General features: G+C 41.9%; 4 protein-coding genes across 7 annotated transcripts; 2 read left to right on the top strand and 2 right to left on the bottom strand.

The window, feature by feature from the left end:
- Positions 1 to 36,118: 36,118 nt before the first annotated feature.
- UTP15 (UTP15 small subunit processome component) lies at positions 36,119 to 46,625 on the bottom strand. Of its 2 annotated transcripts, XM_071425179.1 has the most exons (12): positions 46,397 to 46,624; positions 45,975 to 46,067; positions 45,706 to 45,890; positions 44,368 to 44,546; positions 43,488 to 43,613; positions 42,709 to 42,844; positions 41,568 to 41,652; positions 39,453 to 39,602; positions 39,075 to 39,176; positions 38,751 to 38,884; positions 38,197 to 38,255; positions 36,119 to 37,695 (listed from the first exon to the last, which is right to left on the bottom strand). In XM_071425179.1, exons 1-12 carry the CDS (start codon positions 46,484 to 46,486, stop codon positions 37,472 to 37,474), a joined length of 1,563 nt encoding a protein of 520 aa, XP_071281280.1. In that variant the 5' UTR covers positions 46,487 to 46,624; the 3' UTR covers positions 36,119 to 37,471. The 2 variants fall into 2 exon arrangements, with proteins under 2 accessions (XP_071281280.1, XP_071281279.1); XM_071425178.1 differs by having other exon boundaries at positions 45,706 to 46,067; positions 46,397 to 46,625.
- Positions 46,626 to 46,658: 33 nt separating this feature from the next.
- Positions 46,659 to 54,884, top strand: ANKRA2 (ankyrin repeat family A member 2). The gene is made up of 9 exons (XM_071425180.1): positions 46,659 to 46,859; positions 47,317 to 47,704; positions 48,720 to 48,878; positions 50,143 to 50,208; positions 51,525 to 51,622; positions 51,783 to 51,908; positions 52,303 to 52,369; positions 52,456 to 52,536; positions 54,093 to 54,884. Exons 2-9 carry the CDS (start codon positions 47,416 to 47,418, stop codon positions 54,146 to 54,148), a joined length of 942 nt encoding a protein of 313 aa, XP_071281281.1. The 5' UTR covers positions 46,659 to 46,859; positions 47,317 to 47,415; the 3' UTR covers positions 54,149 to 54,884.
- A 15,755-nt stretch (positions 54,885 to 70,639) lies between these two features.
- BTF3 (basic transcription factor 3) lies at positions 70,640 to 78,097 on the bottom strand. The gene is made up of 6 exons (XM_071425181.1): positions 77,946 to 78,097; positions 77,591 to 77,659; positions 74,280 to 74,393; positions 73,841 to 74,042; positions 71,475 to 71,531; positions 70,640 to 70,993 (listed from the first exon to the last, which is right to left on the bottom strand). Exons 2-6 carry the CDS (start codon positions 77,657 to 77,659, stop codon positions 70,947 to 70,949), a joined length of 489 nt encoding a protein of 162 aa, XP_071281282.1. The 5' UTR covers positions 77,946 to 78,097; the 3' UTR covers positions 70,640 to 70,946.
- A 9,556-nt stretch (positions 78,098 to 87,653) lies between these two features.
- FOXD1 (forkhead box D1) lies at positions 87,654 to 94,640 on the top strand. Of its 3 annotated transcripts, none has more exons than XM_071425176.1 (2): positions 87,654 to 91,975; positions 92,184 to 94,640. In XM_071425176.1, the coding sequence occupies exon 1, from the start codon at positions 88,115 to 88,117 to the stop codon at positions 89,378 to 89,380; it is 1,266 nt and encodes a 421-aa protein (XP_071281277.1). In that variant the 5' UTR covers positions 87,654 to 88,114; the 3' UTR covers positions 89,381 to 91,975; positions 92,184 to 94,640. The 3 variants fall into 3 exon arrangements, with proteins under 3 accessions (XP_071281277.1, XP_071281278.1, XP_071281276.1); XM_071425177.1 differs by having other exon boundaries at positions 87,654 to 93,835; positions 93,989 to 94,640; XM_071425175.1 differs by having other exon boundaries at positions 87,654 to 93,835; positions 93,985 to 94,640.
- The last annotated feature ends 49,539 nt before the right edge of the window (positions 94,641 to 144,179 follow it).

The raw sequence follows: 144,179 nt of genomic DNA, 5'->3' as shown, positions 1-144,179 counted from the left end.
TTACAGACTATCTGTCCTTGGAGGTGTTTAAAACCTGATCCTTAGCAACCTGATACAACTCCAAAGCTAGCCCTGCTCCAAGTGGAGGGTAGGACCAGATCACCTCCAGGGACACTGGACTTGGTCATCTCCAGGGACACTTACATCCAAAATCTGCTGTTGTCCTATTCCAGAATCAGCAATACCAAAACAAAAGAAAAAAACACACACAAAAAAATTTTGAAAGACATAATAACTGATAATAAGCTTTTTAAACAGACCTGCCTATAAAAAAAAAGATTTTCATTAAAAAATGGCAAAGTTCTGAAACAACAGGAGGTTAGCAATTCTTTCCCTTAAGAACAATTTCTAGTTTCAGTTCCCTACTTTTACCACCTTCTCTTATACTCCCTCACTGTGGCAGAACAAATGGCATTTTCCTACACTTCTCACTTTATTTTCCCATAACCTTGGGGAAGAATTCAAGTGTGGCATAAAGGCAGGGAGGGGGGAACCACAAAGAAAACACAACAGAAAGAAAATTATCCAGAAATAAACCTACACACAGACCAATATTGTGGGAAAAAAAAAAAAACAACATAATTCAACTAGATTCTGTGGCAAGCTAGAAGAAAATAAGGAAAAGAAGGAAAGCACAAGACTTCTTCAACATATTCATATTTAAATGGTACAAAATACTATTTAATTTCAATGGTATAAAACGCCATTTTCCATCAATGTACAAACAAAACCACTTCTATGATTTGAAGGACATGCTGCTGGCTGATTCAGACAGGGTCAGCTACTGCAAGGTAGGCGGGGCTGTAAATGACAGGCACTACCAAGACTGTTTTGCATTGCATCCATCCCTTTTTTCCAGCCAAAACATTCTGTTTGGGTTACACAGAGCTGAGCCAAACAGTCTGTTTTCAACATTAGAAAAAATCCTTTTGTTCTTCCTTGCACCTGAATCCCTTCCTATGTCAAAAGAAACTAACTAAAACCAAGTATTTCTCTCTGACAGAAATGACTAAGCCCCTTCTGGGCTCTGAATCTCATTCATTTCCTGGAAGGAGACTAAAAACTCTGAGACTGAAAAGCAGGGGGTGACATCAAAACTGGCTAACAAATTGAATTTTTTTCCTGGCTTCATACTTTTATACATTACTACTATTTTTTAATTTCTCCATTAGGAATGAGATTATTTATAAAGTTGTCTCCAGTGCACCCCACTTCTGCAAAACCCACACAAGTGGTTTTGTTGAGGGACATCAGGCTACAATGCTTGAAGTCAGGTATGTGACAGACCATCTGAGAGCATACCCACATGAACCAACTCCCAGAGACTGGCACCAATCCTACAGAAGAAAAGGAGAGAAGATAAAGGTCCATTGCAAAGGAAGTCTTGCCCCAGCAGTTTTAGCAGCAGGGGGGCTAGAAAAGGCTTCCATCCACCAGCCCCATGCATCATGGAGTCACATCTACACCTCAGATGGAGTTCCACCTGACTCTACTGATTGGGTGACCCCAGCTAGGATGCAAAACACTACAGGAGATGGGTGTCTGTTGCTGGGAGGGATAGTCCTTGTCCTTTAGTACTGCAGCCAAACGCTCCCCCGAGGTGTCTGGTGTAAGATACTTGTAATTTGGACACCACCCAAGTGCAGAATACCAGCTGGGACCCCTTTCAGCCAGGAGAAGAGCAGGGCTCTCCAGCCCAGTGCCAATTGAAGGCTGAGGTCTGGGTCAGCACAGCTTTGTATCTTCAGCAGCAGAGTGGCTCCAGAGCCCCACTTCTCTATACTGCCTTCAATAGGAAATTTTATCTTGTGTATCTAATCTTAGAGTACTCACTCTCCTGTCACTCTGTGTATCTCCAAGTGCTCAGTGCTTTTCCCAGAAAAGCCTCCTCATGGTCAAAGGGATCCCAAATGCCTCCCTCTGCCATTATTTCCACTGATCAGAAGATGAGAATCGTACACTTGCTGGAAACCCCTAGCTTGAAGCATGCTTGACAATATCTTGCCCCATGCAGGTTTCTGGGTCAGCAGCAGGCTCTAGAAGACACACATCTGCTTCAAAACACACAGGCTAGCATCCTCCTCCCTCTGCCAGGTACAGTTTCCAAAAGAAAAAACTCCTACTGGGACAAAGATTTATCTGTTTCTCTAACTTCCTGAATTTTATGACCAAAATACAATTACCTCTCCTCACAAATCTCACCAGACCTAGACACACTTATCCGCTGTTCCCAGTGTTTTTCTAACTCTGTGAAGGAGAACAGGCACTTTGCACTCCTCTCCATTTCCTTCAATGGGAAAAAAAAGTAATCTAAAATTCCAGCTGAAGAGGAGACACAGAGAGAATTTCTTTAATTTACATCAAAACCCTGACATGCACCAGTCAGGTTTGAGCTTGTGCACTTTAGAAGGAATACCAAGTAAAAAGAGTAGCATTAATTACAAAAAAAAGGGGAGGGAAAGAGCCATAAAAGAAAAAGTGCCAGAGAAAATGGGAAAGTGTCCCCCAAAGGCAGATTTTAAAGCAACACATAAAGCAACATGGTATCTCAGTTCATTCCACAAGACCTATCCCTAGAAAACAATTACAGTGCATTTAAGAAAAAAAAAATGGAAAATCTCCTTGTTCACAGAAGGGAACTAAACATTGTTTCCTTCTCTTCGATCCACAATTAGTTTTCTTAATTCAGGCTGTAACATTATTGCTTCCATTAACAGACAAAAACCTAAAAGAGCAGTCTTCCTCTTGAAAATAACTGTAAATGGTGGCAAAGCTGGCAGCAAGTGTTCTCTGTTTACCAGCACAGTTAAGTAACCCAGACAACATGAACTCACTCTCTTGACAGCACCTCCAAAACAACCAGAAACTAAGATGCCCTCAGTTTCTTGTCCATAAAGAGCACTGCTTGCAAAGTGCCCTCCTGTGCTCCCCTTTGCCTCTGACAGCTGAGAAATGTAAACCTGTGTTTGTCAAGGATAAAAAAGCCATAGGGAAGATGCTGAACCTATGTCTGATGGTTCTTGGGACTGCTAGTACTGGAAGGCTGCCATAACCTGATGATGCTAAGGAAAAAAAAGAGTTACTTGGAAGCATTTTTCTCATTCAGATTTATTTCTTCCTTCTCTCGCTTTCTCTTTTTTAGTGTTTCTTTCCTCCCTTCCCTCTTTGCATCTTTCCCCCTTTTTTTTAATTTTTTTTTGTAAACAAAAATACTGTGGGAAAATTCTCTTCTTTTTTTCTGGCAGCACTAGCAATTTCTTTAGGTTATCATTTAATACTGATTGTCTCCATAAATTCAATAATCTGGTTCAGAAGGAAAATATCCTTTATCAAGGTGCAATAAACAAAATTGGCTTCTCCCTCTCCCTCCTCCCTACCCCTCTTTCTCCTTTCCTGAAACCCACCAACAAATAAATGTCTAAGCATAGCACCTTTGCTGAGTCCCAGTTTTCTCTAGCACCAAGATGTTGATCTCAGCATCTGACCACTGTGTGGGAGTGAGCAGCTCTTGTCACAGCTGTCACACAGACATCTATTACAAGTCAGGATTACAAAGAGGGTCGTGCTTTCTTGTTTCTTTTGTCCAGCTTCCTATAATGTGGCAAATAACTCCTGACGTGTGCAACTACACTAAGTTCCTGAATTACCTGCAATGCTCTCTAGACAATCTCTTGGCTCTTTTATCCAATCCTTCTTATACCTTATAAAAGGAATTCAAACATTTTTCCTGAATACCAAAACTCCTATGACCAAAGAGTTCCTCTATCTTTCCATCAACCCTTACATTTCTAAATCCTCATAAAAATCAATGAAGTCAAAAAACAGCAGATAGTGCAATAGTTTTCTCCAGCAACATGTCACTCAAAAGTATTTTTTCCAACAAAAATAGCCCTACAGCTCTGAAAACTGACTGAATCACAAAAGTGTTATGCCCTAAGTAATGCTGGATGATAGCACCCATATATTTTATAACATTCATATTAAAAAGAACATCCTGATAATGTCAAGTGTCAAGATACCTCCAATCTTTGGTACAAGGAGTCATAGGGACAGCAAGCAGGGAAAGTTCTCATTCTACTTCTAAATACTCATAAATTTCTAGATCCTATTTCTCACCCATTTTGAACTTTCAGAGCATGTAGAAAAGTAGAGGGATAATCTTTGATTACCTCACTGTTGAAAATGAAGGACTTCTTCTCATGTGCTGAGCATGAAGCTCTCCATACTCAGTCCATCCCCTTCTCCCTCCCTGTCCTTCCCTTCTGTGCACAGGCCCCCCTCAGCCACAGACAGCCCTCAGCTTTGCTTGGCTTTCTTGGCTTTGCTTGGCTTTCTTGGCTTTGGGGACAAAAAAACAAGGATGGGGACAGCACAAGGAAGCAACTCCAGTCGGTGCTTCTCAGAATCAGGAGAGAGGATCAAAAGGATACAGAAGTTAAAGAAAAATTATACAAACTGCCTAGAGGAGAGCAAAATAGATATGAGGCCCAGCCCAAGCCTGGACCTCAGAGAGAAGGAAGGAGTAGCCTCCATTGGGTTGAAGGAAAAACTGTCCAGAAAGCTTTCAGGAGTCCCCCTGAAAGGGGGTGGGCCCAAACACTGCCCAGGCAAGAGTCACTGAGAGATCCCACTATAAATGAGCATTGCTACCAGGTCCCAGGAATTTGTTTTGTTTATTCAGAAACCAGGCAAAAGACCCTGGCTTCATTTAAGTGCAGCATCTGTTGTACAAAAAGAGATGTCACTTCTTCAAGTGCAACTGTGCCCACGAGGTAACCCCACCACAGTATGCTGAAGACGTGCTTGTCTAACACTTCAAATGTTCACAAAGACTCCGTATGGCAATAGGGGCACATATCCCAACTCTTTTGGCTGCAATGAAATTTCATTTATGTATAGCATTTTAATCTGAAAAGTGAACAAAGTATGAAAAATACATAGAAACAAAAAATACAAGATCTATAAAAGCCTTGCAAGGGCAACATATTCTTTTTCCATATAAACACTGCAGTACACCTGAAAGTTAACAATTAGCACAACTGAAAATTAAAGAATTTTGCTATGTGGATAGCAGTTGCCCTGGCAGAGCTTACTCTGAGATACCGGCTGAGATGATCTCTGACTCTCTGGGCCTACAACACAACCAGGATAACCTTTCCCCATGTTTCAAGCAAGCAGGTACCCAGCTGGCTATGCCCAAGCATCTCTAAGTAGCCCTGGCATCCTGCTGATGCTTCTGGGTTGGGTTTCAGCTGATTAAATGCTTAGATAAGCCTGTGAACAAAACCACAGCTGATTTCTTCATGTTTTGATACAAAGTCCTCACTGCTAAAGTACAAGTTTTTCCAGAAGCTGAGCAAATATTTACTCCACATAAAATGAAACAACTAACAGCCTTTTTTTTCCTCTCCTGTCTAGCCAATATTTGAACGAGACTTGGTATTTGGTTTTACAACTGTTTGCAACAGACAGACAAAAAACATTTTTCAGATTTTAAGTTATCTGTCATTACGAATTAGAAAGATTTAAAATGTGAAAAAGCCCTTACCCAAAGAAATGAGCTTAATTGACATGTTTTTATTTCCCAAAAGCTTGCATGCATCTCTTTCAGTTTGGCTGACATGGAAACTGCCTGTCTTCTAATTTTCAGCAATTTAAAGTACTAAAAGGAAAACAGCCAAAACTACCAAATTTTCAGTGAAAAACATGTGAAGCTATCAAGTATAACACAGTTTCCATCCTCAGCTATAAATCAGCTGACTCTGCAAAAGAAAAATATACTCTTCAGCAAACCCTATCTACAGTTCTTTGTTTGCAATGAAACCTGAAACTAGGAAAATCCCACCTGATTTTGTTATGAAGTTTTTCAGTAGCATAGCCTAACATAATGTTTCACAGGTATTTTCATTCCACTTCCTCTACAACTAAAAAAAAACCACTTAGAAACTTGTTTAATGATATTTTCCCCAAAGAATGACCACAGTCATAAATGAAGGATAAACATTGACAGAACAATGGCAAAAAATATGTTCATTCTGCACACTGGAATGCCTACAGTAACATACTCTCCCCTCTGACTATTACCTTTTTCTCCCAAGACAAAATAAAAAATGAGATATTCTGCTCTGAACTGTGCACCAAACCGCTGATAAAAGGTTTCTAACTTCAAATAAAACTCTACCACCTTCTGGGCAGCTTCCAAGGATGTTCCAGGTTGAAGGCAACTTTTCATAAGCAACAGCCATCATCAAGTCATTATCCAGTGATTGCAGATCTTTCATCCTTAGCCCAAACTTGTCCAGCACCATCTTGTGACTACTGGCAGTGACAGGTTCTGCGTGATCAACCAGAAAGCGAGACAACTTGCACATGACAGATTCTCTCTGTAAGTGATGGGACAGCTGCTGAGGACCACAGGTGAGAAACCCACTGTGTACTTTAACAGAGACACAGAAACTGCTTCTTGGTATCCATGGCCTGTAATTATAATGTAAATTAATCACTAACATCATCTGTGCTCAGAAAATACATCAGTTATTTTTCATTCTCATCTGCATCCAAGAGCTGTGGCTGCTCATTCAGAATTATTTTATTCTTCCCTTTCATTACATTGATTTGTCTTAGACATCCACCAAGCATTTATACTGATGAACTTGGATTCAACTAGACTTGAACTGATAGTCCTCCCAATTATACCAACTTGATTAATTCTAGAATCAGTCTTTTTAGGTGAGGGTTCTTCAACCACAGTAGAAAGAATTAAAGATTCTTGGATAAGCATTAAGAAAAATTAGATGCTCTTGAAAAGAGTGGGGTTGTGGCCTGCAAAATTAATTCTGAGTAATACATCTATTTATTAAAACTGATTTTGCATTTACCCAGGCCAGAACCCAAAAGCTTTTAACTAATGCACTCTTCAGGGTCTTGGCAAACTTGATTAAATGCTGTATCAATTTTATTACTTATAGCTGGGACCCTCCCAGTCCAAGGGAGTTTTTCCCTTTAACCTCATCAGCATTTTGTCTTTCTCTCCTACTCCTTTGACATCTAAGGCAGGGTGGATGCCTAAAAGAGGATATCTAAATGAGGTGCAAGCTGTACCTCTCACTGGAGAGTTAAACACGATGTACTAAGGGCCCAAGTTTAAATTTTCCATTGTGTTCTGAAAAACTATGAGTACATGTGCAATGTAGTAACTGCAGAAGGATGCATGTACTTGCCACAACTAGCTGTTTTTAAAGCATTCTGTGCTCCCTTATGTGCAATTTGGCTACCATAAAATAACACTAATATCGGCAAGGATATAGTTTAATCTCACATTTTATTGTAATCTGTTCATCTGCTTTTGTCATGATTAAGGGCTGCCTGTAGCCATTGGATTTTGCTCCTCCCCCAGAAGCAACCATTTAACACAATACGCTGAGATCTTAAAAACAAAATTAAAACCCACTTGGAACAAGCCTAGCATTCTGTTTGTCCCAGTTGTAAACCATGACAATTATTTAGCATTTACAGGTTCAGAGGAGTCACTATGTAACAGCAATGAACTTCCCTTTTTTATACTCTGCACTTATTTTCAGACTCTAAATCCCCTTTAGAACACAAGAGAAAACAAGAAGATCCAATTGCACAGGTACATCACACCTTATTGCCTCCTACTCACACAAATGAAAAGGTCACAAAGCACACAATAAAGGTGACAAGCAGGGTATATGTTACATCCATGAGGGAGACAAGCCCAAGGCAGAGAGCCAGCTGGGAGGCAACACAGATGTCCCTTGTTTCAGCGAGGCATCCTGGAACAGTTTCCCAGACAATTCTGTACCATGTGCAGCTCCATTAGAGCTCTGAGCATCACAACCAGGAGGGTCTTGCAAGCCAGGCTGACAGCTGCACCAACAGAGGGCTCAGAAATAACAGGACTTTTGCAGGTGTTAGGATTACCAGAGGCAAATGGCTGTGGCACAGAAACAAGTCACATTAAAAATTTCACCATCCCTGAAGACTGCATTTTAATGCACACCCCATGGTGCAAGTCCAGTAAAACTTAATCTGATACTGCGTTTGCATGGATTGCTACAAAAGGCAGGATCACCTATGGAGAGTCAAACTCAACCTGGATCCTAAAGCCCGTCATTCAAATCCCTGCATTTTCTCCATTACAGAGACATAAAACAGTTTTATCAAACTGTCCAGTCATGCTGAGCTTTGAAATGGGGTTGGGGTAGAGCAAAGAGTGGAAAAATATAAACATGAACTAAGGCTCACCTGGAGCTATGGACTGAAGAGTGTTGTCACTAACTCGCTCAGCAAACATTATGTGTCTCTTCAGGGATCCATCATAAAAAAAGTAAAACTCAGCATCCACTGGGAGGTAAATGTCTTTGTCAAATTTTGCATGTATAGTCACTTGTCCCTGAAATTGAAAGTGCATTCTGAAACATCCAGTAAATTTCTCATCTTCAACAGACCCACTGATGTATAATTCAGGTCTAAGTTTATTGTAATCTTCATAACTCTGCTATACACAGGCCCTGATACAGTGACAAATCTTCCATTTCCTACTTCCACTTAGAAAACAACGCTGGTTTTATGCCAGCAACAGCAAAGCTAATTTTTAAAAATGCTTTTTAAATAATGTCTTTAAAGAAATTTATTTCATCTTACCCCACACAAATACAATTGACTTTTTTATTCAAAATGCATCAGAATAACTGGACCCAAATATTTAGTTATTTACAAAAGCAAGTTTTGTTTAAAAAAATTTTAAAAATCAGAAGTCATTTAAATTACCTTAGACTTCAGTTTTCAAAAAGAAGCACCAATGCAATTCTACAAATGGTTTCAAAGAACACTAGTTCCCAGATATTTGTCTGTGGGTTTCTTTATAGTAAATAGAAAGCAACCGGCCAAGAAAAACCTGTCATACAATAGCTTCAAAAAAGAACAGGAAAAGGATCTAAGAAGTGGCAAACAATAACAAATGCCTGACAAGTCTGTGGGAGGAAATTTAGATCAAGCTGCATTTCCTTGAGGAGGAGGACAGTGTGCTACACCACAGTTCCTGACTGCCACAGTTGTTCTAAATAAGGCAGAATTGCCCCAACATCTGGCAGAAAGCATGCTACAGAAGAATATCTGAGCCATATTTTCAAAGATGCCTGCCCTGTTCTATTCAAACAGTTACCACAGGACTGATTCCACCAGCTCAATAGATGAGTCTTGTAAAAAACAAAGCACAACACAGTAACACAGAAAATTCTGTGGCTGAAAGCCACACTTACACCTCTGACTGTCCTTACCCTGCTCATCATAAGCCAAACACTTCACTGCGGTGTGACTCTTGCCACCCTCAACAACTTCAAACCTCAGCCTGCCTTCCCCAAGGACATTTTCTTGTCACTCAAAACAACACAGATTCTGCATGTGTTTTCCTCTTCAATGTAGACAAATCTAATGAACTGGGGTGAAGAGGCAAAGGCTGGTTTCAAGCACAAAATCTTCCTCAGATAGGACTCTTCCCATAAGGACAAATGTAAACATTATGAGTTCAGTATCAAGAGCAAACATGCCTGTCATCCCCAAACACTGATAACACCCCTTTTTTAAGTGGCCTGAAGTGTTATTATAGCTGCAAAGTGTTTCTCCTATTTGTCTTTGGGTTTTGCACTACTATAACCAGAATGTGTTATTATTATTGCAGTTGCTGCTTTTACTGTTGTTATTAAAACAGTCTTTTTTTTTTAAAGAAATTATTGTATTTGTGAATAACCATTTTGGTCTGTTGAGTAATAATGTGGGGAGACAGGAATAGAGTAAGTCTCTGAAGATCCTCCACAGTCTGCTCCAGTGAGTTCAGCTGCCTAGTAAACAGGAGCACAGCAGAATTTCTTCCACATGGGTGCTTGAGGCCACAACTCCCAAACCGTCTCTATGCCCTCTGGACCCCTGAGTCAGAGAAAGTACACAGCCACACATTTTTCATGTTTTCTTTGCCCTAACTATGCAAAACAAGGGAGATATTCTGTGGAAACTTTTCTCACTTAATCAGCCACTGTTGGCGGGGACAAAAATTCAAGCCAAATTTTAGCCACACTGCTCCTTTTTAAAAAATGCTAACGCAGGTTCACAAAGGACAGAGAAATATCTTAAACTAATTACATTACATAATGTATAAGCATGAGAGAGAATTTCACAAATCCTTGTCTAGAGGAAAAAAGACAGTGGAAAGCTCATGCGTACATAATAAAAAACAAGTTCTATAGAGCTCACTCCTTGCAACACTAAAGAAAATTCAAGTCATGGTCATTTAAGCAAAGATTTTACAAAAAGAAGGAAATTGGCAGCTAGCTTGTATCTGGCCAAACAATTAAGTGATTCAACTGGAAAGTCCCAAATTATCCAAAAAGAGGTTAAACCCTATATTACAGTATAAGATTCAGAGACAACACAGAAAGTAATAGTGGAATATTATTTTTGATGCTGTATAGTTATCACACCTGACATCAGAAACAGTTATTTCATACAAGTTCCTATCATCATCTCCAGCACTTTCTATCCTGCCTTCAGATATTCCTGTTTCACGTTGCTCCGTTCCAAACTATTTCTTCTTTCTGCCGCTGCTGCAACTAAAACATGTATCAGTTTACTTTCAAATTGTCTCTGTGTGAAGCCAAATATATTACAGGATCTATTTAATCACTTTTCTTCCAAAAAAGATCACTTGCAGTCCATTCTTGAAAACTCCTATGTAGAAAAATACTTTGAGAAAGTAATTAAAGTTTTATACCCAATCCCTGCAGAAGTATTTATATCCCGAGTCCCTTATGCAAGGTCAGTCCAGCCCCAGGAGCAGGCTGCAGCAGGAACTACCTGAACAGATCTTTTCACCACAGACAAATTAACTCAGAGTCACAGGAGTGGGAGCAATTCCAGCTCCCTTCTTCCTCCTCCTTTCCTAACAAGGCACACAATCAAGAGGGGAGCAGGCTAGATCTTGCAGTGAGATGCAGTAATTTAGTCCTCCACCAAAGAAATGTCTGTCTGCTTCACAAGGCTTTCATGGAGGTTTTGGGAGATGACACCTTTTTTGTAAAAGCACTGCTTCCCGGCAGAGCCAGAGTGCTCAATTCAGGTTTTCTATCAAAGCATATTCACTTAACTGTTACAGCGATTAAATGGTCTACATAAACAACAATGAAACACTTTTCCAGGTGTTCCATGAGAAATTTACACTTACGAAACTCATTTGCCCAGCATCACTGTCACCACAAGTGAGAGAAAGCCTTCTCCACTGCTTCACAACCTGTTCTTTAAGGGATGACCAATGCACCATCTCAAGTCTGAAAAAAACCCCTAGCACTGACTTACTACTAAAGCACAAAGAAACTAAAACTACAGTAATTTGCATTGAAAAGTAAGTAATTAAGCCCTGATTCACATATCAGTACAAAAGAGCAAAATCAACAGAAATAGATTACAGTATACACACCACCTGAAATGAGAACACTGGCTTTCTACAAAATGATGTTTGGTCTGAGTTTGTTCCAGACACTGAAACTGGAAACACATCTCAACCATTTCTTCTACATTTCTAAACATAAAATTTAAGCTTATCCTCCAGATACCAAAACCCAAATGAGATAAGTCACACTGGCACCTTATCTTTGGAAAAGTAGCCAAGTACACTGAATACAAAGCAGCTGTGAGAGCATGGATCCAGAAGAGCCATATTCTTGACAATCCTGTGCTAGATGTCTTTGACACCATTTTCACAGGTTCATTCTTTTAACAACAGCCTAACATCTCTCCCAACTCTTTCCTCGCCATAATAAGGTTACCTGTATCCTCATAGACTTGGGAAAATGTAACAGAAAGACCTTGACATCTACGTGTAGGTATGCTTAAGCATGCTTTCAGGGTCCCTCTGAACCTCAGATAGTTCATAGTCCCCACTTAATCAAAGCAAGAGGAAGGATGTGCCACTTCACCATCTCAGCAAATAACCACAGCCCCTGGCCACAGCCCATTTCTCAGGTAGGTGCAGGGGAAGGTCCTTGCCTCAAGCTCACACTGTGTTGATTCTGATGGACTTGTAAAGAAAACAAATTTTTAAGTCAGTCAGTCTTACTGACACTGACCAGCCATTATCTTACGTAGATTTACATAGGCATGGCTAAAAAAAGGTATTCATTTCTACAGAATCACCCCAGGAGCACATGAAAACTGGAGATCTCTCAAACACCATTCAGACCTGTAACAGCAGAGAACTTCAGGCAGCTGCAGCAACACCTTTGACTCAACCTATAGTCCTCGGCCTAGCGCAGCCAAGAGGAGTTTGACATCGATTTAAAGAAAGCCAAGATTGTCATTGTAATCCTTCAAATAAAAACCAGAAAAGCATACACAGGAACTGGGGAGAAGACATGGCAGTTGGGGGGACCTTAAGTGAGACACAGACTCAACTCCGAACACCTTAAACCTGTGGCTGAGGAAGTGTTAGTTTTTGTCTCTCTGGGATCCATAAAGTAAAGCCTACCTTTTATTACCAGGGAAGACACTGTCCTGGCACTGGCACCAGGGAGGAGATTAGCAAGGTTTGTGTTTTTAGTAAGATTTATAGGTCTATGCACTCTTTCAGTGCCACCAATCACGTTTTTCAGACATACATTTTCCCTTGGTTTGTCTAGGGCACTTGAGAACTGACCATGTCAGCTGTGCAGCAGCAGGGTCCGCTGAACCCCATGTCCTGGGTAGGAAACAGCAAACGCCAGACCTGGGAGAACTTCCACTCATCTGATCCTGTTCTGCGGGGGAACAGGGTCTGAGGAATGACCCTGCTCCCTGAAGGGGACTGAGGCAGGCTTTGTGAGGAGAAGAAGGCAGTGTGGGTAGGAATCCCTCACAGCTGAAACACAGCAGCATCCAGGCAGGCAGGAGGGGCAGAAGGTTTGACCCTGGCACTTCCACTGTGCCTCATCCCCAGCCTGCTGCAAGACACTTCATGCCTCAATAAATAACTGGCCATTAATGAGAACTGTGCTTCTTCCATTTTGAAAACCACCATCTTCCTCACAAGGAACCTGCCCCAGCAAAACAGGTGCAGCACAAAAAGATCTTTACAGGACTTCCAGATCCAAGCCACCATGCTTAATTTCAACAACTGCTCTCTATCCATGTATACATAGCCTGGAAAAATCTACTTTCCAGCAGCTTTTTACCAGAAAAATAACACATTCTAAAGTATACTAAAAATTTCCTTACCAAAATAAGCATGTAGCGTAATAGCTTGAAAAGTAATGTTTTACCCAGGGTTTCAAGGATATCATCTCCAAATGTAACAGGACAAACAAATACCAGCTTTGTAATTACATGCTGTAAGAAAAATATTTATGTGCTGGGGTAAAACAATGGCTTAATTATTCCCAAAACACAAGTCCCAACACATTGAAGCAAATACAAATCTCCAAGTATTGCCAGCAATAATAGGAATATTTTCGTCTATGGCAGCTGCTACTGGTCACTGCAATTTCACATAAATATTTTTTCACTGTTGAGAAGATTCACTTCAGAAAATGTTTATATTTTACTTGTGCCTGGACAGGAACAGTAGCAGCCATACAGTTTTAATGACCCTTCTGCAACTCACCTGCAACTGTGAACACTTCTACACAAAAGATGTTAAAATAGGGAAATTTTAGCAGTAGGCAAATTCTAAATTAATCCAAATCAATCATATTTAAAATATTAATAGCAAGAAAAAAGTTATAAATATGCCTTTCCAATATTCTGTGATGTTTTTATAGTGTCCACCAGACAGACCTTGTCTACAGACTGCAGCAAATGCAGTTAAGGACTTGCTTAAAAAGCATGCACTCCAACTGAATTGAATGCAATGGGATTCAGCACACAACACTGCATTCAGGGAAGGGAAGAACTTACAAACTGAAAAAAAAAAAAGGAGAGATAAAGAGATAAAAGCTGAACATTTCTCTAGAAGCATTAGCTTTCAAACTGTATAGCTAAAAATATCCAAAGTGCACCACGGCAGATTCTCCAAACCACATCAGCTTTATGCATCAACTACCTGTAGGTATTTCTTCAGTACGCGGCAGGTTTCTGAGAAATGCAGAGGATGCATTTGCACAGATACCTCCAGCACAAGTAAGAAGCATCACCCCCACAGGTGCTTAAGGCAATACACAGGAAGTCCACTGACTAGCAGCTGAGGCAGCTCTCTGTTCTTGTCAAAAAAGTGAGAAAAGAAAGCGTTCAGTGACCACCAAATCAAAATCTGAAAGATGTCCTCTAGCAAGGCCCCAGCACTATCTTGAATAGAAAAGCACTGAAAGGGAAATTTCCTAATTAAGCGAATTTCCTAATAAGCTTCCCTCTTTTGATATGAAAAAGCAGGAAGCTCCTCATTTTGGTTCAGATGCAGTGCCTTTTTTAAAGAAAAAGTAAGTACTGGTAGAAGTTAGAGACACCTTTTTGAGTAAGTACCCACATAATCTGGAAAAAAATTAAGTATCCTTTTACATCCAAACTGACCACAAAAGTAGACTCCAAGCAAAGAAGGATGGAGGAGATAGTGACAAATTAACTAGCTGACTCCCCTGCCTCACAGCAGGATAAAAGCTGCCCAAGTTTACTCCCCAGAGATGGATTTTCCTCACCCTGCTTGAAAACACCACTCACACAGTCCCCTAACACACAGCACTGTGAACTTCCTCCCACCCAAACAATCCCTGTCTGGCCTCTCCCACCTCCTGAGCCTGGTACATACTTTGTGCTTCTTCAACGGCTTAACAAGTCTTTGGCCTTGATCAGGGGAAGAGAGATAAAGGATTGTTTTATGTTGTTTGGGTTTAACCGGAGACCATCCCTAAACCATGTGGGTTTTCAGCCAAACTTATTGCAATACTCCCCTTTCAGCGACAGACTGAAATGCATCCGCTGTATTGGGAGTTTCTGAAACTGCATACACTGGCTTTTACCCAAAGCTGATGTCTCAAAATGAGTTACACCTTCTACCTCCTCACTAGCCTCAACAAAGGTTCGCTCTCTCCAGAGACACAGACAGAAAAACAAGGGCTTTTGTTGAGAACTGCAAGATTTGCCTCCAGCAAAAGGAATTAGAATCCAACTGAATTTAAAAAAAAAAAAAAAAAAAAAAAAAAAAACAGAAGAAAGAAAAAAAATCCTCTAATAAGAAGAAACAAACTAACAGGTCATGACATACATATGTCTGCAAGTCTCTACACTACTGTGCACTGTTAAGCTACCTCTAACACTACCCACTTTAAAAATCATGTATTAGACATATGTTTTTCATTCAGTGCACATGCAATATGTCCAGATGCTTTCCAGGTCTTTATTTTCTGTGGCATTATCTTACCACAAAAAAATTGTCCTCCTCAGTCCTAAGGAGTTTCTTCTGTTTAGCCCCTGTTCCTTTCAACCAGTCCTTTACTCAATTTAAGATACAGCTGGCAGGAACACCACTTCCACGTCACCATAAGCAACATCCAGCCACACTAACCTGACCCATGTCAGACTCTAGGAACATAACCTCATTTTTGCTGAATTAGTGATGGTGCCTGCTGGAGCTACCTAAAAACAGAGACCAGAAAAAATTAAGGGAACAAAAAGTAATTATATTTATTGAAGGGCCCTCAGGTACATTTAGGGCAGACAAGGCCTCCCCAGGGACTACACCCAAAATGGACAATGGGTCACGGGTTTTTTACGTATGTGAGTTTGGTCTGTTTGCATTTTGGGGGTTAAGCTTCCAATTACAGCTGCAAATAATAAAGTCATTTACCCCACGTTTGCTCCCACCCCCAACTCACTTTTGTCTACATTTCTCAGGGCCTGAGACAGTGAGGAGTCCTTGATCCCCAGGCCTGGAGAGGAATTGTTTTGTCTGACCAAAATGGGAAAGCAGTAACTAACACTCTATGTGGAGTTTAGAGTTATACACTAAAGAATTGCAGGATTACAAATACGTGAAAAATATTAAAGCTAAAATCCTAAGGCATCAGTGAGAGCATATAATACAGAGCTTATGCTGGCTTTGTGCTTTTTATGGCTGCTCTATGTCAGCAGCAGTGTAAGAGACAGTCATGGAACTGACCATTCATGCAGAATTAATCTACCAGTGTTTTTAAACAATCTGAACCGCAGCGCAGGTCTACAGCAAATCAGCACTTTACATCAAACTGACTTTATTTTCCTTACCTTTCCACCACCAGTCTTAAAGCTGTGTTTAGCTAATTATCAAACTAAGACAGCAGCAAAGTTGGAGAAACATTTTCAGAGTCCTATTTGGTAACAACATAACATAAACAAGTAATAAATAAATAAATAAATGGGATATCTTTTAATTCTGGAAACACTGGATAAAAATAAAAATATCTGGAATGCTTTTATCAGAAAGGAGAGGGGAGAAAGCAGAAGAAATAGAAAAAAATTTAAACCCATTGCTTAAACATACATTAATGTTCTTGTTCATCTATCATAGAAAATATCATTCAGTGTTTTGCTGTCAGGGACACAACAACTTATGTTCATGCATAAAGTAATATGGTGGAATTAGGAAGCTTAAGAAAGAGATGTTAACATAGGTCAGAAAATTTCTGCAATAAGAAAATTAACTTCCCTTCCGACATGCAACTGCTGACTAAAAGAAAAGGAGTAATTTCTTTCAGTTGACTTGATTTAAAATATACAAATCAGATCAGTTATTATTCTCATGTCCTATGTAATATCAGGGCTCTACTGCTGCAGACACTACTCAAAAACATGTAAGCACAAAGTCCCCGCCCAGAAAAATCTCAGTTTAAGGACTGAGGGGAAAAAAATTAATATACCAGTGGAACAAAAATTATCTGCCTGCTGATGGACACCCTTTGAAGCACCCATTCTTTTCTTTCATATCTTTTAAAATAGGTCCCATTCTTTCAGATACATTTTCTCAGTCTCATTCTGGCAGCAAGCCTGCATCCAGAGGGCCAGCCTGTGCATACTCTTTTGTGCATCCCCATGCATTCCATGATGGACCTGACCAGGCTCCCAGGGCAGACAATAACAAATTGCTCCTGACTCCAGCCAGAGCTGGACCAGCTCCATCCAACGCAGCTCTGTGCATTAGCAAAGGCATGCTGAAAGGCCAATACAAATTTACATTTTAAACCATACTTATTTTTTGTGTTTTGAAGGCTAAGTAAGGCAGTCATTTCAGCCTCACTGAACACACAGATAGGCCCAGAATTAGGGCCAGACCCACTGCAAGTAAAGAATGTGAAAGCACAGAATGGGCAAGACAGGCCAGAAGCCATTTTCTTTCCACAAAGGGCTGGCTAGAAGATACCTACTACCTGGCAAGAGCAGCAAATACACAAGCAGTATCCAACCATGGAAAATCATCCCTTTCCACCCCTCTTCAAACATCAACTACAGCATGGAGGAATTGGGAAGGCAGACAGCTTGGGCAAGGGAGACAATCAACTACTCACAATCAATACCGAAGTCCTACTGCCACTTCCCACTCAAATCACGTAAAATCATACTGGAATAGAGTTTGGCACTCTGCAGACCCAGCCCAGGCTAAGACCATCACTGAGCTTACCCAAAGTCTGAGTTTCCAGGCCCTCAGACATTGTAGCTGCAAGCAGCCTGGTGCCACAGCCTACTCTCTTCCCCTTCCAACCCTGCCAGAGAACCCCTCCAAAACTTCCCTGTAGGAATACTTCCATACATCAATACTAACCACCTCTCTCTCCTTGGCATCTACACTTTGCCCAGGAAGATGTAATAGTGTCAGAAACAAAACTGTCCCCAAGTAAAAATATTGGAGCAGGGACACCTTAAGAGGAAGGCTTTGTGTAACAGAACACAAGAGAAGTTAATTAAGGTTAGACCTTGAGGACCTTAAGCCAGCTCCAGTGGTTACATAGGAGCATGTGATACCTTAGGAGCATACATTTTGAGAATAGTAAGCAGCACCTTGCAGCACAAGAGCAAATGAAAGTTCTAATCTCCAGGAGATCTTGAGTCTTGAAGGCAGGAGCCTGTGCTTCTGCCTCTTCACAGAGAATTAACATCCAAAAGTTCCTTTGGAAAGACAGATACATAACCTTCAGCACCATCTCCTGGGGAGATGAGGTCCCTTTGGTGTCTCCACAAAACTGCTGGGAATACCCCCTGTGGCTCAGCATTTATTTATTTATTATCTCTCCTGCTCCCATGGGAAACATTTCTGAGGCTCCCAGCAGAAAGTAATTTACAAACTTCTGAGAACACTTATTTACTGCTCTTGGGAGCTCACTACTTCCACAGTATGTTTGCCCCATGGCAGTAAGGTATTTCTTTGCCAATATCAAAGATCAAAGTTGGTTATCAATAACATTTATTTAAAACTAACAAAATCCAGTTACTTACTATTAAATAAGAAGGAATGAGGGAGATTTTCCATGAGGGAGATTTGTTTCTCCACACTAAAAACTGCTTACAATAGGAGGAACAACTGCCATACATAAATTCTTCAATATCTGAAGAGTGCTTCATCTAATATTTTGCTTTTATCTTTCATCTTTCATGAATAGCCTTTTTTCCATCTATAATGAGACCAGTGTCTTCCAGAAGATTGTGAGGTTTTATTCCACATTGTGTCTTAAGTATACAATGAAATTAAAAACTCAGCTTGCTGCTCCTCTTACAGATCGAATTGGCTAAATATATTTTTATTTGTATCAGTTTAAAAAAAGCATAATTTAGGGGGGTAAAAGCTACTTACATTCAAGTTCTATTTACTTAAATGATGTATTATTAGCATTGAAAAAAGATTAACTATGAACTGTGTCAGTGTACTCAGTCCTGAAAACTAGATTGGCTTATAAAGAGTAACTTTATAGAGTGGTTAACAATAATTTGCTGCCTAGAACACAGAAACAGGCTCCTCAAATTAACTGAGGAAATGTGCTTCAAATACTTGATTTCCTGTTTCATTACCTTTTTTTTTTTTTTAAATCATGGCACCAATGTGTGCCATAATTAGATTTTAATGTACTGCTGCCACCAAAATTAAATACAGAAGAAGTGTATTAAATAATGCATTTTCACAATAGGGGAATTGCATAGAGTATTCTTAAAGGATATTTCACAAAAATTGTATCAATTCAGCAAGATCCTTGAGCTTTTGGAAAGCATTCCCTCTTAGGTAACAAAACAGAACAGCCATCACTAGACCAACAAGATTACACATACTATTTTAGATTTGCCAAGAAATTCAGTAATACAGTGTCACACTTCACACTGAAGTGTGACAGTTTGAAGAAGCCACACTGTATGGACACCTGCTCCAGCTGTGTTAACAGCTGCTCACATGGAGTGAATCAACAAAATATCCTACATATAATCTTTAAAAATGTGTATTAGAAACACAAAACTGCAGTTACTCTCAGATAATGTGGCATGAAATACAAATCTCTCAAAACAGGCATCCTTACCACAAAGAAGAGGGTAAAATCCAGTGCATATAGATGCTAAGCATATTTACATACAGTGTGAAAAGAATCCTAATTTTGGACCAAGCATACAGCAGATTTCTCCCTCCCTCAATGAACAAAACCTATGCTTTCACAGAAGCTGGAAAGAAAAGATTACTTCCTACCTTTTGATCTCTTCCACTTTTCTTGTGGAAAACAATGTGTTAGAACCATATGCTGACATATTTGAAGTCGCATGTGAACAGTGTGCAATTGCCATGACATGGTATTCTTCAGTTCCACTGTGGCCCTTTAGAAGGGACTGGAACACATCAGACAGATACCTAAATTCACAGCAGGGCAAATATTCGTCATGTTTCCTCAGTTTTCCAGAGATGTTTTCTCTATCCCTGCTTATGGAACATGGAAGCAACACTCAGGTAATGGAGATGGAATAGTATTTGGACAAGCTCAGCTTGTCAAAGAACTGCTTAATGAAAACTGACAAAGGAACAGAATAATCAGAAAGGGCCTTCATGTTTAATTTAAATGCTGATTTGATTGTGTTTTCCAACAAAGTCACTCAAATAAAGCAGAAGCACTTGGAAGGCATTTCCAGAACTTATGGAATAACTGGATCTAACTAAAGAAGATAACTGCCCTTACTCGAGGACTTTTTCAGGACACTCAGAACTCTTTGATTTTCCCAAATACACTGCAAAGGCACATCAATTATGAACAATACTGTGATGTGCAAGACTGTGAAGCTGCAACACTTTCAGGCACCAACTCATTAGATTAACTACATCAACCTCAAATGGTCAGTATAAGATCTGCTAAGATTTCTCCAAGTTTCAGATGTGGGTCGAAAGAAAACTTTCCATCTTTCCCACACATAAACACAGAAATAAATATAGGAGACTGTTAAAAAATTACTACCATCCCAGGTTCTGAGAAACTCACCCCAGGTGCTCCCACTGCAAGTCCCTGGTAGTCCATTTTTCTCCACTAACCTCAGGCATGTTAGGACACTGGGGACCCACAAGAAAGACACCATCTCCATCTGCTGCTCCCACAAGAAAATGAGTTGGTGACAATTCAAACTGCTCTCACTGGGTTTCTAGCAAGTTATGAGCTCCCTCTGGAATAATTTATCCACCTTGGCTGGTGAGAGGCTGAAGACCACAACTGGAAAGTTACCAAAGCACAGGACAACAATCAGCAAAGCTTAGATCTGGTACAGACTCTCACTTGTGCAAAGCTTGGGGTGAATGGTCTCAACTGAAATCACATTCTCTCATCCAACACACTACAAGTGACTAAAACATTCCAAGCCTCCCCTGGTGAGTCCCTTGTTCATAAGAGATGTACCATTATTAGTTTTCAAATGCACAGTTTTGTATGATTCTTTGCACTTCTCACTGGCATAAATAACAGGTGGGAAAATTCAGTCTTCCCACATAATAACTGAATTCTTCTCGGTACTAACCAGCATCTCCCAAAACTATGATGTCAATAAATTTGCATATATTTTGCAAACCTACATCTGACTCATAGGGTTATAATCAAAGTACTAAAGTAGCCTTAAGTATGACACTTAAGGACCTCTCTACCCTAAGAGCTCTTGCAGTACCCGTACATTTTTATCTCTTTATATTAATCTTCCCCTTCTTTATTGTCCATAAGAATTTCCTGCAAGACACAGTACCAAATGTTTCATTTTCAACAACCTGGATTAAAACCACTGCATTGCCCTTTGCAAAGTGGTCAGTTACCTTATTATGGGAAGATACCGGATCAGTCAGATCAGATATCACCATGTCCCTTATTACTTTTCCTGTAAAAATTTGTTTTTAAAGCCTTGTACCACACAATAAACATCACATGAGCAGGCCTCAAAAATACTTTTCTCCCAATGTCTTTAAAGATACTGCATCTAATTTTTGCAAGCCTGAGGTTCCATGTCTGAAGCTGAGAAATACAATGAAAAATCATGCTGGTGCATTACCAATCATATGTTCCTTAAGTACTCCAGGGTACAGATGGTTTGAACTCCTCCCTTCCCATCCCCATCTCATGACAATAAGCAGATAATTGTTTTGTTTCTGTCTTTGTTTCATCTTTTACCACCTTTTTGAAAACTATTCAGTGTTCTCTCATTTTTCCGCTAGGCATCATCCATGTACCCCTGCTACCCTCATTGCAAAGCACAACAGGTATAAAAAACACAGTAACTTGTTTAAATAATAACTGTTTAGAGTTCCCAAGTTTTAATACTCACAATCACATCCCCCTGAAGGTACAAAAAAAATTTAAGTTATCTAATGTATGTCCCCATTCATGTTACTACTTGTTTTTAAACTTGTAGTTCATCTATTTTAAGCAATTATTTCAGGTTTTGCAGAAAAAAAATCCATTTCATTATAAATCTCAACTTACTTTTTTACATAACACAAAATTTCTTGCTTTGTGGAAACTGAGAGAATGGTAGTTTGGAATTTTGTAAGGAAAAAAAACAACCAAAAATTGTGGGAAAGCGAATGAGAAGTGTCTCTTTACAGGCAGTAAAACTGCTTTTGAAAATTGCAATTGAGAATACTGAAGGAGAATAAAATAATTATCACGAAGGGGAAATAATTTAAAACTTCCTTCAGAGAGCTGAATTGCACTACTGGAAACTATCACTTTCACATGTGTCTCATCAGACAGCAACATTCAACAGCCTCCAGTCTCAGAAAACCAGAAAATGGACTTTAGTTCCATTCATCCTGATTTTGAATGAGCTATTACCCAAAAGAAAGCAACCCTCCAGGCAGAAGCCTAGTGTTGTAGGACTTACATAAAGAGGTACTTCAGAGCAGCTTAACTCCATTGTCACAGCATCTACAAACAGAATAAACCAGTGGAATTATTACACACCCATGATGAGGCCTTGATATTATGTGCAATTCATGTCTGCAAACTAGGTCAACATCTTCCAGAACTGGGGGGACAAGGTGGGGGGAAAAGATATTAAGCTTATCAATTGCCCCAAATCTCCCCAGAATGAGAAAACACTGGTTTTCACCAGAGTCACATAATGCCTACGTAAGGCTGGAGGAGGGGTGGCTAGTATTAGTTAACATGTCGCATGCATTTTAGATAATAGAAACAGTGAACAAAACAGGTCAGGCTGAGCCCAGCTGCTGAGACACTCCTAGCTGCAGCCAATAAAGTAGCAGGAATTTCAGCATTTATCCCTAGAAGTAAAAAATTGAACCTGAACTGCATTGTAGCAACTTTTACTCCCCACCAATATCCCAAGTGTCTGGTGTTGATTTTTTTCAGCAACTTCATAGAAGTCATCCCCAGGACAGGTTGCCTTAACTACCATAAACAGCAAACTATTGAGACAAGTCATCACAAGATCTAATACAGCAACAGTCACCACAGCAACTCTGATTTCCATAATTATATTTTTCATTACACCCTCAAAATTCATAGTCTAAAAGTAGTATTCCTTTCAAATGGGAAAAGCATACCAGAAGCAACGCCTTTACAAGCAGCAAGGTGGGCTCAACAACTATGCACAAGTCTTCCTCAACTTGCTACAACAGGCTACAAAAAAAGAAGCCTGTCCTAAGAGAGGGCTGTCTCAGCTCAGATGTGGCCTTGTTTTTACAGCTGAACAGTTTCCAAGAACAACACAGTTGTGCAGCTCATTGCATGCTAATGTATATATACAGCATTGTATGAGTATGATAGGATTTGAGAAGTTCCCTGCCTACAAATGCAGAAATTAAATGCATGGCTTCAGTTGAAGCCAAAGATTACCATCCATGCATATAGTCCTTTTAAACCTCAAATTTGTTAATTTTCATCTTCGGGTGCCCATCAATTCACAAATTCACACATTCCTGCAGTTATAAAGCAAGGCAAAATCCCTTACAAAATCACTGGTAACAAAGATTCAGCCAAAAAACATCCAAACCTTTCATACTGTAAGAAAAAGATATCAAGGCGAACACTAATCCAGCCAGCCTATTCGCAGCAAGATTCAGGCAGAGGGGTTTCTTATTGTCTGTGCAGAAAGGAGGTATCCTCCAGCTGACTTCAAGGCATCTCACTTCAACACACACAGCTCTGCAGCTTCCAGCAACAGCATCCTGAGCCCAACCCTAAGAGCACCAGCAGGTGAAGCACAGCCCTGTTGGTACAGAAGAAAACGGGATTACAAGAGAAGTTAAGAAACACTAACCTTAGTTCCACAAGGAGTAGTTTTAAGGTAAAGCCTTCCACAAGTGTTAGCTGACAGAATAGATGACACACATTAGTATCTATCCCAGGCCTCACAATTACTGCTGCTCTTCTGAAGTGGGCATCACTTCATGGCTGTCTGCAACAAGAGACACATCACTCAGCCACCTGACACCATTGCTTTATTCCAATGTATAAAACTCCTCCACCTACAATGGTTCTCAGTCTTTAAAGGAACAGATCCCAACTAAAATCCACCACCTCCACTGCAAGAAAACATGACCACATTCTAGTCATTATACCATGCCAAGGGAGTAAGACCTACTCTTGGATGCTTTTGTCAAATGATTATTCTGACCTCCAAAGCCTTAAGAGATGTATCTCAACATCTACCTCCTCTGCAAGGATGACACAGGCAGGTACCCAGTCTAGTCTACCTACTCTACAGAAAGTGTGAGCAAGAAAACATAACTTAGCTCTTCCTTTGGAGGATAAAAATTTCATCAGCAGCACAACAAACTTGTTTTGTATTGGCAAATACAAATACAGCTCACTTGTGGTGCCATCCTAGCTTCCCTCTACCCTTTGCTTGCATCACACTGTGGATCCCCTGGGAGCCTGAGCAATCGGAAATAGTAAGTACCTAGCTCAACATGAATCCTGAGTGGATGAATAACCTCATCAGAACCAACCAAGGTTTTTCATACAGCACTGACTAGAACCATGCTGAAAGAGTATCAGTTCTTTCCCTGTGTACTTGCCTGACAAACCAGCTTACAATGGATTCCTGGATGCAAAGGAGTATCTAATCGTACTTGTTGCTTTCTGCGGAAGAATCAAAAAATATCAACACACAGCACTAAGTGGCTTCTTTTGCTTTTCTCACACTCTGAAGAATGCTGGATGTTTAGAAAAAATTTCACATGAATGGCTCACGTCTTTCCTCTGTCTGGGGCTTACAGTAACTCAGCCTGGCTGCTGGAAGTGGCTGGGAGAGGCAGGAAGAAGAGGATGCACGTAGGGAGGAAATACTCAGCTCTGGCTACAGCACAATGCTTGTGCAATCTCCATTTCAGATCGAGGGACTGAAAGAGACACCACACATGCAGCTTACTACTCACCATTCACCTCCTCTGTACAGCAAAGAACTGCCCACGTCCACAAAAGGCAGGGCCTCCAGCGCACACAAGGTGCCCCGCATACAAATCCTCTCCAGTGCTAAGGCAGAGTGCTACCCCACACAGCAAGGCAGGGTCAAGCTCCTGACATCATGAATGCACATAATTTCACAGAGCAACACCTGATCCCTTCCTCTGACATCTGTGCCTCTGACACAGAAACCAGCACGACGGACATCTAACAAACAGGTCTGGTTTCAGGCATTGCCCACACTGCCAATGACAGCAGTAGCAGAATTCATCTATACACAAAAAAAAACCTTCTCAGCATCCACTTTAGCAGTTCATTTAATAGAATCATGTATTGTGATGTGGTGTAAACTGGAAAGACTTGCAGCAGAGGTTTCATTCCTAGCTGGAATATGTAATTCTGATACTCTTCACCCAATATTTTATTTACTGGTTGTCAATTATGAGACTGTCATATATTCAAATTTTTTCAACATCATCAATTTTAGCATTTTACAGCATGGGTTCCCCAATTATCAAGATATGTTAGAAGGACTACAATCAGAAAATAAACCCATGGAAAATAAAAACATGCATTATTTACTTAATTGCATTTTAAGATGTCAGTTATCAAACATTTTTTACTCTGTACAGACCAAGAAATTAGATAAGGGGAAGCATAATTTAACTATCAGCAGAAAGGCATTTCTACCAGTTGACAAGGTGACCCTCCAGTCAAGACTGTGACTGCTATTGGCTGTCCTAGCACTTACTGTCTATAGAGCATTTTCCTAAACACAGAAGGGCACATCCTGATCCTACAGCAACCCAGCTACAACCAGCAACTTGACTCTCTCTCCTCTTCCCTGTAAATAAAGCATCCATGGAAGAAAGAGACAGAGAAGGTGAAGAGGGGACTCTGGCTTTGATGCTGCTCTGCAATCCAGCAGTCACTTGTACAAACTTCACTGAACTTCTCTGTGCTCTGTGGCTGTTCCATCAAGCCTCCACAGCTCTTTAAGCTGCACCAGATCTGTTTGTGCAAAAAAAATGTGCCTTACAGACAGATGCAAAGTGTGACAGTGGTATAAAACATTAATTTCATACTCCCATATATCAATTCAAAGGTAACAAAACATAAGGTCTTTGCTTGTACTGTTTGCTACATTCTCCTTTCAGATCACAATCCCTCACCTCCATGCCACAGACCTGCTGCTTCGTAACAGCAAAGCAACTGACCTAATGCCAAAAATATACTATGTAAATAAACCCTAAATGATGCTGCAGAGGTGTCCTGGAATTCAATTCTTCCTTTCTAACTACACTTCTTTTTGGTGATGGTCACACTGAAACCCATGTCTATAAAACGCTGAGAATTAGTCTTATTACCACTATATCAAGACACATTAAATCTGTATTTGTGGTCAACTAAAACAACAATAAAGCAAAGACACATCCCACCCAAAGGCCACTGGAAGGCAAGCAGGAATCCTCAGAGCATCATTTGTAATGCTTTAAAATCCAACATATTTGTCTTAGCAAAATGTCTTGTAGAAGACTAGCAGCACATTCAAATCAAGAGGTCTTCTACTGAGCTTGTTGATTGTGTAACTAACCATTACTACCATTTTTTTTTCTGACCATGCAAATAGTCTGTTTATATTTCTCAGATCTTAATACTCTTAAAAACCTGTGAGATTTCAGTATGGTGCTCACAGACAAGCCAGTGTCCATTAACAACACTCATCCCACAGCTCCCACTACAAAAGCATAGCAATGGAACTAAACCGTGTTCCTGAATTTATAGATTCCATCTGAGTTATGTTACCTTAGTACACCAAAGGCTCACTCACAGCTTCCCCAGCACCAGGAAACTATACTGCACAGCCACCAGGTCAAATTTGGTACCGAACAGTCTTTTAAGTACAGATCTTTTTTCTGAACCTGACTAAAAGATCTTGGATAAAATAAATGAAAGGGAAAAAACTAGCAAGCTGAAAATACATACATAATAAATATTACATTCCCAAAGTCAGAGATTTAACTTTACAGCCAAGGTTTTTGACATGATCTTCCATTTTTCCCCTAGGGTCTCTTGAACATATAGAGCATTGGGGAATAGGGAGGGGACAAAGCAGAAGCCTCAGCTCATAGCTTCACAAGCACATTCATTTACTGCCTCCTAACACTATTCAAACTGAGAGGTGAAATAAACCTTTGCCTATCACATTTATCATGAAGCAGTTCACACTAGTGCTGATTACTTCACCAGACATTAGCTGCTCTTGAAGGTAACTGAACAGAAGTACAGCTAACCATCTTTCAAAATGTCACTCTTCTCAACAATTTGAGACAAACAGAAGCGTAAATCTTATTTCAAAAAACATCACCCCATTCAGGGCTATTGAAATACCAAAATATATACAAAATATTTTGTTAAAAGCACAGCCATTTTGTGATCCTTAGAAGAAAATTCAAGAGTATCCAAAAAAGGACCATACTTCTTCACCTTTAAAGAACATTCTTGGGTTTTAAAACACGGAACAAATTTTCTTTTCTGACAGAAGTCTGCTGTTGAGGTTGGCAAAATACATTCTTTATGTATTCCTGTATTAACCTTCTTAATGTAGCATTTTAATTTCAAATAAAAAGAAAGTGTGGCCCTAGACCTTAAAAATGTGAAATGTGGATCACATATTACCAAAAGGCAAAAATAAAATCAAATTTATTACAGGTTACTGTATATAAGGTTATAAGGTTATATACTGTTATATACTGTTATAAGGTTACTGAAACAAATAAAATATGTTTGATAATGTTGTGGGACACCTGTCTGACCTCACTCCCTTGAACACCTGTTTTGACAGAGACAGTAGCTTTCTAATTATGAAATTTTTTATGGCTTTACCATTTACTACTCCCTAGTTTAGGCACTGTGAACCCAGAGCAACAGCAAACCCTTGAAAGAGTTCATGCAGCACAGTTGTACAGCTGAATGACAAGGTAGCAAAGAAATGGACCAGAAACTTTTGGTTCTAGAAATGCATAAAAATGAGGGCTCCAGTGCTATCTTGTGACACTTCATTGTCCCTTGGGCTTGGCCATCCACCAAACTGCTATAATTAAGAAAGCAAGAGGATATTCTGTGTATTTAAATATACTTTTGTAATTGGTATTCCGCCTTCATGGACAACTAGAACTGTGCTACAAGCTCTACACCAAGAACCAGAAAAAAAAATTTATACCAAAATTCATTAAACATAATTCTAATAATCAAAGCAGCAGCTTCCATTGAGAAGTGCAACTTATAGCCCTCTTTTAACTATTAATGTAATTTGGTGGTATCTGCTTGTCTTAATGATGCTAAGCCTGAAAGATACAACTCAACTCAACTAGTTGGTAGGTAAGTTTTTGAAAATTCTGCAAATCATTGGCATAAATGTCTAATTTGCAAGTTAACTGAGAAGGCCAGATGAGTTGCCTATTACCAAGATACACCTACACAATCACTTTAATAGTTTCAGTTAATATTCAAACCCAAATGGAAACAATGTGGAAAAACAAAAGCATTTAAGTAGTTCAATATTTCCACCAGATGTTGTCCTGTCAGTTTTTCATAATGAGTATACAGAATACAGTTCCATCTTTACTTATGTGGAAAAATCCCACTTAGTAAAATGCCCCCTGATATCCTATTTCTACAATGTGCAGTAAAGAGCAAATCACTTCTGTAAAATAAAACATCTGGTAGATTTTCAGTCACATCTGTGTGCCTCTAAAAGATTTACGAGAAGAGCTTCATCCATTTTTGTGTAAGATCAGATACAGAGGCAGGAGTTAAGGCCATAAAAATGAAGAAGGATTTTCAGTGGCACATCTCTAAGCTGCACACAGCAGTGCCCCAACAAGAACAGCTTCAAAAGGTGTTTCTCAGAATTTTACCATTAGAAAAGTTTTGAGCTTGGCAAGATACATATAATTTCCTTTATATTCTTGGCTATTAAAAAAGTTAAGAATAACGTATTTAAAAACTTTTGCTCTGTATGAGAAAGGCAAGCATCTTTATGATTAAGACCGAATACCTTGTCCCCACTGAGGCAAAAACTGGGGGGGAAAAAAAAAAAAAAGGGAGTAGCTTTTATGACAAAGTAGTGAAGTTAAAACAGGAAAACAAGCAACAACATATATTTAAAAACAACAACAACAAAGCTACAACAAAACCCCACTGAAATCCCTCTCCGCCTTTTGGGGCTCTGAAGGCCACTGACATCGCACGCAAAGGCTTTGCGGGGACACCGGCGGAGCCCGCCCAGGCGCACGGCGGCGCCGCGGCGCGGTCCCAGCCGGCGGAACACCGCCGCAGCTCCTCGGAGCGGCACGCTGCGCGCCGCCGCAGGCTCGGACCGTGCGCCGCTCCCCGCCGGCGCAGCGGCCCCGGGGCCGCGGGCAGCAGGTGCGGGCCGCGCTCGCCCTCCGCGGCAGCGGGCGCCTTACCTACGCGTAGTGTGCCGGGGCAGGCGCCGCCGCCGCCGGGCACGGACGGACGGAGGCAGGCAGGCAGGGAGGGAGGCAGGGAGGGAGGGAGGCGGTGCTGCCGAGCCGCCGCGGGAGCGCTGCGGGACGCGCCCGGGCCCGCCCCGGCAGCCCGCGGTAACAAAGGCGCTTTGTGACAGCCCCCGGCGCTGGGAGGCTCCCGGGAACCAGAGCCCGGGGCAGCCGCCGCAGCTCCACGGGACAGGGAATGGACGGCAGGAGCCTGGCGGGGACCCTGACGGCGCCCCGGCCACGAGGGGGGCAGCCCCCGGCGCCCTCGGGAGCGGAGCGCTGCCCTGTCCGGGCGGAGCGCACGGTGCGGGGCCGGGCAGCCCCGCGCTCTCGCTCGGCGCTGCATGCAGCGCTCCGCTCCGCTGCCCGGGCCGCGCTGCCGCGGTCACCAGCGCTGGGCCGGGAGCTGCCCGCGCAAGGGGCTGGTTGATCAGCCTGCTGCCCGGCCCTCCCATGCGTGTTTCGTGTTGCACAGTGCATGGACCCCGACAAACCACGGCACACCTTAGCTTCTCAGCTGCCACGTATACATGATATATGACTTCACCTGCTCTTAAAAGCATCTAATGTTGACTCCCTAAGGCTTTTCTGTCCACCTGTTACACTGATTATTAAGGACAGTGAAGCACTGAAGATGTAGGGTTATGAGTACCAGACCAGGGTAGACACGACTGAGCAAGTTTCCTCTTGCTGCACTGTAATTTAATTCATAACCTGTCTGCTGTAGATGGATAGCATAGTTTCTTTGTAACAGCAGTGTTAGACTAATATTAAGCAAATTAGACTGCTGTAACAGAGCAGAGGTCAAAAAGATACCTCCCTATGAGAGGTGAAAGAGGATTTTGCTTCAGCCCAAAAGAACTATGGGGTAAATGAAGGAAAAGTGTTAATTCTGTTTTCTACTTGTTACCTATGGTTTAGGTATGGTTTATTTGATCTGTTCATTGCACCTGTTAAGTGCTGTTGGGAACCAATAAAGAAGCAATGTTGAACACATAACCAAAAAAGAGAAAGGTTGCCATTGAAGCAAAGTGTTTTGTGTTTTCACCTGCGGGAACAGGGGAACATGCCTGACTCAATTGACTCGTTCATATGAATATTTTTGCTTTAAAGACGTGTTCCCCTCTCATTTCTGTGGAAAAGTGAGTTATTTCTCAAAACCCTAAAGGAGAGAAAGAAGCCAGTAAAATCCCATTACCATCCCGTGTCTTTCAGCAAGAATTTAATGGCTTTACATAGGTATGCATTCATTTCTAAACTTCGAAAGTTTTCATTGTTTTTGCTTTTTGTGGCTGATCACATAAAAAATCATCTGTGCAAGGAAGCAGGGACAAAAGTCCACATCTCCAAAATTACAGAGAGAACCATACTGATTTATGGGGTAATCAGGCCTGTGGAAAGTTAAACTTGCCAGAAGGAAAAGAGGTACAGGTTGATGGGATGCACCCAGATTAGGGATGGCATGCAACTATTTTATAGCACCTTCCCTCTACATCCAGCCCCAGCATATGTTGCTGGAAGCATACGTAAGGATTGCTTTACTTCAGTTGCTACATTCACTCACCACTGAATATAGCAAGCTATCCACCTCCATGTTATCCTAGAAAAGAATACAAACATAGGCACATCTGCAGCAGCTGTAGAACTGGGATGTCAATGCCGAATTATGACAACTGAAAAAAATACACGAATTATTATCTAAAAGTTAATTTACATAGTTTCCAATGTAACTATGTAATATTATTATAATGATACTATCAGGCCTCAGTTCCAGAGGAAACCTCCTCCTGCATTTCTATCATGGAAATAAGGACTTAGGCAAGCTTTTTGTATGCGTTGGAACTATGTATCTAGCAAAACTTATGACAAGTAAGTTTTTATAAATCACATTCAAGTAACAAAGGAAAAAAAAATACACACTGCAGAGACTGTCTTCTGATTCATAAAACATCCAAGCATCAGTCAAATTACTGTTGCCTAGGGCTTCTATGTCACTGGTTAATGCTACTCAGTTTTTCACAATGTGCCAAATGGTTTCTGCTTGAATATATTGGCTATTGAAAACAGTTGAAGGGAAAGAATCTTATTTTACAACTACTACCTTAATAATAATGTGAATGTTTAGATGAATGCTTAGCTTTCAACACACACACACAAAGTAATGTTACAAAATGGAAAGTATCATCAGCAAGGAGGCAGTGAGTCATTTTCTTGAGCTAAGTATTACTACTACTTAGTACTTGCTTACTACTACTCTTCCTACTCTTCCTCTTCTAACTCCACCCTGATCCCCAAGTGCCACAGCTTGGAGAAACTTCCCCAAGTAAACTTACAATATTATAGTCCTCATCCACTGGCTTTCCATCATTAACTAGATGGTGGAGCTTGACATAAAGGGAAATAAAATATGTCAAGGAGGACCTTCCCCTCATGAGCCCTTGCTGATCAATGACTGCATTGTGACTCCACTGTTTTTCAGTAATTCCTGGATTACTTTATCCATAATTTTACCAAGCACTGCAGTGAGACAATAATTACCAACATTCCTTCTCACCTTTCTTGAGAACTGAGACAGTATTTGCAACTTGAAGTAGATTGGGATCTTTCCAGACTGCCAAGGTGGTTGAGCAGTATGGGAGAGAGATCCTGCAATAACACCAGCCACTTCTTTCAGTACTCTGGGATGAATCTCTTTGGGGCCCATAAATTTATGCAATCTAGCTGAAGAAGCCTCAGATAAGTTCAGAGTCAGCTGGGAGTTCACTGTCCCTCTAGTCATGGCCTTCTTGGAGAGACTCTGTGGACCCACAGCCTATGACCTGTGTTGAAGACAGAAGTGAAGAAGGCATTAAATGCCTCTGCTCTGTCTACATCCCTATTTGTGAGGTAACTGACCCCATCAAGGAATGGACCAGTTATCTCTGATTTTCATTTTTATAAGTTTGCTTCACTTTCTTATATTTTAAACACTCTACATACTTTAATCATAATGTTAGACGATAAGTATTTTAGTATTTTCTAAAATACCAAAAGTTTTCACATCATTAGTTACTCAGCCTTGAACAACTCAAACAATACAACTTAGTAAATTCTACCAGCATGGTCTTCAAACCTATCTGTTGAAGTACCCTCAAGAAATTAGAATGTATATGTGATCTAGCAATAAAAGTTTCACTTATTGGCAGAATTAGTCCAGGGAAGATTCCACTGTCTTTGTTAGGGAATGTTCAGTTGAAGCCTTGATAAAAGCAGCAGAATGACCAACCAGCTCATCTATTTCTCCCATGTAATTCAGATGCCTGAACAAAGGACAGGGAAGTTTTAATTCACTATTCTTTTTGAATACCAGTCTAATTCTGGTTGCATTTGTTTAGAAAAGCCTCTTTTCTGATTACACACTGCTCCTGAGCCACAATATTCAGGGTGAGGAGGTATTCTTTGCAAAGAGCTGCAAGAATGTTCCATATGAAAAGCACATTAAAAGAATAATGACAGACATGCTTTTTGCCTGTAACTGCTCTGCAGCAAGGTAATTTATTAACTATATTTCAAGACAACTCAACCTGGTTATTTCCAAATTACCTACAAGTCAAGGAGGATGCCATGTGCAATAAATGCTCCCTTTCCCATATAAACAGATTAATATCCTTTCCCAAAACAGGACACCCATCACTACATCCCCTCCAATACAATGCACAATTAACTATTTGAAGTATTCCAGTTTATTACATTCCATCTTAATACTTAAAAATACTAGATTCTGGAGCATAAGATGAAAAAATAACTGCTGGAAAAATAACTATGTTTTCATATAAATAATTACTTTTTAACTTGCAATACAAATGTATGTATGCTTGGCACTGCTGTAAAGCATTTCAAACTTTCACCAGCACAAGAGACCACTACAAACTCTCACCTGGAACTTTTTTTCATATTTTATTCAAGCTGCAGCCTACTTCAGAATGAAAAAAAAAAATAAAGCCTTATATTAATATTGTAATTAAGTAAAATCAGAAAATGAACAACAGGCTCTACACTGGTAATAACAGTATCTTTTCCTAGCTCCTCTGTAATTTAGTTATGTTGGTATTGAAGAACTTGCATAATGTAAAAAAATCTTATTAAATGAGAAAAAATAAACTATTATTTTTCAGAACAAAAACTTACATTCACAATGAACAGATATGTCTGGCAAGTTTGTCACCTGAACATGTATTAAATTTCAGTGCAGAGGTAGGAAATCCAGTGGAGCTTAAAATACAACTCATTTGGAAGTCATTCCAAATGTCTTCCAAAGTCTTCCAAATTTCATTTTACTAGTCTTCTTAGACATGAAGATCTTAAATGGCATTTATGTTTTCATATTTTCATTCCATTTTGATTTGTGTAGAGAATATCTCACATTTGTTTCCACATCCACCTTGGCAAATTCACTTGGAAGAAAACATGAATAGCAAACATTGTAATGCATCAAATTGCCATAAGATACAGATATATAGAACAAATTGGGTTGGAAGGGACCTTTAAAGATCATCTAGTCTAATACCTTGCAATAAGCAGAGCACTCCTTCAACTAGATCAGGTTGCTCAGAGCCTCATCCAACCTGACACTGAATGCTTACCGGCATGGAGCAATTAGCAATTCTGGGCAGCCTGTTCCAACATTTTATCAACCCCATTGTAAAGAACTTCCATATGTCTAATCTACATCTACCCTTTACATTTTAACCATTACCCCTTGTCCTATCACAACAGGGCCTACTTAAAAAGTCTGTCCCCATCTTTCTTATCAGCTCCCTGCAAGTGCCAAAAAAAGCCACGATAATGTCCCCCTGGAGCTGTCCCTTCCCCACGCTGAGTAACCCCAGTTCTCTCAGTCTGTCCTCATAGGTGAGGTGCTACAGTTTCCTGATCATCTTCATGGCTCCCCTCTGGACTCCCTCCAGCAGGTCCCTGTCCTTCCTGTGCTGGGAGCCCAGAGCTGATGCAGCCCTGCAGGTGGGGTCTCAGCAGGGCAGGGCAGAGGGGCAGAATCCCCTCCCTGGCCCTGCTGCCCACCCTGCTCTGGATGCAGCCCAGGACACGTGTGGCTCTCTGGGCTGGGAGTGCCCATGGCTGGGTCATGTCCAGCCTCAGCCACCAGCACCCCCAATTCCTTCTGGGCAGGGCTGCTGGGATCTGTTCATCCCCAGCCTGGGCTGGTACCAGGGCTGCTCTGACCCACAGGCAGCACCTTGCACATGACCTTGTTAAACCTCATATGGTTCACATGGGCCCCTCTCCAAGTCTGTTCAGGTCCCTCTGAACAGCATCCCACCTTTCACGTGTGTCAGCTGCATCACTTGACTTGGTGTCATCTGCAAACCTGCTGAGGATCCCACTGTCCATGTGACTGATGAAGATAATGAATGGTACTGGTTCCAATATGGATTCCTAAGGGACATTGCTGACATCTCTGATCTCCAACTGGACATTGAGCCCTTGACTATTACCCTCTGGATGCAAACAACCAACCAAATTCTCATCACTTAAGAGTCCAGCCATCAAATCCACCTCTCTCTACTTTAGATCCAACTAATCACTATTTTAATCTAACATTTTCCTGTGCTTCTACACATCAAACTTTAAAGCACTGAAATGGATACATACTATAGACATGAATACTGTCAGTAAGAACTAAGAGTATGTTTTATGTCAAGGTTAGTGGTTTTCAAGCCATAGAAAAAAAACTATGCTGCAAAGAGAAATGTGCTCCTTCAACTCCAAACACTACCAGTTCACAGAATAAGGAGGCTCCAAGATAAGCATCCCCTGCATCTCCACTCCGAAAATTAATTCTGTGTGACATCTAAGTGCTACTGCCTGATTAAGTCACACAATTAAAAGAAGTACACTGATTTCCTAAAAGACAGAAGAGGTTCTAGGTCTATTAACACAAACAAAATAAAAAATAAAAATAGTTAAGTAAGCAAACTAAAGTTTGAAGTTTGTTCCTCATTATTACCTGTTATCATTCTAACTTCAAAACCAGTAACAGTAGTAGTCAGGAACATATATTGTTCACATCCCAATTTAAGGGCAGACCTAACAGCACTCCATGCTTTTCAGTCACAATTGTAAAGATTTTAAGTAGAACTTGCAAAATTTTTCTAGCTATTTCTACCACTTATATCTGCCTTTCAATGTCTTACATGAGCAAATTAATTTTGCAAGAAATTTCTATTACATACCAAATTCCAGGCTTATAGGAGAATTCAAGCCATAGAACAGGCTAAGAACAAAGTTCTACCCTAATGACATACTACATGTACTCAACAGCCTTTGGCACACCTCTTTCCATTGTATTCATACTGATCCAGCCCTGCTTGAAGTTAAAATAAACCATTACCCTAGCATTCAAACAATAGACTCAAATTCCATCTACTGCACATTGAAAGTGGAAGAATTACACAAAATTGAGTTTTGATATTTAGCTTGATATTTTCTCATTGGTACTTTACTCATTACATTATTTTAATTCAAATTAATTCCCCTTTAGAAGTATCACCTATTTTCTAGAAAAATTGTAACTCATAAATACATACACATCATGAAAAAAGGTAAACTGAACTTTTCCAATATACCTAAGTATGCACTTCTTGAATCATTCTGCTGTGAGCTGTGAATTCATTAAAATCTTAAATGGAGATGAAGCAGGGAGAGAAAAAACAATGTAGCCAAGTGTTATCAAATGTATATGCTGTTTTCTTTGTATTTTCAAGGATGCGAGATCGGATATTACCCTTAAATAAAGACAGTGACACATAAAAATTACACAAACAATTATTTTCTGGTAAATAAAAACTGAAAATTTTTGACTGCTGACAGTACTGGACAGCTGTAGTGGGCTGGTGCTGGCTACACACCAGGCAGCCATGAAAGTCCCTCACTCAATCCTCTGCAGCTGGACCGGGCAGAGAAAATATAACAAGGGATTCATGTGTTGAGATAAGGAGTGGGAGAGATCACTCATCAAATACCATGACAGGCAAAACAGACTCAACTAAGATATATTAAGTATATTTATTACTAAACAAAATTAGAGAGGACAATGAGAAGTAAAATAAACCCTTAAAAACACCTTCCCCTCACCCCTCCCTCCTTCCCAGCTCTACCTCCTCCCCCAGTGGCACAGGGAGACAGGGAATGGGGGTTATGGTCAGTTCACGACCTGTGGCTTCTCCCACTGCTCAGGGAGAAGAGTCCTTCCCCTCCTGCACTTTGGGCTCCCCTCCCATGGAGACAGATCTCCATGAACTTCTCCAGAGTGAGTCCATCCCATAGGCAACAGTCCTCCCCAAACTGCTGTGGTCGCTCTTCCACGGGTGCAGTCCTCCAAGGGCAGGCTGCTCCAGCCTGGGAGCAGGGCCCCTCTCTCCATGGGTCTCCCACAGGGTCACAGCCTCCTCCAGGCATCCACCTGCTCCAGCATGGGCTCCCCCATGGGCTGCAGGTGGATCTCTGCATTCCCCATGGTTCCCCATGGGCTGCAGGGGAATCTCAGCATTGGGAACATCTCCTGCCCCTCCTTCTTCACTGACCTCGGTGTCCACAGGGTTGTTCTTCTCACATCTTCTCACTCTGCTCTTCTGTGGCCACAATTACAACTTCACAATAACTTTGTTATCCCCATTTCTAGTTGGCCCAGCTTTGGCCAGCAGCATGTCCATCTTTGGAGCAACCAGGGATTGGTTCTGCCAAACATGAGGGAAACTTCTGGCAGCTTCACACAGAAGCCACCCATGCAGCCCTGCTGCTACCAAAAATGAGTCCATGTAAATCCCATGTAAATGTAGGAAGTTATGTAACTCTGAAATAAAACTTTAAAACTAAATTGTTTGAAAAATATTGCATGGACAATCTTGAAAATGTCCTCTTTCTCTATCTTCAGTAATCAAGCCTATTCAGCAACACAGTTTAAAAGACAGAACTTCAACATAGAGAGGCTTATTTTGAAAGTCACTATTATAAGAAATTACCAGGAGAACAGGTCATGTCTTTCAAGTTCACAATTGTGACAATTTGTTGAGATGGGTGTCAGTAATTCCTATTTGTTTCAATGATCTCCGTGACACCATTACTTTTGTTCTCTTCTAGACACATATCACTTTTCTTAATAAAAGTAGCAAACAGTGTATCCATCATTCCCAAAACTTCTAGTAGCTCTTCTTGATAGTCAATTTCTTTTCCAATAGCTTGCTGGAGTTTCAGGAACTGTTTATCAACTATTGCTGACTGCCCAACCACAGGCTGATAAATGTCTATAAAGAAAAATATCAGTTAAGAATCCATAGATGTATAAAAAGGCAAAAATTATATTAGCTAGTTAGAGATACATTTAAGGATTCTAGCAGAAGTCCAACATTCTGAAAAAATAAGACAACTTTAATGTTGTCTGTTCTGAAAGCATAAGCTGTATGTACTTACAGCAGCAGTATGCCAAACTCACAGAAACAGAAGTTTTTATGACCTCACATACTATTTTTACATCACTAAATAAGAGGAAGTTATTTGTACTATGTAAACACAGAAACATGAAGTATCAAAGGTACTTTGAGACCACAAGGAGCTTCCTGTGCAAACCAAATCCTGACTATGGTCAAAGTTATCTGGAAATATCTCTTTTTTGGATCATTCTCTTGACACTAAGCCCACAGATATAAACAGAGCCATTAAGGTTTGGTTTCTTAAAAATGCAGCACTTTCAATCTTATTTGCAAGCTAGCTATATGGCTTTGAGAATCTTTTTTGTATTGTCTTACCAGTGATCATATCGGCAACAATAACCAGCACAGGAGTAAATCTTGGCTCAATCACACGCCTGCAAAATTAGAAGACATTCCTATTTTACTGGTTTTGTCAACTGTGCTCCACCACCAACAAGCAGCTTTCTCACACAGGCATACAGACAAATTTTTCTTGATGAAGAGACATCACAGAACAGCACTCAGAGATGCAAGTCAAAAAAACCCACATATGTGGTATTTGCCCTCTTCCTTTCAGGAAGCCAGCGGGGGCTGGAGGAGTGTCAAAAAGCCTTGAGTACATAAAAACACAAATTTCATCAAGGAGACAGAAAATAACAGAGTAAGGGTAGAGTGTCTGGCAAAGAAGTAGAATAGCTCATCAGCAAAACCATTCTGTGCTAACAGGTAAACTGTTTCAAACCTATCCCAAAACCTTGGTATCAGAATAGAAAAGGCATGTGAGATTTCAGGAGTACCAGTGTTCTACCAGTCATCTGTTGAAACTATGGCGAGTTATTAGGGAACAGAAGTGTCAAAATATCCAGAGGGAGCTCATGTTAAAATAATACCTTGCCACAAAGGTAAGCAGGAGATTAACTTGTTTCTCATCTCGGCCTGCAAGTGCGCTTCTCAGTGTTCCTCTGCGATGCAGTTCCTGCATCACTGCAACTGTGACTTCAGGGGTATGAAGCATGATGGGTGGCTGGACACATATAAGAAGAGTTTAGTACCAAGGCAACATCTTTACACACAATACTGGTGTCAGCAAAACCAAAACAGAACCCAGCTTAAGACTCCTTTCTAGTTATACACTAAAACAAAATTAGTATGACATACAGGGAAAATTAACATCAGGTGATGCATAAAACTCTGTCAAGAAGAAAATGCCTCACCTCCAGTACTGCATCAAGAGCCTTGGAAGACTGAAAGCTCCTCAGCAGCTTATCGTATTTTCTCAAAACACGTTTTACAGGTTTACTGACACAGAAATCTTCCTATAATTCAAAAAAATAGTTCACAGTAAGACAAATACACACACACACATATAATGGATTAGATACATTTATCATGAATAATTTTATATATTATATAGAATTATACAATATATAAATTTAATGTAAACAATATAAATAAATTTTTATATTATATTTATATTTATATATTATTTTATATAATATTTATATATTATACCCTTCCCCTTCTCCAATTCAGCACATTCAAATAAACCAATTTTTCAGAAATGTTTCAGCACATATTTTCTTACCACATACCTGTTTTGGCATGTAACTTTTTCCTTTCACATAGGTTCTATATGCTGGTTGTCTCTTCTTTTGAGAGCTTTCATTCTTTTCTTCTGGTTTTCTGTGTTTAACATTTAGCACCCCATTGGTCATGCCTACAACTATGGTTTCATCTTCAGGCTAGCACAAAGAAATCACAGAGTTAGGACCCAGTGTTTACCTGTGCTCTATCATATACATTTTTATAGTTTTATGTTTCATTACAAGGTTCAAATCACAGTATCACAGATGACTTAATGTGGAATGCACCTTTTTGAGTTTCCATGATTGAATACTTCGTTCAAGGCAGGGATAGCTTCCAGGCTATGTTCATAAGCAACATCATAGACTGACTAGTGAATCAAGCTCAAATATGCATTAACACCCTTCTGTAACTATAAGGTTTTGCTTTTTCCAACAGCATACAACTACCTTTGGCTATTAGGTACCATACAGCAGGCATGAACAGAACCTATGAGAAAGCAAAGCTACCATGGAACAGCAGGATTTGAAAAATAACTGAAAGTTGTTCAAAACACCAGTCATTGGTATACGTAATTTCACTTATATAATGAAGTGGGTGTAAATTTCACCCAGAAAAATTGTGGATGCCCCATCCCTTGAAGTGTTCAAGGCCAGACTGGATGGGGCTTTGAGCAACCTGGTCCAGCAGTGTCCTTGCCCAGGGCAGGGGGCTGAAACTAGATGACCTTTAATATCCCCTCCAACCCAAGCCATTCCACGATTATATGATATAATAAAAGCCTACAGAATTATGACAGGAATAGATGGAGATCAGCTGATGAATGGCTCATTTAAGAGCATCAACTGAAGGTTATGAAGATTCAAGTGGAACAATAGGGAGCAATTCTTCACACAAGTATCAGAAATGTGGAACTCCTTATCAAGGAATCTAGGCAAGGTTTCAAGTTTAATCAAGCTCAAGGAGAGACTGAACAGGCTTATGCAATAGTAATTAATTGAACTACACCGAAACTACACTTTGATGAGTTCATTTCTCATCTGAAAATGGAATTTGGGAGAGTATCAATACACTTCCCTGTGTTTAGTTTTCTATATGCATTTCCTTATGGCTGGCTACAGCTGGAAGCAGCATCTGGAATTAGACCCACCTTTGATTTGACTCAGTAAAGGCATTATAATGTTCTTGTATGACCATTTAAAATTCAAATTGTTTGGTCAAGAGAAAACAAGATTATACTTCAAAAGATGTATTATACACACTCTAGAGATGTTAAACTACAGGTATTGCATATTTTCCAGATGCCATAGGGTCTTAAAAGGCTGTGGATTCTTCACTTCAAAAGAAAAAAAAAATCCGAATTTATTTTAGCTCAGCTCCCTAGGTAATACAGTAGGAAACGAAGACACTACCCACACATACCTTCTACATTCCAGCAGAAAAGGACAATTAACAAAGGTAGTAAAGACCCCTCACAGGCCCATCCACATGTCCTTCAAAGGCTACATAAGGGGGTACTACATGACAACAGTAATGCTTAAAAACTGGTGCTAGCCTCCAAATTTCTGGCCAGCAGGTAACTTATCCACTGGAAATCAAGTGCTTCTGAGAAGTAAGAGTCTCTGCTGTCTACTTCCAAGACATGCCTTGACAAACAAATTTGTTTATGCTCACAATCTTCTTCTTTCTTCCTCAGACCAACCTGACAGCAACTTTTAAAGCAAGTTCACAGCCTATTCTGAATTTCTCAACAAATTAACTACTTTTTTTTTATTGCTGCCATGTGAAAGGACTCACAGCATTCCTGAAAGGCAAAAGGTGAGTACAATCACCTTAAAGTCAAAGGACCTCCTTCTAAAGTGAATACTTTCCCTATGATGTACACTGTCATTCATAAACACAAGACATTGCACTGATCTAGTCAGGTAACACGGTATTTGAATCTATTATGCTTAAAAACTCTTAGTGCTTGTTATTCAGGAGAAACATATCCAACCCTACTTTGCATGTACACCATTCTTTTGAAACACCCAATAGCCAGGAAAGCAACAATTATTTACTTTACTTTCTTAAAAGGTATCAGGAATTCCCTTCTGGTCTAGGAAGACTTCTAATGCGCTTACCGACAACGCAAGACTGAGGATGGATGTTGCATAGTTGAAGCTGTGGACCACTTTGTAGGATGTAGTACTGTAAATCTTCACATGCCTATATGGAAGAGCAAAGATAAAAAAGCTGTAAGTAGAGATTTACTGCAGTCACTTTACAGGAACTTCATCACTCTCATCTTCTACAGATCATTCAAGGAAACTGAGAATTAATATAATGGATTCCTCAGACTACCACTGAGCTTCTTAGGTATTACTCCTGCAACAATATGTTAAAAGGTATCCCATAAGTCAAGTCAGAAGTGCTCTTACCTCAAAAAAGGTGAAATGGGGCAAGAACAGAAGAAGATATTGAAGGCAGGCGTAGTGATTATTTGAATTCAGAAATGCATATTAGGAAAACACTAAGACAGCATCTCTTCAAATTTGTTCTTAAATTTTAAATACAAGATCTACTAGCAATATCTGGGAGTAAATCTGTAGATAATCTTGTATCCAGCTGCCCTTTAAGGATTTGGTTGGAAGCATGAAAAATTGAACAAATCAGAAAACAAAATATATTATCTTACAAGGACAAAAACTAGTGTTATGTAATTATAAAGCCTGAGGTAGCCTAGGAAATACAGGAGAGAGGAGGAAAACAGATGCAGTGTCATTTCACATCACTTTGTATTTCTAATGTCTAATGCTCAGACACAAGACACCAACTATCAGTACTCATCAACTGATACCAAACAAAAAAAGCGAAGAGGTCATGTTTACAAGCACTCTTGGGTACAAGAAGCAAAAGCAGCGAGACACAAAACACAGGCTTTAAAAAGTGAATACTAGTACACTTTCAGATATTTAAACTGTATTAAAGTTAAAAACAGTTAACTTCCAAAGACCGGAAAGGTCAGTTTAGACATTTAAAAAAACTGAACCTTTATTCAGAAGTTCCCCATATGCATTCCCAAATGGCACACACAATCCTTATTGATATTCAGATTAGTGAGAAGAAAGATTAAATTGTACCATAGAATCATAGTAACAGTTTGAATCTTAGAAGCATAGTACAGTTTACCACAAACAGGTTAACAGTGATGTGCAATAATACCTTTCAAAGAAAAAAGGTCCTAAAGAATGCAACCATAAGGAAGCCACAAAATATACCAACCTGTCGAGGGATCCTGACAACAACCTTTGTCCAGAGCTGTTCAGGCACAAACAAGTCACAGTTTTATGGTGATTTTTAAGTGAAACTAGTAACTGTCCACCTTTTAGTACATCCCAAACTTTGACATATCGACCTCCTGTAAAGAGGAGCACACAAAACATATATGTGTAAATATTTATGATTCTCTGAAGAAGTTTTCAGAGTGATGCAGTATTTCCTTCACAAGTACTTTTGCCTCTTCAAAGTTTTCTGTACCTACTCACCATCCTCTTCCATTCTATCTCCTGGCACAAGCCTGCTCTTTTTTTAGGCGATTCTGAATGGACCTGAATGATTCAACCATTCTCCAATCATACTCATTACCAAAAAAATCTTTAAACTATGGGGTTACAGTACCTCTGATGGAATAGCAACAAGAGACTAAAAAAGCTTGTCAACATGCTTTTTGTCCCATCCTTTCAAAACCTAAGTATGTTAATTCCTTCACTTTAGAAGTGGGCCAAATAGAGTCTGCATTTTGTTATTACAAATTATTTTGGGGGCAGGGGGGAAGTGGAAACTACAAGAATATTAAATCAAAGACAAAAAGGAAAGACCCCTACTTGCACCTGCCACATAAACGCAGATTCTTACGGAAGATAATTTGAAAAATCCAATTATTACATCACTTACCACTTCATTATCAAACTAAAACAGCACACAAAAAGCAAGTAGCTGAAGTATTCTTCAAATGAGGACCACAGAAAAGATATTTGATTTATTTGCTCTTATAGAATTACCTGCAGATACTAGCAGTCCACCAGATGGAAAGAGAAGCACGCTCTCCACAGGATGGCCGTGTTCTATTGTCATGACACTACTCTTTGTTCGTGCATCAAACAGTTTCACAGTGTGATCATAGGAACCTGCAAACATCAGCATAAATCAGTTTCATAATTTCAACTAGTTCAAGAAGTAAAACAGCTGTGTACTATCATCTAAAGGAGTTCCGGGCTAATAGCAATAGTTTTAAATCATACGTGTAAAAACACCTTGTGACTTACCTTGGCTAGTTTACAGCCTTGGGGCAACAAATTTTCTAATTCTAGCCCTAGCTACCTGTCAGTCTGTAAAAGTAATTTTTTTTCATTTCATTTTACTTCCATGAATGAAGTGTATTTGTAATAACAAATATCAAGCAACCTGATGAAACCTACCTTCTTGTGCCCCAGGAAAAAAGGAATACTAGGGTTTTTTCACAGTTTTCCACAGATTGATACAAAGCTACTGCTAGGAAAACCAAAAGCAGCTGGTTCCAAGTAACTCCACATGACCTCACATTTTTGAGTCTGCCAGTTATGGGCTGTACAAACTAGAGTCCTGCTCCAGAAACTTGGTACAACATTTCAGTCACTCCCAGCCAAAGGATACATTCACAATATTTTCTTTCACAAGTTCTGTTAACCCTAATAGACTCAGTTCCTGCAGTTTCCCCTAGAACATCAGTGTCAAGCTTAAAAAGCAAGCAAAAAAAGGAACAATAAAGTAGGTATTGCACAGGCAAACTGATCCTTCATGACCAAAATACAATAAATATGACCCTAGTGCATCAAAAACTATCTTTCAGCATTTTTCTTCAATTCAATCCAAAAGAAGTAGAAATAAAAAACAAAACCAAACCTGTTATGAAGACATCTGCATTCACTTTACTTGCACAGCCACATCTCACATAGTCGGTATGCTCACTGTAAGAGATGATTTCTGTGGCACTTGGAATATCCCACAATTTTGATGAATAATCATCACCACCAGAAAATATTCGGTATTTATCAGACAGGAATCCCACTAGATGAACTGGTCTAGAAAACAAAGTCCATAACACCCAAAGTTAAAATATATCCATGTTTCAAGAACAGTTAGTTTGTATGAAGAGTTTATTAAAGTACTCTAACCTAGAAGTGCAGTGTTTAATATCAGAACTTACGAAGCCTCACTTTATAACAGCAAATTTCAAGTATGGCTGCTTTCAACTATCTTCTTGCCCTTTAAAATCACTACTGAAGTCTTTGTTATCACTGTATTATCCCAACAGGAGTTGGCAGAACACACAGGTATGCAAATGCAGGTATGCACAGGTATGAAGTTAACCTAGCCATTGGAACACCCAATTTGCAAACAGACCTCAAACAGAAATACTCTGAAGGTCAGTCTGGGTATTTCCCACTGAAAGGGGGATTCTTCTTGCTCTACGCAGATAAAACACAAATCAATTTTTCACAGCACAGAAGTCTGTTGAAGCATTACCACTGTCTTCTCCTCACTGATACATCAGAACTCCTAATTTCTTCCTCACGTCACGCTACCATTATGCACTTTTTCATTTTTGTTTTTGAAGCTTTTTAAGCAATTCCTGCTTTTCCTGGAGTTTTTCTTCATTGATTTTGTTTAGACATATTTTAAAAATCTTTTCCAAACCAGCATCAATAAGATGTACTTATCAATGCAATGTACTCACAAGACAGTATTTACAAAACATATTAAGAGACACCTGTGTGAAAGAGAAAATGCATTTACTTTTCTACATACTTGATTCGTATTTAATTTTTTTAAAAACTCACTCCCATTTTAAATTTTACTTAAACCTACTTTTCAGTAAGATCTCCATGAGACAGTAGAAAGCAACGTAACTCAGATCTACTCAGATTTTCAGCAGCATGTGAAGCAGACATATATTTAATGTATTTAACGACTATAATTTAATGTAAATACTGAATATTGCTGAGGCACTCGAACGGGTTGCCCACAGAAGATGAGGATGCCCCTTCCCTGGCAGCATTCAAGGCTAGGCTGGATGGGGCTCTGAGCAACCTGGGCTAGCAGCAGGCATTCCTGCCCTGTGGTGGGAGCGGTGGAACAAGGCGATCTTTAAGAAACCACCCGGTCTGTGATGAGCCTGTGGTGTGCAAACACAGCACAGAAGCTTTCGCACGCAAACAAAACAAACCAGTCCTGCCTTACTTGGTATGACCCTCGAACTGCCTGAGCGGGGCTTTACCGCTGACGTCGAAAAGGGAGATGCTGCGGTCCTCGCTGCCGGCGACCAGCAGGCGCCCGTCGTCCCTGTAGGTGGCACAGTACGCCGCGTCCCGGAAGCGAGAGAACGTCTTGATGGGCTCGTGAGAGTACCGGCCGTAGATGTGGATCTGCCAAAACAAGAGGGAATTACATCTCCTGGTGTCATGCCAGCTGAAGAACAACAGCATAAAAACCTCAGAAAGGCCACTTACCCTCGAGGATGCTGTGACAGCGTAGTTATATGGCGGGACAGGGGAGAAGTCAATTTTATTTACTGCACCGAATTCCTTTATCTGAACAGGTGTCTAAAACAGTTGTGATAAAGATCGTTAAATACACATAAGGACACCATCAAATATGAAAACAGCAAAGTCAAAGCTTTTTTTCCTACAAAGAATTTAAAACTCCCTAAGAATCAAAACGGTTTTTAGGTGCAAGGATAATAAGTTTCACTTCTGACAGGCCACTCCTGCTCTTTTAATTTTTTTCCAATTCACTCATTACAACTTACCCATTAATTACGTGGTCTGAACTTAAAAACTAACTCATACGTGTTTAAAAAAAAATAATTGCACCAAAGTAGTAAAAGAAGACATTCTGTACCAGTAACTGCGACTGCTGGGCCTCCCCCTACCTTGTATCCCCGCCAGTACAGCGTGTCCTGCGTGATCCTCTCCCCGAGCTTGGGGCACGCCTGGACCACCACTGGCTTGTACGCGGCCATAACGCGGGACCGGGCCGGGCCGGAGCTCAGCGGGAGAGGCTCGGGAAGCGGCGGAGGCCCGAACGCGCCGGCGGGCTCGGGGCACACGCGACACGCCGCGCCTGCCGCGAGGAGAGATGGCGGCAGCACCGGCAGTGCGTTATCAGAGCGCGCCTCTCGCCGGCCAATCGGCGGGGCGGCCAGACCGCACTTCCGGCAGTGCCGGCGGCGGCGGCGGCTGAAAGCCGAGGCGAGGCTGGGCCCGGGCCCTAGCGGTGTGGGGCCTGTCCTCACCGGCTGCCTCCAGGGACTGGGGACTCCTCCAGACGTGCCGGGAGCTGCGCGAAGCGCGACCCCGCCCCAGACTTCCCGCGGTACTGCGAACAAGCCACAGGTATTCTGCGGTTGCCTTTATTGGTTTAACGGGATTTGTTTTCCTACGTATGTAGTAGAAGCAGTTTATTTTACTTAGGTTGCAAAAGACATATGGGAACTTAAAGTCGCTTTAACTTTTCCCTCAAGTCTAATGTTTCTGGGAAATAAAGTCATACTATAGCTTGTTCTTAGCTTGGTATAAATCTGGTTGTTGTGTGGGCTTTTTTGTTGCAATTAGGCAAATATTCTGAAGCGTCGTTTCACATGGATGAAATTCCTACTGGCTTAATAGCAGAGTTTGGTTTAAACATCCAGGTGCTGAAACATATTTACGTTTTGGTCACTAACTTCTGACAGCAACAAGATTGATATTTCACCGGTGTTTTGACTGACAAAAATAAATGCCATAAACAGTTTAATGTGTCTTTATGCATTGTTTTACCAGAATGTTCTCAACCAGTGTTATGTCTGTTCAGTTGCAGGTTGTCCAGAAAATTTGGCTTGGCTGGCCAGAATTGCTCCAGCTGAAAACAATGAAGAACCATTTTACATGAAACTTGTACAGGACTGAGATCATGGCATCTTCAGCAAACTTAGATGTCGGGGCCCAGTTAATTGTGGAAGAGTGTACCACCAGCTACAGCCTTCCACCCATGCCAGACATTAAAGTGGAGCATCAGCTTGACGCCAGCACAGAAGAGGGCCCAGCTCAGAGCGTCACCATGGGGATGAAATTCATTTTGCCCAATAGATTTGATATGAATGTCTGCTCACGATTTGTGAAGTCTTTGAATGAGGAGGACAGTAAAAATATTCAAGATCAAGTCAACTCTGACCTTGAAGTCGCATCTGTCTTATTTAAAGGTTGAATTTATGGTACAAAATATTATCTGTGTACTGTGTCATCTTGCTAAGTTATTATGCTTTCTAAAAAAAGAATTTCTGTGCTATATGTGTATTGATCACTTTTCTAAGATGTGTTCCTCTAACGTTTTTTTAATATGCTTAATGGATTATTAATATAAAAATTTTCTCCAATATTAATTCTTATGCTACATTTCGAATATATATATATAAACTGAAGAATCAGGGGCACAAAAAGTTTTTGAAACTAGTAAGAGCTGATGCTAATTAGCAAAACAAGCTTCCTAATTAGCTGATGCTAATTAGGAAAACATACTGCTGTAGCACATGCCATTCTGTATGGCATGTCCTACAGCAGTATGTTTCTTCACAAAACACTGCTGAAAGCACTTTATGGGCACTTCAATAGCTTTCAGCAGCACGTTGTATCTTTTCACGAGGGTGAAAAGGGTGTGGGTCCTGTCTTTCTCCTGGATAAGTATTCATCAGACATTTATAATGCTGTTAAATTTTATCCAGGAGTCAGAAGAGCCCTGGTGAAGAAGTTAATAAATGTTGTCTCCACTCGTGCAGTGGACTGGTTAGGGAGCAGGCAAAGGCTGAGCAGGTACCTGAGTGCAGGTCTGACCAGAGCTGCATCATGTTGTTGCGTTGGAGAATTTTTATGAGAAGATGACAAGTAGAGCCTTCTTAGGTAATAAATCCATGTCAGGGATGTTGAAAAATCAAGACAAAGGCTTCCCTCATTTAGATGCTAACTTGTCTCTGGGTGACATTATGCCATACTGAACTTATGAAGTAGCGTAATTGTTTTATGCTAGAAACATTATAATGCAGCCTTTTATTCAGCTTTCACAATACACAGTGGGAAAAGCACATGTCACAAAGCTTTCTTAACATAGATTTTAAAGGTCTTGTGATACTTTTCAGTGCTTTACAGTTTGACTTAGAATCTATGGCTTGCTTTTAATGCTCTATTAGTACTGAAATCCTCTCTGTTTTTTGTTCAATGTAGCTGAGTGCAACAGCCACACTTCTCCTTCCCCTGGTATCCAAGTAAGACATGTTTATACTCCATCAACTACTAAGCATTTCTCACCAATAAAACAATCAACTACACTAACTAACAAACACAGGGGAAATGAAGTCTCTACAACACCTCTACTTGTAAACTGTAAGTATCTTTCTGCCATTCTATTAATTATTTTGTGAACTATATTTTGGATGCTTGACAAATTTGTGCAGTTTTTTTGTTTGGTCTTGCAGTGAACTTAAAGATAGGAAAAAACCACTGAGATAGTCTTTCCTTACCTATACTTTTTAAATCAAAAATTAGATTCTAAGTTGTAAGTTAATGTACTTCATGCCCATGTTTTCAGAACTTGTGCATCTTAAAATTAGATGATTGGTAAATGCTGCAGGATACTTAAGATGTAATGTAAATATCGAATACTGTGTCATGATTGTCACAGATCTTGAAAATCAAGGAAGCATTATTTCTGGTGGGATTTTTTTCTGAATTGTCAAGCATTGCCTTTTTAAATTAATTTGCTGTAGTTTACTTTGTAGTAAGTTATTTTCTCTATAAATTACAAGTCACTCTTTTTTAAAGAAAAATGCTACTTGCATGGAAAAAATTAATCGGGAGCTGCAGTGTAGGCCACTGAACAAAATACACCATCTTCCTGAACAAACTCAACTTTCATGTGGTGACTTGGAGGAGGACAGTGAACATTTACAGTTAATGTAATCATTAGCTAATTTTGTTACTACATCATGTGGATAATTTATTGCATTTAGCCTCCTGATTGTCTTTCAGGACTGCTCCAAGTTGCAGTCATCAAAACCATGCACCCATGCAGTTTTCTGTGGGATCGGAGGTTTTTTATGCATAATCTCTGCAATAACAAAAGAAATCCCTCAATCTTTGTTTTCTCCTCTATATATCAAGTTATGTATAGTTTTGTAATGTCTAATCTATTCCACATTGTAGGGAGTGGGAGACACACTAGAGGCTTCCTTTGTTGACTAGTAGGACAGATCTTCTAGTGATTCAAGTGTGATTTTTAAATTAAACTTCCTTAATCTATCAAAATGTGTTTATTTTCACTTAATAAATGTGTCTTAAAGTAATCTTGGGTTGCTGACCAAACAGTAGTGAAGACAGCATGTTACTTTGTAAAGAGTCAGTGTGGGAAGTATCCTTGCTTTCAAGAATAACTGCTCCATTGCTTTAAAATTACCTAAATCTACAAAACTCTTCAGAAAATTTTCAATGGTTTAATTGTGATTTAAGTTCAGAGCCTAAGGTAGAATCATCTACACTCTTGATTCCAAGTTCTGTACTGCTGAAGTCAATGGACATGTTATGCTCAGCTCTAAATAGAGCAGAATTAAAATTGCTGTATGTAGCATGGCTTTTGCTTCCTTTTTTGCAGCTTTATCTGTTCATCAGCTGGCTGCTCAGGGAGAAATGTTATATCTGGCCACACGTATTGAACAAGGTGAGACAGAAGAAGATTAAATGCCTTCTTTTTTTTCTTTGGGCCATTTTTATGCTGTTGTGTTTGACCTTTTCACCAAAGGAGGACGTTTGAGGTATCTGTTCTTTGCAGAAGTGGACTAATATTTAGTATCAATCTGTTGCTCACTCACTGTATCATTTGCATTTTAAATTAAAACATTAATGTTAATAGCAGTAGGTAAACCCCTTGCTCTTCCTGTTCTCTAGGGGTATATAAGTAATCCATGATACTAAAAAAGGAACATGTTAATTCTGTCAAAGCAACTTATTTAAGTTTATTTTTAATTTATCTTTGTCATTTAAATCATACTCGTATTGATGGTGGCTTTCCAATTCTATTTAATCAATCAGCATAAAGATCTGCATGTCACTAATGTAAGCCATGCCTCACACCTGCAGTGTAATAGTACAACACATTCTGAATAGTGTGGCATTTGTGTGTCCATAATACATGTGCAAAACTTCAGGTCTCTCTAATATATTTATGAATTTAGTAACATTAGTAGTATATTCTTACTGCACTAATAGTAACCACCCGTGCTTTCAGTGCATCCTTATTGAAATGTTTACTGGAAAACAGGTAATGAGTCACTGAGTCTAAATACTTTGTATTGAGCCGTGTATATGAAAAGCAAATAAATTCTAGAGTGTTGGTAGCCGTTAAAAATGCGTATTTTGATGCTATGATAAGCATGGGATTTATAAAGTACTTAGATATTAAAATAAAATCCAGCTGAAATATTTGTCAGCCAGTTGTTAAAAGAAGTTCTTCTTCCAGCGGCACTCGATGTAGACCTTAATTGTTTTCACAGACCACCTTATTGATTACACAAACTTTGTGGGGAATGGGGTTGTTTTACCTATATTGCTGTATAAGTTCATTCTTTACAAAATTGTGTGGCTCACTCTATTGAAAAAACAGTCTACAGTATAATACAGGATGTACCTCTTTATTTTTCAAACATCCTTTATCTTCTTTACAAAGGTGAAGCCCAGATTATAGACAGCTTGTAATTTTCTGAGTAAAAACAGAGTTTGATTTATAAAGCTTAAAAACTTGAATTTTAAATTATTAAACTAAAGGCTGAAATTTTTCTTTGGTCAGTTGGATGTGTTTTTCTTTCTTGGACAGAGATACTACCACCACCACTGGGACAGAATTTTGTTTTTAAAGTTGAGAATGATATTTAGGTCACACTGGTTCCTGGTGAATAAATGTTACCATCAACATATTTCACCAGCTGATACAGTGCAGTGAGAAAAGGATTACTAAGTTATATATTTTTCTCTGAACAGAAAATTTAATCAATCATAAGGATGAAGAAGGATTTACCCCTCTGATGTGGGCTGCAGCTCATGGGCAGATAGCAGTAGTCGAATTTCTCCTCCAAAATGTAAGGAAAGAATCACAATTGATTTTGAATTCATTTACTCTTTAGTTTGTTTTGCATTCCTAAGTTTGTTAATGCTGCTACAAGCTTAAAAGTTTTAAAGTTAAGGTCTGTGTAAAACCTCGAATTTGCTTCTTTTTTTTAAATTGATACTTTATTTCAGGGTGCAGATCCTCAGATTCTGGGCAAGGGGCGAGAAAGTGCTCTCTCACTGGCCTGTAGTAAAGGATACACTGATATTGTCAAAATGTTGCTCGACTGTGGAGTTGATGTCAATGAGTATGACTGGGTAAGATTCTAGCTTGAATTTAGTCAGAGGGTGCTTTGGTCAGAAAATTGAAGTAGGACATAGCACTGGCCTGAGTTTAAAAATTGTTCTACCTCTTCTGAAATACTTGAGAGTTTCAAAACTTCTATAGGATAGGAGAAGGTAATGCTACTAGTTCTGACTTCTTGGTAGAAAGAGAATGAGACCAATGCTGACTTCTTGTTGAAGTGTGATCTTAGTGTTTGAACAGTCTACAAAAATGATAGAAGTTGTGAAGATCTAAAACTGAACCTCATTTTTATAAAACCTAGGAAGTCTCTTACTGGTACATAGAAGCATATTTGTGTATATTAAGGAATTACAGTTGCAGACTGCTTAATCGTTAAGTGTCTGAGGCATTTCTCTGCTTTTGCAGAATGGAGGCACACCCTTGCTATATGCAGTACATGGGAACCATGTGAAATGTGTTAAAATTCTTCTTGGTAAGCAGACTGTCCAAATTATCATTAATAATGTATGATCAGTTGTCACTGTCAGAAATGTAAGATTCTATCCCTGTTTTACATAGAGAGTGGTGCTGATCCAACCATTGAAACAGATGCTGGCTATAATTCCATGGATTTGGCTGTAGCCTTGGGCTATCGGAGTGGTGAGTATTGCAAATGTAAACCCTTTAAAAAAAATTAATTTTTGCAGCTCCTCATTATGCTGCTGTAATGGCCCAATAGATGTTTTGCAGCTCTTAACATGTTACCTGTCCAACAAGTCTTAATAATCCTAAATGCATTTGGCCAAAATGGGTAGGAGCTTCCATTCTTGTTTCAGAAAGTCAGGTACTTAGTAAGAAAATGTCCCTGATCTGGCTCTATATCACTGGACACAAATAATGGTGTTTAGGGCTGATGCAGCCATGAATCAGATAAGGCCTGCAACCTTCCTGAACCCATCACCCTACTTGACTGGAATGATGTTATGTAGTTCGCTAAACCTTGTTCAGTCAGATCAGCTCTAGCTCTAGTTTGTCTTGAGGCAGACAGTAATCAGTGAATTATAATATCTGGCTTGGTTATGGAAACCAGAAGCAAAGAAGGGACTCCTTATTGTTTTTTTCCCTCACTGCTGTTGTCATTTTGAAACCTGTGAAACGTCTGCTGTTACAGAAATGAATGGAATCAAAAAGTAAGCTGAGCACTGTATGTGTAGCTTCTCCAAGCACTGCCTTGTGCTTATGAATGAGCCAGTGTCATGGTTTAACCCCAGGCAGCAGCCAAGCCCCACACAGCCACTCATTCACTCCCCCACCAGAGAGATCAGGGAGAGAAAAAGTGTAATAGGGAAAGCAAAGGCTTTGCACACAAGCAGTGTCTTGCACACAAGTGCACACAAGCAAACAAACCAAGGAGTTAATTCAGTGCTTCCCATGCACTGGCAGGTGTTCAGCCACCTACAGGAGAGCCAGGGCCCATCATGCAAAATGGTTACTTGGGAAGACAAATGACATTACCACAAGTGTCCCCCCCTTTCTGCTTCTTGTCCCCACTTTATACACTGAGCTTGGTGCCACATGGTCTGGAATATCCCTTTGGTCAGTTTGGGTCACCTGTCCTGGCTCTGTCTCCTCCCAGCCTGCCAAGCACCCCCAGTCCCTCCCCAGTGTGGCTGTACCAGAAGCAGAAAAGGCCTTGGCTCTGAGCAAGCCCTGCTCAGCAGTAACAAAAACATCTTGTATTATCAACTCTGTGTTCAGCACAAATCCAAAACAACCAACCCCATGCCAGCCACTGAGAAGAAAATTAACTCTACCCCAGATGAAACAAGCACAGCCCAACTTCACAGGAGTTTACATAGAAGAATGCTTCAAGAGCTCAATCTCCAAGTGCTTCACAGAAGTTTCTCATACATGCTTCTGCCTATTTTCTGTTTGTAGGCTAAAAATTTGCTTTCCATTTGCTATCAGTCTGTTCAAACCAAAGAACTGGTGATGACCCCCCAAAACATTGTTTGCCTATCTGGGAGTATTGTTTTTGCATTATATAAGGCTTTTACTTTCTGAAGGAATGCTGACATATTCACAGAGTGAATTTATACATGTCTGGTTTTTATTATATGATTGCACAGGACAAGCAGATATCTGCTAGAAAAAACAGTATAACTCTGAAAATAGCGAAAAAATAAATACTAACCTCATCTCTTTCTCTGCTTTAGTTCAGCAGGTTATTGAGTCTCATTTATTAAAGCTACTTCAAAATATCAAGGAATAGTGATTGGCTCTTCTGCAGGTGCCACATCTTGGCTTGAAGATTTGAACTGCTGTTTAGCTCTAATCAGTAACAAGAGTTGGTTGTTTTGTAACTTTACCTCAGTGCAACTATTTGCTGGCTTTAGTTAAGCTTTTTAGTGTTCTTCCTCTTCTTTCACTGTTGTTAATACAAATGTGCAATGTCATCCTATTTTGTATAATTTTAGAAGAGTCAGTTGTCATGCATGAAATTATTTGTAAATAAACCCAGTTTTGACCATCTAAATGTTTACACTTAGTGCAGTGGGTGGCACTATGCCAAGTGTCCTACTTCATCACATTATCAATACATATTCACAGGAACAAATGTGTTTAGATATTGAGGGATATCACCACAAAAGATAGATACCTGTATTGTTAATAATACCAAAATGTTCACTGTGTGTGAAGTTTTTGAGACCCCCAGTTTATATTTATTTTGGCTGGAGCCAGAACAGGGTTCATTTTTGCGATAGAGAGGGGGTGGCTAGGATGGAGAGTTTACTCTGTATCACCTCACCTCATTGCTAAGAGTAGGAGGTGGACCCTTCCAGGGTGAAGGAGTTCCTTCCAGTCAGGGTGGACTGGTTGCACTGGGGTTGGTGGAGCTCTGCAGTAAGCAATTTTGCATGTGAATCGCTCTGTCTTTTGTACATTGTTGCTGTTAATGCTTGTTTTCTTACCTCATTGCTGTGTCCAGTAAATTTTTTTTATTTCAACCTGTGATCTTTACCTTTTTTGCCTCGAATCTCCCTTTCAATCTCACCCCAGGGGAAAGCAGAGAGGGAGTGGGCGAGCAAGCAAAGTGGCAGTGCATTTGAAGCATCTCTCAGTGGGAGCACTAAACTGGGCAGTACGGTTCCTAAACCACAGCAGTCTTGTTTGGCACCTACTATGGGCCAGGAAGGATTGAGATTACAGATACGATCAGGGGTAACTAGAAACAAATTTGATCTAAATATTTGCTGTATTAGGTAGGGAGCCACTGGTCACAGTGTAGCTTTGTCTGTTGGTGTGGGTGTTGTACCTAACCCTATGTACATTCCTCTATGTGCTCGTCCTGACGGTGTTTTTCAGAGGAGGGAGAGGGATCAGGATTGTTCCGTTGCTGTACTGTGTGACATAAGTTCATGGCATGATAACATCAAGGGCAGTGAGGGTCATTTGGGATATCTATTCAGTGCTGCTCTCCTACCCTTACCTCAGGCACTACGTTTTGGGACTCTATTAATAGTCATGTCCAGTCTGGCAGGGGAGAATTGGAAAGGACGATTTTCCCCATCTTTTCACTCCTGTTACAAGAGCTTTTGAGAATTCTGAATTCCCTTTGGATGGTTAAGAAGAGCATGTTCTTGTTGCTAAGTCTGGCAGGTCTCCTCAGTGCGGTTTACATCATGTTTAGATATTTCTAGGGAGGTTATTCAGACATCTGCCCTGAGGGTAGATAGTCATGAGTGGCATGGAATGTGGGAAAAAATGGGCCAGCTTTTGAAGGATTATTGTGCTTCAGTGGTTTGGAAGTTCACCCGTGTCTGGAAAATCCACAAATGCCAGAGTTCTATGTATGTCCAAAAAGGAGACAGAGGAGTCCTTCAACTTCATTCAAATAAAGGGGGAGAGTCCTCTGGGGCACACACGCCTGTCGGGATTTCTCTCTCGGGGTTTCAGAGGGCGCAGCCTCCTTTATCCCAAACTCCCGGCTGCACGTTTCCCTCTTTATTTCCCTACTGGCTGAGGTACTAGGAAGGTACAGCCTTCCCAAACCACCAACCCTATGTGCTCCCTTGAACCTGTCTTTTTACCCCAAAGTTGAGAAGTTCAGGCTTGTGCAGAATGTTGTCAATCTCAGGAACCAAGCTGTCCGATCTCTACAATAAACAAGCTGCCTTGAATTTAGTAGAGACAGTAAGACCCATTTCAAAGACGTTAACACTCATACCTTCACCCATTAAATTATTTGTAAAGACATTAGCACACATATTTCCTCTTGCTCCTGAACAACTATGAGATCCTGATAAAGTCGCATAATATGTGAAGGATAACTGGTGTAGCAGAGAGGCACGAAGTTATGCAATGTGCTGGGCCCTGGCTACTCTTTCCTGGACGTTGCTTGACCCTACACAGCATGCTCAGGGGAAAGGCAAGAAAGCAGACCACCAGGCACCGTGGACACTCAGACTGCAGCTGAACAACCTCTTCTGGTAGTGTTGCAAAACATATATAAGTATAAATTTTTTTATTTTATAACTTTGGTCAAGTTTGTTCACCTTTGGCCCGGAGGAAGGGATCTGAAGTTTGTTTTCAGGCCATTGCTCCACTAGGTGAGGCCTGATGAGCTTAACATCTCAACTGGGAGCAGCACTGAAGAGACAGAAAAGATAACAGCCGGCAACAGCCATCAAGGGCCATTAACGGAACATCCATTCCAAACATCCCTGGCATGGTCGGAGACGCCTGGTCAGGGAAAGCAGAGATGAGGACCTAATTAGCATCGGAGGCAAAGAGATTTGTAACGAATGAGAAACCGAATACTAAGAACTACATAACTTGGAACCAATGAACATTGAACCAACGAATTTTTTCATTTTGACTGTATAAAGTTTGTGAAAAATCTGATAAAATTCACGTGTCATGAAATTACATTCTCTGCACACCCAGACTATGTGTGGATAAAATTATTTCTGTTGCACATCTTGGCAAGAAAAACATTCTGGCCAGAAGTAAAGTAATGCCTTGATTATTTAACACTAAAATCGTTGTCAGATAGTTTTGGTTTTTCACACAGTTTAGGTGACAGTAGCAATCGCCCCTACACAGAAGAAGAAATGCAAGATCAAATCAGTTCTCACAGGAAGGAATGAGGAGGAAGCAGGGCTCTCTTAACAGGAGGAAGAGGCAGGGCCAGAGATAATCAATCACCCCATTTCTATCTGTCGGTGAGCTGTGGGATGCAGAAGATTTCAGTCAGGAGAGTCTCTGGTGACCTGCCTGGCCCAGTGCTGGGGTATTGCAGCCCACAATGTGAAACCAGAGAGTAGTAAAGCTGGGCAACTGGGATCCCTGACCCTGGGATGTGGGCACTGACAAGAGGATTGGGAAGAGGACAGAAACTCAGACCCTGCAGGGGACTCCTTTCAAGCATGAAGGAAAGGTACTAGATCAAGCGCGATCTAGAAGTGCACCCAAGCAGGTGGAATGCTATGGAAAAAGGTATCCAGTACCTGAGAGAATTAACTGTGCTGAATGGTATAGATACATATTATAATATTGGCTTTTCGCAAATATTAAAATGGATTTTATATGTGTGATGTTAAAGTAACTGTTATGTAGTTTTTATTTCTGATGTTTAATTAAGCTTAGACCTACTAGTGAAATAGCTATGCTTGTGTTAAAATGCCTGCTTGGATGGGATAACATCCAATGAACATAGGATGAGGACATCTGCTACAGATATGCCAACTATCAGCACTCGCTGTCTGAAGACAGTGAGGACCAAGGCCCAGACTGGAAGTGATTAAAGAGAAGGAGCCAAAACCACAACCAAGAAACACGTATGCTCTAAAAAGCCAGACCCGAGAAGGGGCCATGTAAAACCTGGAAAATGAAAACTAGTTTATGGATATGCATAAGGATCTATGAATATGCAAGAGGCTGATGCAGGAGAAAAGGTTTTGAAGGGGTATCTCAGAAAGTGATGGCGTGCTCTTGCCTGAGTGCCAAGATACACCTAGGCGTAATAACCTTTCCTCTATGGTCCTTGTCTCCTTTTGTCCTTTATTAAACTTTTTAAATTTTCACAGGAGAGTGAACATGTTTTTCACACTAAGCATAGTCTATAGGGATTTGAGTAATGACCAGATAGATCCTTTTGGGTGGAGTAGAGTGTGTAAAAAACACATTCACTCTCCTGTGAAAATTTAAAAAGTTTAATAAAGGATAATAGGAGACAAGGACCATAGAGCAAAGGTTATTACGGCCGGGTGCATCTTGGCACTCAGCCAAGACCACACTGTTATCTTCAGAGACACCCCTTAAATACCTTTTCCCTTACATCAGCCTCTTGCATATTCATAGACCCTTATGCATAGTAAACTTTTCCCCAAACTAGTTTACACGTTCCAAGAGCTATTTAGCAAATCTTCTTGGATCCACCTTTTTAGAGCATACATATTCCTTGGTTGTAGTTTTAGTCCATTCTTATTACCTCCAGGTTTTAAGCCTTGGTTCACCTATCTTCAGATGGCGAGTGCTGATAGTTGGCGTATCTGTAGCAGGTGTCCTCTTCCTATGTTCATTGGATGTTATCCCATCCAAGCAGGCATTTTAACGCAAGAATACTTACATCAGCGATTTCACTACTATGTCTAGGCTTAATTAACAACAGAAATAAAAACTATATAACAAAGTTACTTTAACACCACACATAAGGAATCCATTTTAATATTTGCAAAAAGCCAGTATTATAATATGTATCTATAACAGAGTGAAAACACACTGAATGGTTGGCGGTTTTATATATATGTGCATGTGCGTGTGTGTGTAGAGTTTGCCTTAGAACAATTTGGTTGCAATGGAGAGGATGGATGTAGCCATTTTGATTGTTGTTATCGATGGTAATAATGTAAAAGCATAAAAGTAACACTTAAGAAAATATATAAGGAAAATAATGAGAAAGAAATTATAAGAGTAGAAAGGTATAACAACAATCTCAGTGACGAGATTTGATTGTTGCAATTCAGATGTCTATTGGTTAAACTGATGTTCACAGTCTTCTGGCACCCTGACTGCCAGTGCTGGGATGGATGTTCAAAGGGGAAGTCCCTTCTACATGGCATGCCACCAATGCTGCATGAAGTAAGTGGGTCTTGCTGATCACACAGCTTGGCATGCCTCCAATTCTCTCTAGTCTGCCACAGGGGGAAGGGAGTCTTAATGAGCAGTGTGTGGTTTCTGTGGGAACACTGACAGTATCTGACTTCTTTCCTCCTGCCTTCCACTGTTAGTCCTGGAACAACTAGGCTAACACATTGTAGATTGAAATTTCCTTGGTACAAGAAAGTCTAATTGCTAGTCCAGAACTCCTAGCTCCTAAATATCCTTCATGCAGTGGCTGAAAGCAGGTATCAGCTGTATGGAATGAAAAGCCACGGCCTCCTGCACTCCAGCCTTCTTCAGCCATTGTAGTTCTTTGGATCATAGAATATTTCAAGTTGAAAGGGACAATACAGATCACTGAGTCACATTCCCTGCTCCTTGCAGCATGATCCCTATGGGTCTCTTCCAACTTGAGATATTCTGTGACTACCTCAGACTAGCATCACCCAGACATTCCTTGACAGGCTTGGAGACCATTTTCCTGGGAACCTGTTCAGTGATCAACCACTCTCTTAATAAAGAGCCCTTCCCTCATGTTCAGTCTGAACTTTTCCCTGATGCAGTTTCATTCCATCTCCTAATGTCCGAACTCTGGTTACCAGAAGGAAGATCAGCGCTTGCCTCTCCACTTCCTCTTATGAGGAAGCTGTAGGCTGCCATAAGGTCACCTCAGACTCCTCCAGAATGAACAGACCAAGTGACATCATTTGTTCCTCATACTGCTTTCCTCTAAAGACCCTTCACCATCCTCATGGCCTTCCTTTGGACATTCCCCAATAGTTTTATATCTCTCTTACACTTTGGCACCCAGAGCTGCCCCCAGCACTGGAGGTGAGGCTGCCCCAGTGCAGAGCACAGCAGGACAATCCCCTCCCTTTCCCAGCTGGCCATGCTGGGCCTGATGCCCCCAGGGTGGCCCTCCTGGCTGCCAGGGCACTGCTGACCATGTTCAACTTGTCCCCAATCCAAGACCTCACATCTCTTTTTGCAGGGCTGCTCTCCAGCCTCTTGTCTCCAGTCTGGGGGATGTCCTAGTATAGCTGTTCAGTCAAAACAGCAATTAAGATTTTGAAATTAGTTAAAAAAAATCAGACAATGTTAACTGATTTTCTGGGACTTCTGCACTTACTGAAAGCTACAATGAATGATAGGACATAACAGTTTTGCACTGTTATAGATAAATAATAGATAAGCTTTTGAAAGAGACTTTTCAGCAGCTCTCCCCCAACAGTACATAGGGTTTCCCCCCATATAATGTTCACGGTTCCAAGCGGTTCTCCAGTCTGCCCACTAGAGGTCTGGCATCTACTGACACACCATTAATCCCTCCCTGCCTTTCTTCCCCAGTCCGTGGGTAGTGAGCCCAACCTCCAAGTTCCTGTATTTCTTGTATAGTGTCTCTACTGTGCTAATTTTTTTTTCTATTTGAAAGTAAATCCATACACAAAGAAAATGAGCACTATTTAAAGAATATGCACTATGATTCTGATGAAAGGGACTATAAGGCTGGAGAACAATCTAGCTAAATTCTCTGAGTCAGAGCCAGAGAAATAATGAATTAAAAATGCTAACCTTGAAATAACAAAGTGATTGAATATACAAAAGGGGAAAATGTAGAAAAAAATTCCAAACCTCCATGGATTAAACTAGGATTTCTGGCCTAATTTCCCTCTGACTCTATGTACCAAAACATCTGTGGTACATAGAAGGTGTACACCGGGTCAGAATTAACCTCTGAAAGGTGGTAGGAAGAGCCAGCGCAGAGATGCATTTCTTTCAAGACACTGAAATCTGCAATGGAATCAGCCTTAGGGAAGTGAAGCAAAAAAATGTAACTGACCTTGCAGGTGTTGGTGAAATCCTTGCTCCATTATCTGTCCCCCAGGCTTTGACGCCTGTATTCTTACATAGCGTTTACACAAGTTTTATTGCATCAGGCATGATTAAATCAGATGAAAGAAACAACAAATCTGACATGCCTTGGAAGCAAGAGAGAAAAAATGTTTCATAATCAAAATCCAGAAAAATGTCTCTTGTAAGTAATTTTAAAGTAAAATAAGATGAAGTGCCAATTACTGTAAAGTTGCATATTAAAAATACTGAGATTTAATGTCCCGTGTAAAAACAAATGCTGAATTTCCACATTTGTTGAAAAGTAATGCAAATAAAAGGCAAATTGTGTTTCCTTGAGATACCATAACCTGAGCCATTTTTTCTTAAATTGCAAGACATCTCATGTATAGACAAAACTACATCAGTATGCTTAAAGAACAGAATTTCCTTTTCCTGTATTATTTGTGTTACAGGAAAGTACTTGTTCTGAATAATGAACCTTCAATATCTGCTCTGTATTTTGTCTTGAATTTCAGTCAGCAATGAGATAACATATAGGATATAAAACTGACTAATACTTAGCTATTGCCTCAAAACGTATCCCAGAAAATGCATTTTTTAATTATATGTGAAGACAAACAAGAGGAATGTAGATGAAGACAATGCAATTCAAATTTCTTCCATCTTTTTGCTGCAGAATTTCAAGCAATTGTCAGATAGTCATCACAACACCTCCCACAAGAGTAAGTAAAAAGGTGAAGATGGTAATTTTTCAGAAGCTGTTTCCTGCATCATATGCCCTTTCTACTATGTAACATTATGCTGCTAAGGGAACACGGAATTAAAGTTTTCTGTGGCTCTTCTGAGGACCTTGCAGGGACCAACCAGCACTATATAAGCTATGATTCAGATACCCTGAGGAAAATTTAGTCAAGAGTTAGCAAACAGCGGAAAAAAAATCTATGCAAAGAAAAAGCCTTACTCACAGGAAAAAAATCCCTATGTAAAAGGCACAGACAACTGGTGATTATGCAATACTAACAGCATGCTTCACTCCACATACTTTGTATTTCTCTGAGGCACAACAATAAATTTTTGTTTTTCTTGGTGTAAATACTTCTCAGTATTCATTTTCCTTTGTTTATAGTGGCAAAAATTGTAAGTGGTGGGAATTTCAGCATTGGTTAAATGTTTTGAAAGGTCAGTCTTCTGATTTCATTCTAGTGAATGATTTCTGTAGCCTCTGATGGCAGTGAGAAGACACTAAGACAGACTTACCTTTGAACCACACCTATGGGCCCAAAGTGTTTCCTTATCACAGAACCAGAGGAGTTTGAAAATTCTGCAGTCAGAATCTTAATTACAAGCTGATTTTCTCCAAAGTTTTTACAAAAGCTCTAGCCAATGTAATTTCTTACAGAAATTTTTCATCTTTTAAATTTGAACTTGAATGACAGTTTGCACTTTTTCAGAGTATTAAGATCTATATATAATAAATTGCTTTTCCTGATTAACTAAATTATTTTTTGCCAAATTCAGTGTGCAACATGTAAACACAGATATCATGAACTCTGCTCACAAAGCAGATTGCCAGCAGTTTCATGTAGTAGTAACAGCCAAATGCTTCAGAACTGCACAAAGTCTTTGTCTTATTCATTCCTGTTTGACTTTGCAGGGTATTCTGGTTAATCATGTACAATGTTAGCATTACTATTTGCATGTAAATTTGATGAGCACTTTGTAACACACTTCCCTGTCTGCTCTGGTTTTCTCTGGGGCTATTACTAGTTCCACTCTGTTGCCTTCTTTGTTCATCTGTCTTGTACTTTGAATTCCCCACTTGTATTTCTGAGACAGTTACAGAAAGCAGCAACCTCCTGCCAGACCTTCCCAGGGTAGAGCATAATCTCCCTTCAGCCCTCCTGTGGGCTTTTCCTTAGCATTTAAAAAAAAAGTCTGTATCATACACTTCCTTATGCCACACAGGGAGCAGGTGCCCACAGCAGGAAGCCAAGTGATGGAAAATGGGCCTCTGCTCTTCACCTTTTCCATGATCCACAGGAGATCATCTTGGCTCCTCACTGTGGTACTAGAGGAAAACTCTGTCCCAGGGCCATGATGGAAGTGCCCCACGACACTTTTTCTTCCCTCCCAAGTTGTTAACCCAGCAGTATTCCTGCAGTAAGAAATAACGTTGCACAGCTCCAAGATGAAAATCAGCCACTGGACCTTACTCTTAGCTGAGAAACATGACACAAACTTTTATTTACAGCATGCACCAGTTTTGCATTTCCAGAGCAACTTCACTGTGCCTTGGTCCTACAATCTACCTTTAAGCAATCTCGAATCTTGCTTCTTTAAACCTTGATGATGATGCTTAGCTCAGCCTGAGGAAACAGATGTAAACTAATGCCAGAACTATTACTCATCTTCCACAACTGTTTTATAACAGTTCGACAAAAAATGTCAGAAGCAGAGCAACCGTGAAAGTTTATCTTAATTCTAGGTGACTTGTTTTGGCTAAGCAGTTCACATTCACAGCTCTAGCCTACACCTAGCATCAACCACATGTAACTCCATATTCTCTGGAAGGAATGAAGGATAGGGGGGGAAAAAAAAAAAAGGACAGACTGTATTTACTCAAATGAAAGACTCAAATATGTTCTGCATTTTTAACTAGTAAGCTAATGTTAGGGGCATTCCAGTAGTTTTTCTTGAACACTGTGGACCAGACCTTTACAACAACAGTATAAATCACTGGAGTGCAGACACTGCCCATCACTAGAATGATCATCATTAGTATTGTTATAGCAGTTCCGCTTGCATGCACCTCCTGCTGTGCAGCACATAATGCTTTCAGGAAGTACACTGCTCCATCTGGCAATGAATGTATAACTGGGTGAATTAGGAATCCAGTCACTTGGAACTTTCAAGATCAAAGATATTGTTAGGGGTTATATATTATTATAGTCCTAGGAATGACGTCTGAATAGATCTTTCTGTTGAGGGTTATTTGTCACCAAATTAAGCTAGCAACTCTCCAGGCAGACAGGACTGTAAAGCATGTCAGTCCATCTTCTGCAGATGAGCAGTGATGAGGCCAACCATCTACGCAGAAATCAGCAGGGAAGGTTGCAAACCCCAACAGAAAGGAAGATGTAAACTGGACTCAGCAACAAGGTGGATTACAGCTGTGGGACTGCACTGTATGGCTCATCCTTTTCCTGCAAGAATAAACCTAAGTAATCCCTAAATAATCCTCTGGAAAAAAAATCCTGACCTGCATTGTGGGAGATACTGTTTTGATTCGTTATGTAAATCAACTGAACATGCTCTTTAGCACTGAAATCAAAGCATAGCAAGTACAATCACATCACATGCTTTTCACAGCCTACAAAATTTTCTAGCACATCAGCATTTCTATGTCATAAACATAAATGAAGCTTACAGAACAGCATCACTTTCACACCAATTCTAGTATATACCACTGCCAAGCATTTCAGAAGGACCTATCATACCATCCAATACCTGAACTCAACCTTGTGTATGGTTGTCAGCTAAAGGACACTGAATGATGTGTAGTCTGCGGGCACATTTGATGTGCCAGAACTTATTCAGGCTTCTAGCACCTTGGAAAAACAGGAAAACTTTAGCTAAACCACATAGATCGTTCCATCTTACTTTTGTAGCCACTAGACTGCATCTAGACTGTCTTAAATGTTACAATCTAAGGGATTCAACACAATTGTTTCTGAAAATATATCACAAAAATAGCTTGCTTATCTACTCTGTAACTGTGGTATAATCTATCCCAAATATACAGTAAAATCACAGGCATAACAGCACCACCATTGTCTCCAAAAAGGCTTTTGTTTAGAAGCATTATGATTTTCTGTTGACACAAAACTGTTTCCAGAAGGTCCACAGCATCCCAGAAAAATGTATTGGTGCATCCTTGAAGCCTTGCATCCCCACTGGAATTTATTTTACGGCCTGCTTATATAGTTTATCTGTCAAATATACTGTATATCTCGATGAAACCAGAGAGTTGTCAAGGTGGGACATAATCAGGAGTAAAAACAGATTTTGAAATAAATAATCACCTATTTCCAAGGTACAAATTATTAAAATAGGACAATGCTAAAATACGAGGAACAAATATAATGCGAGTAAAGGGTTGTTGTAAAGGGCTGATGCACTTAAGCAGAATGACAATCCATCCAGAATACAGATCCTGACAGAAGTCAGCCCAGACACCAGTGTATACGTGCACAAGGTCACATCTGAGCAAGTCTGAATTTTGTATGCTGGTGGAAGATGATGACTCAGTGAATCCTGAGACCGGTAAGTTAGTCTAGCTTCTACACAGTAAAAACATACCCACCCCCAAACACCCCCCCCCCCCCCAAAAATCTTAAAGATCATCACCCCCGGGTAGTAATTACTGGAGCATGAAATGCTGCAGATGTACATGAGAATTGTTTATCCAAATGTTGCCCCCAACATATGCTAAAGGCAAACCCCAGCTACATGAGCTGGCTATGCTGGTTTCACACTGTTTAGGAGCTTCCCTAAACCAGAAAGAACTGTAGTAACTACTGATTCCTAACACTAACTGGTGCAAAGCAGCTGGGAGGGGAGAAAAAGGAATTGTCAAATTAACTCCTCCCTGGTGCTCTGTATACCAACTGTCCGTGGAACAAAAACTTGTAATGGACATCTCAGATTAATAAACCTGCCACTCTGCTGACACAATTGTTCAATTTTTTCATTTCACCTCATTTTTAATTTGGGTTTGAATCCTTCAAACACATGTTCACATAACCCTCACCATATATTTACATAAGGCTCATGCTTTTTGGGGACAGATGAATGCCACAAATCTAACACAACAAAATGAGATGACTGACCTAGACAGGTGAAGCCAAATAATGTTAGAAATGAGCACAAATGCAGAAGTCTTTAAGACGCAAAAGTATTATAAAAATGGCTCCTAACCACTTAAGTCTGCTCACCATACATCTTAGCTATGTTACTCACCTACGTGGCTCTAATGAATAATAATCTAAAGATTATTACTTTTAATTCCTCCTAGTTCTGCAGAGGCAACCATACTGAAGAGACAAGGAACATATTCATCACCCCATTCATTTTAACACTATTCTACTCTACTGTGACTACTAGTGACAATCTCTGTGTAATACCACAGACGTTATGTCAAACACCAATGTCACACAAGCATAAATTTTGGCACATCCAACCATCTTTCTTTTTACAGGCACAATAGGGCAAGAAGCCCTTTCGGAACACCTCAGTTGGGTTTCAAAGGTGGCAGTAGTCTTGCTTACACACAGTTACTAGAAATCCATCACAAAACAGCAGCTCACTGTCGAGAGATGCTACTGTTGAGAGTTCTGACTATACTCAGTTACATCTGCATTTGCCTGATGTAGTTACTGGAAGTAACAGGAAAGAATAGCAGGACTAGTCACAATCCCTGAAGAGGCAGCTTAAACCCACAGCTCCCTCTGTTTCAGCTGATACTTTCCACAACTTCAAACCTTGCCTAATCTTATTGCATCATTTTAAGCCAGTGATAACACACAGGTGCAAACACTTGCCACAAGTTGGGAAGCAGGATACTCATCAGGTATGCAGAGCTGAAACTTTTGAGACTCCAGCATAATTCTTACAGACATTATTAACTCAGGTACAACTTACACAGCGAATTTTAACTTCATGTGTGCCCTAAAAATTTGGAGTAGGATACAGCCCATTACTACATTTTTCCAGAAAAGAAGGAAAAAAAAAAAGGCATTGTTCAATGGAATTGCAGAATAAGGATCTCAACTGCAGCAATACTTCCACATTTATCTGCCAGTAACCTGCAGCACACATCAAATCCTTGTGTGAGGACATGTTGCAAATCTTGGTTAATGGGTATCACAACCAAAAGCTTTTGCATGATCAAACTGAGCTTCAACCAATCTGATTAGCAGCAAGATATCCTAGAATTCTGCCTTCCACTCATGCAAGAGGTTACAGACATAGGCACTAATGATTATAGCCTATACCATTACAACACTAATTGGTCAACAATTGTTTTGATTTGTCTGGATTCACTACCAATGCAAAACATTGGGCTGTAACTCATCTGCTAAAGTATTACTAATCCCTGCATTACACAAACATTGTTCAAATGGCTTTTTTCACTACCAGGATACCTTAGGTGCAATGTAAATTGTAATGTAAATTACATCTGTTAATTTCTTATTTAAAAAAACAGATTACAGTAAGACCGTACAGTAATAGTATTACATAAAATGTCTTCCTTCTATTCGGTAACATTATTTTATAATGATAATCCACACATGAAGACAGAGTATTAGCAGTGCAGTTAAAACTTTCATGATGAAACTGCAGGTACCATGTTAACAAGAAACCACAGCTTAAAGTCAATTAGAATACACAGAAATAGTTATACTCCTGATTCTCAGAGCTTCCATATACATGCACTCTTCATCCATCTTTAAAGTTACTGAGTTCACCTTGTAGTCAAACTAATTGTGTTACTTCCTCGTGCTACACAGTTCCCCCAAGCTAAGTAAGCTTGGCTCAGCTGCACCATAAGCTCCTTTTTCTGCAAAATAAGACTTCCTCTCAGAGTCCAATCTCTGTTACTGGTCAGGATCTTACAACTATCATATCCAGTAGAAAACATTTTCAGCAACTCTCATAGATGTGGCTGAAATGATAGAAAACTAAGAGAAGAATAGCTCAGAAAAATTAGAAGCCACATTGCATGTATTAGTAAAGTGCAAGACATGCTGAGTACTTATTAATATTTTAAAATACGCAGCTTAGAAATCTCTCCTTTTTACATATACCACCATCTTGCCAGTCACTTAAGGCTGTAATCTAGTCATCACAAACATGGACTTCAACTTCAATCTCTGTTGAATATTAACTCTCCAGTTTACTAACTTGTTCAAATCTATTCCCACATTTAAAGGAGAGAATAGCCTGTTATTCCAACCATACCATTACACATTTAGGTTTTCAGCAGATACAGTAGACAACTTGAGGAAAAGTAAATTATCTGTATGATGTTTCAGCCACAAAACACAGTATCAGCACAAAATTTCAGAGAGGTGGCAACTACACTTAACTTCCCCCACACTCCACGCAAATCAATGTAAGAAAATACACAAGCATTGACTTCAAATTTCAAGTATTGAGCTGTGAACATTTTAAACATGCTCTTCCTTTGTCACGTATGTTAAATGTGCATTACAAATTACATTAATTCTCAAAGATTACTTTTCCTAACAGACACAACCACAGACTGACAAGCCTTTAATAATAAGAACAAACATGTAATAATAATGCAAGGTGACTTTGAGAACTTTAAAATCAGTATTACTTTAAAACCATAGTTAGAAGCTTTTCATATTACAACACTAATAAAACACACAGCTTCAGCATCTCCCATAAGGTTTCTGTTGTTTGGGTTTTGATATTAGAATATACTAATTTTAAAACATTGCAAAGCCCTTAAAGCATAAGATTAATATGAAAATATTTCCAAAAGTCTGTTCCAAACATTATGGAACATTCCAAACATACATTCCAAACATTATCCTCACTAGAACCCACCACTGCACTGAGTTAAGCTATTTCAGAGCTTTATGTGACAGAACCTGAACATTCCTTTAGCCTTTTAAAAATAAAAAACTCAATAGAAACACAGGCATTTGTTTTCATTTCTCCATTGTCCAAAATATTTGGAATGGAGAGCCATTTTCCTTGAGTAAAACTAGATATGAATCCGTAATAGCATAATTACAGTATGGTTACCCAGAAGTTCAACCTGATGAGAAACATCAGCACAACTATCCTCAGTTTCTAGTAATTAGTGACAGATTAGGAAAACCATAACTAAGCTCCTTACTAAGAGAAAAATAATCACACCACTGAGTCCAGGACTGAACACTAAGTTACACATGAAGAATATTATAACCTTACTAGATAGGCATTTTACTTCCATTTAGACTCTGCTATAGTCAAGAACATAGTTTGCTCATACCTTTATCCTCGGTTTGAGTCTGAAGATGCCGATTAGGCCAGTATTTCCTGACTGGGAGTGTACTGGAAGCATACCTTTCCCAAAGACAAAGACTTCCACAGGCATGTCACATGGGTGTTGATCACTAGATTAGACTTACATTGCACTTCAAAGACACTGCTTTAGTGAGGATCTTATTTTTTAAGTACTAAATGTATGTGTGTTAGAGGGAAAAAGGCTAACACTGTCTATAACATCTAAGCAAGGCCCAAAGTACTTTGTAAGACAGAAACCAGCAGAAAGTATTTCATAAGGGCTATGATTGCTTAAAGCAATTTATGTGGACTAGCATATCTGAATCACAGAACAGGTAACACACTCATAAAAACCCAGCATGTCATTTATTTACTCAACAGGTCACAGGAAGTCTGGCAAGCTACTCTGCAGAATTTGGTTTTTTCCCTTATACACAGCAATCACATCTGCCATCCTTATTTCAAAAGTCAAATTCACAGAAGCCTAATTTTTCTACCTTACTGCCACAATTCAATGAATCCACTCTTCAAGCTAATTCAATGGTACAAGCACAGTTCACCGTTGAAGTACTTGTAAACCAAGACAAGTGCTCTCTCTAAAATTGTTACCTAAAGCTCTTGCACCCGACTTCAGCCATGTCATGCTCACATTAGTCTGCTATCTTACCTCAAACCACAGGAGTTCTAGGGCTTGGAGGAACAAGTTCCTCCACTGTTTCCCAATGTACACTATGACAAACATGCTTGGCAAGTCAGACACAGACCCACCCTCTTCCAGGCACACGGAGAGCTTTGCTATGGGTACAGCAACTCCTCAGCAAGTCATGGTGAATCTATACTTCCCGAAGTATCTGCTCTAGAAACAACCTTAGGAGGCCAGTAGCTGGGTGCTCTTCAGTCATGCAAGCTTCTGATCTATCATTAATATCAATGACTCACAAACATGAAATTTAGCTCTCATCCTTGGAAACTCCAGCTATAGGGGTCAGAATGGAATGCAAAATGTCTTTCTTGTGCCCTAGAAAGTTATATTTTTCTCTGAAACACAACAAAAACCCAAAAAGCAATAAAAACAACACATTCCTGAAACATTCAAATTATTAGTTAATAGATCCAAAGCTGGTAAATACACTTAAGAGCCATTATAAATTTTATTAATGCTTTTCCTCCTTTCCGTGCTTCATTCCCCCATATAACTGATGGTTTCAGGTAAGTAAAATTAAAATGGCATTGTTTAACCCATTAAACACTTGTACCATGCAAATATCTAATAAACACTCACTGACGGTAAAAATTTAACACTCACATGTAGCTCCCCCAAGGCCAGCAGCAAGCAACTGGCAAGTAAAAATTCTTCCTCGACTTGCAAGTTTTGTGTTAAATTAAGCCACCATTAACTGTTGCTAAAATACAATTCTATTTCTTAAATCCAGTAGGTTACAAACTGACTTATAGCCTACCTAGCTCTAACCTGCAATGCCAAAAATTCACCAAGTCCAAAAGGTTTCATTACCACAAAAAGTTTTTTTTCAGGAGCCAGCTTTTTAACACAGCAAACGGAGGTTGCTCTGCAGAAAAGCAAAACATTTTAAGATTGCTTAATATTTAGGACCTGTTGTTTAATATTTTTGTCCCTAATTTTCTGACAAAAAGTCACACCAGAAACTTTGCTTTATATTTTTATTGTATGCCAAAGTTCATTAAAGATGAGTGTTTGCTTGTAGAAGTTACTCAAAAAATGTGTCTAGGCAGAAATTTGTTAGCAATCTGACTTATTTCAAAGCATAGTTTTGTTCAATCGGGCCACAAAAATAATAGTGTACAAGCAGTAACTAAGGAGCTGTAGATTCAAGGAGTTTCCAAATACCACAGATCTTGAGATCTCATCAGGAAATAAATCAAGGCAGTCACAATATAAAATAGCAGCTCCATATAGCTTTTTCAAGTTTTAATTTTATTCAGGAGGTGACAGTTCAGTTTGCCTCATTCTTCGAAGCTTCATCGAAGTTTTCAACAAGATCTAGAAAAAGATTGTTGGAATTAAAAGTTTGACCCACTTCCCCTCTGCCAAACATTTTCGGTTTGAATTTTTTCCTAAGTCCAACTTCATCTCAAGTTTTTACCATAAAAACTTTCAGCTTTTAAAATACAGAGCAAATATTGCTCAACCAAAGAAATTTTGGACAGTTCGTTAAAAAGCACAATTCTGAAAGCATTTAGCTTCACTATAACGACTGGGCAGTGATTCTGACAAGGTAGTTTCTCATGAAATATTAAATAATGATCTTAGTCACAACTATCAATTCAACACAGGACCAAAATGCTAGCTTAAACTGCGAAGTCTCTCACAGTATCTGAAATTAATGAAATAATCTGCCCACAGAAATTCTGTGACAAGTCACTAGACATCATTCTTACTATCCCTGGTCTGATCTTATGCTATGTGTAAGATCTCTCAGCAAAATTCACTTTCTTCTCCTCCAGTGCATGTTTGTTCTCACCTGGAACTTCATCGTCATCATCTTCACCAGTGGCAAGTGGCGCTTTTCCATCCACAGCTGCAAGAGCAAGTAGTTCAAAAGCTTCATTCAAGCTCATCATAGGCATTTTGAGTTACTGTTTAGCTTTGTGTTTTTTGAAAACATTATCAAAGATTCTGGGCCAAGCTGCAATGCTTTATCTAAAGTTGGAAGTTTACATTCCCTTTTTTACTGATAATGCTCAAACAGCCCAGTAGTAAAATTAGAAGATGCATGCTAAACAGCATACTAGTCACCATCTTGTACGAAGATATTGAGTACTCTGCACAACAATAACTTCCAAATACAAGTGGAGATTGATTTTACAAGTTTTTCCTAAAAGCAGGTTAGTTTATGGACTACCACATGGCTCTTAAATTTACATAATTTACATCACTAAGTTTTAAGGACTAGAAAGGATCTTATTATCCCACACATCCAAAGAAAGCTGAGGTGTAATTGTGAAGTTGCAGGCAGAGACAAGTAGAAGTACTAAAAGGTATTACTGTTCTCTGGCAAAGTCAAAGGAATATGGAACTGGGTGCACAATTTTACACTCCTTAGGTGGTTTAGGCAACCTAGTGTTCTAGTCCACATGTTTGCTGACTCAGTAATTTCTTTAACCATTCCTATTGCATTTGACAGAGGTAGTGAGATTTAACCATCTCCATTGTAGCAGACCAGTGAGCATCTGCTGAACTGGGAGAAGTACAATGCTACAAACAGGTATCTCAAGTGTCTGAGTATAGAGAATAAGAATACTCTACAACTATTCTTAGCTGTACTGTCACATTGTCTCTTACTCTCTACTACCTTAGCATTATTCTAATTAATCCTTCTCAGTTTTTAAGAAAAATGTGAGGAAAAAGATAGTTTCTTACTAGATCTGTACATTAATTTCTAGAGAACCAGAACTGATAAATAAACTTTGTTTTGAAAGGACTTGGAACAAGGACATCACTGACCTTCATTTGTTTTTTTTAAGAAGCAGAAAGTTGTTAAATCTTAAGTGCATCTTAAGATTAAAAACAACATTTGAAAAGCAAACCATGTTATTTTGTCCTAAACTACCTGCATTCTCTCTCATCCCCAAGACCAGTCCAAGTTTATCTTAGCATCTGCAATCATCACAGATGCTTCACTCATTGATATTAGGCTTCCAAACCTAGCTGACAACACTGAACAGAAAGTTTTGTGCAACTAGTTCTGGCATCCACTCTTAGTGGAAAGAAATAGCCATTTATTAGAACATAAAAAGTAATCACTTCAAACAAGCTTCTCTCCTTCTAAAACTCCACAATTTAGCTTAGTATATAGCCTCTTATAACTGGCTTCTTATTGTTATCAGAAAACAGAACTTCAGCAATCATTCTAAATCCTTCCAAGTACTCTTTTCTTTCAAGCTCTATCATGAAAGCTACTATCACACAGGTGACATTAGAAGAAAGGATCTGAGGATCATGATAAAGAACACTTTACTCCATATCTTGAGGACTACTTCTAGCAAAATTTTTTTCAGGCTGTTCCATATATTTAAAGGAATGGGCTTAAGATATTTCAGGAAGTAGAAGACTGTACACACAGGACACGAGGAATGTTCCCAGTGTCAACAAGTCTTTCACTCCTGATTTTCATCCTGTAGCAACAGCACCTTTATCAAACACTACATATTTAAGTCCTTACTATACTTTTCCCAGTTTTAGAAGGAACAAATGTTCATACTGTTCTACTATTTAAAGTATGGAATAGAAAGTTGGTGTATCTAGCTTAATGCTCATATCAGCCCTGTTCTCTATAATGTTTTACACATAGTGAAATTATAATGTACTTCCTTATAAATACCCTGTAATTTCTTCCTAGTTATCAAAAAGCCCATGGAGCAATACTTTCACCACACCTGTGAGGGAGAAAAGCAATCACAAGATATCTGTTATGTCTCTCTCCCCATTACTTACATTTCCATTCCAAGTGTCAAGAGATATACTCAAGCTTATCCTTCTCCAAAACCTAACACTTACAGAGTAATTAATTCACCCAGCTATAATGAACAAGATGTGTCAAAATATGGCAGCCATATCAAGAAGGAAAGTACCAGAAAATCAAGTCTGGCTACAATTTTCCAGTGCTAACCCAGCTACAAGACACATTAACAGGTGACTTCGCTTGACTGAGTCATGCTTGCCATTGGGTTTGAGCTATAAATCAAATTGATTTTAAAGTGTTTGGTTTCTTTATAAGGATTTTATAACATGCTTGCAGACAACAAGAGTGCAGGGAATGTCACTGCTGCTACAGAAACAAGCTTCATGTCAGCTGCCAGCATGAAACACATTCAAGTTTCAACCTACATTGCTTGGGTAGGGCTTCTGCCAATCTCCTGAGGCTGGTCAGACTGTCAGCTCCGAGCTGGTTGAGGATGCTAGGCAGCATTTCTGTCAGCTGCTTTGTCTCAGCATGGCCGGTGATAGTGAAAGTGTTAGCAGCCAGAGATGCCTGAACTTTGGGGTTATTGAAGTGAATGACTGTTCCTTGATTGGTAAACATGTTTACCTGCAAGAAAAAAAAAATCCAGTATTTGAAGCAGTCAAACAGGATTTTTCAATTTAACAGAAAATAAAAATTCTTAAAGCTCCAGGAAGACCTATTGATCATCTACATACAAGTTTAGGAGCTATGTTTTTACCAGAAAATTTATTTTAATGCATATTCTATTTAATACATTTTCTATTTTCTATACTATTTCTATTTTCTATTTAAATATATATTTTTTTTCTTTGAAGCAATTACCTCTTCAATTCCAGAAATATTGTTGACTCCCAGTTTCTTCAACGAAAACTGAAGTTTTTTATCATCTGCTGTAGCTGTTCTGTGAACAACCTTCTTCTTTCTGCGGGCAGTACCCTTTGCAAAAAAAAAAAAAATTACAAGATAAAGCTTAAACAGTTCTCACTTAACTCTAATCCTAAAGGCAGTATAACTACTTTACAATCTCTACAAATCAACTTAACATACTGCACCTGTGTTTCACTGCATGTAACCCTGCTGCCCAACTGCACTGCAGCAGTTTTTCTCTTTGCAGTGAGGCAAGATTTGCACATGTAGGAGAAGCATAAAGTTTTAGGAAGCAATGCTATCAGAGAGTATTTATTCCACAAATGTCATAGTTTACTGCAACATCTTAGAAAAAAGGAGTTGCAAATTTACCCTTGTTAACCCAAGTCATCACAAGACATAAAACTGAAGAATGAACAGTTTCAAGCAATTTCCAAAAGTTATTAGTTTTTCCTTAGATTATAGCCAAATTTTGGTAAAAATCAGAGCTCATAAGGCTATGAACACATCATTAATAAATGAAAAGAGAAAAGCCAAATAAATGATAAGAGAAAAGCCAAAATACTCCATTTTTATTCTAAATAGCCATCTTTCATCTGATGGATTTACATTTTTGAAGAATGCCTACTTTTCGAAAATATTTCATAAATACATTTTAAATAATACTTCTGGTGTTCTAGACCAACCCTGTTTAAAAACCAAACAAGTAAAGGTTACGTTGCCCTACAGATCCAAAGTTCTAGATTTCTCCAGGGAAGTAAAAGTTCCATACTAGAATACATCTATTTATATGAAAAAGCAGAAAATGTAATTCTCCAATTGCTTGCACAAGGGTTCAGGAAAATCTGATATAAAATGTCTGAAAAAAAGTGAAACTAAGCTTGTTTTTGACATAATGTAACTACTAATCTAAGTCCTCCCGGGCGGGCTGCTCATCTACCACGTGCTAATAAGAAGAGAATGTGTTGCTGCCTAGCTGCGTAAATAGCTGCAACTCCTTCTCAGTTTACTGTCAGAAGTTTAAAAGTTGGATGGACAGTAACAAATCTAACATAACTCTGTTACCAACAATGAGGAACATTAGCGACAAATTCATATGAAACCAACACTTGGAAGACGACCACTCAAACATTTAAGTTTTTGTCTATAAAACTTGATATTCACACCCTGCTACTGTTGGGTTAGCACACACAGTGGTTTGGAAATTGCTAAAAGTAATAGAATTGCTTTATTTTAGTGGCTTGTCTACCCAAGAATTGAGCTAGATAAGGCATATGCTAAGTCCCTCTGGACAACAAAATTCTCAGTAAATTTCAGAACTTGACATCTTGAATCAAGGAATATGGAGGAATATGTACCTCCTTCACACCCATCTTAATTTACATGGCAACAATATAATAAAGATATCAGGAATAATTTCCCATTATAAAAAATAATAATATGGCAGGTTCAGGCATTTCACAGGCCAATTTTAGAATTAAATTACCATTCTAAGCTTTGCATAATGTCTATAAAAGCCCTATATTGATCAGCAAGCTGCAAGAACTGCAATCTGAATGCATGCTCTCACATGACAGACATTAAAAGCCTCTATAGTCAATAAACACACACTGGTTAACATGCGTACAATTAGCATATACCAAGAATATGCAAAAATTACCAAGGTTGTTAATTACTACATAAACCCTGTTTTAGGTTGCCTAAATCTCCAGCAATTGGCAAAAAGAAAACGTAAAAAAGCCCCAAACACTGGAATGAAAGCTCCTGGAAATTCTGTCAGCAAGAGTTCTGTTGAATAATTTGTAATCTAGAACATTGTGTATATCCCTCAGGTATGAAAGATTCCTGAAGAATTCCTGAATTAAGACTGACACTGAAATGAAAATGTTTACTGTCATATGAAACATACTCTTTCAAACATACTTGTTTACTATCATATTAAACATACTTTTCTCACATTATAAGTAAACACACAACACAAATACCAATATTCAGATATAACAAAATAAAGTTTTTCTTATTCTATTAGCCTGCAATTTAAAAAGTATGATAATATATTGAATTTTCAACTTTGTGCAGAAAGGCAAAAAACTGCCTCGAGCACCCTAAGTATTTCTGATGAACCAGTAACAGAAGATCTGTAAGATCTGTTATGAAAACTATACCCAACCTCACCTGCTGTAAGTTATGCTCACTTTAAATCCCACACGTTTTCTAAAACAGCCCACAGAATTAGCACGGGATGGCTGCAAAACGACTATCATGACCATCTACTTCCAACCTTTCTGCCATGGGCAGGGACAACTCTAACTGGACCAAGGTACTCAAGAGTCCCATCCAACCCAGCCTTTAACACCCCCAGGGATGTGACATCCACAGCCTCCCTGGGCAACTTGTTCCAGTGCCTGACCAGCCTCACAGTAAACAATTTTTTCCTAATATCCAGTCTAAACCTACTTTCAAGTTAAACCCATTCCCCTTTGACATGCTACAACATGCTCTTGTAAATAGTCTTGATGCATCTTTCCTGTAGGCTCCCTTCAGGTACTAAGAGGCCACAATTAGGCCCCAATGCCTCCTCTTTTGCAGGCTGACCAGTCCCAATTCTCTCAGACTGTTCTAACATGAGAGGAGCTCTAGCTCTCTGATCAACTTGCTGTCCCTCCTCTGGACTCCCTCCAGCAGGTCCCTGTCCTTCCTGTGCTGGGAGCCCAGAGCTGATGCAGCCCTGCAGGTGGGGTCTCAGCAGGGCAGGGCAGAGGGGCAGAATCCCCTCCCTGGCCCTGCTGCCCACCCTGCTCTGGATGCAGCCCAGGACACGTGTGGCTCTCTGGGCTGGGAGTGCCCATGGCTGGGTCATGTCCAGCCTCAGCCACCAGCACCCCCAATTCCTTCTGGGCAGGGCTGCTGGGATCTGTTCATCCCCAGCCTGTGCTGGTACCAGGGCTGCTCTGACCCACAGGCAGCACTCTGCACTTGACCTTGCTGATTATTAGATTCCCATTCACCGTAACACAGAATATTAAATCTGCTGTAACAAAACATACACAGAGAGAAACGCCTGGAGATTCAGCTACTGCATATTGCACCTACAAAAGTGACTTCAGAGGGCCCTGGAAGAGCACAGATTCCCTTGAGGACAGTCCAGCCAAGCTGAGAGCACTCAGGGCTGCTCCACACACCCGTTTCCGGGACCCCTTGTGCCAGGCCCGACATACGGGCGGGGACACGCAATCCCGATAGTAGCGCAGGGAGGCGGCTCCTACCTTGCCACCGATGCGCACTTGGGCCTGAAGCTTGGCCAGCTTCTCCTGGTTCATGATGGTCTCCTTCATCTGCGAGAACAACAAGAGTGGGTGTGGGAACACAGGTGGGGGCACGTGGGCGCAGGGGGCTCTGCAGCCGCCCCTGACACACACCCACACACGGCACGGGGGCAGCCCCGTCCCGCCAGCGGGCCGGAGCGCTCTCCGATCGCGGGCAGAGCCGCCGAGCCCAGCCGAGCCTCCCCGCCGGGCCCGGCCCGTAACCGCCGTCCCTTTCTCCAACCACCACCGCCGCCCACCGCCCCCTGCCGAGTCACGCTCCCCTCCCGGCCGCCCCCCGTCTACCCCGCGGTACCTCGGCGAGCGGAAGGGCGCGGAGCGCGGCTGGAGGCGGCGGGCAGGACGCGGGCCGGGATCCGCACGCGGGCACAGCGAGATGGCGGCCGGAAGGAAGGACCTGCGCGCAGGGCCGCGCCTGCGCCGCGCCGGGGCCGGCAGGGGGCGCCCCTCGGGGCGGGCCGTGGAATCCCGGGGTTTGTTGACTTGGGAAAGTCTTGCGGCGTGGTTGGCACCCCGTGCCACTGCCAGTCTTTCCTTAGACAACTTCAGGAATAGTGACTCTAGCATCTCCCTGCGGAGCCCGCTCCAATATCTTGTCAGCCTTTCTGTGAAGAAATTCCTCTTGATGTAGACCCTCCCCTTGCTGCACCTCCTTTCAGGTCGCTGTAGAGAGTGATAAAGTCACCCCTCAGTCTCCTCCAGGCTAAACATCCCCAGCTCCCTCAGCTGTTCCCCATAAGACTTGTGCTCCAGACCCTTCACCAGCTTTGTTGGCCGCCTCTGGTCTTCTGCCAGCACCTCAATGTCCTTCTCCTAGTGAAGGGCCAAGGACTGGACACAGCACTGGACATGTGGCCTCACCAGTACAAGGGGACAATCCCTGTCCTGATCCTGCTGGCCACACTATTGCTGATCCAGACCAGGATGCCATTAGCCTTCTTGGCCAGCTGGACACATCCTGGCTCATGTTTGGATCAGCACCCCCAGGTCCTTTTCCTGTGGGCAGCTTTCCAGCCACTCTGCCCCAGCCTCTGGCACTGCCTGGGGTTGTTTTGGCAATGGGCAGGACCCAGCACTCACCATGCCTGCCCTGACCATGCCTCAGATTACCATGCCTTACTCACTTTGCTGCCCTCTTACCCACCCTGCTACCTGCAGCCTTGCCAGGGAAGTTCCCCGCCACAGGCTTGACATCCATGGTCTGGCATCACAGAGTCACAGAAGCATTGGGATTGGAAGGGACCTCTGGAGATCATCCAGTGCAATGCCCCTGCTAAGTCAGAAGCACCCAGAGCAGGTGACACAGGAACATATCCAGGTGGGTTTTGAACAGTTCCAGAGAGAGACATTCCATATATTCCCTGGGCAGCCTGTTCCAGTGCTTGGCCACCCTCAACATATAGGAATTATCTCTCATGTTGTGGGGGAATTTCTTGTGTTTTAACTTATGGTCATTGCTCCTCGTCCTGTCACTGCGCACAACTGAAAAGAGTCTGGCACCATCCTCTTGACACCTGCCTTTGAGATATTTATACGTATTGACAAGATCCCTTCTTAGTCTTCTCTAGACTAAACAGGCCCAGCTCCCACAGTCTGTCATAAGAGAGGTGCCTCAGCAGTTGTGCTTGTGTGGCTGGACCCTCTTCAGTAGTTCCTTGTCTTTCTCGTACTGAGGAGTCCAGAACTGGATGTGGTGCTCCAGATGTGGCCTCACTAATTATGTGTTTATTATTTTTCATGCTAGAAAACACGTGAGCATTATGTTTCTTTCTCCTTTTTTTAGTGCAGGCCCCCTCTCAAAGCCCATGGCTGTGCTTCTCCCAGCTGTCCCCAACAACTCGCCTCCTTCCTCCCAGCTGGCCAGTGCAGAGCTCTGTGGTGGGGCCCCTTAAGTGAACCAATCCCCGATGCCCCCAGCTGCCCCTGCCCAGCCAAACTACTGAGATTCTTCTGTCACCGCTGCCTGTGTAACAGCCCTTGTTCTTTTTATTTCTTCCTCCTTGTTGTTTTTCCCTGTGGCTTTTCCTCCTCTGTTATGTTATTGTAATTTATAAACTATCCACATGCAGCTGCTTGCTGCTGGTCACAGAGGGCACACACTGTCTGTGTGCCTTTACTGGATCCCTCAGAGATGTTTCCCTGTAGCTGTTTTCCCTCACTGAGGCCTTAATCTACCCTTTTTATGTATTGCCAGTCTTTGTATTTTCAGAGTCCTATTCTGGGAGCCAAACACACACACCTCCCAGGCCCTAACTCACACAGTTGCTGCTGCCTTTGAGTATGTGTAAACCTTGTTCCTCAGTTTGCATTTCTGAGGCAGAGATCATTCACAGTCTACAATTTCAGTCTCCCACAAGTTTGCCACTGTGTTTGAGTTTACTCTGACGAGTGTGACTAATCTCACAGCCGTGGGGAATGTGCATGTCTGGCTCTAGCAGAAGGCAAAGCAGTCCTTGCAGGAGCTGTGCTGCACAGCAGAGGGCAGGAGCAGATTTATGGGGGAAGAAGCCTGGCATTCTCATCAGTGCTACAGGTCCTCACAGAGTGATGCAAGAGAGGAGGAGCCTTGTTGCTCCATGGTCCCAGTCACCGCCTCAGCTGAGCTTGATGAGCCTACTGGGACCAGTAGAAACACCGCTGACCTTGCCTTCTCACCCTGAATATCCTCAGTTAACTATTCTCTTTGGTCTTGTTTCTGTAAGACTATGTTAATAATTAATCTATTCTTCTTCATTGATTAACATTGTCTCCCTTGTTACTAATCCCCAGAGCCAAGATTTTGCCAAGGCACTACTTTTTATGTGTCTATGAATTTAGTTTGCTCTTACATTATCTTTTCACTACACCAGAGCTGAGTGATAATTTGTACAAAAGATACTGATCCTGTTAAAATTGAGGCCTTTGTAATTAGTGAAAATTAATGATAATCCCAAGATGACTCCATCTGGTGGGGGTAGAAATTCTCAGAGGGATGATGATTCAAAAGGCGCTGCTGAAGGGCAGCAGCCTCTGTGCCTCCCACCAGGTGAATCACAGATGAAAATTAGGGGATGATCAAACAACTGTAAAAGATGGTGGGGGAACCTCCAAAAATTTGGTTCACTGTATCTAAGAAAAGATGGCGGGGGAAGCTCATATTATTTACCTGAACTAGCAACCCCAATATATCATTCAGAAGGAGGGGGAAAAAGCAGATTTAGGAGAAGGGGGTGTTTGGAGAAGACAGAGTTTCTTAGGAACTAAAAAGAAAGCTTATAAATTTATTGCAGGATGAAACTGCCAATGTACCTGCAGAAAACGTGAGGAGAGCCAAGATGAAAAAACACAGAACAAACCTGAGTTTGTAACAAATCGGCTTCAGATTTTTTACACTCTGCCATCCATATATGTGTAATAGTCTAGAATTGCTAGGCCAAATAATGATTACAAACAAGCAAAATATTTTATTAGACTAAAATACTGAAGTGAAAATGAATCACAGAAAGATCATTCCAAGATAGAAACTGTAGAAAATGCTGTTACGGCTGGCATTTTAGGATCAACTGGTCTAGAGATGTGATCTCGCATGCCCTCGTGAGATTTTTGAAGACAAACTATGATGAAAACCACATCGCTGAGTTGTATCAGGACAAAAAGTGATTCAAAAGTGGCAGTTCAAGGGGCTCTAAGATTTAGTTACATTTCATGGATCAAACAGGAGACCTTCAAAAAACAAACTTTACGTCTGAGAAAAAGTATTTTAGCATGCTAAAATAGTATTGGCTTGTTTTCTTCAGTTTTTCTTTTGTAATTCCATAATGGGAAACATAAACCTAAACCTGGATTTAGTAGTAGCTGAAGAACTTCTATGAGAAATGAAGCAGATCCAAGGGCTGTACCACTGAGAGGGATCCTGAGCTCAGTAAACACCTTTTCAGTTCTGAAAAAGGGTGAAAGTCATGACCTCAAAAACATCGAAACATATACATTGCTAAAGGAAAGTTCATTAGCTACAGCAAAACAGCATAGGAATGGAGGAAGATCATTAAAATGGTTACTTAGAAAAATTGTTTCCTAAATTATATGGAAGTTTAAAGGCAGAAGAATGACATTTGTTCTCAAAATGGTAGTGGAAAAGCTCTCCTAATAGTCATGGCGAGTGCTGCCTAAGTAATAACAGGGCATGTTGAGGAGAGGTGCTAGTATCATATTGAGGGAACTAATCACAGATTTGAAGCATAAGTGATCAGGCTATGGTGAAGCAATATTTGTCTTATCTGGAACAACAAGACAAAAAAACATGGCTTTAGGCAGTGAAGGAAATCTGATATTTAAAATTTCATTTGGAAACATTTGTTGAGAAGAATGCTGTATTTAACTGCAGGACATAAGGGGAAAAGTACTAAGTAATTTTGAAAATACCCATGTGTGTTAGCAATTTTATGGAGGAAAATAGCAGCATTATGTAGTAGAGAACCAAAAATGTTGAGAGAGAGAGATGAATGGAAAAGAAACCATCTCCAGATATCTAGACATTAGACTCACTGAAGAATTAGAAATTTTTTAAGGGATGTAAAATATATAAACTTTGATAAGAGCCCAGAAAGATTCAACCTAAGTCTGGTGCTGTTTCCATCTCATGTGTTACCATCTTGTATCATGTGCCACAGAGTTGATCTGTAATAGACTTAGTGTCAAGGAAGAGAGGCTGCTGCCCAGAAAACAGTGTCCTTTTCTCACCAGGACTGTAGTTTTTAAACTCAGCAACCCAAAATACCTGGGCTTCAAACCATATCACAGGCTTTTTACAACTTCCAGGATGCCTCTCCCTGTAACACCCTGCAGAGTCCTACTAGGGAGTAGTTGGAGAAGGGCTACATCAAGAATCCCCTGCCTTCACTGTACATGGTTCAACTGGGCTTTGCAGGATATTTGGGAATTTGAGTTAATAAGACTGCTAAAAGCTCACCAAGAAAGGCTTGCCTGTTAGTATTAGTCAATAGCAAATACCTTGCTAGAAAATAAGTAAGAGGTAGAAGTTACTATGTCCTTTATTGGCTATGCATGAAAAAGGTGATACCTTAAATTAATGCATGGATATTAGAGACTTAGACAAACTGTTTATTCCTAAAGACATCCTATAAACAGAATTCAAGAGAGCTTGGATCCTTCAAGCCATGATCACAGAAATATTTTGACCTCTGCTAAGACAGTGGTCTTTGTATTTTCTTTAATCATTAACACAAATCAAAACATTGTTCAGACAACATGACCCAACACACACATGTAGATGTGTAATGTATCACATTTAGCCCAGGATGAATCAGGACTAAGTTTGGCCCACTTTAGAAGTATAGGTGCCATCATGCAACCTTTGATTAATGCCTTGACAGCTCCAAAATTTTTATTCATTCTGGATTTACTTGATTTTCTAGACCTCCTGGTCCAGCTGGTGCTCGGCAGGAGTGGTGAGCATGCATGGCAAGAGGTGGAAAGGCTGAACAAGGCAAGGGCCTTCCTTTTTCTGCAACAGCTAGCTGCTATTTCTGCTCAAGTCCTGGCAGGAACCCATTACCCACTAAGTTCTAGATGGAAAAACTGATCTTTTTCTTTGATCACAATACAGCTTATCCCCAAGGATTTCTAAGTGGACAAAGAATATACCTGCCAATATTCACTGAATTAATGAATGAGTTTGTACTCCTTTGGGGCTTACTTCCAACTCTACAGAATGAAATAGAAAATATCTCAAATATTTGAGACACTAATTATGGGATCTCCCTCCTAGTTTGCTAAAGGTTGTTTACAACAACAACAAAAAAAAAAGGGCTTATGTGGAAAATGGTAGAAAGCTTTTCAGTAGTTGGTGAAGTTATGGAATTAAAGGTAACCTAAACAAGCATGATTTGTTCACGTGAAAAGTACTCTGCTATATCTGCTCCAGCAGCCAGTGCTTAATTTTGTAAATCTGATATCCTTCCACCAGCATGGGAAATAGTTACTGGTTTTAAGGGATAGAAATAATAAGTTGAAATTAAAACTGGCAAAGCAAATTTAAGCATCTCATGCTATTTTGAAGGACTATTAAGAAAATAATAGGGATGAGATGAACAAGAAAAAAGATGGATAGAATGACAAAGATTGTCAGGAATACATAATTATTTCTGTGCTACTCCAGTGATTCTGAAGGAGAACTCCTCAGCATGTAAAAAAGGTGACCAATGAAAAAATTTGTCATAGAATCTATGGAGTCATGAACATCAGGAAGAAAGTGTTTAACAACACTTGTTCCTTGTCTCTTCCATGACAAAATGGGGGTGCGTCACATTTAAATGAGCAGGTGACTTGCATAAAACAAATTAAAAGAGACACTTCTTACCACTCATGGTTAAAGCTTAGGAGCATTCACCACAGAATGTGTTTAATGGTGTAAATGTACATGATTTCAAAAAACTACAGGACAAATTCATGGAATAAATTCTCTCACAGGCCGTTAAATTCCAATATTATCTCCACTTTAAAACAAACAAATGAACAGCTTGAAACCTAGATTTCTGGCAGCTAGGAATTAATGTTACACACTTGTCTTGTTCCTATATTCTTCCCTAAACATCTGGTCTTAGCTGATGTTGAAGTCAGTTTATTCTGCTAGATGGGTCTTGGTCTAACCCAGTAAAAATGCTTCTTAAGATCAGAACATCATGAGGACATTAAATCACATTTTACAGAAATTGAAAGTCCAAAGGGCCTTAAAGGTAGTCACTTTCACTTGTCAGAACAAATGTACATGGCCCACAAGTATTATAGAACAAGGAGAAAAAATCCACAAACCAACAAACAAAATAAAACCCCGACAAAATCCAACCCAACCAAACAAATAAACCAAACCAGCTTGGTCAAGAAGAAAAAAATGCTTGACAGGAGTAGAGGGGAGATTACCTCCAAGGATGAGAAACCCTTTTTCAGCAGTAGACATGGCTGGAACCCCAGATTTTCTTTAGTTTTTCAGGTGACTGCTGCCAATCCTCTCCAATGCATTGTGATCACACATTGTAATCCTGGCCTCCATAGAGAAGGTTTAAAGGTAGTGTTACCTTCCCCAAAACTGCGTGGCAAGAGTAGGGGAAAATAAACACCCAAAAATGTGGAGATAAAATGGCGGTCACTGTTATACTGGGCAAAGAAGACCCCAGCTGTCACTGTTACTGTTATTGTCTCTGTCATGGACACCATCATCCTTTTGCAAGGTCAATCCTGGAGCATTTATTTGTTCTACAAGCAGCACAGAATTCCATCCAATCTTTGACCCAAGACACAGCATTCACAGAAAATGGAAATTATTCAAAAAATGGTTCTATATATTAAGAAAAAGTCCAGTTCTGAAGCTCCAGAAAACTCAGAGCACCTCAGCCAGTGTGCCTGTGTGGCTGCTTGAAAGTGCTCTGCATAGTGCACAGGGTAATCTTCGATTTTTAATAAAGGCCTGGGCTGCACTGGTAAAATGTGGATGTTCTGTATATGCATGCAGGAATTGTGTGTATAGTATATAACAAAAATTACAATTCATAATAATCTAAAATTTATGATTAATTTTAATATGCCCAAACAAAAAAAGCGTTAATCCTAGCTGAGTAACTGTATTTCTCATCCCGCTTCTGTGCAACTGTGGTTTTAGATGTGTGATATATCAGATCATTCACAACTAGCAGGAAACCGTAGAAGAGAGCCCTCAAGATCCTGGGTCAATGGTGGTCATTTGGTGGTTGGGTATGTGGGCAGAGAGCTCCGTCACGGAGATGGTAAGGTGGTCCAGGAAGTTCCAGCCCTTTCGCGGTGTGGCTCCAAAATTCTTCTTTAGGGTCTCGGGGTCCCGCTCAGTCGCTGAGCGGGGGGATTCCTGCCCGACCCTGCCTTTCTGGGGGGCTGCTTTGGACAGGGAGGTCACGCCGGGCCCCCTGCCCGGCACACGGTCCCACCGCCGGCGCTCCTTGCCGGTAGATGGCATCCCCCGTCCGCGCACAGCAATGCCCGGAGCGGAGCGGCGCGCAGCGGCACTGACCGCGAGGTGGGAGACAGGGCAAAGCCCGCGGCCCCGCCGCTGGCCGGATTTTACCAAGGGAAATGCCACCCCGATCGGCCACGTCCAGAAAGAGCCGCACCCCAGCCGAGGCTCGCGGGAGCTCGGTGCTGTCGAAGAGTCGCCGGTGTCACACGCTCAGTGAAACACCCGTGCATTCTGCTAGAGGAGGATCGAGGGCAGACCCCGGCTCTTTTGGTTTGTCACTACAGTGGTTCTTCCCTGTGCATTTTTAAACTTCACCGTTCTTCAGGCTTTAGAGCATGATTTTTTAAAGACTGTTTCAAACGCTCAGGCTAGGAGAAGATAAAGAATAAAAGGGGGGGGGGGGGGGGGAAGGAAGCAGAAAGATAAAATAGTACCTCTTGGTAAAGACGAGAAACCTCTTGAAGACAAAGAATCCTATCTACCTTTCTTTAGTAACTTCCCGAGGACCTTAAAAACTAATTCGAGGAGAGATTTTATGAACTGTAGGAACTGTAAATCTAAGTGATATCTATTTTTGTGCAGGAAAAAAAAAAAAGCAATTTGCTGGATCTAGAGGGTTGGGTTTTTTTCTCTTTACTCCCCCCCCCCCCTTTCCCCCCCCCCCCCTCGTTTTGTAACTTTTGGTGGTATTGTCTTGCAGGCGCCTTAGTAGTGAACAAAATGTAAATAGGATTATTTGGAAATAGTAGAAAGGATTATGTTGTAAATCCATGGAACTGGGTTTGAAACAGGGTGGCTTGTAGCTTTGGGTTAGGACAGTATAGCGACAAACTAAAACGTATTTCGAGAAATTGGATGTGCACGTTGTTTGCAAAGTGTGATTTGATGAATGAGACTTCATGCATCAGTCTGCCCTTCTCAGGACGATTTCTGCCAAAGAAAGAAATGCTCCTTTACTCCCATCCCAGTCGGATCTTGATTGCGGTTTATCCTGCCAGAACTGGGAAAGATGGGATTTTTCAAAGCCTTTCTTTTTAAGACCATGGTAATTGCATTTCTGTCCAAATTTCTGGGGGGTTTATTTTGTTTGGGTTCTTTGGTGGAGTTTTTGTCTCTTTTTTTTTTTCCCTGGCAGCCCTTACATAAAGGGGGCCCGGTCTTCTGTCGTATCATAGATCACCTGAAAAGGGGAGCAGTGCCACTAAATTAGCAAGCAATCCTCTGTCGCTTTCTCAGGGGTGTTGCTCCTACTTAAGCCAAAGTACCATTCTAAAGGCCAGTGAATTTATTTCCTTTACACACAAAGGAGGTAACGCTAATTCTCTGTGTTTCTCATAGTGGAGGGAGTGGAGTGTTTCTCATAATGGAGGGAGCTGCTTCTCTCTCTTTAATAACCATAGCCTTGACTGAGGATAGTGGTGTGTTTTGCAGGCTGTTCTTTTAGAGTTTGTGAGGTCGATAGCAAGAGATATTTTATTTCATTCTAAAGTAAATTAAACTCTGGAGAGTGATGGGGGAGAGGTAGGGAAGGATGTCTCTCAACCATTCCGCGAACAGAAGAAGTCTGAAGAAGTCTGAAGTTTATTAACTCACCACTCACCATCTCCCTCTCCTAGACCCTCCGGAGGGTTTCTGTGAAGATGCTCCTACACTTTGCGACAGACTTCTTTTTTTTTTTTTTTTTTTTTTTTTTTCTTCCTGCGGAGGGTCAAGTGTTATCTTTATTTTCCCCCTTTTCCACTAAATATGGCACCGGTCCCTCCGCGGTCCCCCAGAGCCCCTCCTGGATGGGGTGAGGCCGGGAGGGCCCAGACGGTGGCGAGGCGCCCTTCTTGGCCGGGGGGGGAAGACTCTCCGGGTTCTGACGCTGGGAGCCATGTGATGGCCCCCTCGCTAAAAGGCGGGGAGGAAGGCTGCCCTCCCTGGGACTAAGCCCCAGCCTTTTCACCGTGTTTCCTAAGGCCCAGCAAGCCATCCCCTACGCCCTCCCTCCTCGCCAGCCTCCTCCCCTCTCCTCCTCCCAGGACTAGGCGCGCTCCCTCCTGCCCCGCATCCATTAATGTCTGGGGGCTGAGGTGAGGAGAAAGAAGGGGAAACCGACTTCCAGGAGAGACGGCACAACCTCCCTGCGCCCACAATAACAGATCCCAACCGAAAAAAAAGCGGAAAAGATCCCCAAAAGGGGGGAAGGGAAGGGAAGGGAAGGGAAAAAAGAGAAAAAAAGAAATCCAAACGGCAGCAAAAAATACCCCGAAACAAAACCCTGACTAGCCGCCGCCTCCGAGCGGGCGGCGGGAGCGCTCCAGAGGCGCGGCAGCGGCGCTGGGGGCCGGCGCGGCTCGGAGCGGCCCGCCTGCCCGTGGCGGCGGCGGGGCGGCTCTCCGCGGAGCGGCGCGGAGGCCTGGCGGCGGCGGGGAAAGCGCCCGCTCGCCCGCCGCGCCGCGCCGGCCGCCACCGATGCGCTGCCCCGCCGCCGCGCCATGACCCTTAGCTCGGAGATGTCCGAGGCGTCGACGCTGGCTGAGGAGACCGACATCGATGTGGTGGGCGAGGAAGACGACGAGGAGGACGACGAGGAGCCACGGACCCGCCGCCGCCGCCGCTCCTACGCCGAGGATGAGGAGGAGGACGAGGACGACGACGAGGAAGAGGACGAGGACGATGTGGGCGACCTCCACGCCGCCGCCCTGCTGCCTCGGTCACCCGTGCGCGGCGGAGGCGTAGGTGGCGGCGGCGGGGCGGGCGGCGGGGACGCTGCCGGTGGCTCTCGGCCCCCCTCGCGGGGTGGCCCGCAGAAGGCGACGGCGGGCGGCGGCGGGGCGGGCGGCGGCGGCGGCGGGGCGGGCAGCGGCGGCGGCAAGAACAGCCTCGTGAAGCCGCCCTACTCCTACATCGCTCTCATCACCATGGCCATCCTGCAGAGCCCCAAGAAGAGGCTGACGCTGAGTGAGATCTGCGAGTTCATCAGCGGGCGCTTTCCTTACTACCGGGAGAAGTTCCCTGCGTGGCAGAACAGTATCCGCCACAACCTCTCCCTCAATGACTGCTTCGTCAAGATCCCCCGGGAGCCCGGCAATCCTGGCAAGGGCAACTACTGGACGCTTGACCCCGAATCCGCCGACATGTTCGACAACGGGAGCTTCCTGCGCCGCCGAAAGCGCTTCAAGCGGCAGCAGCTCCCGGCGCCCGAGCTTCTGCTGCGCGCCGTGGACCCCGCCGCCTTCCTCCCGCAGCCTCCGCCGCAGCCCCCGCAGCAGCCGCCCTGCGCCTACGGACCCTACGGCTGCGGCTACGGTCTCCAGCTCCAGCCTTACCACCCTCACTCCGCCCTCTTCGCCTTCCACCACCCCTCTCCGCCGCCCCGCCAGCCCCCTGCCGCCCCCGGCAGCGCCCCCGGTGCAGCGCTGCCCCCCGCCGCCGCCGCGCCGCCGGGCCCCTTGCTGCCGGCGGCGGAGCTGGCACGGACGCCCTTCGGCTACGCGCACCCGCTGGGCCCGGCGCTGGCGGCCTCGCTGCACTCCGCCAAGCCCGGCAGCGGTGCGGCGCTGGCCCGCTCGCCCTTCTCCATCGAGAGCATCATCGGGGGAAGCCCCGGCCCCGGCCCCGGCGCGGGCAGCAGCTGCGCCTCGCAGTCGACCGCGGCGCCGGGGCTGGCCCGCTCGCTGGGGAGCGCCGGGAGCAGCCTGCCCCCCGCCGCCGCCCTGCCCGCCACCCCCGGCTTCGCGGCACGGATCTCTAACTGTTAAGTGTTTGGGAGTCTTTCCGAAGGTAGGATCTGGGGTATCTCCTTTCTCCGCCGCTCGGACGCCCGGCGGACGCTGCCCGCAGGGGCTGCCTGTCTTTGCGTGGGGATAATTGTGACGGGGCTCGGGGGCCGTCCGCCGCGAGCGACGGACCTCCCGTGACCTTCACTAGTGCAAAGCCAGGTGTAGATCTAGATACTGCATGGGCAGGCGGTCACTACATCGGAAAGTTACTCGCTACTCCTTAAAAAGAAATAAACATGGTGATAAATAATGTCTCTAAACCGCTGAAGTTCAGAGATTCTCAGGTCTAGGAGCTTGAAAACAGTAATGTACAGGAGAAAAAAAAGGCTTGAGGGAGGACAGCAGAGCAATACTTTTTCATTTAGTACACTTGTCTCATGTACTTTTATAAAGAAAAGATTAACGTGTTTACACAGAAGAAAGTCAAGATTATCATTTCTTATTTTAACCTGTGTTTTGTATTATAATAGACTTACGGAGTTTTTTATTTTGTACTTTATGCGTATTCTTTACAAGGAATATTGTTAAAATTACTGGCAAGTATTATTGTACCATTTCAATGTAAAATTTTTACACATTTTCAAAAATAAAATTTTTAACTTTCAAAAAAAAAAAAAAAAAAAAAATCAAAACCAAACCCAAAGACCAAAGGAGCCCAGCCAAACAATTGGCTTTGGATCCTTCCCTCCTTAGCACTTCTCCTTTCTTTGGGACACTAATATTTTTTTCTTTGGGATTAATAGCACAATAGTCAAGGAATATTCTAGCTTGAAATTTATTATGTGCAGATTTGACTGCAAAGAAGAAAATAAAAATACGATCTTTGCAGGCAATGCATTGTTAACCCTAGAAGATAAAGAATGACAAAAAAACCCAAAACAAACTAAACAATCAAAAAAAACCAAAACAAAGCAAAAAAACCCGCACAACACCAACAAACCCCCCCCCCCCCCCAACAAAACAAAAAAAAAACCACTCTACAAAAAACAGCAGGAACGAAAGAGGGGATAAATAGAAATAGGTCTCTCTGGAGGGAGTAAAGCCCAGTTCTGTAAGTCGCCAACCAGGGGATTGATTAAAACGCCGGTTTAAAACTATTTTTATACTTTTGGGTGTGTTTTAAATCACAACTGCATCATAGTTTGGTTTCCAAGAGGCCAAAGGAAAATACTACTAATAAAGGGCGTACATTGAACTTAAGAGAGATTTGTTCTAGACACTTATGTTTCTGTGATGATGATAATAGTGGCATGTGTTTCTACTTTTCAATACATAAAATATAAAATGCGCTTTGTAATATCCTCGTGTGATGAGTTGATTAAGTTTATAAGCTGTCGAAATAAGGATGTACAAAACAAACCATGAAAGCAGTTCTTCTGATTCCAAACAGTTTTTTTAACAGCATAAGGTCCATTGATATCTATTTTATAGACTAAAAAAAAATTTAACCAAAAAATCCGGCCTCTAATATTCAGAGCTTTTATATGGAAAAGAGAATCGCATGTTTTAAGAGTAGGCATGTGAATGTTTGTTGTGGGCTCGGAATACGCATTTTTCAAACCAGGGAGGTGCTTTTCAACTACGACTGTATTTATAACTATTTAGGAGACTCGGGGATCAAATATGTGAATTTTCATAATAAAAAAATAATAATAATAAAAAGGGAGGGATGCCTTTTAGTGCTCTTTGGTCTGAGGAGGGGTTTACATGTAGAAGTATTTCGTCGCCTGGGTTTTAAATATTCTCATAGATGGAAAAGTGGTGATTCTCCGTTTTGTTTGTAGCAATGCTGTGTTAAAATAGTGGGTTTCAAAAAGCAGAAAGACTGGACATAAGATCTCTGCTGGGCTCCATTTGCACTCCGGAGCTGGAAGGCCTCTTTGGATGTTCCTGGTTCCTTAGCAGAAAAATAAGTAAAGTCCGTTCTAATTTCTAAAACAAAAGGGAAAATACCCCAGAGGCACCGTGTACGTATTCTCCGGGGAGAGTGAGTCTTTTTCACGAGAGACCGATTAATTCAGTTTCCCCGGGACTGGCCGGGCGATGCGCCGGGCCGACACGGGCCGGTGCAGCGCGGAGTACTGAGCTAAGCTGCGGCCCCCCTCGAAGAGGCAGATAAAATCAAACAGGGAAATGTTTTACGGGAGAGAAGGCAGCTGTCGCCTTGCGGCGGTGCGAAGCTTCCCGAGGAGGGGTGCTGCTGGCCCTCGGTTTGGGTTCTGTCTGCTCGAGTCCTAGGGATCTCCACGAGCAGTTACATGAGAAGGGTAGATTCTGGCGACCCACCCTGTTTGTTTCTCTTGGCTTCTACGCAGCAGACCCCGGCTACGCAGTAGACCCTGGGGAGCCCGGCGACCTCCCCCACGCAGAGTCCAGCCTGGCCCACGCCGCTGGACAGTGGGGTCTGAGTGTGCCTACTGCCCATCCCTCAGGTCTCCTCAGAGATATATGGCAAGCAAACTGCTTGGTTACTTTTTCTTTCCATGTTTTTCGCCGGTTGCCTCCATCCCGTGCAGACACAACCTTCCCTTGGGAGTTGCTAGGGAAGGTGACAGGAGCAAATTGCAGTAGGTGGTATGGATTTTTTTGCCTGTTCTCCTCGAATCGGCGGGGAAGCCGCCTGGCCTCGATCCCGGTCCCGAGGGTCCCTGTTTCCCCGCTGCTGCCGCAGAGCAGGTGCTGCCAGGAAAGGAGCCGGCCCCACAGCCCTTTGATGAGCTCGCAGCACCGCCGGGCCGCAGCGCCCCATTCGCATGCTAATGGCCCGCCGTGCTCTCCGCAGCTTCCAAGACTAACAGAGAAGCTAACAGTGTAGTCCTCCCAAGGACTGAGCCCGGACGAACAATTCTTCCAAAATAGTCTGGACCCTAAACAATCTGGTAAGACATGCAGTATAGTGTCGTCTCCTTCTCCTCCCAAAGTGTGGATTCATTAACCCGTCTTCTTGCTCATCCTATCCCCGTAGGGCTATGAGAGATGAATTACTGGATCTGAATTGGGAGGGGATTGCTCTATAAGGGGGCTAATGTTTCAATCAGTTCATCCTGAAGGACCACACAAAAAGAAACTTCTTCGTTTATGGTGCTATTATGCGGAGTTTTAATCTAGGGATAGATTTAGCCAAATGTTATCTATTGGGAATTTAATGAAGCCCTTATGTATTCAATCGTCTTTTATGCCACACACAGTGTCTCTATCCAGAAACGTTTCCTTCCACATAGTTCTTTGTTTCTGATGGTTGATTTATATACTTTTAATTAGGTTTTTAAGAAATTATTTCTTTTCAAGTATCTTGTATAAAGTTTCTCTTAAGCAGGACTGTGTTAGGTCCCTTCCCACATCCCCTATAAAAGAGGTTTCCCCTTCCTTCCCTGGTTTTGAATACGATTAGTTTGCACGTCCACACACTGCACCCTTCCCGCTGGAGCGCTCTTGCTTCCTTGTGCAGAGGGGCCGGACATCGTGCCCGCTCTGTCGACACCGCCGTGGGCTGCGACGGGCTGCGCAGCCCGGGGGTCCGGCCGAGCCCCGTGGCTCCGTGCACGGCTCCCCAGCCCTGAAGCTGCTCTCAATCCAAACCATTCCCACCCGCACCTCCTTTGGACCACACCTTCCATCTGGTTTGTATTTTAGGTGCAGTGAGAAGCACTTCTGGGGTCAGCGGGGTGCACATCCCGTGCTTGCAGGCTGGTTTCAAATACCCAGGACCGGCCCCATCACCCAGTCCGTCAGATGAAAGAGGGGAGCGAGGCCCTCACCTGCTCTCAGCTGCTCCCTTTCTTGCAGCGCTGGTGGCGAGGGCAGAGCGCACGGTCGCCCCCGTAGAGACTGAGGCCTGTTCGGGCGATGTGTGGGAAAGTGGATCTGATTTAACTGTCCCTTGGCACGGCCCGGAGACTCCGCTCCGTATGTAATGCTTTCCCTCAGTACTTACAGTAAGTACTGCAGTAGTCTCTGATAATATTGTATTTGACAGAAGTGATGGAAATTATGATCTTGGCCAAGCCCTCGCTGCTCTGGAACTTGCTAACCAATACAGATCCGTTTTTCAGCTTGTTCACAGTGGTTTCCCCACCTGCAGTGGTATTTCCTCTGCTTCCCTCGGCGACTGCCGGCCGCACACACCATCGGGACCCGAGCACCGGCGGGGACCGGCTGCCCTGTTCCCGCAGCTGGGCATATCCTGAGCAGGTAGGTGTCCCCCTCCACCGTTCCTCACCTCCAAGCCCCAGTAACCTGCTGCAGGTGACTGCAAGGCCTCTCCACCCTTCTCTGAAAATCCTTTCTCCTTTGCAACCCTCACCGTGAGAGGCACGTCGAGCAGCGGCCGTTGTTCGCTGCCCCTTCCTGCGCTGCAAAGCACGACCAAGACGTGGAGGAGGCATTCACGCAGAAGCGTGTGTACGTGTGTGCAGGAGAATGGCGCTTCAGAAGGTAACCAGCTGCTGCCGGATCCCCGCTGCGGCAACAGCCGTGCTCGGTGCCTCATTGCGCAAATGGGTGCCCGCCGATTTTGGGGAGAGACGGAGAAATGAACGGGAGTTCCAAATCGGTAAACCTCTTCCTCTTGTTTTTCACTTGAGGAAGAACTCTGTTCCCCGCCGCCGGTCCCCGCCTGGAGGTGTACTGCGGGCAGCCGGCCCTGAAAGCACGCCGGCCCCTTCCCAGCAGCTTGGCTCGGCTTGCTCGGCTCGGCTTGCTCACTCACCGGCAAGACCGAAAACAGCAAAGGCAGAGGCTGCGGGGCTGGGAAGGCACCCGCGCCCAAACTCGCGACCAGCCCGGCTGCCTCAGTGCGGGCGGCGCCGAGGGCTGTGTGCAGCTGCACGGCGGGACTCAGCGGCCGCGGCGGTGGGAGCGGGGAGGCAGGCACCCGGCAGCGTCTCGGCGGGACACACCGCGGGAAGCCCACGGAAGATGGATAGCTTACGAAGATGTGCCCTTAGTGCAGCGCTCCCGCTCCACCAGCTGCCGCAGTGAGAGACACAGAGGCACCCGCTGCGCTCTGCGCCATGGAGAAACCTATCGGCTAGGCACCGTAGTGCCCAAAATGTACAAAAACATACATATGGACTGGACTCGACGAAAGGGGCCTCTCCTTTTTAATTTTTTTTTCTTTCAGCGCCGTATCTCGTCAATTTCAGAAATTCTACCGCTGAACTGAATTCAGAAGGAAATTTGTGGTTGCGGGGTTTTTATTTTTCTAATCAAAATAATTAAACTTTGCCTTCCTCCAAGCCACAGGAGACCTGTTGAATTGATTCTGTTTCCCTTTCGCTGATACAGTAAAAAGGCATGCAGAAATCTGCGGGGCCCCATATTTAGATGATTAATCATGCAATTTATGTTAGAAGCAAATGAATACTTAGAAAATTACGTTGTTGCATTAATTCCTTTCTTAAGACTGGGAAAGCCTTTTCTACAGTCAATCCGAAGGTATTTCTGTCCACTCAGTGCAACAGAAAACAATGTGAGTGCATCGAAACGCTTGTGAACATTTAGGAATGTTGTCTCGTACCCGGTGACACCACCATCCAGTGCCCGCACAACTGTAACACTGCGGTCATCGCTCCTGCTAATGCCCACGCTTTGGCAAGACCTTTTAAAACCCGTGAATGTCTCTTCGTACCGCATTGGTCGTAGGACTGCTTCTCTAGTTTCATTGCAGAAGAGTACATGCACACCTGTACACGCAAGATACATTAAATACACACAATCAAGATTAATGAGGTTACTTCCCTGGGTTTTCTTTTCGTTGAATAAACACTGTCACGTCTGCTTATTCAGCAACAACCAGACGAAACAGATAGCTTTCTAATATAGGGGTATACACTGAAATTCCACCTGTCGGCTGCACGAGGGCATGGGGGGGGGGGGGGGGGGGGGCAGAGAAGAACAGCCTCTTCGAATAAATAGACGATTAAAATAACCATTGGTGAGAGGGGAAAAAAAAAAAAGAGGAAAGATGTCCAGTGCCGAGCGAGGATGAACAGATATATCGGGTGACTTTGCTCGAAAGTGGAGGGATCGGAAATTACGGACCATAGAAAAAATATTTTATCCTTTCTTTCCAGTCCGCCTCTGATTGCACAAAGTGCCGTGAGGCTGCTCGGTGGGCTCTGTCAAGCATCCCTTCCTCCTTCATGGAAGTCCTTAACCTGTCTTTTTCCGTGCAGACGGCGCTGCCGATGGGGCAGCACACGCTAGCGTGTACCCTCGCACTGTTCCGCAAGCGCTAGGCAGCCGGAGGCCCCGCTAACACCTCTTCCTTTCTACTTTTCGGTTCTGTATGAGAAGCCAAAGGGTGGCCTTCCTCTGAAAATTAACCGCTTTAAATCTCTTTCAGCTCTACTTCCATCCCCATGTCTTTCCTCCTGGTGCTCAGACATCTGCCGGTCGGGACATGATTTTCGGTGGAATCCCCAGTTCCGCCCGTCCGCCTCTGAGACAGATGTCCCGTCCCGCGCACCGGAGCGGGGCTACCGGCAAGAGGTGTGGAGTGGATGTTTTTGCTTTTAAAAAGACTCTCTTCCCCTCCAGCCTCCTCCCCACCCAGAAGGAATCCGCAACAACTTGCTAACACTCATGGGCAAGCCAAACGTGGCGTTTCCACAAGAGATTTTGAGTACGGTCCCGGAGGTGCTGTGCGCCTGCCGCGGCAAGACGGCGTGGTTCGCCCGGTTAAGCGGCACAAACCCCCGCGGCCGCACCGGGGCGGAGCCGGGGGCGCTGCCGGCAGACCGGCAGGAGGGACCGTGCTCGGTGCCTCCTCCCGGCCCCAGGTACGCTGCCGTCCTAGCAGGGCTGTCTCGGCCGCCCGCCGGTAGGGCAGACCGCTGCTGCCGCTGAGGGAGCCCTCTGGGTTCATAACTCCCCCCGGGGAAGACAACCTTCGGCCCGGTCCTGTCCTGCCGTCGACTCCCACCGTGGGGCGCGCGGGGGCGTGTGGGGTGAGGGGAGCCCGGTGCCGACGCTATAAATCCCTCGGCAATTGAGTTCTGCACCTTTGATTTGGAAAATCGGATTCTTTGAGTGGAAACAGTTGACAGGAACTTAAAAGGATTAGCTGCATTCCACACAGGATCATTTTTACTCGTAACATTTTGAAACGATTGATCCCTTCCAGACCATAAACAATGTCCAGAAAAATGATCTAACGAGACTTCCATTGTTTCCTTTTGTCTACGCATCCCCTTTCGCCAGCAGTTTGATTAGGGACTTTGACAGGCTGGATTGTAATCACAGACACACACACACGCACACACACACGCACACACACCCTTTTCCCGAGATAAGTATTGAATTTGAAATAGCTCGTAATTTGTTTCGTAAACTCATTCTGCTAGAAATCGAGTGAGTACGGAAAAAGGCAGGTAGGGGCAGAAGGAGCAAGGAGAGCGGACGGAGAGGAGTGCCACAGAACGCCGAAATGAGGGGTGGGGACATTTCCCAAGCTTCTCTTGCTGGTTTTTGTACCGGCCTGGTAGGAGAAAGAGAAAGAGAAGGCCCACAGGTGCGCAAGCCTGCTCGGAACATAGAGCGTAGAGTACAACACGTGCGGCCCCGTTCCCCACTGCGGTCCGAGATGACTCAAGATCCGCGGGCTCTGCTTTGTCCCTTTCGCCTCCTCGTCCCCTCCCGTCTGAGGGCAGGAGAGTTAACGCAGGGACATTACGGGGTAGGGGGGGAGCGAGGGGGCCCTGCCCTGTCATGCTGACCGGCCAACTTTTCCTCTGTTTTGACACCTGCGCGCACTGCCCCATGCTCCTCTCCCTGATTTATCGCCCAATTAAAGGTTCAGCCTTCCTCGAGCCACCCGTGCTGCCTCCCCTGACGGGTCTCCGCGGGTGACGTCTCCCCGGCGACAGCACGGGAGGTGATGGGTCGAGGTGGCCTTTTTTCGGCCCTTTCTGTTTCTCTTCCTTCCCCTCCGTATCTGTGTGAACCCAGGGCCTCGTGTCCCAGGAAAGAGCCGGCGGGGGCCGGAGCGGTGTCCAATGGCGCGTCCCGGCCCGGGGCTGTGCCGATCCAGCCTGGATCGGGGGAAAACTCAGCCAGGAGAAGCATCTCAGTTGTGTGTCCCCTTCAATTAAGAGACAGCAGCTCCTTCCCGTCGGATTTCTCTGGACTTGTTCTTCCTGTCAGGCTCCGGGATTATTTTTTTCTTTCTTCTTCTTTCTTCTTTCTTCTTTCTTCTTTCTTCTTTCTTCTTTCCTCTTCTTTCTTCTTTCTTTCTCTCCTTCTCTTGCTTCTCTTTTTTTTCTTCTTCTTCTTTTTTCTCCTTTATCTCTTTTTTCCTCACACTGAGAACAAGCGTCTCCCCGGCACAGACTGGTAGCATTGAGCATCTTCCTAACTTAACTGTGTCTTCCTTGTATCTATCAATCCACCTTCCTAATTAGACTAATTAGAAGATATGCGGAGTGTTGCTGGGTCCATAGACTAAACTGCTTAGGGTTTCTGAAAGGAAAGCTGAATGCCCGCCATGGGAGGTGGCCATTCAGGGGTACGGTAACAGTTGCTACATTTATCTCCTGCTATTGAAAAGAGCTCTGCTTAAAGCTCGATTAAAATGTTTGGAAACTAATGCCACCCTGGATCCCTCTCTAATTAGAGGGCCTGGATAGATCGCCCTGAGCAGTCAAAAGGAACTCCTTCCCGGGCTTGGCTTTTCTGTTCAGCAGAATTTCTTCTCTCCCCGCAACCCCGCCCCCACCTCCAAAAAAGAAAGGGGAGGGGGGGGCGGGTTGGAAGGGAGAGAAAAAGATAACGGAGCTATAAAAACGGTGGCAGAGAAATGGGACAAAATCTTTCTCCCCAAGTGTTTTGTTTGGTCCCGGTTTTCCTGACGGCAGGCACAGGCTCTTCTTCCTGGATTCATCTTCAGCGGTCGGGATAGGTTAAGGTTGGGCAGCTCCTTCTCCGCTGCCTGCGGCTAGCCAGTCAGTCTTGGGGAAGGGGAAAGGCCGTCGCCCTCCTCCCCTCGCACGCACAGGTGCGGGGCGCGTACCCCGGCTCCCTTCTTGCCTCGCTGTGCCCCGCCGGCCTTGTTCAGATAGAACAGTGCAGTAAAAAAGGGGAGGATGGACGGTGGGGGAAAGTCACCCACGGAACTGACGGCTCCTGTCTCCCAAACGTTGCTTGCAGGAAGCCCAACGCAGAGCAGCAGTTTCCAGCAGGTCACCGGGCTGAGTGAAGGAGGGACTGTTGGAAATCCCTCCCTGGGGTACCTCTGCCTCCATCTCTAATCCGAGAGCACCGCCGCTCACCTAAGTACGCACACACGCATTTCTGCGCGCCCGCGGGGTGTGGGGAGGGGCGCGGACAGCCCTCGGGTCGCCCCGCTCCCGGGAAAGGCAGCCTCAGCCGAGCACTTCAGCGTCGGGCACCTCGCGAATTTGCGGCGCCGTTCCTTCCCCGTACGACAGAGATAGATTTTGTCCTAATAAAGGCGAGTCAACGACTGGTGCTGGCGGGGAAAGGGATGAGGAAATTGTTCTCTTCATTAACACAAGCCTGTTACACAGATGACTTAATTTACGGGATAGATATGACCAAGAGTGCCTGGAAAGAGCCCACACTCATGACTCGGCAGGCGACGAGCCCGCGACAGCCCGCTCTGGCCCGCGGGAGCTCACCGTCCTTGTGGCGGCAAGCAAGGGCGCAGCGGCCGCCCCGTCGGTACCGTCGGGTCGGTAGGGGGTGGATGTTGCAGGTTTCACCCCTTGGCCTTTGGTGATTACAGAGCACCAAGTATCGGCAGAGGACAATAAAGTTGGGATTTAATTTATTTTTTATCAGTATTATGTTGTTGTCTTCTTGTTGTTGAGAATGATGCGGTGGGCATTCTGGAGAAACTGTCCAGTCTACCAGGGAAACATATCCGCATCCCACTCTCCCCGTATTGCCCCACGAGAGGCCCCTCTGAGCCTCTGGCAGGTGGGATCTCCTGAGAGAAAGATGTACGGGGGTGGCAGGCAGAGAAATCCAGTTGACATTTTCCTTTTCTTTCAAGCCTCGGGAGTCACCTTATCCTGAAACCCTCTGCAGGGGAGGGGAGCAGAAGAGAATTGAGAGGATCTGCTCCTCTTCGTCCCGGTAGTCCCGCGACGTTACCAGCGGGGGAAGGACTAGCTCGAGACCCGGATGAGCCGGCAGGTGGGAAGCGGGGTATTCCCGCCGTGTCCCTGCTCTGCCGCGCTTTTCCTCGGCCGGGCGGGGGGCTGCTCACGCTACATCCTGTTAAATCCCAGTGAACTCAACAGGACGAGTCCCAAGGACAAAACCGATCAAATATTTCCCTTAGGAACATACGGGGAGCTGCTCACGCTGTATCATGTCTGATTCCAGTGAACTCAACAGGACGAGTCCCAAGGACAAAACCGATCAAATACTTCCCTTAGGGACATAGAACCTACTTTATTTATTTATTTATTTATTTATTTATTTATTTATTTATTTATTTTCTCCTCCAAAAGCGAGTCCAGCTCGGAGGACAGATTTTTTTTTTTTTTTTTTTTTTGGCTGTAGAGAGCGCATCTCTTCATAAAATGTTCTTGGAAGACCTCACCCCTGCTCCACTGGGGACCGCGGGTTGAGAGACTCCCTTAGGACACACCTGCGGGATTAAGAGAAAAGACCGGAAGACCCCTCCCCCCCCGCGTCAGAGGGAGGAATTTGTCCCTGGGAGACGACCAGGAGACTTTTTCGTGGCTGCTGGGCTGCGCTGGCCCCTTACTGAGGATGTAAGAGAGAGCACACACACCCCCCTCCAAAAGGCAGATTTGTCTCTTGCCCCTGCTCAAGGGCCGTGCCCCTTTCTACACCTCTTCAGCACGCACAGCATCTAGGGAATTTCATCATGAAATGCAAGTCCGGAGGTGCCCAAGACACAGGAAGAGTGCTCGGACTTCAAGGATCAAAGAACTGCATGACAGCTAGTTGAGAGTTTGCTGAGTTTTACTGAGTTTTAGAGTTTCTTAATTTTAGCGTGTAGGATCTTCCCAGGACAATTCTCTGCATTTCTAGAGCCCAAGTATGCTGGTGACCTCTCTCTTTTGGAAAAACAAGCGGATGAGGACAGAGCTTCGTGTCCAGACCAGGGCAGCTGCAGCTGCGTGCCTGGTAGTCCATCGCAATCAGCAGGTGGCTGAGCTGTTTGTCTACTCTTTACATGTTTCACATTACGTTCCTCGTGGGCGTTATACTGCAACTTTCCTTGTTAGCCCTGGGATTTTCTCTCTTTTTTCTTGTTTGTTTGTTTTTTGTTTTGTTGGGTTTTTTGTTTTTTTTTTTGGGGGGGGGGGTTGGTTGTTTTTTTGGTTTTTTTTTTTTTTTTAATAAATCCACGTGTGGAATTTCTGCAAGCAGCAGAGAGACAGAGCTCTGAGATGAGAGGTTTAACTGAAACCTGTACCCCGACACTGATCCACCCCTCCATTCCTTCTAGTCTGGGCTCTATGCCTTTGCCTCGGATATGTTTTGTGCAGTCGTGCCATTCACCCCAGGCTGGTCAAGAAGGCAAGTGGTGGGAGATTAGATGTTTTTGAGGGGTGAGCGAGGAAGAGAGAAGGGAAGGCTTAGGGTAGAAGATGGATTAGGCTTCTCTGAAATCCGGACCTCAGTAAAAATTCCACACAGAGTCATAGCCGCCCCACGCGGAAGATGTGGACATTTCTCTCTCTTTTTTTTTTTTTTTTTTTTTTTTTTTTTTTTTTTTTTTTCCAGCGGGTGCTTCGTGTAGAAGCAGGTTGATGCGAGGGGCCCCACGCCACCCCGCCCCGCTGGGGGACGGCCTTTCCCAGGGCCCCGGAGGCCGCTGCCGCGGTGATGGTGGGGCGCGAAGGGTCAGGGGCTTTACTAAGGGAGATTTGGGAGGGACAGCGATCTGCATGTCTGAAAACACGCACTCCTCGCCATCTCCCGCCAAAGTACCCCTGTGATCTGGTCATCTCAACCAGTCAGAACAACATCTTTCCCCAGATGTTGATGGCAGAAAGAGATAAAAAGAGAATTGAGATAAATATTTGCCCTTCAGGAATGGAAGTTATTAAATTTACACCCCAAAGTTTGCGCTATCTAAGGAGTTTTGTCAAACATTATTTTTTAAAAAGACAGAACAAAATATGTGAAGTTCTGCCTTTGGCCGAAGCAGCGGAGCGTAAGAAAAACATATTACTGTACATCATGGAGCCGTGCAAGCCACTGCTGGACACGTACAACAGAAGGTAAATAGATTATTTTGTTTAACAATACTGACAGCTTGTATGGAGCAGAATTGGAGAGATCTAAATATTAATAGACTCATTCAAGTGGAGCAAAAGTTACAAATCATTAGCTGAAGAAAGTTGGCTTCCATCCCACATTCTATAGGGGCATGAGGGAAGCGTGGTAACTATGCTGTTGCCGGCTACAAAAGGGCAATTTTTGTATATAATTTATTTAGATGAAGTGTGCAGAATGTTTTTATTTGTTCTAGTTCTAGCTGTCTCACCTCTGTGTGAACTCCCCAAATCCAAATCTACTCCAAATACTTCTGCTCCCCCTTCTGCACACTTCCCTCCAACGTGTTTGCTTTGGCAACTTTCATGTTCTTGCAAACAATTCTTCCAAAGATATCAATCACTCTTGCACCCAAAGAGAAATACTGTACACTCAATGCGATGACAAAATGAAACATGTTTGAAGCAAACCATGTGTTCTAGTGTGCCAGGGATTATGTTATTTGTTCAGGGAATATGTTCGGAATATTTTAGGCTTCTGTTACTCCTGTGATAGTAAATTTTATTGTCTGCTGTTAGGATTTATTATTTCGGAGACAACCCAAATACCTCTTTACACGTGGAGAGCTTCTAAAGGGGGAAGCCTACTCTGCGTCGAGCTGGGGGAATTTATTGGCCCGCGGTACTGCATTTTGTGAAGCCGTTCGGCCCGAGGCGAGCAGGAACCGCGGCAAGCGGGCCTGGTGCCGGCAGCGCGGCGGGAGGGCACTGCCTGCTCCCACGCGTGTCCGCAGGGCCCGGCGAGCCCCACCGCCGTGCCGGCCGAGGGAACGGGGCAGCGGAAATCCTCTGCCTGCGGCGGGTGAAGCCGAGGATGTGGGACCCGCCTGCTGCGCCCGAGCGGAGCCAGCAGGCAAGTGGGAGCCCCACGGATGATGGCTTACACGTCCTGACCTTGAGGGAGGTGGGTTATTTGGCAGGGCTCTTTTGGTGCGAATTTTTTTTTTCTTTGTTTTTTTTTTTTTTTTTTTTCTTCAGCCTTGTTGGCCAGGGAGTGGAGCGTCCCAGCGGGTGGGTGTTCCCACTTGACATTTCGGTGTTGCCGGGCTGTTCCGAAAACCCAGAGATCTGGGTATTCCCTCCGCTTTGTCCCTTCCACGTGAGCCCGGCTCCCGTCCTCTCGTCTCGGCGCGGGCGGAGGAGGATCTCCCGGCACTGGCGCTCTGCCTCGCCTCTAAAACGCATCAGTGTCCCCCGCCAGATTCGCAGCCGCGGAATTACTCTTTTCAACGCTAAGTGGCTCCGCGCCACTCTCCCCTCCTTCTCCGAGAGTAGGCGGCGGTGCCTACGGCACCCTCGGTCGGCCTGAGGGGCGCGCCGGGCCCCCTGGCATCGTGTCTGGGGAGCTCCCCCGAGCCAGCACGCACTCTGCAGCAGCACGAAGAAGCCGTGGTCACCCTTCGCATGTCCCTTCCGGCTCTGAATGTGGACATTCCCGGTCCGCACAGTCCCACCGCCGCTGCCGCTGCGACGGAACCAGGGCAGGCTCGAAGGCGGCTGAGCTTTCCTCGTTACTGGAAAGCCAACCTGGTATCTGCACATAATTATGCCATGCTTCTGGTCTCTGGAAAGACCGACTGGATGTCGTTACTGTATGTAACAGGTCAGCGAGTCAGAGGCCATTAAACTATGGCGATTATTCATGAGCCATTGCAGGGTCATTTTCCTGGTTTGGCTTTACTGACCGCAGTGATAGTGATAGTCTCTTGCTCCAAAAGAAGCAGAGATGACCGGGAGCAGAGCCCCCCCGCGAGGAAAGCCTGGGTTTCTGACCAGGAGCATACATCAAGCGCAAAATACACACATTTCTCTGAAACTCATTGTTAAACTTCCTCTGGCAGGACTCTTACTTGGCCTGCCATCAGAATGCGCAGCGACTGCTTCAAACAGAATAGGTCTTACTGTATCTTGTAGAGAAAGAAAATAGGTTGTAGGTCATTAGAGCAATAAGAAGGATTTTAGTGGCTTGAAATGACAATGTCATCTCCCCACGTGTTCCGTGCCCAGTTGGAGGAGCGAGAACAGGCCTTCTCAGGACAAGGAGCAATGGTTGAGGGGAGCTCTCTGCCTCCCCTCGAGGAGGACAGGGCTTCAGAGCATTAAATGCCCTATGCAGAGAAGGGCTTCTCACGTTAATCGACAGTGCTAATCCAGGAGTACTATTACCCTTCCCACCCCACCTTCCGACGCTCCTCAAAGAAATAACATTTTGTAAAAGATTTCAGCGGGGAAAAGCAGAGAGCACAGGGGGTTTTTCCCCAGAATTTTTTAAAAACATCTGTGTGTGCGTGTGTGTGCGTGTGTGCTCACTTCGCAAGCACTAACTGGGAGGGATCTCGTGTTCTGAAATAGTTGACACTTTCCCCCTGCACACCTCGGCCTAAGGGCGCTCGATGTCAGTGTCAGTGAGTTTTACTGACCTGTTAGGTTGGTTTCAGAAGCGACGTCAAGCCACGGAGCTGCCGCCCGTGAAAGTGACCGAAAGTGCCGTCTGTCAGTACAAGTAACAGTGAGGGCAAGGAGTGCCAGCACAGAAGATAGCTCACGGTTTAGATTTCGACCAATTATTTCAGCATTAATAAAAAACTTAATGAGAAAAGTGCGTGCAAGGCTGTAAAACAACAAACAATGCCCACACACCAACCAACCAACAAAATGGCCAAAACGTTAAAGTAAAAAACCCCCACCTTTCAGGGGAAAGTAAACTACTGAAGATGTAACGAAAGGCCAGGAAACCTAACAGAAGGCTCTTTTGGTGCTGAGCTTCGTCTCTTGGAGGGAGCTGGATCCCCTGAGAGGAGCCTGACCCCAGCCCGATGATGAGCCGGTGCCAGCAGACACCAGAGGGTGACCACTGCCACTGCTCCCTGCAAGTGAAGCAGAAAACAAGGAAAATAGTGCACGTGCGTATCATTGCTGGAGGCACGGCTGGGAGCCGGTCTGCCAGGCAGCGGGCGAGCGGGCAGAGGCTTCTCCAGCAGCTGCATTTATATCGCGGCTGCTTCTGCCTCTGTCTCCTCACTTGTGATCTTATCGCTGTCAATGCATTATGCAACAGAAACGAGCGCTCAAGGCCTGGAGACAAAAAACATCTTGTTGGGCGGGGATTGTCCAAACAGGGGGTTCCTTCCCCCATCTGGGGTCCGAGTGTCCAGCAGTGAAAGGGCACCCTCCAGAACCCCTCCCTCCAGAATCCCTCCGGGGTGGAGTAATTCGGCACCGGATTACTGGGACTAACCCCGTCCCAGTTCGTGGCTTCTTCTGACCTTCGACGCGCAGCGCCCACTCGGCCGCTTTAAATGCGGCGAGGACAGCGACACCACGGGGCTGCATGAACGCCCTTGTTTGCAGGATACGACCACGGTGTGTATCTGTTCTCGGGACATTTTTCCTGTCGATCAGTAATCGACTTCATTTGGCTCTGAAGAACACATGGCAAAGCACGCTGGAAAACGGAACGAGATCTATTTGCGACTGTTCATTTCATCTACTAGAAAAACTTCTCCCGAATGACTGAAATCCAGCGTCGAGGCAAAATAATCTCATCCACATTTGGTTTTGCAGTAAATTAATACTGCAGTCTATATAGTTGAACGGAAAGTCGAAAGCCAAACCAAAACCCTTGTCAAAATAAATACTCATCAGCAAATATTTTGATTATTTAAAAATGCTTTAATAAGTGTCTAGAATTTCAAAGGAAAATTTTAAAAAATGATGAGAGAGAAGTGGCGTGTCAGCCCGAGCGCCACATGTCTCGCGGCTCATCCCCGAGCGAGAGACGAGACGTTGATTAGTCTGCATCGTGAGGGGTTGTAGGAATAAGCCCATGGAGCTTTATTTGCTATTATCTCATTCAGTGGCTCGTACGACTCCTCAAGTCTCCAGCTGGGTGTGAGGCTCTACATCGGGAAGGGCGCAGGTTAAATCAGAGGTTCCAAAACCATCTCTATCTACCCAAAGCAGTGAAGATTCACTTGTGTACGGGGCTACGGGAGCTCGGGGTGCTCCTAGAGGGTTGGGGAGACTCCCCTTTTCACGGGGAGAAGTAGCACTAAGGCACTTCCCGCTCTTCCCCCGGCTGCGCAGGCTGCGTCACCGGCGCTTTGCCTTCTAGGGCTGCGATAAATAGCCCGGGGATTTCTCAGCTTTCTGATCCTCAGGGCTGGAAGCCTGTAATGTCCAAAGCTGGCACAGTGCACGAACTGAAACCTTTATAAACTTGTTTCCCTTCAAGTCTTTATTAACTACCCCTAAGGACTATGGTTGCTGCTGCTTCTGCTCTTGCACGGCGGTGGTCTGGCACCTCCACGAAGCACACATGCTAAACAGATTAACATGCTTCGGCTGACCCATACTTCACAAACCGGGGATAGAGTTTCTCCAGCTCCATGTGGAAATTAACCTACATGTAGCAATGGTCAGCTGCAAAGAGGGAGTTCCCAAGCAATCTAAACAACCTACAGTTCTTTGTTACTTTTGGCCTTTCCCCTCCCTTTCCATGATTAAATATTTATTAAAATAGGAAACGATTTTTTTTATAAAGAAAAATAATAGGAAGAAAACCCCAGACCAACAACCTTCTTCCTGCCCTTTGGATTCCCTGGGTTTATGCACATACTTGCAAGAGCTTTTTATGCCGGTGCTTTTTTAATTTGTTTTTTTAAAAACGCAGGGCTTAAAAAAAAAAAAAAAAAAAAAAAGCCGGCTACAATCTGAGTTGCATAGCTTAATAAATGCTCTTAAAAGGCAAGTAAAATGCACAGGTTTGGGATTGTTATCGATGTTTGAAAGACTCCGGTCTCTGATGTCCCCCATCTCGTCATTCACATTTAAAAACATCCAGAGGTAGAGCTGTTTGTAGGTAGTCGAGCAAGGACTTTCTAGCATGCTAATCCTACCACTTTCCCTGTGGCAGCCTCTTCGCCTTGTGCCTTTGCGAGATCGATCCGACACCTCCGCCCCACGGCTGCATGCTTCAAGTTTTTAGAGGAGAAGAACAACTACAAATAACTGTTGGTTTGTGTCACACGGGGCTGTCAGGGTAATAAACACACGGCTTCTCCCCCAGGAATTCCTAATCCTCCCTGTGTGGCTCTAGCCCTGTGGATAATATCATTACAGGACTAAACAAATAAACCGTCTATCCAAATCAAGCGGGAGGCATTGGGGACTACAATTCCTCTCTGCAAAGATGATACAAGAAAATCTACACTCACGGCTTGGAGAGGATCCAATGGCTATGAATAGCTGCTCAGTTCTACAGCACTGGCTCTGGGCGGGAAATGGTTCTGACCCTCCTGCTCTGTATTTGCTGCGATCAATGTGAGCTATTCAGGGCTGTGTTTTCCTTACTGTCCTCTGCTGGGAACATCAAGGACCACTAACACGTTTATGAACCCAGGCTCGGGGAAGAAGCTTTTACAGCGAAGTTGGAGTATTAAACCTAGTGACATGAAGGAGAGGTCAATGTGCTTCTGCCAACCAGGAGTTGGGCTTTCTTATGCGATTTCCTGTTGTTCTGGCTGCTGCCTTGTATTTGATAAACTCTCTCACATGCTGGGATGCACAGCCACATTCTTCTTCATCCTATAAAAAATAAAAAAATTAAGGCTAATCCAGCTGCTATCAAGGTCTAACACATACAACCAAGACATTTTAATAGCACTCTATAAATTCTGGTTTCAAGTTGCTATAAAAAACTTGGACAGCATATTGTGAACACTAGCACTTAGATATTTTGTAAACCCCCCTGCTCCAACCTACATATATCACAAACTTTTCTTATGAATCTGGGTCCATGTCATAAAAATTCCCAATCTCTAGACACTTAGTATCCTAACCCCCCACAACTGCCAACTAATAAATTATATGTCAAAGCAGGTTTCTTTTTTTTTTCCAATGCACTTTTAAGAAAATTTAGTTATCTAAAGTGGCACACTTTTGGGGAGAGAGAAGTTTCATTAGTTGTCAGACAAAGAGAGGAATAAATTGCTGTGTTCTAATCTGTAAAGTTTCTTAGCAAGGATTGTTCTGAAATCTGTATCCTACAACCACAAATGTTGGAGATATTTAGCTCCAATTAAATACTTCCTTTTTTCCCCCCCTACAAACAGCAATAAAATCATCACACCCAAAGTAAGCCCTAAAGCATAGGCTCCTATGGAGTTGTGCTCTTTCAGAATTTTTATTGACATTATCTTAGAATGTGCTAAATAATTCTTCTGCCAGGAACTTCATGGCTACTGCTTCCCTGGGAGGTGTGTACTGCTCAGGATGTAATTTATGTGCTTGATTCCTTGTTGGTGCCCAGTAAAGCTCCATGAATAACCATCCAGACTGGGTGACTTCTGACTGCACTGAGAGTGCTTTGGATCACAAAGTGGAGAGGAAAGGAGCTCCTAAAACTTCTGTGCTGTAACTTGTTCTGTGATGTGGTTGGTGAAGCTTGGTGAAGCAAGAAAGAGGCACTTAGGCCCCCTATCAGCTTCTTTCCCAGTGAAGTGGCATTTCGCCCTTCTTTCTTACCTTCCAGCCAAGCTCTGGCCTGTCTTGCTCCTTACTTTGATTTCGTCCTCCCTAAAGCTGGCTTAGCCACTAAAGCAGATGTCCCCCCATCTCTGTTGTTCTTCAGTGGTCCATGGCATGGGGATTGTTCTTGCTTTGGAGGACAAGTTCCAGGCATTTACTGGCAATTTTAGTGACAGAGCAGGGAAGGGGGGAAAAGCAATGCCTGTCTGTGCTTCCTCCAAATTGGGATTTAGAGAGACAATCCCTTCCCTCAGCACACAACCATGCTGAACCTGGGAAAAATGAGCCCCTGATAAGCAAATTGTCAACCCCATCTTTTGTTAGTGCAGTGACAGACAGAAGCATTCTGAAACAGTTCTGAGGAGAGATCACAATTAATTTTATTGGGATATGCTGAAAATAGGACTAAAATTTTTGTGTCACTGTCCAGGGACATAACTCATCTATTAAAACCAAGGGGTTAGCAGTTCAGACCACAGGGGAGGAGAGCTCAAAGAGGAAATCAGATTTATTCCCTTAATTAGATGAGTTCAGAGTACAGGGATATTTTCTTAGCATGGTTCCTTGCAGCCGTCAAATCACATGGGTGGTTTTAAGATCTGCTTTGCCCTTCCCAAGCTGTGCAAGTTCCTATTGTTAGTCCAGGCTGTCTTACTGGGGAGACTATTAGCATGGGAAAGCTATCACTGAAGAGGAGAGCATGCAGTTTTCCATCCATCAAGTGCAAGGCAGGGGGACAGTAGTCAAAGGAATGAAGTTGCCAAAGAGTTACTGGCTCCCACTGCCCTTTTCCATTAATAAACCCCACCACAGCATGATTGGCCCTGGCCTCCTTTCCATTGTCATAAAGTTGGAATCAAAGAACTTGACTGCTTTTATTGGCAAAACTTTTGCTCCATGAGTGACGTCAAAATGCAGGAGGCGGCTGAGGGTTCACCGGCAGCTCAGCGCAGAGTGAGCTTTCTGGGTGAAAGGAGCCTTCTGTCAATGCCCCTCCTGAGACACTTAGGTTTAAGGAAATGTTTGTACTGCTCTAGAAAAAGAACTGGCCGGGTGTTTTTCTTTTGTGCTTAGGTACTCTGAAAGGAATTCCTGTGGGCACAATCATCTCACATATGGCGAGTCAGAAACAAAACAAAAAAAAGCCAAAGGGAAAAAAAAAGATGAGGGAAGAAGAAAAAAATCAAAGGTCACTTAGATGCTTTGGCCCAGCACAGGAAAGGAGAAAATCCACCTTGGAGGATACGACTTACTTGAGGAGCGCTGGAAAACCATGATCAAAGCAACAGGAAACTGAGAACAAGCAGTGGCCCAGTTAAAACCATTGAAACAAATCCCAGTCTCTGCAAACTGTAGGAACAGGGTGTCAGCATTGCAAATGAAACGGAAAGTGTATGTGTGTACATGTGGTGAACTTCACAGGACTGTACCTACTGCACCCAACAGCTCATCAGGAATGAAACAGGAATTTGATGTGAAAGAGCTTACTCACTACTGCTAGCACTGTTCTCTGCCAGTTGCCTAATGGGATCCTATTTAGATCTTACATTTGATGCTGCACTTAGTCCTTGCAGCATCTCTGTGGCAAAGGTTAGAGCAAATTAAAGCCTGTGCACAGAAAGTAAACATTTATCTCCAGCCAGTCAATGACAAGAAGAAAACCTACTGACTTTGCTAAGCATCCTCCGATAGGAGGCAAAGCAGAATCAAAGAGAGATGTTACTTCAGACATATTACCTGTGCAGGACAGTGGTACCTACTTGAGTCCAGTCACCAGCAGGGATTTATTTTTCTCCCATGAAGAAGTTTCTACCCTTTTTAAAGCACAAAAATTTCACAGTGCCAGGAAAATCTAAAATTTTAAAAAATAATATTTAAATTTTAAAAAATATTTAATTTTTCTATAATTTAAAAAATATTTAAAAATAATTTAAAATTATTTTTTAAAAATAATTTTAAAAATTAACCTGAATATAAAAATTCGTTGTAATTTTGTGATTAAGTAATTTTTTATTATGCCATAAATTAATTGATTACATAGTTTCACTAATACTTTTGTTCATTGCTGGAGAATGGCCTGACCACTTCATTACTTGTAGCTTGTCATATGAATCTAAGTGTCTTCCTGCACTTGAATTCAAGTTTGCTCCATGTCCAAGGTGTTTTATTACCCATCCATATTTAAGCATCAGTACAAACTCCAGAATGGGGAATATGGGAGTAAAGCATCAATTTCTACATCTTGTCAGTGCTGGTCACGGTATCTTGTCCTCCACATGGGCATCACCACCAGGCTTTTTCCTAGAGGACATTGGCTGTGTGCTAGAACACATCTGCAAAGCTGGTGTCAATGCATGCATGGATGGATCAGGGACCATGTCTGAGCCTGTTTCCTTGGCTGTGTTTACTAAGTGGGTATAGGTGAAGGCTCTAATGAGATCAGCAGGTGCATAATATTCTGTCAGGACACCTGGCCTCAGTGGGATCACACCCAGGATGAGGTGGTGGAAAGCTAGCAGCAAGGAATCACGGTGTAACACAGGCCTTCCTTGTCACTGACTCTGCAAAGGACATAACAGCACCTTCAAGTTTCTGCTCAGAGCAATAAGGTGTGAGTCAGACCACCAACTTCTAAAGATCCTAACAGAGTTCATTAGATTTGGTTGGTGGGGTATCTAGTACCTGGTAGATTATCAGTTTTTTCTGGTGTGTTTTCCCCCTGATTTGGCCCCGACATCGAGAGCAAATCAATAGATATAGTTGATATTTAGGTTGTCTACATTTTAAAGAATTATTTCTTTTGTTCTTTTCATGATAAGTAACAGAACATCATAGATGGTTTTATTCCTAGAAAAAATATGAAAGGTGCTGATTGACTGTTTCAGGTTTTAAATGTGTCTCCCCAAAAATAAAAATTCACCCCCCCCAAAACAAACAAACAAACAAACAAAAAAACCAGCAACCTCACCACAGCATGTGCTCCCTAAAAGCTTGATGAAGGGACCAAATGATGACCTGGAACATATGTTTGTTGGGCTTCCCCAGTTGCCTGGGTCCTCTCACCTCTGGGTCACACTCCTGGGGTTTTGTTCCAGTGCTGCCTGTGTCATAGCAGAGCAAGGAGCCCAGCCTTCTTCTACTGCATGCCAGTTACTGCAGCTGAGCGAGCAAAACGGTGGAGAGAAGCAAAGCTGCCTTAGTGCCCATTTCCCAGGAGATCCAATGAGCTGCATAATGGTGTGCTGCTTGGGCTCTCAGATGGGATGTCAGTAATTATTTATAATTCAGCTATGCCATTCACAAAGCCCTGTGAAAACATATTGCTTAGGTCTAGCTTATCTAATGAAAACTCCCTGTCAGAGGGCCAAAACTCACTTCTGTTGTAATTACATAGCCTTCAGGATGTGTGTGGTCAGCCCCTAGTTATTGGGTTTGAAGATGAGATAAAACTATATAGTACATTTATTCTTCTGTACCTTTCTTTTGTCTGACAATGATGGAGTTCTTGTTTTGTTTGATCCATTGTAGGAGTGTGATTATCTTTGTATCTCTGATCTCCTTAGTAGTAATGACCAGAGAAGACATGCCTGTTATTATTTTTAGTAGTAATTACCAATTTTTAGTCCAATCAATTAGTTTCAGACCAGAAAAACCTTCTGTGAGGAATTCAGCTGCATAAAAGGAGTATTAATAGTGAAGTTTGTGTGGAGCAGAGTCTATGGATTAATTCTTCTTCACTTAGGAGAACAAATTTGAAAGACATGTTTTCTCTCTATTATGATTACTAAATCTGTGTAGATCCACTAGAAATGAATTGGCTATAATGTATACAGGTGTAATTGAGCCCAAAATTTGCATAATACTATTGTAGCTGTGATTCTGACACAAATATTAATTCCTGGCTTTCAAGAGCTGCCTCAAAGAAAGCATAAGATTGTGTCCTGCATGTAACCGCTGCCTGTGTGTAGAAAAGTTGCGCTGTTTATTTTTCTGGCATGGAACTCTCTTTAATATGAGATTACTTAATTGAAGAAAACATTTCTTGACATGTTGCAAATCAACATTTGAAACAAATCTTCTTCTTTTGCATAAGGAGAGGATGAGTGCACTCTAGCCTGTTTAATCCATGTGGAGCTCAATGAATTAACTAGTGAGGCATTTGATTGGTAAAGCATAATGTAGCACAGTGTGAAGCAGCTTGCCATCCGTTAAACAGTTTTGCTCAGCCAGATTGCTTTGATAATTATTTGTATTAAAAGGGTCTTCCATAATTCCTTCAGACAGTCTCCAGCTCCACAGGCAGAGAAACAGCAATGTAGAGAGAGAGATTAATTCAGACAGTACAGGTCTTTATAAATGCCTGTGGCTGAGTGTTGCTGTATATTGTCCTTTGGGTGTACTCTATATGAGCTTATGCTTTAAGTATTTTAAAATATATAAATTAAAATATATATAATTGCATGTATAAATATGAATATATATTTACTAGAATATCTTGGTAATAATATTTATAAATTTGGAACTATGATGGATCAGCTTCCTGACAACAGGACGTATCAAAAGGACCCAAATTTATTGAGATCAGAAGACTACACAGTATTAATGCCACTGATGTTAGAACTCATTTTCTCTGAAATTACTGCCAGCAAGCTAGATACCTTCCATTATGAGCTGTAAAGCAACAGAAATATGTCACAATTCAGAAAATAACTGGAGAGAGGAGTTGATGCAAGGTAGGTCATCAAAGTGGGTCTCAGGGTCCTGACAGCATCCCTTGCAGAGCATAATACTTTCTCTGGGGAGTCTTTCTGCCCCATGTTCACATTTTTCTGAAGGTCATCCTGAGGCATCCTGGTGTCATCCATCGCTGTCATTCAGTGATCCTCTGAGTATGGCAAAGCTGAGAGTTTGCTGGCTCTGAGAGGCCCTGCTCAGAGGGAGGCTGCTGGCCGCAATCTGCTCTGGTCCAAAAAAGCTCAAAGGGTCTCGTGTTGGACCACTGTTTATAGGGTTGCAAGACAGGGGGCTTTAGTCAGAGTAATTTTCCATCCTGGCCACAGTTCAGGTTGGTAACTTTAAAAGTTTGATGATGAAAACATTATTCTGCTTAGGTTGTTATTCAGGCAAGAAAAAATAAGTCTCTAAGACTATTCATTAAAAAAAACAGAAGCTTATTGGGAAACACAAGTTTCTGAGAACAGACAGCTAATAAGCTCAAGAGAACCTGAGCCTGGGCCCTGTTCATCAAGGCTAAAGTCTAATGAGCATTTCTCAGATGATAATATGGCATTGAGATGGGGTGGGTGCTGTGGGGGGAAAATGCACCATCACAGCATGTTTTCTTGCAATTTATTTTTCTTTGTTTCTTAATTTGCTGCTTTGGGATTGGGTAATTTGGTTGCTGTGTATATGTCTCAGCCTACCTTGTGGACTTTCCCATTCTCCCTATGACAGGCCTTTCTTTGTGGTATTTAGCCACTCCGGTGACTCTACTTCTAAAGGCTCATTCCACTTCTGAAAGTTAGCAATACCCAAGAGACAAGATTCTGTAGAGCTCCAAATTTATCTCTGCAATGATGACAATCCAAAACACAAAAGACAGCAAGAACTGCATACTCATTAGCCCCCACACCAGCTCCTAGCAGGTGGCTGGGAGTCACAAGCTTGGAATTTGTTGGGCTACTGCTTGATGTCATGTTTTACTCATCAAATCATGAGAAAAATACTTGTTTGTTAAGTCCAAGGCTTGTTCTTTCTATATCTGCTGATTTTGTAATATGGGGACAGCATTTGTCTTTCTGATTATTTTTGGAGAGTCATTAGTTGGTTAGAAACTGAAAAATAGTAATTGGTAATAAACCCTTTCACATTTGGAGAGACTTAAGATACTTTTGCTAATTAAGATACTTTTAGTTCCCAGCTGCGCCAAAAGGAAAAAAATATAATACCATTGGGAATCCTCTAATTATAGATGCAGTTCTACTCAGTTTTTGTGTGAAACCTATTTTAAAGTGCAATCCTTACTTGTAGCTTAATACCAAAAAACCACATGAACAAACAAATCAAACCCAGACATTCATTGCAATGTGTCGACCAGCAAAGCACAAGCTTGATACAGAATTCCATACGGTCAATATATTGTTGTTTCTCAGAGCTATGGTAGTATAAGCAGCACTAGAAAATATTTTTTATAGTTGTTTTATTATCTTATAAAATGTAAAAACTTAATCAATCTCCTTATCCATAATATCCCAAGGCGGTCCATTTGTTTTCCAGAGCTTTACTGAATGAAGAGTTATGCTTGTCTGTTCCATTTCATGTCCATGTTACTTGAGATTTTTTTTCTTTCCAGATTTAACACACAGAAAAAGACTGAATATTCCACCAGCAGCTCTTGGCTATTTGCAGTGTTCTGAGACCTCTCAAGTATCAAAATTGGAGTTCAGAGCTTTCATCCTTTTGCTGTACACAGGCCAGTGTTTGCAAAAATACCACAGGGTTTAATTTCTGCCTACAGTGTGATGCAATTGCACCTTTTATCTGAACTTCACATCTATTCCTCACTCTTTTCTTTTACTGTCTTTAACCATTCATCCTAATCAGTTAGCCATAATTTTTAGGGAAAGAGAGGAGATACTATCCAGCCGACTATTGTTTTTCTTTCTTGCAGGCAAAATGGATTTTACCTCTCCAACATCTTCTGTTGTTTCAAGGTTTGAGTTCCAATCCAATTCCAGTGACTGCAAGAGTGATCATGCTAAGTTTGGAAAACCTTGTTTATTCTTCAGTAAAGCTTCACCTGAGTGTCTTCCCATATGAAGCTCTATCTGCAGGACGAATAACAGGCTTGACAACATTAATGAAACAAAAAGACACTTGTCCAGTTGTTCAGATAAGCATATGTAAACGGTGAGAAACAACAGCAGTCTGCACCTGTGGCAGCACACTACAAAGCAGATGGGTACCCCAGTTGCAGTCGTAGAGTCAATGGCACAGGATACTGCTGAAGGTTTGGGATCTGAAGACAAAGGTCCCTTTCTGACTTTGGCAGGTTCTTCCATTTCTCATGCTGTTCATGAAAGACCCATATATTCCAACACGGCACAGCCAAAGTAAACACTTGGTTTGCACCAATGTACATACAAGCTGCATGCTGCAATTTAGAGATGCTGCCTTCTTGTTGGATAGACTCTGCTGGATTTTCAAAGTGGAAAAAGGAAAAAATGATACTCCTTTAGACTTACACCCAAGAGGAGGTCTAGCACATTAGCAGCTGAACAAAGCAAGGAGTTATGCTAGTGTTCCTGCAGACACTTATCAAATGTAGTCCTGCTAGGTTAAACAACGTCATAAGCAGTTTGTGCAAGTGACTCAGTAATGAGACTGGAGACCTTGGTGCCCAGTAGAAAACTCACAGTTCACCAGATATGAGTACTACCTTATCAGAAGTTTGTCTTTATGGCTTTCTCATTTTAACTCAGGCTATAAACATGATAATCATTAACTTTCCTCTACTCAGAACACACTGACAGTCTTATTTGTGCATTGTGCATTTGTGCAAGTCCAAGATACCAATCAGTAATTTCAGATCTGTAACTAGGACTGGTTACTACAGAGGAGTGCAGAAAAAAAGGGATTTTTTTTTTTCATGTTTATAGAACACAAATTTTTAACAACTCCCTTCAGATGTTCTTTTTCATTAATCCATGAAAATAAAGGAAAATAAGATCTTAGGAAAACAGGGAGAGAGGACCTCCTCTTTTCCTCTCTCTCTCCCTCTCTCTCTCTCTTTCTCTCTGTATTTCTTACAGGCTCTTACTCCAACAGTTTCACTTCCAGTTTCCAGTTCTGTGTTAGACTGAGCAGCAGTTTGTGAAATCATGACATAAGGCAGCTTGCTGAGAATTTTCCAATATTCATTGGAAAATTCATTCATTCATTCATTCATTCATTCATTCATTCATTCATTCATTCATTCATTCATTCATTATCAGGCTAGAGAGTAGGTTAAAAAATATAACAAGACAAGCCAGAGGTCTAAGCCAGAGACTGAAAAGACTGAAGGAAGATGTAGCTCACTGCCCAGGATGGGAGGAGGATTTGCTGCAGATGTAACTGGATGGTACAACCCCACTCCCACCTGGTGAGGAGATCTGCTCTGAACTACTGCTTGGCAGCATGCTGACCTGCCACTGGGGTGCTAGTATTGTCATCACAGTAAGCTGGGAAGGTTGGGGAAAACAGGCAAAACACACATTTTTATGCGTTCAATTGCACCTTTAACTTGGCTTTGAAGTGTAGCTTTGGCTTCAGCTGTACTTCAAGAGACATTGGTGTATAGAAGGCATAAATCCAATTCTAGAGCTACATGATTCAAAATAAAATTAATATGATGAAAGTAACTTCCAAGTTATTTTGTATTTAGAGCCAAACAATGTTTGTAACTGAGTACAGAAGCAGAGCATGGTACAGAATAAATTCACAGAGGCTGCTATGCCTAAACCATGTTCAAGGTGGTAGCTTGAGCTTCCTTCTGAAAGACACCTGCAGGCCATTCAGGAGGTCAATGAAGCTGAAAGCTGACTGTCAGTGGAGTAGAAGGAGGGAGAGGGAGCTCAAGCTGAGATGTACTTGTTGCCTTTTCCCATTTGTTGGAGTGCTGACACTATTGCTTATGAATAGCAGTTCAGCCTTGGGCCAGTCTAGAGGAAAGATCAATAAAATATATTTGTCACATGTGAACATGAATTTGATTTCAAGGTTACTTGGGATATGAGGTATGAAAATAAAATGGAAAGAGCAGAAGAGCCATAGTGTCAGAGGCAGGAAGATGAATTTAGCTGTTTTGCTTTCACTGCCTGGAAGGACATGCCTGCCATAGCTTGTCTTTCCTAGTGTGCCTGTTATACTTAAAGTAAGTCAGGCTCCAGCCCATCTATCTGATAAAGTAATGAGAACACAAAACACAAGGTTTGCCCAGTCAGACTAAAGTGTCCACACAATTTTGTATCTTACAACACATTCTTAGGGAAGTACATAGGAACAAAACAATATCCCTATGGGAAGCTGCAGCCACCACGTAATTGCTGGAGTACCTGATTTGAACCAGACTCATGTGTGAGGCACTCAACTAGATAACTCAATTGCCAGACTACACAGGTTGCCCTGTGTTCAAAAGGTCCTCCAGTCTCTGTGGTCTTTACAAGCAGTCCAGCTAGTTCTGAGTTTCATGGTTGCACTAGACCTTTCCAGTGCTGTGAATCCTTTGGTCACTGGGAGCCTCAGGATGCTGTTGAAGAAGCCCTGCTGGTCCCTGAGCTGTCTGGCCCCTGCAGCACCTGCTCACACCTATATGAGCCAAAGGTATTTGTTTTGTAAGGGCCACCAATTGGGCCTCACATACTGATTTTTTTTTTTTTTTTTTGCTTTAATCATGTTTTAATTCATTAATGAATGTTTTTTCAGTGATAGGATTAATAAGCAGGGAATTAGGGGCTTTTTCACAATATATTCAAGGGGCATACATAAGGCTGTGACCATTTCACAACTTGGATCCTAGCATTAGAAACATTATTTTAGCATGACAATGCTATTCATTACTGCTGTGTCCCTTCCCTTGTTTAACTATATGAGACACCATGGGGTCCATTGTCTCTAATACTAAGAAAGCTGGGAAAAGGAGGCTTCATCATAATATTTTTCCCTCCCTTTTGCAGAACTGCTTTCCCAAAACTATGATTGTAAGAATGGAATTTGTTTCTTGTGGGATTCCAATAGCAAGCGGATGCACAGTGAGGAAGGCATGGAAAAAAGCCTGCCTCCAGCACAACCATCTTCAGCTGTTCAGTGTTTTGCTCAGTACAGCTTTCAAAGTGTTTGAGGAGCCAACACAAATGAGAAAACCCCTGCACAAGAGCTAATAATTTTACATATGACCTTTGACTGAACTTTTATGACTAATGTGCTTTAAAGAAAAAGCCAGCGCTTACCAAATCCAACTTGGAACAGTTTATTTGTCCTGTAGTTCCCTGTCATTCAAACACTGGTATTTAAATATCACACCAAAGAACTTGAGTAATTCTAAGGTGCATTTGTTCCAGGCTTTCCAATGACAACATTGTTTTGCATTGATTATTTTTATGAAAGACTCCTTCTCTAGAATATATTGAGGACAAATTCTTTAATGGATTCAATCTGCACAGCATCACTGAGCCCAGTGATGCAGAGCTAGTTTGTCTCAGTTGATAATCTGGCACATTTATATTCCTGGCTACCTTTTATGGGATTAAAGCAAATCTAGCTGCTCAGGTTATGGCTGAATGTCTGTAAATGCCAAGCCGTTCGACCATGTCTGTCTACACTGTAAGTAACTAATTGGGGTTGCTTCAGAACTGCTGTGCAGAGTGCTCAAGGTCAGAGGGTTAGGGATAAAATACCCACTAAAAGAGAGATTAGAATATAATAAACAGTTTTTCATTACTTTGTATATGAGCTTTTGCTACTAGAAATACATCTGCCTTTCAAATACCTCATCTATAACTGCCTAAACCAAGATTTGCATCCTTTTGGATATGAGTAAATCTAAAAATTCAGCTGCACAGAAAGAAGTGCTTGGTCAGGGTTACAGGCCTGTATTGTGAATGACGTCTTCAGTAGGAGTGAGGTCTTTGGCTTCAAATGAAGCAAATGTCAGTCTTTCACCAAGGATTTTGTAACATAGGCCTGGTGGTATTTTTGGGTTTGTGCTTTTCTTTTCCTCTTCTGGCAACTCAAGCTGTTTAAGGAGTTACAGCTCTCTGCTGCTCATTCTGCTGTGGTGCAGGAAGAGCCAACAGAACATGTACTCACCCCTTTGACAAGTTAAGGCACTGATGAGAGAGGGTTTCTCTGTAGGACACGAAAGCAGCGGCAGTACACAGAAAGCTGGTACCTCAATAGCAGATCTAAATTTCCCTGCTGCTAAATAAAATCAAAATTATTTGGTGTAGATACTATCACAGTACCTTTATCTCTTTTGTTGGTCCTGGACACCTTTCTAAAGCCAGTTCGTCTGTTTTCTGAGCGGCCCAAGTCCGATCTTCCTTGTCACCATTTCTCTCTATGGACTATGATAGGTCTGGAGAAATAACTACTGTGAAGGACTCAAGTGAGACCACCACTCCCTGCATCTCACCAGAGAGGTTAACTGAAACAAGTGCCAGCATTTTCCTGTAGTGACTTTAGACTGATATCTTGCAGTAAGTGGCAGAGCAGTGCTTTACACCTCTACGACTTCAGAATGAAGCATCTGAGATGGTGTTCTAAGGTGCTTTCTAGCAGCTGTAAGGAAATCCAGGGAACAGTAATTGTGATGGAGAAATGTGGAACTAGAAGAAAAATGAAGCCAGAAAGAAGAAGAAAGAAAGGTAAAGAGAAAGAAAAAGACCTTTTTCACACCAGAGTGAGTAACTTTAACTATTGTTTAATTCATACAAATTTTTTGTCTCTCTTCTCTGAGGATATAGCTCATGCAGCCAATCTAATTTGTCTCAAGTTTGTCCATTACTCACCCATATCTTTTGAAGGCAGCCATTGAAGGAAGATTGTGATTGTCTTCACAGTTTTACAATGGGGTTAAATCAGCAGAGGTCTTCTTCTTTGAAGGGCACCTGCTTGCAGGAGTTATGCTCTACTTTACCAGAGTGTCTGAAAGGGTTGGAAAAACCAGGAAGATGATGAGATAATGCCTGGTCACAGGTATTGGGACATGTTTTGGGGAATGAGGTTGGCACACTGTGGTCAGGTCCTGTGTAAGCTCTAAAGAGGCAGTGAGAAAGCAAGTACCAGCACCAGAAGTACAGGGGTGGATAAAAATTGCTGAGGTCAATGACCATGTAAAAGGAAGGGAAAGGGGAGGAAGGAATATGACAAAGAAGAGAAAAGATGACCATGTATGGCTAAGGAGTAAGGGGTGTGAATCCTCCACACAGTCTGAATGGGGTCTGAGAAAATAAGAGTTTTCCCTCTGTTTCTCTAGAACATTTTTCTTGACAGGGGAACAGGGCAGACAATTAGGAATGAGGGAATGGGCATAGACCTTTGCAATCTCTGAGAAGGAGCATGATATAGAGAGCACAATGTGTTCAGGAAGGGATAACTTTTTCCTGTGTCCTTAATGAACTGAAAGATGAGACTGTAATTTGTAGTGATGGGATCCTGAATAATTGAGTTAAATCAAATCTAGTAGCATTTCTTTAGAGGACAGTAAATGTTGTACATATTGTTTTAGGAAATAGGAAAGTGGCAAGCTGGAAAACTAGTCCTTTTGGTCTGACCTCAGCAGTATGCCAGTCCTAAGACAATAGTCACACGCATGAAAGTCAGTGAAAAATAAGATTTGAGGTAGAAAATGGTGAAACAAGCAAGACTAAAATAATGACTTTTTCCTTGTTAACTACATTGTTAAAAAAGGAAATAAGAATGATCTCTCTTATCTCAGCTTCAGTAAAACATTTCATATGGTCTTACTCAAGAAATTAGCAGTTCATATAAAGAAGATATTGGAACTTGTGGAGGATCAACAAGACAAATAAAGGAGCATCTCATTAGCTAAGGGTTACTGAAAGAGCTTTTAAAAGATTAATCTAGAACTAAAATTTTTTAAGGATTTGATTAATGGTAGGGAAAGTCACTTTGTAGATAGCATAGAAATGTTTTGAAGACATTTGTTATCAGCACAAAAGGAGGGAGTATGGCAGTAAGCCAGAATTTATTACATGAACACCTGAATTACATTGGGTTTGAAGTAATAGAAATAGGATAACAGTCATTAGCACAAATTTTAAGATCATGCATTTATTTCTGGGTGGCATGGATTTTGCTATAAAAATTAAGATTTTTGTTTGAAAATAACAGGAATACAAAATAGATATGGTCATGATATAACAATGAATAAGTCAAGTGTGGTTACAGCATATGCCAAAAGAGGCATTTTCACTAGATCAAAAGGGACTGATGCTAATCTCTCAGATACCTGTGAGACCCTTGAAATGAAATGTGCCTATCTGAGCACCCATGTTTCAGAAAGAAGGATTCAAATAGAAACAGATGCCAAGAAGAGCTGACCTGGAACACATTTAGGGGATCAAGAGCTGATCTTACAAGTGAAAACTAAAATTGCTCAACAGAATTTAGTCCAATGACAGGGTCTGAGACAGGCTCTGTATGCTGCTTAAGCAACCACACAGGCTGGTATTTAAGAAGGAAAAAATAGCATAATGACAGCTTAATGGTGTTCTTATCAGAAACACACGGGTGTCTGAAACAGCTAGTTACAAGGCTAGGCCGGGAACTGGAAGAGATTTCCTTAAATTAAGATGGGTGTGGTGCTGGAATAGGTTTCTGGCGGGAGCAGGAGAACAGGCCCATACCTGCTTTTGGGAGACAATTGCTTGGGTTGAGAAGGATGACCTGAAATGTACCCCAAGACAACTAGGGGTACTCTAAGGACTGATTTCTGTGTTTCTAAATATTTTGGTTCCTACCAGCTAATATCAACTGTTCACCTCCACACACAGAGGGGAGCAACCCTGGGGAAGAATTATTTCTTAGACAGGCTCAATCTCTTTGGCTCTTCCTGTGTGGTCTTGAACTGCTCTCTATTTAGGGCATGTGGTGCAGCACCACAATCTAACCAAGGGTCTGTAAATGGTTTGCAAGAGGTTCCGTGAGAAAATTCTGTCTTTAAAATGTGAAATGTGTTTCAAATTTCAGATGGGCACAGAGGTCATGTGACAATCACTCTGCTTCCCAATTGGAAGAACATACCTCCTAGAACTGACTTCCTTTGGAAATACTTGTATTCATATTCCAAGAATATTCTGACCTATATTCTTCAAATTTGCTGTGTCTGCAAATACTCCTGCTAGCAAATTCACCCTCTATACTCTAGCCAAAAGGGTGTGAATGCAGCATGAAACAAAACAATTTTTTGTTCAATTGAATAGTCCTAGTAAAAATTTCAAGGAATACACATAGCTCCTGGAGGGACACAGGAAACCAAGTGCTAGACAATCAGGAAGAGCAAGAAGAGGAACAGAGGGAGACAAATTGTATGAGAGAGCCTGAGGCATGTCTGAGGCAGGATTTAAAAACAACAAGGACAAATTTGAGTTGAATAAGGAACCATGGAGGCAGCCTGGGGATAATGTGAACGTTGATCCTGGACAATTGCAAAGGAGAGAATCCTGTGCATCCAGGCAAGGCCACACATAAGAAAATCCAATAGTTGAGCTTTGAGAAGCTGAGACATTTCCATGGTAAAAGCCCAGGCTGTGGAATAGAAGAATGAGGTCCACAGCTGGTGAGAAACAGGGACAGAAGATACGGAAGAAGATGGATTAAGAATGAGGAAATATGCCAGTTACAGCTGTCACAAGGAGGTAAACCACAGGTGGGAGCTGAATGAGACAGGGAAGCGCTGCTCAAAATTCCAAAGTCACACTGGAAAGCCTACAAGATTTGTGTGGTTTCAGGTTGAAACCATGTAAAACCACTCGTACAACATATGCAACCTTGTAGGATTGAAGCAGAAAGCTTTGCAACTCTGAACTGAGTTTTGGGTTTTTGATTAAGCCACAGATGAAGAAAAGAGTTCTAGAAGAGCAGATGGGATGCTAGGTTTCATTGATTTAAGTTTTCCTGCCTGTAAATAATGTAAGACACTAGAAAATTATGTTTTTTTCTTTTCTCCAAGCATTTTTTTGGACAGTATTCCATTTAAAATATTCCCTTTTAACGTGGAAGCTTCCTTTTTCTTCTGTCCCTTCAAGCTATTAGACACTTATGCTCTGCATAACTATGCAACACTCATGCATGTATACCCCCAGTGGGAGCTGGGGAATTCAGGTGACCACTCAGATTGCTTAAATTTTTGTGCAAATCATGAGTGCAGGTTGCATTTTACTCCTCCTCAACTCTTCTGCATGGAGTCACCAGTACCTAGTTTCTCTGACCAGCCTCTTTTGCCTGGTGAGGGGGATCTTTAGAGGATCTGAAGAAATCAAGGGGAGGAAAGTGAACAATGATTAGAGACTTCTGAAAGGGGCAGTGAGGAATTAGGGACTATACCCTTTGAAAATTTGCGTGACACTCCTTAACGGTCCCTGCCTCATTTTCCACTTGGCTGCTTTATGACTGAACTGTAAACTAAAAATGACATGGGCTCATTAATTTGGCAGCAACTGGCAAGATGTGGCCATTTAGCATATCCACAAAGCTATTGTTTAAGCCTGGGTCATGTCAAAGGGCAAGCTAAATATGACCGAACCTCTGAAAGGCTGAGTCTAGGAGTCCTAGAGCCTAAACCTTCTCCCTAACCTTTGCTTGTCTTCAACAGTGTGATCAGCTTGGGTTTTCAGGGGAAGGCTTTGCATAAAGCTGTCAAGTTACTAGCAATATTATGTCAGTTTGATTTTTTTTTAAAGCAGGCTCAATTATATCATCCTCTTTTCACATCTGACAAGCAGTGCAAAAAGTGTTTGCAATAGCAGCTTCAAGGGAATGGAAATGCTTTGGTTGTGGGTTGCTGCTACAAGTCCAGAATATAAAGGGAATTTAAGCCCAAACACTTTTAAATGTCAGATGACACAGAATGACTGAAAAACCCTCTGGGACATTAGTCTGACTGCATTTATTACTTAGAGAGTAAGTGGTTAATCCCTACACTATCAAGGATTTAAACTGCAGGGCAAATGGGCAGTTCTCATTTGCAAGGCTGAAGGAGCTCATCTAAGTTCAGTATCACAAAGCCACCCTGCAAACTGCAGGTTGAATATTCAATATGTCTTCTTCAGGGCAGAAAAGTGAGTAAGAATGAAAACAAATGCAAGTACAAAGCCAGTTTCTCTCATTTCTTTCTGCCATTCTGCACTACTGCCCCTCAGGTAGAGTAGAAGAGATTTTCTTTGTGTCTTCGGTCTGAGGTTTGCTCCCACTTTCCCTTGAGCTGACAGTGATAGGAAAGGATGACATCCCAGCTTACACTCTCCCTAGCCAAAACCTGCCATTTATTCAGGGGACTTGGAAGGAAACTGTTTCCCAGCTGGTCCATTCCTGTTTAGAACATCTACATCTGAAAATAATACCTCTGCTATTTATGCACGTGGTCCTGTCATGACCTCGTCTACTAGGATAGATTAACTGAATTTCTCCAATGTTTTCTTTATGTCCTGACGGCCACTATTGACTTTGCTGTGTGATGAAGGCTCTCCCTTCAAAGGAGCTAAATATGTATCAATGCTGGAAACTTGGGATGCCTGAACTTTGGGGTGGTTTGCTATTTGGAGCATTTCAAATGTGATTTCTTCCCTTTTAAAATGAAGTCCCACTAGAGTAGAAGGGACAAACAATTTAAACTGGCATTTTCTCCTTGATAACCTTAATGAATTTTCTCCTTGGTCATCTTAATGAATTTCACAGAAGGGAAAAAACAACATTTTGGCAGTTTTCAGGTGCCAAAATATAAGTTTGCTTTGTAAACAAGCAAATAAAAAAACTTAACCAAAAAAAAAAGAAAATGTAAATGCTGCACACTGGCTACATCATGAAAAGATATCTCAGCCTGGCTTTTCATGACTGTATTTAAGCTTAAAAGAAGGTAGTAATAATAAAACAACCCTATTTACCCTCTACTTCATATTCTGCTAAGCAAAAAATACAAATGTTTTTCCATACTGAAAAGTTAAGTCATCTTGTGAAAAAGCTCTTACTAATTTAAGCACCACATAACCAAAATCTCTTTTGTCCCACTTCCGTTTTCTGATATTCCCCTATATATTTCTATTTTTTTTTTTTTTTTTGTGTTGTTTTGTTTTGGTTAAAAGTTCACACAGGGTTGATTAATTTTAGCAAGTTTCCAAAAATGAACTGGGTTTTTATGCCCCAAGGAAATATTTTTTTTGACATTTAACAGCAAAGAAAACTATTTCCTCTCCTATTCAAAGCTAACCATATTTAATTGGCCTAGAAGTCTGTTGCAGTTTGGAAAATGTTTGTGATATTCCATCTGTTTTTTCATCCAGTCATTTGAGTGGACCCGTGTTTACCCTCTTGTTGGGTTTATATGTACAATGATGTTGATATGACGAGGAATCCCCTTGACCCAATCTGAATCCTACAGGTTGTGTGGCTCGATAAACCTTTGTTACACAGGTAAAAACAGCTCTCAACTTTTAGTGATGGTTTCATAATATCTCAAGTTTATTTGAACTGTTTGGACACACCAGCTGCATAATAATACACACAGTGTGGAGACACACAGTGACACACTGCTGTGCATTGGGGACCATTTGAAGTACTTAATGGGGATATATTTGTTTGCTTCAGTGGACCCGTATGAATAGTTTTCTATCTTTTGACCTTTGGTTGAAATTAAACAGTTTAATACAACAAACAACCACTAAATTCATAGGCTACCATTTACATCTCCTCCTGAAGATCATTAACAGGCTTTAGACTTTGAGGTGACAAGCAATGTATTTTGTAAAACAACAGGGATTTAAGATGTGGACATGTACAGATGTTGTGTTTTCCATACATTTTTGTGGTCAGATAGCAATGTTTGAAGATGTATGTGTGAGGTCATTTGAATTCACTTGGAGATGGGAGCTTCATAGGCAAAAAGACCATCTGGCAATCAGATGTGGACTGCAGGTAGACCTATTTGTTTTTAACTGAAGTCACTGGGGAATGAAAATGTCAAGTACCCTAACACTGCAGAAAAATGATAATCACTAACCACCCCAGCGTCTGCTTAACCAGTCTGAAAAAGGTAATTCAGTCAATAAAGTAGGAAATTTCAGGCATTATAGTCCTTTTTCTCTTGTGCATGTGTGTGCCTGCTCATATATGTATAGTTTGCAAGTATGTATATATATGCATATACATATATATATATATATATATATATATATATATATATATATATATGCAGTGTGTATAGTTTGCCAAGTCCTTACTGGAGTCGTGAAATTTCTGAATGTCTCCTCATGGTGGTCCACACAAACAAAAAGACTGGTAATTGAAGAAATTGCTCTAAAATCACTTAGCCTGGAGTGTCTGACAAGCTGCAATCAGTCTCTGACATGTGCGTAAATCCTAGTTTTTTGGATGTTACTTGACTCTGGTGGTAAAGATTTCTGGTTAACTGCTGTGTTGTTGGTTTCAGAATTGGAAGTCAGGATGTGCAGGAATGTAATTCAGGATGTCCCTCACACTCCTCTCCCTGTTCCCCAGCCCCAGCTTTCAGCTGTAGATACTAAGATGGTGGCTGGACGAATTGAAATGCTGGCACATAAGAGCTGAAATCAGCTTACTTGCTTTTCAGGTGCCAGAGACCACATCAAAGAGAAAAGACTGAACCACTGTGGAAAATGGGAGAGAAGACAACACTATATTGCCTGAAGACGGGGATTTCCTTCACAAGCTTTTGGTACATTTTCAGATATAAAGATGAGCCTTGCAGGCTTCCTTTGAAAGACAGAAAAAAAATTAACCGCACAAATTTGTAAAAAAATATTTCAAATTATGAATAATATATGGCTTGGCATGAGCACTTTCTGTATGAAATTATAATTCAAAGCACAACATCTGGCTTCTGGTCTTACATCCACAGTTACTTTAAGCACCTCAGTATCTTGAGAGCTGCTGCTTGTATCGTTGACTGGGGATGACATTTTGAACTCTCAGACTTTCTGTCACTCAGTGTGATAGAATTTTGGTGTATCAGGGCAAAGGTTTCGTAGTCACACACCAGCTGCTCATGGAACGATACCTATGAGGCGTAACCTGCAAGTGGCGCCCTAGTGATTAGCCTGAGCAAAGTTCAAAGTTTAGATAAGCCCAGAGAACAAACGGAACTCTCAGATTTTAGAAATATCCAGGACTTTGTGGGAGATACTCTAAGTTCTGGGCAAAATGCTATGCAAAACCTAAAGCATGCTTCCTGTCCCCTTGGACAAAACATTCCTCCTTTAAAATTTATCTTGTTCCCTGAGAGAAAAACCTTACTCACTCCCTTTTTCTCAGTCTCCCAGACATTTGAAGTCCTCTAGACACATCTCTCTCTCTTTCTTTTTTTCTCTTTCATTGTCTTCTTCTTTCTTTCTTTTCTACTTCTTTCTTTCTTTTCGACTTCTTCTTTCTTTTTTTCTCTACTTCTTCTTTCTTTCCTTCTTTCTGAACATATTGTTCAGATTTATCCATATGGTTATGTGGTCTTTTCCCCTTCTTGCTTTCTTTCCCTTAGTCTAGTTCCCTGATTCAGATAAGCTTGTATCTGTTGTGGAATTAATTTTGGTTTCAGGAAGAGACAAGGCCCTGTACTTGTCCCTCTTTTTAAAACGCATCTAATCTTCCTTCAGTCTTGTCTCAGTTCCATGTTGTTCCTCTGTCTTGGTGATTCCATTGAGATTCATCTTTTTATTTCTGTTTTTTTATCCAATTTGAACAACATGAGTTTATCTTGAACCTAAACTAGGATTTTAACACCATGGCACCTCTATGTCCTCTGGTGCATAAACTGCCCTGATTGCATTCATGCATTCTGAAATGCCTGATACTTGCAACAAAAATGTATTATGACCTATAATATCACTTGGTGATGAATCACCACGTGGATTATCAATGAATAAAATCCATGATGTTTCTCCTCAGAAAAGCAGTCTAGGATATTGCACAGAAACTCCAAAGAAGTTTTACCATCAAATTATGGATACAAAACCCTGTAATTATCTTCAAATAGTTTGTGGGACATGCTTTAAAAATTACTATGAAGCAAACAAACAAACAAAAAAAAAAGAGTTATAAGGATTTAGGTGTCTTGTTATGTGGCTGTAATACTAACAAAAATCCATCAAAAACTCCAAACTCTTAATAAATACTTTTCTTCTCAGAAGTTTTGAGTCTGATTTTTGGGTGTAACTATTTCTTATGCAAATAATTTTATTAATTATTTTAAATAATCTTGCTTTTTCTCTGTGTAGTTGACTAGTTACTACTTTTTTATCAGGAGCAGGCAGTAAATAGATGAGGATTCTGAACATGCTCTCTCACTGTCTAACAAGTAAGGCCCCATGGAACAGGAGCTGAGCTCACTTTCCAGAGATGCAAATCTAGGTTGTCCTACTAATACAGCAATGTCTAATGCAGTTATTCAAGATTTATATCAGCATGGCAACAAATGGAATAAAGCCTGAAAACCACAACCAACATGATGTCAGGCAGCCATCTCCATAACTTGTGGACTGTGGCCTGGAGGGCTCCTTTCAGCACAGGATGAGAATTGTGATGAAGTTTGCAGTCTCCAGCAGAATGTCTAACTTGCTCATCTCTGGCTTGAACCCACCTACTCAGCCTAACCCTGTCTATCTAATCTTTGTCAGATAAAGCTGTTGAGAGAAACAAAAATTTCTAATGAACATCAAGACCTCTTTCAAGAGGATCAAGAATTGAAAGAGATGAAGAATTCCTTGGGTTTGGTTCCCAACGTCCTTTGTAGAAAGAGAATATTATAAAAATTCAATACTTGAGTACACACTTTAGGAGATAACTCCATCTAGATGCAACAGAAATTCTGTATGGATCCCCCACGACATTTTAACAATAGTTGAAGTATGCACCAATATGTTGTTCTCACAGGAAGGCAAGAATCTTATTCCTTTGGGATGATTTCTGTCTCACTGAGGTTCAAATTTGTGTTAGTGTCTCAAGCTGGCTGGTGAAGGTGCTATAATTTACTGGAGATCTTCCCTTTGCTTTTGTGATGGTCTGTGTTGGTGTTTTTAGCTGGAGGCAGGATTTATCTCCGAATTTGTCCTCTAGATCCAGCCATATATAGAAGTGCTCTCACCTGGCACACTTTATTAAAAAGCCATAAAGAAACATAGTGTTTTTTAATAAAGAACAAGTTTCCTGGAATTTTCTTTGTTGCCCTTGGGGTAGGAGCAATGGACTGATGCTGAATTTTCTCTCGTAATCTTTTTTGCCCCTGGAAGACTCCTTTAGTTGAGTTGATGCCTGGTTTTCAATAGAATATATCAATTGGGACTACAGTCAGAACATTTTCATCTCCTTACTCATTTAAGAAACTTTCAGAGCTTTTTAAAAGTGCTTACTATTTTACTTATGACACAGAGGTCATGAATAAGCTAATCTGAAAGAAAGTACTGGTTTAAATAAATGGTGAATTAACGGCAAACAACACACACACACATATTTTCAGCTAGTCCTAAAGCTCATTTTTACAGTAATGAGCTTTAGGACTAGCTAGTAAAGCAATGATCCTTGATTGCATTGTGTCAATGTTCATGGAAAGATGATCAATGTACTTGCAGCAGAAGTGGTGTATCATTAAAAATAATTTGATTAATAGTATGGAAAACCAGGAGAAACATCAGAAGTATAATTTTCATTAACTGGGAACAGAAACTCATTAACATGGTCCCCTTTTGTACTTCCTTTGAAAATGGTATATATCTAAGCAACTTGAACCATCATTGAAACGTTTCCTCTATGTATATTCTACTCTTCTTGATGTGTTTTGTGACTGTACTAGTATCTACCATTATTTTAGCATACTTCCTTTCCTCACTTTCATGGACTCTGTGCATTGGACTTCCTTTTCTTTTGGTTGAAGTGAGATGGACAGCCTTTTTCTGAAGACTGTCAGTTCTTCTCTCTGGGACTGTCAGTGGAGGTTTGCATATCTGTTTCCAGATTAGTCAAATCATGCCATCTGGTCCTTCCTGTGTTTGATCTGGGAGTCAGTTTTGTCAATGTTACTAATAAGATATGGATGTGGGCACTGTCTTGTTCCTCTCTGATGGTGCTGTTTGCCTTCCAGCCCACAGGGAAGCTCCAATCCAAGGAATAGCTGTGAGTCTCTGGGGCAGTTGGTAGGAGAGCACTGGATGTGTGCAGGGCATGGGTGGGGACTGCCTCAGGCTGAGGACGCTGTGCAGCCTCTATCTCTTCTTCCTCAGGAGGTTCACCAATCATCAGCTATTATAGGAAAGGTGCAGGTCAGCTTCTGCTTTTAGGCAGATTAAGGCCATTGAAAGTGGAGGGTTTTGGCACCATGTGAGCAGAGTTTGCAGGGTCTGTGCTACATGCCTGCTCCATTTAGGGATATCTACAGCTGGTTAACAGCAAAGCCGTTGGATATGCTTTTGTGGCTTGCTCATTTTAGTGCCTAAATTCCACCTACTCATCCTCTCAGGGCTCTTTCAGGAACCTCATTGTGACTTCCAAGTTTGGCCCAAGTCTTGGGTGAGCATTTACTGAGCGACATAACACACTGTAACATGGTGAGATTTTTTAACCACCTATCAGGCCCCTCTAAATAAGTGGATTGCTCTACCAATGTCCATGAGCTCCACAATTTGTTGTCTAGAAGACACTCATAGAAGATTATGTCTCAGGGAAGGTTTTGCTATATTTATCAGAGCACCAGCCTTATTGCTAGGGAAAAAAAGATATTCAAAGCCATTTTTACTAAAGGATGTATATATTGAAATTTGTATATATGGAAAGCCGCAGAAAGGTAAAATATTAAATATGCGGTTACAACAGGAGATCCTTGATGTATCAGCATTACCATCTGGAATGTTAGTTCACTTCTGCTGATAGAGGAGAGCCAACATCTGCTCCACTTGTTAGAGGTTACCACCAGATCAACTGTTCTTCATTGCCATGTCCCTTCCTTTTCTACCTGGAATGATCCAACCTTGTTCCTGCCTTTATTGGATTTTCTTTTATTGTCATGGCCGTGCACTGGAACATCACACAGGACTGCTAGGACTTAGGTCATTTCCTTCCTCACTGAAGTCTCTTGATTAATATTTCAGTTGTGTGTCTCAGTGGGGACATCCCCCGCTGTGCTCCTTTGTTATAGTCCCCTTAAAATGTGGTAATGTAATGCTGTAAATTATGCATCACAAAAGACTGATAATATTCAGTTTGTTCCAAGCTTTCTGTAATATCTATATGTGTCTTGAACAATAAAAGAGAGTATTGAGGATGTGTTTGTCAAAACTGCACATTTCTATCCTTCCCCTCTTGCACACGCCCACATACGCATATACACATTTCATTAGACTAAGAGAAGCCCTGGGGAACATTGTCACAGCTACCTATGTTGTTTTCTTGTTCCTAGCCTTCAGTCTTTAATATGATAATACTTTGCACAAGCTCTGCCATACTTACAGAGCCTCAGACTGAAAGTTTTGTTTTCTCCTGTACAAACTTTGCTAAAGATACTGGGGTTACATGGAAATCAGAATCAGACCCAAACTTTCAAGGTTTGCTCTGAATTTCCTGGGGTTTGTGGTTAGAATCCAGACCCTTAACATTATCTTAACATAGGTTTTGCATTTGTATTTATAAACACAGTGTACTGCTGCCTATTTGAGTTTAGAATAGATTGTGGTATAAACATATTTCCTCTTTACACATTATAATCAGTGCACAATGGCCTGCTTTATGTAAAACATATCACAGTCTTTGCTTCTCTGCATGTGCTTGCATGCACATATAGCTTAAATTAACTAACTTAATATTCTCATTATGTGTTCAAAGACGAGATCTGTGAATGAGGTAGGGAAAGACAGTCTTGCAGTTCCTATTTTGGAGTTTGATATTAAACACTGTATTTAGAGAAACATTTAATGATGATTCATTTTAACAGACTTTTGTTTGATGACTTATTTGTAATTTCATCAACCAAACACTTCCCTTGGCAGAGTATGTTTTGGCTCACTGTCGTTCCTGACAGCGATGTAGAACAATCCATAGTAAACATGTCCTTTGGAAAATTAGCCAAACATCATTCCAATGCAATGACTCTGTAGGCGATAAGATGAAAATGATTAGTTACAGTTCATTGAATATTGCCCCAAACCTGTTCAAAACTACTGCTTGGCATAATCCCTCGGAAGGTGTTTTGGCTTCTTTCACAGCACTGCTGAAAAAAATTTGAAATCAAAATTGAGTTTTATTTAAAGGGTGAATTAATAAAAATTGGGGCCTGAATTTTGCAAGTGTTGTCTGAAGAGCCTGACCTAATTCTGTGAGGTATTTTGCTCAACTGAGAGCGTGTGAAATTTTTTTTATGGTGTTTATTCACACATTTGTGTTTTTGTAGTAAGATTTTTTGGTTGATGTCCTTGCACAGTAACTGTAGTTTCAGAGCAAATGCATGAACAACAGAAGTAATACTACCAATAAAAACACCCAAGTTCCACATGGCATTTTCATGTGTCGATTTCACAGCATTTACCAAGGGAAGTATGTACCATTATACCCATTTTATGGAGGAAAAAACAGAGACAAAAAATTTTCAAGACACTAAGAAGTGTACTGTTCCAAGAGCTCCCTTCCAACTAAAGACACAAAATTTAAATCCCTTTGATTTCAGATAATTTCAAGAGACTTTTAGCCCAGTCTTACTTTGCTTGATGTTCCTGTAAGATGTAATAAGTCTTCCAGGATTTGCTGAGCACAAAAAGGGTGTTGACACAGTGAAGTCTGCAGTTGGGGTGTTATCTACAACACAGAAATTACAGCAGAACTGTGCAGCGCTTGTGTGCATTGTAGTACTCTGGCAGAGCACTTAGAGAACAAAAATGCAATATCCTGTTGCCCTCTTCCAAAAAGGATCACAAATTCAGAGTTTTAGGACAAAGTATTTATTTATGATCTCTGCTGGGTGCCTGTTTCCCAGCCTCATTTATCGATGGACTATTTGTAAGAAAATATAGACTGAAAAAAGAACTGCACGGTCTTTCCACTTTGCTAAGGACCAAACAGAGAATTGCAGTGCTTAAAGCTGGTCACAGGGGCAACTTTCCCCTCAGCATCATCTTCCCCCAGCATGACCCCAAGCCCACCACTCCCTGTGGCAGCTCAGCTGGATCTCAGAACTTTGTGGTGTCCTGTGCTGTGTTTTTCTCCTGGCTGCTTTCCCACCTAGACTTCCCAAATGGTCCCAGGAACACAGCAGGGTGTGAAGAGGAAAAGATGGAGCCACAAGGACATCACTCTTCTAAACCTTTATCCAGCAGGATTACACTGCACTGTTCTGCCTGTATGCAAAACACTGGGAGGATATACATATTATATATATATTTAATGCAGGAAAGGTATGATTTCCAAAGCAGTTTCTGGTGTGAAATTTTTCATTATTGTACTGACTCACATATGTTTTGAAAAGCATTTAGTTTGTTAAGAACAGCAATATATATTTTTTTACAAAATGCTTCCTTTTTAAAGAGCTGCAGACAGTTTTTCAGAGTATAAAACTTGCAGGATGGATTAGGTATATGAAAGTCCATCTGTTCAGATTCTTAATTTTCAGACAAGAGAAATTAGCTCACCTATGATACTCTTACTCCTTCACAGTCTTTCTTAAAGACAAGTCAGGCTACTTTGGAGAGAGATATGTGCTATTAAGTTTACTTTTTGTCTTCCAAACTGATGGGAATTGTCTGAAATCACTACTTAAGTCAGCTGAAGAGCTGGGGTGAAACCTCTGTCTTCTCATTCCTGATATGAAAAATTATCCTCAAGTCAGCTTTCAGACTCAAACTGGTTTTAATGAAGATAAATGGAAGCCTTAAACCCTATTAATATATTTCAATATGTTAGCTGTAAGTCTTGATAGCAAACTTCCACCAGGGAAATTGCTGCATGTGAAAAATTTGTCTTTGTCCTCACTCAATGCCTGGAAATAAGGAGGTATGCATAGATCTACTAAAATGCCATGCTAAATGCTTCAGCAAAAACATTTTATTAGTGAAAGATATGTTTTTGTTTCTCTTAGTAATTGACAAATGCAGTAAACACCTCATATTTAATGAATTAATATTTTTAAAATTAGTTGCAAAACAAAATATGAATAATTTATATTTTTAGATTTTTTTACATTCACATACAGTAAATAAACTCTGAACTGAGTGCCATGCTGGTCCTCACCAATGCAGAGAAGATCAGGATTTTACTTCACTTGCACTCCCAAACTTAATCAGGGGTATTAGCCTTGTATGTAGGTCTGTCAAATTTTATTCCTGCTGAAAAATTTAATTAGCTACTGCTCCCCTCCAGCCCCTGGGTCCCCATCATTTGCATGCTGCGGGTGGGGGTCTGCTCCACCACAGTGTCCTGGAGGGCTGAAAGTGGAACCTCTTGGTCTGCCTGAGAGAGCATGGGATGAGTATGAATTTTCTAGGGATGTGAGAGGAGGCTTGCCTCCTCCTGCTCCAATTACACATGGTAGCTCACTGTATCAAAAGCTGTGGTTGTGCAGCCTCTTCAGTTAGACTGGGGCAGAAAAAGTAGTCTAAGTGGGAAGCTTGGAAAATTGCAACTCCCACCACTCTATTTCCATTAGGGAAATTATACATATGTAACACATGCATTGTATATACCTGTATCTGTTTCCTGTCCCTTCCCTGTGCAGTAATTAATTTAAATCAGGCATGAAAGCTTAGTGAAATATAGATTCTCTGAACAGTGCCAAAAGAAAGATGCTCTAAACAGATGCCTGCTGAATTTGTGTAACCATTTTGAACAAAATATCATAAAACATGAAATTAGTGTCAGATTGATTCCTCCAGTGCTTAACACAGTCTGCTTGGATGCTGAAGGCAATAGAATTTATTGCATTCACTGATTCACTAGGCATTGATGCAGGTAATAAATTGAATCTAATATTTTAAGAAAAGGCCATACCTCTGCCACTTGATGGCACAGAGCTTTTTCACAAAGTGAAAAGTAACAGGGATTTGAGAGTCCTTAATATGGCGAAACGCACTAATTACTCTCAGTCAGATTCTTGAACACTCAACTGCATGGAAATAATTACTTTGAAAAAGACTAGTGTTTCCACCCCATCTAGATTTTCCCCCGTTCATCCTTGAAAGGCAGCCTGACACTTGGTAGTTGCAGGCAGGCTTGAGCCCACAGATGAAGGACTGGACCTGACTAGGGTCAGGTTGCTTCTGCCACAGCAAGATTGAGGAGGAGAGCAAGGGAAGCAAGCCCTGGAGACCTCAGGTCATGCTTTTGCTGTGCTTGAGGAAGGAGAGGACTGAGGAGAGCAGGAAAGAATGCTTTTGCAAAGCACTTACCACCAGCCCTGGCCCATGCCAAACATCCTGCTTCAGCAGGAAGTCCGCCTTGCCTTGCCAGGGCACTTGCATCACCAGTGTGAATAGCTTACAAACTCCTTTTCCTAAAGGAGTCTTCAGTTGTGGCTAACTGCCTTGTTACCTGTGCTGCCTCAAACCCATAATGAATCATCATTTCTCTGCAGAAATGTCAATTTTGTAAATGATTTTTTTTTAAGCAGGGAACAAGTTGTGACAGATTCCCCTTTAGTTTCTGTGTGTGTTACTCTTGTGTCATTCCTCTGCTGGTAAATATTCCAAGACCTGCTATTGAATATAGCCTTTCAAAGAGACACAAGGAGAGAAGTCTTGATTATTTCATTAGCAACAGAATGGGTTACATGAACATGTTATTCCACCAATGAATCAAAGCCTTGCCACTATATATCAAAGAACCATTATGGGTAAAATAAGGACCATATGCATCATTAAAATCTTGTTTTGTGAGCCTTGAAAAACAGAGTGTTTCACATTTTATTTTGGGTCACTGTAGTTTATTTACTTAGCTGTAGATCTGTGGGGGTTTGTGTTTTTTTGGACAGGCATTCATCTGGAGGGCTAGCCTTGCACTGGATGTGGCTGATTTGTATAGAAACATTTAAGTTGGTTCTTGTGGAGAAATCAACCTCTCCTTTGTGTTGGCTTTTTGCACGTTGATTTAGCAAAGGCTGGTCTTAACTTTGCAAAGTCCTAGGCTCTTTTTTTTCTCTGTCTTATCTTTGCATACTTGTCTTTTCGAGCTGCAAGCTCCTTGGGGCAGGGGTTGCATTCACAGTGTTTAATGTGCCTTGCACAAACGAAGTCCTGAGTTCAGGCTCATAAGTATCAGCTGAAAGCTAATAAGAAGAATGAATTCCATCTGATCCAGCTCATTGCAGAGGCTGATCCTTAAAGTCTAATCTAGTCCACTTTGCCTACAGACTTGCATGTTTAGTGCCCACTATGGAATGAAAAGAGGAACATGATGTGAGGAAAACAAAATGTCAATAGGTAGTATTTGGTCTTCTCTGAAGAAAATGTGCTGCTTAAGGCAATCTTTCTTTTTTTATTATAGTTCTACAATAGGTGCTAGTGTTTGTTTGGACAATAAACTTGTCACATTGAATTATGGTAGTAAAAGAGCACAGATGCACACAGAGCCAAAACCAAACCTCAGAGTGTTTTAATTCATTAGCTCAACAACTCATGTTTTAGGAAATAAAAAAGATGGAAAATTAGGAAATGGAATGGAGTCTTATGTGAGTGGAAGCTACATGAATCTGAATGAATCCAAATATCATTAATAGAGCAAAAAAAAAACTGACTTGTGCTCATTGCCAGATATTAAATCTTGTTTATCCTTCCTTAAACTAAGCAGAAACACATTTTGTTTGAGTACTGTTTAACAGCTGAGATGCTGTGGTTGTGCTGTAACTCTCCTCTGCTGCTTTTATCTTCTCTGAAAAGGGAGTGTGACTGCCAGGCTTGGAGCCTGGCTCCCCCTGCTTTGAACACTTCGATGTGGGAAGCCCAGGGCTGTTCTGCCTGTGGCCCCCCACTCAGGAAAGCATCAGTCTTCAGGCTGAAAGACATCCTGATGTGCAACCAATGGCATCTGAACAGATGTGTAATTAAGGTTTCTCTGAGCTGGGTGCAGATAGCCCTTTTTTTGTTAGGAGAATATGAGCCCTTATCCACATGAATAGAGTACTTTTGTTCATATTGTGATATCTATATTACAAATAAAGATTATACTTTCATAAGGAAGGAGCTGCACTTTTTTTTCTTTACGGCACAGGGCTATCTGTATATATTTTCTTCTATTTCTGTGGAAAATTGCAGGTGTACTTCTGCTTTTTGATGCCAGCTGATGAGTAGGTAGCTCAAACCAATAGACTCAAATATTTGAAACTGATTCATGTGGATTAATGTATTACAAGAAATGTTTTTATCTGAGGTATTGCTAGCTACATAAAAGAGACATTTATTTCCTTGATTGACCTTGGAATATCCATAAACAAAATGTGAAAAGATGACAGATAAAAAGTCTGTGGCTTGGAAAGCAGAAGGATAGTTGTAAACAAAGAAAGTCTGGGGTCTCTCTGGACCTGGAGGTCCCTTTAATATTTAGATGAAAAGCTAGAGTCTCCAAAAGGGAAGTGAGCAGAATTCATAACTACAAACATGGGTACACAAGAGGCATAAAGCTTGTTTTTTATCCCCTTGGTTTTGAAGTGGGCTTGCACTTCTATAGCTCCTATAAATCAGAGAAGCTGGTGGGAAACTGTTTTATAGCAGTGCCTCCTCCAGCACCAGCTTGCACTCTGCACCTTTGGACAGGGCGTGACCTTCTGTCCTTTTTGTTGGCCACGTGCCAGAACCGTTAAACAAGCACTTTCCATTATAGTTTTTGTCTCCTTGCCGTGACACATATAGAAAGGCCCCTGTTTACATTGCTCATATTTGTGAAGTGGATGTACTATTAATGCTGCAACAAAGGTACTTTCTCATATTCCCCATACTTCCTCATTAGCACTTCTCTGCAGGCTGCTGTCAGCCCATGGACAAGTCCCAATGGCAGTGGTTTCATCTGGAGATACTTGATGGAACATGGACTGCCTGATTTGAAGAGGGCTGCCCATCTCTTATTTCTTCTCCTTCAAGCCACGAATAAATTTCCATAAAGAACTGGGGGGAAAAAATCTTCATACAAGCACACAAAATTATTGGTCAGGTTAAGGGAAAGGACAAAATATGCTGATAGCTTGAGATGGAAGGCTTAATATCTTAAAAATTATTTAGAAAACCTTTTCTCCAAAACTTCATCCTGGATTTTCAGATCCTAGCCAAAATGACTCAGTGCTTACCTGTTCTTTTTGTTCAAACCACGAATTAATAAACCACATATTAGGAAAAGAAATCTCATTTCATCAGAGTAAGTGTTACCTTTGCAGTCTAAAGTTTTTAAACTGTCCTTGACTGCAAATGTGCAAAAGATTTTAGATTACTAGCTCACATCTACTGGATATAGTTTCTACTAGCAGCAAATGGGCAGACATGCATTCTTTTCATGCTAGCTTTGCAAACTTGGGAGCCCTACTGAGCCACACGAGAGACATGTCACTGGGATTTGACTAAAGCAGAAATCAAAATAGGTCCAGAGAACAGGAGGTTCACAGCTCAGTAGTGGGCAGCCTCTGTGGCCATGTTTTAACATTTTGCATTCCTGCCTAAGGGGAATGGTGCTATTATTCTAAAGAGCAAAGATGTTAAGTGTAGACAAATGTGAATAGTCATTATACAAATATTCTTGTCCAGTAGAACAGAGAAATAGTTTGAAATGACTGTTCAAACAAGTTTTGCAGTGTGTCTGCTCCTTGTATACTTTAACAACTAGTTCATTTACTTTTGAAATACATCCAGTGGTAGGGTGGAACATGGCAGCTTTTTCAACAAAATGAAGCAGTACTACATAAACTCAGGGCAGGAAATTAAGAAATATATTACCCTTATGTTTAATTTTCTCTAAAATTGTACATGAGCAAGTAATAGTTGCTTTAACAGGGAAATTGAGTGAACAGCCTAGTTTTGGGACATTGTGTTGCAAGGAGTTAAATGATCACAAGCAGTTTGTATTTCATGTTCATGGTTTGTCAGACTGACAGTCCATTCTAATCAGCATCATGAATATCCCTTTTTATCCTATCCAAGTATTAACTCAGTACTGTTTCTGAAGGATTATATTTTCTGAAGAATTAGACCAGGTTGGAGTAAAGTTTTGAGGGGTATTTAGAACTATGCAATTCTAAGAATGATGTTGAAATCATTAGAAGTGGAGACTGGCACTCTCAGGCTAGGCTGGCTGAGCTGTAATTTAGTTACTGCAGTACTTTACAAACGGCTGATTGAAAATCTAAATATGCCTGCTTGTAAATTCTAAATACCAAAGCACTTGCCTGTCGCAGTTGCAAAGTTTTGTGAACGCTTCTAAAATTCAATACGTTTAGACATTTTCAAGATTATGTCATGTGAAAGTGGTGAGATTTCAGCATGCTCCTTCCAAAGTATAAATTTTCAGACAAAAACTTATTGAAAAATTGACAATTTTGGATTTCTTCTTCCAGCTTCCAACCACCAACAATCACTGACTGAACCATGATGAAGAATCTTTTACTGATTTTTTTCCCTAGTTACTACTCTGAAACCTTTCTAAAAGAAAAGGTTATTTTTGTTGAACCCTTTCAAACAGAATTCTCTCAGTGCCATAATTTAGAGAGAGGAGTGTTGCAGACTGAATTGGCTTTACCTTCTGCTTCTGCCAGGCACTTTTCTTTTGCAGGTAGACTCCAAACAGCAACCAAAACTACTCCTACTGAGCATGCCAATACATCAGTACTACATCAACACATCCTAACACCAGACTGGTGGAGCATCTTGTCTTTTACAAACTTTTACCACGTTTCTGTCTGACACTACAACCCATAACCATGATTCTGATTAATATAAAACTTCCTGAACACTCATATTCTTACTGCCTGCTCTCTGCAGTTGAGAATTGTTCTGTTCAATTAAATAGAAAACTCTGCAGATCCTCCTTCCAAAATCCAGAAATTTGGTCAAGTGTCTAGAAAACAATGGGAGCTGGGACAAGTGAAGATTAAGGGAGTGGCTAGGAGTTTGATATAAACACAGTCCTTAAGTACCTACAAAAAGTCCATTCATGGGGAAGTAATCAATACTGAAACAGAAAGGTTTGCAGACAATTTTTAGATTCAGCTTCTCATTCAGATGAAAAAAGTTGATCATACCTGTGTTCTGTTCTTTCAGCATTGTACGTACCAGTTCAGGGAGCTGATCTGTCTAGACTGTGTGCAACATACCAGCTTTTAAGGCTTTCTCAACAATAATGATTCCTGAAAAAAACTTTGCCTTCTAGAGCCTACCTAAACACCTAGTTGCTGGGGCAGACAGTTGCAGTGTACATGGCTCTCCAAAATATAGTCTGATGCTGCTTGTGCTAACTCACCTTTCACTTCAAGGCACAAATGTGAAGGACCCATGAAAAGGGGAAAAAACCCAAAAAAGTTCTAAGCAGAAAATGCCAAGTAATATATCAACCCTTTACATGCTCTCAAGATCTATTGCAAATTCCTGATTATTTGTTGATTTAGAGATATCCTGTAAGATTTTTCAAGCCCCAGATGCTGGAATTGGGCAATTAGCAAAAATCTCTAATTTCTTTCTCCTCTTAAGGAGAGAATGCTTCCCCCATCATTGATTCCCTTTTCAACCATTTTTTGCATCAGAGTGTTACATCTTGTCTTAATTAGATTGCAACTAGCTTTGACTGCAGCTATGATCTTACCCTGTGCTATGTACTGGGGCCCAACTGTGAGTGGGGCTGCTGAGGGCTTCTATAACACAAACAAATATAATTATTTTTCTTTTTTCATAGGTGTCTTTTCTCTCTAGCTCTTATATAAACACTGTTTTGTGGAGCTGAAACTGTAACTTGGCTGTCAGCGTGGGGAGCCAAGGACTGACTGAGCATCCCACGAGATGAACAAATCTCTACCTTATGTGGAGGAAGAGAAAACAGCAGGGCTAACTGATTCAGAGGTACTCAGAGTAATAAAATAGCTCAGTATGGGTTGCAGACTTCACTAGGGATCAGGCACATTTTAAAACTGTTTATTGACAGAAAATCGGTGTGCAGCTAAATGAATTATTTGTTTAAGTATCGGTTTTCTCTGAACAGTATCAGTTTTTCAACAAGCTTTTTCCATCCCATACTCTACCCCATAATGCCTGAAAATTGAAGTATTTCCACACTGAAATTCTGCCACAAAGTTTCATGGGAGCTGTGGTTGGAAGCTGAATATAGCAGCTCTCCTGATCTCAGTCAGAGTGTCTGGTTATGCTCAATCTGACAAAATGTGCTGCTCGACTGACCTCCATCCCACAGAGTAGGATGAGGTGGGACATCTCCCCATCTCACTGGGAGGAGTTGGAGAAGTGGTCTTGGAAGCTCTGCTGGAGGCTACAGTGACAGCATTTCCAGGTACAAAGAAATACCTGCCAAGATTTTGATTTTCAGCTCATAGTTTTCAATGTATGGGGAGGGAGGGAGGGAGGGAGGGAGGGAGGGACGGGTAGCAATAAAACATCACTCTCCACCCATTGCTACCATCTGCCCATAGAACTGGGGAATGTGGTGGTGTGAGTGCTCAGCCCTTGGGGAATCAGTGACAATCCCACAGCAGCCATCTTGCTAAAGAGCTTTATCAGCTGTAAAGGAGCAAATAGCATTTAGATCTCAGTCAAAGTGCTAAATGTCATACTTGTATAGACTTTCACCTGTTACCAGAGCATTCTTTTTAATTCAAGCTGTACCATGTAGTAAAACTTTCATTTTACCTTTAGGTCTTGCCACCTCATTTGTATTTTTTTTCATCCATTATTTTATTCCTGTGAAGGCTGAGGCCAGATACTTGCTAATTACGGTCAAAAGATTAGGTAGTACCTCACTCCATAAGCAACCTCAGTGTTTGCATAGGGTTTTTTAGACAGCAGCATCACTTAAAATATGGTCTACAACTCCAGGGTCAGAATATGGCCATCTCTCAGGAGAATTGAGAGCAGGTTGTCCTGGCCATCGTCTTCAGTACTATGAGACAGATTCCTGCATTTATTACTTGCATTGCCAAGTTTTTCCTACAGCTAATGAAATAATTAAAAAGCACATTTTGAGAATTTTGTTTGACATGCTCAACACATTAAATGATGCATATCTGTTTGAGTGTTTGGGTTGTTGATGGGTGTTTGTGAAAACAGCACTAAAATGAAAAGACAAAATGATAAGTATAGATGATCAGACCTTCAGATGCTAGCTGAAGAAATGTGCATCTTAGTGCTAAGGCTAAATATATCTCCTGAATCTACAAGTGGTCAACAAAACTTTTTTTGGCATCTCCTCATAGTGCACTGGAGCAAACTGTCATTGAGGTGATAAAGATTCAGATTTCAATCCTTGCAGGGACCACAGAAGGTCTAATTTTTCTCTCAGTGACATAAAGGCTTCCCACGAGTGTGATGAAGATCTGTGGAAGAGCAGTGAGGAGAAATGGGGGGAGAACCAAGTGAAGTGCAGGCATAATTTCATAGCCTTGCTATCACATTCATGTCCCCTGTCTCAGAGCAGAGTCTGAACCGTGCTGTCTGCTGGTGTCACAACCACTGTGGTTCAGGTTGGAACAGTCAGAACGGAACAGGTCATTAAATATTGGTGCCAACTCCACTAATCAGGGGAAGCTTGAGGCCCACTGCATTGCCTGATGGGATAAGATACCTAACATAAGAGAGAAGGGAAAACTCAGATCTCATATCATTCAATCAGGAGGATACTACTTGGAAAAAATGAATGAAAGAAAAGGGACTGGAGAGTACAGACTTTCTGATTGGTTTCCTACTGGAAATTAAAACAAGGCATTAAACAACAGGGTTTTGCTCCCCTCAGAACAGCTGCTCACCAATTTCTACAGCATGCAGAGGAAAAGCAGAACTTTGCCTTGGGTCTGAGCAATTTTTCAGAAGCAATCCAAATCAAACTTCCACTCAATGACTTCATTCAAAGCTGGTTTACATCATGAAGAGAAATTTTGTTTATTTATTTGTAATAACTTCAGGATTTTATGGACCCACAAGAGGATGTTATTTAAGAAAACATCAGCAAGCTGTTTCAAATACCAAGGGTTCAAAACAGGCTATGTCAAAAACTTGTCAATGGAAAGAGTCCATTAGTAAAAATTAAAAACTAAAAAAAAAGAGGGAAAATGTCTTTCATAGTTGGCTTTGAACTGAAAAGTTCCAAAACTTGATTTTTATTCTGAACTAATACATCTTTTTTATGAGACCAAAGTAATATAGAGGAATGAACAGGCATCCTCAAAGAGCATTGAACCATTGAACAAAGTTGGTAATTGTAAAATCTATGGTCTCAAAGAAATGTCACAGAAACAATGTTATTAAATATGCCATGTCATGCAAACCAAGCAATTAAAAAAAACCCCAAATGTTAGAGACGTAACTAAAAAACTTTGAACCTGGAAAGCAGCAGAGTCTAGCCTGGTATGCTTAGAAGCAATGGAAGTTTTCTGCTGAGTGGCCCCGAGCAAATCACTTGGACTATCCATGTCAGGAGTATAAAGTAGGCCAAATAATATTTTCTAATCTGTGGGAGAGTTAAGGGACCCTCTAGACCTTTGTAGATGTTCCATAACTCACGCATGACTGGAGGCTCCTGACTAGTATAAGGTCACCAGTTTTGTTTCTAATCTGGTTTTAATTTACCAGATCAATTACGACGATAATTGTGTCACTGGTTTGTCTCCTGCTATTGCTGGAAAAAAATCTGCAATGCCTTTTGAGGTCTTCAAGCAGAAGACACACAAGTGGATAGGCTGTGGCAGCCTTCCATGGGGAAGCAGAGCATGGCAAGGTGACATGGGAGAGGTGGGCTCGACAGCTGAGCCATGAGAGCCCTTGGCCAGGCAGGGAACATGCAAAGGGAGAACCTGCTGCCTGGAGCACCTCAGGAAGCCCCTGTACAGCAGAGGAAAGGCAAGAGTGGGCAGTGGTGGCTCAGGGGAGAAAGGCAGCTTGGAATAAACCAGAATCAGGTTGAGAGAAGCTGGAGGATGGGGGAGGGAAGACTTTGGTTGGTTTACTGGATCCACATCCAGCAGCTGCGCAGCTCTGGCAGGTTAAGAAGAGAGGGTCTGAATGTGATCC

This window comes from Agelaius tricolor, unplaced genomic scaffold, assembly GCF_023055355.1.
Source record: "Agelaius tricolor isolate 1412-34295 unplaced genomic scaffold, bAgeTri1.0.p SCAF_4, whole genome shotgun sequence".
Lineage (NCBI taxonomy): Eukaryota > Metazoa > Chordata > Aves > Passeriformes > Icteridae > Agelaius > Agelaius tricolor.
The sequence above is the reverse complement of the archived record's forward strand: the minus strand, read 5'-3'. Positions and strand labels throughout refer to the sequence as shown.

Excerpts from the sequence above, each read along its gene's own strand:
- UTP15 (XM_071425178.1), bottom strand. The coding sequence starts at position 46,486 with ATGGCCGCGTACAAGCCAGTGGTGGTCCAGGCGTGCCCCAAGCTCGGG. Across the intron at positions 41,653-42,708 it reads TTGTCAGGATCCCTCGACAG|GCATGTGAAGATTTACAGTA; the intron begins GTTGGTATATTT and ends TCTTCCATATAG. Across the intron at positions 38,885-39,074 it reads CTCTTGATGCAGTACTGGAG|CCACCCATCATGCTTCATAC; the intron begins GTGAGGCATTTT and ends ATATGTGTCCAG.
- ANKRA2 (XM_071425180.1), top strand. The coding sequence starts at position 47,416 with ATGGCATCTTCAGCAAACTTAGATGTCGGGGCCCAGTTAATTGTGGAA. Across the intron at positions 52,370-52,455 it reads ATGTGTTAAAATTCTTCTTG|AGAGTGGTGCTGATCCAACC; the intron begins GTAAGCAGACTG and ends TGTTTTACATAG. Across the intron at positions 52,537-54,092 it reads AGCCTTGGGCTATCGGAGTG|TTCAGCAGGTTATTGAGTCT; the intron begins GTGAGTATTGCA and ends TCTCTGCTTTAG.
- BTF3 (XM_071425181.1), bottom strand. The coding sequence starts at position 77,659 with ATGAAGGAGACCATCATGAACCAGGAGAAGCTGGCCAAGCTTCAGGCC. Across the intron at positions 74,394-77,590 it reads AAGTGCGCATCGGTGGCAAG|GGTACTGCCCGCAGAAAGAA; the intron begins GTAGGAGCCGCC and ends TTTTTTGCAAAG. Across the intron at positions 70,994-71,474 it reads TGATGACGATGAAGTTCCAG|ATCTTGTTGAAAACTTCGAT; the intron begins GTGAGAACAAAC and ends ATCTTTTTCTAG.
- FOXD1 (XM_071425176.1), top strand. The coding sequence starts at position 88,115 with ATGACCCTTAGCTCGGAGATGTCCGAGGCGTCGACGCTGGCTGAGGAG.